Raw genomic sequence first — 122,633 nt, forward strand, 5'->3', positions numbered from 1 at the left:
ATCGTTAATACCAACCCTTTATTACGGTGCCTGGAAGTTGTTTATTATCCTTATTTAAAACTCGTAAACGCGAGCGTATCTTTGCAATCAATTTGCCTCACCTCCAATCCAAGTGAAACGAAATCGTTGAAATCCTTTTTCCTTATATGAAGCATCTTGAAACTGGAATTGCGGCTAAGTTGAAAAGAAAAGACCAGAAACGCGTAAATGAAATGGCGTTGTAATCCGATAACGTTTCGTAACCTACCAACGCTATAATAGATACGAAAATTACGTTGTTAACAACCGCAGACAGATTAAAACTGAACAAACCGAAGTAATTTTTCCTAAAATGTGGCGGTGGATCGCGTCTACCCTAACCCTTCTCCGTCCTCCAAGCGGCGAGTGGTTTTGTGTGACGTGATTTTTGCGATTCCAGTGACACCCTAGTGCCCCCAGGATTCGCGTGCACGGTTAACGCTAGTTGGTGGTACACGAGCCAGGAAATATTGCCATAAGCAGTGCGCCCCGTGAATAATGAAAATGCGCAACCATTCGTAGTGCGCGATCCGTTTCGTTCCGATGATCTCGTGATGGTGCAACGTGCAACGTGTACCGTGCAATTTCACGGCAGATTTTCGACGCGGTGGTTTTGGTGTCGTGCCCGATAAGGAAGGTACGTGGACGCGGCAGTGTTCCGCTTCCTGCGAGTTCCGAGCAGTTTCGTGTTGTTCCGCGACGGTTCCGCGGCCGGCTCGAAATAATAAATACAACCGGCGGGGCATCGGTGGGACAAGGGGAGGGTGAAATCGGTGTCGTAATCGTTCGAGGGCGGAGAAAGTATCGTCCAAGATCTTCTCAGCGATCCGAGATAGTTTCGTAGGAGGCGCGTGCATGGAGAACGGTATCGCCGCCTGCTCTTCGAGAAAGTTGACTGCAGCCGGTCGTTGGAACGACCACAACAAACGTTCTTCGGGTTGTCCCTGTATTCTTTGAGAACCTCTACCCTCGGATATATCCTACTGCTCTAAATGAAAACGTGAGACCAAGGCTCTTTCCACGATATCGTCGACTTGGCCCGACAGGTAACTAAAGCCTGTTCGGATCTACGAAAGTGTCCACTCAGTCGTGATACCAGGCGACGTGGAAACCGAGCAAAACAAGGCGGATTCCATGTTCGAAGCGGCAGCAACGTCATCGCAGGTTGAGCTAGTCACGTCGTAATATTATTTTCCATGCGGCAACGTCGGCGCGCGAGCATCGGCACGAGCATAAGCGCAAGTATCGGCGCGAGCGTCAGCGTCGGCATTCGAGTGCCGAATCGCTTTTTGCCGAAGGAATATCCCGGTCGGTCGCAGGACAGAGACAAGGGAGGAGAAGGGCGATGAGGAGAATGGAGGAGGGACGACGCGGACGCGGCTACGGCCACGGCACGTTGAAAAAGGAAAGCCACGCTGATTCGCGACTCGAAGGCCTCGGTGTTGCACCTTAAGATCTCAGAAACGCGCAAGCGTGCTCTCTCACCGAGATCGAGAGCCCCCGTGGAAAGGAACGACCGCCGATACCGATGGATCGGAGGGAGACGGAGCTCGGGGAACCAATGCGCGGAGAGCGAGCTAGGTAGATCTCTCTCCTTGGAAGGACTTTTTGATCGAGGAGGACGCGTGGTTTGTTCGAAGGGATCCTGGAGGATCGAGGAAATGTTACACAATGATCGACAGTTTTTCGCAGAGTTAAAAACGAACGAGTCTCCGAAAGAACGATGGAGTTCTAGACTATCGAAAACCGGGAGATTCCTTGGTGAAAGAAGGTAGGCACAGGCGGGTTCTCTTTACTCGAAGGGCAAGCCTTGGCGACGCGAGGAACGGTAAAAGGAATGTTCGAAAATGCGAGAGAAACTCGTTTGGTGAATACAGGGCCAAACCCATGAGGCCGCTGTCCTTCGAGAACTTGAGGAGGCTCGTCGGCCGTAAGAAGGACCGTAACGAGCCGTCCTTCAAGCGCAGCGAGTCCTTCAAGCGGATATCGATCAGAAAGAGCTATCTAGACCGCGGCAAGCGGCGCAACAAGCTCCAGAAGAATGCGGAGACAGCGGTGGTCCCCCTCGCGATCGACCCAAACTCGAACGAGAAACCGTTTGGTAAGGGCACGATCGTCAAGGAGGAGATCATCGAGAAGGAGCAGAGGAGTATCGTGATCAGAGACGACGCGATCAAGGAGCAGAAACCGAAGAAGCTGCAAGACGACACGCTCAGCCGCGAGTCGATTAGCTACGACGAGTGGTTGCAGGGCGTCGGCTCGTCTTCGAAAGAGAAACTAACAGAGGATTTGCAACTGAGCAAGCTGCATCAACAACACCCGGCGCAGAGGAAGAACAAACTCTGCGGGAAGGTTCGGAAGCCGAGCGAGGCGGCTGATCACGTGGCCGAGGATCTCAAGATCCTCGAACTGGAGGCGTCGCCGGTGTTGTCGTCGAAACCGAACTGCTGGGCCTGCCCGCTTCGAGGATCTACGGAGAAGATCGTGGACCAGATTAAAGACGAGCACGAGATTCTGCAGACGCAAGAGCACCCCGTTGAAGGACCTCCTAGCGTTAGTATTAGTCTAGGCAGGATCTGGAGGGACGCGGTTCCGGTTCCGGTTTCGGTTTCGGTTCCGGCTTCGAACCCGGTCCCGTACGCTTCCTCAGGACCGTCGGTTCACCGTTCGCTGGACAGCGCTCTCAAGGAGAGGAAACCTCAACCCACGGTCGCCAGGACCGTCTCCGCGCCGGAGAAGACCTCGGCCACCAAGGATTCTTCGTCCGCGTTCGGCTTCTCTCTCAGGATCGCTAAGCTGGCCGGCTTTCGTGCAGCTAGGTTACTATCCGTCCATTTCTTAAGTTGCTATTCTAGTGTGAACAGCGTTTAGATTTTTTTTAACAAACTCTACTCAGACCTCATAACTATTCTAAGAAAAAATCTTTAAAGTTAGGAATTAATGTCATTGATTGAAATGATTTTTATTCAGAATAAGCATTACGAATAATTGCAGTCTTTGAATTGGTTTTAGAACGAAATATAGACATAAGTATATGTTATGAGTTGACAAGTTAATGTGTACCGAAATTTTGATGCTAATTCATTAAGTATACTGAGATTTCATGGTTACCATTCTTGATTTGAAAAAAAAGAAACGCATTTGAAGTTTTGCATACCAATACTGATTATTCGTATTGTAAATATCGTAGTCACTATCAATTTTTAATTTCAACAATTCTGACCTCAGATTTTGTAGACGTACTTTCGAAGAAAATAGAAAAAAGAAAGTTCGATTTTTTCAAAGGTTCACACTAGAATATCTTCTTAACAGTTGCTCGTCGACGATGAAGTTGATTCTGTGGGCCGAATCGAGTCGAGTCGCTTCACAGTGGCAGAGAATAGTTGTCAAGGGAAAGGGTAATAGGCGTCTGATCGAATGGGAAATTCAGGAATGCGAGCGTGAGCGTGTGCCCGTTTGTGTACGTGTACGCAGAGCCGCGCGCACGATCTTTGGTGAATTTCTGTTGCAGAGTGCGAGAGAAGTTGAATTTCCGATTCGATCAAATGCTCTTGTTTTGCGATCGTTGAAAGTAACTCGGGCCAGAGTCATCGATTTCATCGATCGGCTGATTTTATGGAGAAGCAATTTCGAACTTGTCGCGTGGCTACAGGGGCACGAGGAACGGCTTGTTCAACCGGCGGACGCAGAAGCCGGCGCCAAGCGTCAGCACCGACGGTTACTTCAAGAGGACCAACGCGTCGCGGCGTTCCAGTTCTCGGCGTAAGGGTAAGCGGACCTCGCAGAGGACGAAGAAGAAAACTCAACAACAGCAAAAACAACTGCAGCAGCAGCAGCCGGAGCAGCAACTGCAACAACCGCCGCGATCAGTGACACGCGATCACAGCCCCGTGTGGTTTGTTCCTCCAGAAAGGAGACGCTCGCGACGGCAACGTCGTGTTTGGAGGGAGATCAGGTACCTTCCCGATGCCGAAGACTCGGTGATCGAAAGGATCGACGACTGGTCGTCGAATCTATCCGACGACCAGTTTGACGATTTGAAGTTGCTACTATCCGGAGACTTTAACGACAAGCGGGACGAAGGAGCGCTGAACTCTTTGATCTCATCCTCGCTGGGCTCGTTCTCGGCGACGTCCTCGTCGTCGTTGGCAACGGTGACGGCCACGATCGCGTCGTGTCCATCTTCGTGCACCGCGCCGCCCAAGATCAGCGACTTCAACGAGGACAAGCTGTTTTCCGAGGAGCTGCGCACCAGAGGTTTGCTGACCCGTAGAACCACCTGGCAGCCGGCGACGTCGAACTTCTTCGCCAGCAACCAATTTCTCAGTTTTCTGTCCAAAGGGCAGAGCAATCTTATCGGCAAAGAGAAGTCGAGGACCGAGGCGACTTACTACAGGTGTCTCTCGTCGACCGACACTGATACTGACGCGGATGCCGATACTAATACCAACAGCAATACCGATAGCAATACGGATACTGATACGGATACCGACACCGAGACGGAGGACGAGCCTGGCTGCCGGGTCGGCCTGGAACGACGGAAGAGCTCGCATCCTGCTCAGAGACAGCACCAGTTGAAGAGGCAAAGGTCAGGCCTCAGGCGGAGACCTCTCAGAAGAAAGTCCCAGCTGAGGAAGGCTTCCGGCCAGCCTGTCTTCCTCGTAAGGAAATGCTCGTCCTTGAGGAAGAGACCTAGTAAGGGTCGATGCACAAATAAGTAGATATAGTCTTCGGTATCTCGATTCGAAACACGCTACCAAACTCGAGAAACACGTATACCATAAGGCATAAGGAGTTGACATTGAAATTCATAAAAATTCGCTGGCCTATAGAGCGGAAGTTACTCGAGCACCGAATTCTCGGAGCTGCGTCGTCGGTAATTAAGCTTTTATCGACTCTTGAATTAGTTGCCCACTTACCTGTGACCGTTCAGTCGTGGTTACCAACACATACAGAGAGTACCAGTTTTTTATCCGCAACATTTTATCGTAATATTCTGCAAATAAAAATAAAAAGAATATGTTTTGCGAACATGGATTTTTAAGCGCTTTCTACAAAAATTACGACGATGATCTACAATGATAATGGAGAAATAACTTTTTTATACCAGAGAATTGATTCTACTGGATTATTAATTTCTGCTTCATGGCGAATAGTAGAGTTTTTGAAAACACACGAAAGATAATGATAAAGATCATCTCCCTATATTTTTATTTATTATAACTCTTTAATAGAGCACTTAAGAGTTCGCATAATATCTTTTTTATTTTTATTTGTAGCATATAGTGGTAAAGTTTTGCGAACGCCCTGTACATTTGCGAGCGATTACCCAACAGCCAGTAAGAGATCTCCGAGCAAAACCCGCCTAGATACACGATGGTCCGCGGCAACGACTGATAGTCCGCTTCTGTCTCGGCTTCATTCGGCTACGGGAGACCAATGATCGACGTTAATTACGCAACCTGCCGATTTACCCGATTTGGCTCGTTCACTGTTTTTACCACAGTAAACTCGATTCTATGGCACGCAGTGTCGTGCACCTTCAACTCTTGTTTCCCACCAAAGTTCGATACTGTTCGATGCCAACGCAACAGTGATCTCTTGTGACTCTGGAATTTAAGATTTATAGGAGTCACTTTTAACGAACTAGTAACTTCTAATCAGATATGTTGAAAGGTTTTGAATTAAAACTTTAATACACTTTATGTTTAATTCAATTTAATACTTCAGAACATTCACGTATCCAGTAGAATAAGTGATGTATAACAGAACTACATATACAGAGAAAAATATATACAGTGGTAGTGGTAATCGGAGGTGACAACCTCACGGTCCGGTTTCTGCTTTTGAACTGAAAAATCCGTGGGCCTTCGTCGCCAACGGCTCACCCTCATAAAGGGCCATAAAACAGTTCGCTGGGTCTGTTTTTCCATCGGTAGTCATCGTTGAAATTCCAACAAGATAGCTTTAGTGTTAATATTTCTAATGTCGAATAACGATATCGATGGCTACACTTGAGAAAGTGTTATTTTCTTAATATTTATAATAAACAACAGTTTCATTTCTTGCTTTGTTCGTGTGCACCGAACTCTTTTAGTCGATACTAAAAGGGTTAATAATACTGAACCCTTTTAGTCGATACTAAATAGGTTAACACCGAACTCTTTTAGCCGATACTAGAGAGTTAAGGGCGAAGAGCCACTAATCGACACAGTTGTGAAAGAAATCGTAGTGCGAAGGGTTAACATTGCTTCGCGTGACGCTATCGTGTGTCAACAACTTCGGTGTTGATACAGTTCGACCGTGTTGATAACTGGAAAATGTTAAACCCAGAGAGGGGTTTGTATCCGGGTCTATCTCGATGTCAATGTCCTAGCTGCCGGTTAACTGGGAAAGGTATATCCGCTGCAGGGTAGAGCAGGGCAGCTGTATTCGATTCGCGCACAGGCGCAGGTTTCGCGTTTGCGCACATCCCCAGCGGAGGAATTCTTCATCCGCGCTCTGACTATAACTCGGCCGTGCACGAACAAGCACGCTTTCAAAACTCAGCAGGTTCGAGATTCTTGGATCAATTGCCGAATTCAATTGTTCTGAATTGTTCGGCAGAAGTTGTTCTTCTTAGTGTCAACTTTGAAAGTATAATCCACTTCAAAAATATTCCTTTTTAATAGGTCGTATTTTCCTTCATCGCATGCGACTTTTTAACCTCTTGCGCTATTTACGTCTCTCAGAGCTACGTTGATTACGACTATTTCGTCCTTAATTATTTCCTTGATGCCATGAGATGATTCTAGTGTCCCGATTGTTCTCGTTTACTTTCATTCCCAGATTTCGGTGACAAGTGCTTCAAATTTTATTTCGATTTAATAGAAATGGCAGCCATATTTATCGAATCGTGCACGAAACGTTCGTCAAGAGTCTGACTCGTTATTATAATGTAGGGGGTTAAATAGTCACTTCATTATAGAGTTGGTAAAACAAGTATTCAGGCACCTTTTACAATGTTACAATTTTGTTAAGATTGGACTAAAATTACTTGAATATTTTGGAGACGTTGGATGGAATAGTTTACAACATAATGATTAGGATACTGTACTAATCTATTGGGAGAAAGAATAGCAGTCAAATATTCGTTCAAACGCATATTATCAACAGGGCTTCGCAAGACAGCCATGAATGCGCTCGCGGATCTCGTAAAAGCGTGCGGGTTGTTTTAACGAATCGAGCGATAATGCCTTGTGGCCCAGTTCCGTTCTGTACCGGTGCTCGCACCTGGAAAAATCGTGTCTCGGCCGTTAGTTGATCGATCCTGGGCATTTTCTCGAGTTACGAGGCGTGACGCCGCTGCCGCGTTGCGCCGTTCCATGCCGGCCCGGCCCGGCCCGACACATAGCCCGACTCGTTTCGCGTCAACCAAGACACGTGGGCAACAGCTCGTTGCTCCGCGGCACAGAGAAAATTTACAATAGCTTCGAAGCCGATAGAATTTCACGAACGAGAAACCCGTTCGTTTCTTACTCGCGAAATAATGACCTACACGTTCCTTGCAGCAACGGCGCGAGATAAAATACCACGTTGCGAAGGAATTGCTAATCTTTATAGTAGACGAGTCAGATTTTTCAGAACGGGACTCCCGATAGACAGGATTAACCTTCCGCTGCTTTGTAATTACGTTCCGCATGTTTTTGCGATTGTTCATTAATTCGCGTTCGACGTGCAGAATTTGAAACGCGGTAGTTACGGATTAGTGGATTTCGCTCGTTCGCTTTGATCCCTCAAGTTGAAAATAATATCAACAACCGCGCTAACGGTGATTCGGCGACGTGCTCCGTGTATTGGAATTTCAAGTATTCCAAAGTTAATTAGTGCCTAGCTATTGCAACGTTGGAAGCAGTGCGGTTTGAATTCCAATCTGCGCGGAACCAGTTTTTGGTCGAATTATTGAAACCGACTCGATTCAGACGATATTAATTGTAACCGACGGGTAACAGGTCGCGACGATCGATCGATCAATACGATAATTGAGCTCGTAGTCGTACACGCGTATCCTTCAGGTAACAGCATCGGAAAACGATTCCGCTATCGCAGCTGGACAAACTCGGTTTCACGTACATCGGTATAGGTCGCTGTTCCATTAAAGTTTCGGTAAAACGGGGATGCGATTTCGATCGAATTTATCGGTTGATCTTTTGTTCACGACCGACTAACAAGCTAATTCGGTATTTCTCGCTGGCAGAATTTTCCAGAGATCGACGCGAGTCGCACACTTTCCAGCGAGTTTCGTTGGTCTCGATCAACCGGTTGCCGGTTGTATCCTTTTTCGAGTCGCACACGTGCCCCGCGTATCATCGAAACCGGCGATGATTTCCAGATTACAGCTGGTGTCGCGATCACCGATCGTCCTCGGGATTCTTTGGTTCGCGTCGGTAAATTGGTTGAGCGAGCAATCGAGCTATCGGGCTATTAGGGGACAGACGACCTCCTTTTTCGGCGTCGATGGAAATCAACGGCGTTGTTGAGAAATTCGCGGACTCTATTTAAGCAGCGGTCGAGGGCGAGATAATCCAGTTCGCCGCGATACTCGCGCGTTTTCGCATCTTTTCGAGACGCGCGACCGAACTCGCGAATCCGTCATGGAGGGTGGTACGTTTACTTTGTACGTACTGCCGGTCAATGGTAGGTAGTTTGCCCACGACCGATGGTTAATAAAGCTTTGTAATTTAATTGACTTCGTTTGTTTAGCATAAACGAGCCAGTTTTCCTTCTAATATATTTTTTGCAAAAATTCAATATAATAATCATAGAGTAATAATAGAAATGAAATTGAAAATAATATGACTGGAATATATAACGTAAACACAAACTAAATGTCCTTGATAACGTTATATAGTAGATTTTTGAATTTATTAAAATTATCAATGAAAAAGATAACGTTGTTAGCATAAACGGTAGCCAAATTGAGAATCCTATTCAAAGGATCAGTATAGAGGGAGTGAGAAATGTGGTGATGATGAGGAGCTCGGTGGGTTCTCGTAAAAAATCGCGAATCGCTAGCATTACTATCTGAATAATTTTACGATCTCTATGCGAGTAATTTATGCGAATAAAAAATAAAAAATTATTCGAATAAATAAATAGAACAATCTGTCGTAGGATAATGAATAATTGTTACCCGAATAAAATATTCGATTAAAAGAAATTCATTCATTGTAGATAAATATTCATACGAAATAACGGTGGTCGATGTGTATAAATTTTTTTAAAAGAACTATGAACAACTGAGCAGCCACTAACTTGGTTCTTTGATTTCAGGGGACATAACGCAAAAGGGCTACGAAAAGAAAAGGACACGTCTACTTCAACAATATGCCTCGAAGCAGCTGGGTGAGATGAAGCATTCTATAGTGCTCGCAACGTAGTCTAACCTATTGCTATCATCTTATTTATATCGTCATCTGATTCGAAGGAAAGCGGCGCGAGTACGTGCGAGTACGCGCGAGCACACGCGCACGGACGAGAATTGAGTGACGGGATCGTGGAAAACAAGAAAATTGACAGAATGTTACTCGATATCGTTTTTTTTTTTTTCAGAAAACGCGTTTCGTGCTTCTAATCGCACGTTGTAAAAACGATGGCTCGAAAAAAGTACCTTTCTTTGCGCGATTCATTCGGGATCGTTAATTTTCGTTTTTTCCGAACAACACCGAAAGGTTCTTCCGTCCTCGTCCTCGTCCTCGTGCACGCGAGCTCGAGCCTATTACGCCTATTGCGCCACATTGAAACGCAACAACCAGTCTTTCTCGGCGTCGTTGCCAGTAATATTAATCGCGTTCCGATTCTCAAGAGACACGGGCTCGCTTTCCGTGGCGTACAATGCCGGCAGATGCAATCGTAATGGGAATAAACGAAGGAACGAGCGGACATGGCCGCGTAATCCTTCGCTTCGCAGCGTCGTTTTCCATCCGTCGCCAGCCACCGGTTTTCCTCCGTATTGCACAACCGACGAGGTTTATCGCGCAGTCGACGGTGCCCTCTCTGTTTTCTTGTCGTCAGCCATCCTTTCTAAGATTTTTCCGGCTACCCAACTACCGTGTCGAGCGACACCCTTATCTTATCCTATCCTGTCCTGTCCTGTCCTATCCTTTTCCATCCTACTCAATTCTATTCTATCCTTTTCTATCCTAGCCAATCCTATCCTTTTCTATATATGTTATCCTATCTTACCCTGTCTTACTCTACCCTTCCCTGTCTTACCTTCGTTGCGCAATTCGGAAACGATCGATTCAATCTCGACTACGGCACTGCCCCCTTGGCGGTACTACCTCCTGGATCTTATTGGTAACTCTATCAGGTGACCTGCATTTTCAGGATTATTTCTTTTTCCTTTAATCCTCGCAGTGTCGAACGACGATGTATCGTTGTTTCCTAACGCAATTTTGATTTTCGGCAATAATAGGGTTAATATCGTGTCTGATTCGCCATGAATATTTTATGGAAAAATTGCACATATATAGTCTGAACAGAGTACTAAGCTTCGTTACTCACGTCTCCATCGTTCACTTTTCGCAACACATTTTCCAATGTGGTTGCAACAGATAAAATTTTATAAATTAAAAATTTTTTAACTGGTTAAATCGGAATTAAATTTTATCCTTAAAGTTTAAGCCATTTCGATACGAGTGCCGGATATATCCGATGTCCATGCGATGACTGGTATAAATAATAGAATTTTATGCAAATGTCTTTTTTAATGTTAAAGCTACAAGCTAGACTTTCTGTTAAAAAATATTATTTTATCGAGCACAGTATTTATTTAACGCTCAGGAGAATCTTTGTATAAAGGAGGACCGACCATTTGCGAATTTTCGGCGTGGCACCTCTATAGTGTTATGGCAGACAGAGCGTTCGTATCGAATGGGTTAATATTGGAGGAACAGTAGGAACACAATAAATATAAACTATCTATCTCGCGTATAAATTTATAAATACAAACGAAGTTAATCACAACGTAGCTGTGGCAGAAATCCTAACGGAAGGGGTTAATGAACGATGAGGCACTGTTGCAACAATTCATTGGTAAATTGAGGGATTTAATAGAATTTCTATGATGCAGGAAATAACTTCCTCAAAGAACATATTCGAGAACTAGATCTGGATTAGACGGTAAACGATAAAATTGCGATGGTGAAACTCCCGAATTACTAGCCATTCGAAAGCTTCATCAGGACTCGTGTGTCTTCTCTTTTCTGTAGTAATGACTGTACTTTCGTGACACGCAGTTTCACCAGCGATTTCCAATGCGCTATCGGTACAGCGTGCATTTCGCTGCTTTGCTCTAGAACGGGTAGTTCTTTTACAAGTTGATTGGGAAACGTGAGTGTAGTCCGTCGATTTTAGTTACACGGTTAGACGAAAGTAGAGTAATTCTTTAATTTTCCCAAAGGAAAATTTTTACGTGTAGGTTTATGGCATTTTTCGTATCGTAAGAGTAACTCTAATTATTTTCCTTTATAAGAGAAAACTAGGAAGTTATCAAATAAATAACAAATTTTACTATTTTATGATTCATGCGGTAATAGTTAGTAGCTACACAAACCGCAAATACATCCATCCTTTCCGATAATACAGTATGTTTTCCTTAGAAGCACCTGACTCACTTGAATAAAATTAGAGTTTTGTTTGTTTCCTTATGGTAGTTTTCAATTTAAGTGGCGATACTTGTATCGCATATTGTGATATTCGAAGTAATACACCAATTTGACTGACTATCAAAAAGCAAATGTAATTCCGAGTAAGTTTTATTTCTTGCAATAAAAAGATATATAATTCAACTATTAATAAATAGTTACACTATTCAATGATTTGTTTCAAACAAACGGACAGCAATATTTCCGGTAATTATAAATTTTAGATAATAGTATTTTTAACGAATGACAGTACCATAAAATGTTGAATTATGTATCTTTTTATTCCAAGAAATAAAACTGACCCGGAATTATCCGCTGCCGGGATAATTCTACTCTTTCCTCCAATTAGCCGGTAATTTCTCGGAAATCCGCGCTAATTGGTAAAGAATGAAAGGCGATCATTTCCGAAAGGATGCGGCTTATTTTCAATTTGTGATCCAACCATTTAACATTTTATTCGCGTTTGTTACTACTTAAGACATATATTTTCAAGCGGGGAACATGAATCGTGGAATTTAGTGAAGATCGGTTTCGCGAACGGTTGCGACCGTGACTAGGATCGTTCGAACCGCTGCGATCGGTTGCAGTCGACACACTCTTTAACTGTACCTGCATACGGAAGAGCCACTTCCGCGTTATCCGTTCGTTATATGCGACGCGATGCCGACGTACATCTGGCATTGTCGTGTACGCGACGCGACATGAAACGAGACGAAACGAAATTAACACGTTAAACGCCAAGCTTGTCTTACATGGCTTGTCCGTTTGGCCAACATGAATTTCTTATTAGCCGCTGCATATTGTGGTGATATATTGTTTAGAACGCACAAATTAAAGTGTCCAGTCACGTGTGACGTATTCGTCTTATCGGGGGGACATCGTTTTAATAACCACGATGATATTGGCAGACTTAAAAGAATTGAATTGTATTTTCAATAATCTTGGCTTCACCGGTAACTCTTATAGCTTTCAAAGTATTAACCTTTCGCCTACTAAGTATTGCAACTCTATGCAGGGAGAATTATCAAAAAATAAAACTAAAAGATTTCTGTTCTTATTCAATATATTTATATTAATGTGAACACTTGCATTTATAGTAGAACAGATTACGTAATATAAAGTACTGTGTTAATATTGTATTAAAGTTAAAAGATATCCTGTTTAAGCTATAAATTATTGCTGGGTTCTCGTTGCGTCGCAAATCGATTCATCAATCTTTTAACTTTTCACTTAATCTTTTAACTAAAAACTGAAGGTGGTTACTATTTTTCTGCGATATCGTTGTTATTATGAACTCGATCTTTTTATCCATAAAATGTATAATCGCAGGAATGAATAGACTATGTTGTTCGCGAACGTGTCTAGTAGCGAGTTAGACATTACCCGGCAATCCCGTATCTGTATAGTTTGTCCCACCGCTGAGCTCGAATAATATGACAATAATATACATATGTATATGGCAGACGCGGCGTGGTAAAAGAGGAAGGAAAAATGAAGGAGCTTTCTGCCTGCCTCCGCCAGTTCCTCCTAACGGTGTAAAACATTAAGCGTGCATTTGTATGGCAAGCGGCAGGATTCGTGTTGTTGTCGAGACCGAGGAATAGTCGTCACGCGTGCTTCTCTTCAAATAGGAGTATATCAAATGATTTTTTTCCAAGAAAACCGAACAGCTGCCAGACGCAAGTTTCCCATCGCGTTGTACCGTCGTTGTTGTATTTGTATCGTCGACAATCTTCTCTATCGAGCTCCCGGAATTACTATTCGATGACCCTTCATGTCCGTACATGTCCGGAGCCAACAGTTGCGGTTCGCGGTCCACCGTCCACACAAAGCTATTTGCGCCGTCTTCCGTTTTACTATATCGAAATCTTTTTAATCTTCCTCTTGATTACATCGACATCGTTGTAAAAACGCCCATGCGGTTTCAAATTACTTAAGGGCAATTCAAATTATTTTATCATCCAAGGACAAATTTCAAATTGGCAAAAGAACAGCCCTTTTACTTGGTGCGAGATGCTACTGGGAAAAATTTACCACACATGTAAAATTAACACTGACGACCGCGCCAACAACCTCAAATATTTCGTAAAATTAAAATATCTTATTAAATTCAATTACAATTGCTAAGCAAGGATATGTAGTATCAATTATGTTTTCAACATTCTTACTTCTTACGAATACTAACACAAAATTGAGAAATTGCAATGGATTATCGTAAAAATTAATTTTTATATAATTCCGTTAGCCACATATGGGTGACGCTATTATTATATATTCTATTAATAATATAAATAGTATAGATTTTGTTAACAATGCAAACTTCAATTTCATTGAAAATTGTGATAGGCCTTTTTAAAAAAAACTACGCTGATCAATTTTTATTATTAAAATCTTCGCGAAGTCTACGAGAAAATGGCCGTCGAAGCGTTAAGAAAAATGTTCGAGTTTCTGTTATGATTCTTCAAAGAGGCCTATGTTTTCTCCGTAATACAGAATAGACGAACACGTGTACCTGCTAGGGGAAAGACTATTCTGAAAGACGACCGTTTGACACTCCAGACGGCTACTTCGTAGCCATAACGATTACTCGTATGATTCACGACCGTCCAAAGGCGACGACGTAACAAAAGGTAGCTTCCACCTGACGACGCGACGCGTCGCGTTCATCCAACGATTACGCTGTCGGAACGTTGCTGTACTCGGTTACCGCAATCTGCCATCTTTGTCAATGAACCTGGCTGTTCAGAGAAATAGTTTGGTCCTAAAGTCATTACTACTAATATTATTATTATTTATTAACGGGATCCTTTTAAATCGTACAGATGTAACGCAAATATTTCGGAATAAAATAAACGTTACAGCGAACAAGATTTAACCGTTTGAACGCCAAGGAGCAATTTTGCGCTTCTTCTGTTTCGCTCGAACAGTGCCAGCGCACTAGGCTGCAAAGCCGATAACCGCAACACGCTGGGTTTCCGTCGTTGCTCGACTTTACGGTTCCATTCCATTTTAGGTAAAAGCAAAAGAATGAGACGGCTGATAAAAGAACGAATTTTATGCATTTTTGCGATTTTGGCATTTTGAATCGGAGAATAAGACAAACGCTATCGCACCGTTTGGCACTTTTCGCGAGGGAATAATACAAGCGAAAAAGCACTTCTTGGCACTCTTGGACGGGAAAACAGCAAAAACACGTGGTATGACAGATACAGTTAATGTATATCAAACGGTTAATGTATATCAAACGGTTAATAACAGATACATAAGAATTAGAAAAATGTCTCGGCGTGTTTCCGAAGCTGGTGGGATTTCCGCGCGTCTCGCGAACCGCAGGACCGAATCACGTTCCTCTTTGCCCCGATCTCGGTGCCAGCCGGTTACGTAAAAAGGAAATACGTTGGAATCGTTTCTTCCGCGCGCACCGCAACAAAACGAGAAGAAAAACGGGGAGAAGCGAACGAACGGGTCGTGGAATGCGCGATAACTTATTATCGCGCTTTCGCGATCGATGGAGTGTGCGTACAGCGCTGTTCAAAACTATGCGGACACTTCGTTGCTACAAACGAGCCTGCAAACAGCTGCGGTGAAATTAGCTGTACCATAATTGAAATGAAAATTGATCCGGCGGGATAGAGAGGGAAGAAAATGAAAAATCACTTCGGGCAAGTGGTATGAATAGCTTTGAATAGAAAAGTATAGGTTCGTCGAATGGGCAGAGTTCGATTCACATTGGTGGTCACGATATTGTCACGGCCCGACCGCAACCGGCTCGAACGTTATTAAATTCCGTGGAGCGTGACCTGCGCGTGAACATTAGCCTATTCTAATAGCGTCGAATCAGATTCGAGCGGACCGTGATCGCAACCGTGTTACGAGCACGGGCATGAGCATTCCAGGGCTATATTATTCCCTATTGGAGGCCAACGACGGTACAGAATCATAGATGGACAATATCTCATTCCGCCGATATTTTATTCGACGTTTTCGAATGAATTCGCAATCGAATAAAAATTCGACCAGAAAGAATTCGTTCGGATAATTATGTTAACACTTTAGCAACCGGGCATTTGGCCGCAAATATCTAGCTCAATGTTACATTTTCGTTTCTATTTTGATTTTATTAATTTTATTAATCGCGAAAGATATTTGATATTTAAAAAATTATATAATAATATTGAAGCTTACGGTAGTACAATCTAACACATTTATGTCAATAATAGATATCAAATTATTGGTTACCATGACAAGCGATTTACAGGTAAAGTCTACCGGTCGGTAAAGTGTTAAATAAATATTTATTCGAAAAATTCCAATAATTTCAATATATGCGCAGAATACACTGAAATGTCTTTAAAGTATTGTTTTACAATATTATTTCTCTTTATGTTTCTAATGACAGTGCGTTTCTCGTCAATCGTTTCTTTAAAGGCATTTTAGCGAAAATAACAATGATTTAACATTTCTTCGGTACGTAGAGAGTCAAGCAAAGTGGATGCGTATAAAAATATAACGGTCTATTTTAAAAAGAAAGCGACGAAGGTAGCCTTTAAGTGCGCGTCCTTATTAAACAAGATAATATTGTAGCAGTGTGGACCGTACACTTTCTATCGAACTTTTCTAAAACGCTTTCTTTGGCAAAGATGGCTGCAGTTATCGAAGTATGCGGTTGCTATATTAAGATTTACCGATAGTGAATTATAAAATAATAATAACAATAATGAGTTACTACACTAAATATAATAATACAGTAGGAAAAGAATCATTTATTTACCTAAAAAATATATTAACACCTGTAGAAAATACCATAAGATCACAATACTTAGAATCATGATACTACGCAATATTATTACACTATTATATTATTCACATTCAGTGCTGCCATTTGACGGTGCAATTAAAAGTGACATAAACAGCCAGATAAAATCGTCATTCGCTGACGACACTGATCTAATTTACAAACACGAATGGAAGATGCATAAACCCGTCAGGGTTGATAAATTCTGTGATTGCAACAAAGAACGCCGCGTGTCGCACACGTCTACTTCCGACAGATTATCCTTTAATGTCTCGATACGACTGTCACGATTTTCTTTTATCAGTCCGTAAATTCCATAAGTTACGGTTCAATTACAGTCATAAAATTTCCCGTGAAATATTCTACTCGCTCGGGACACACGGTTTCCTGGAAGCAATGCAACCACGGCAATTATCTGAACAGAGTTCGTCTTCGAAGCCGGCAGAGGCCGTAGCCCGCGGCGCCTATAGCCTGGTGGAACGAAAACGAAGAAGCGAATAATTTGCCGCGGCACGTAGCGCTCTGTGCTCGGTGCTCGGCAATTTTAATTATTAAAGCTCTAAATATAACCGGTGGCTGGCGTAAGCGCGGCGAGTGGAAAGCGACGCGCGTTTCCCCCTCGCTCGAGAATCGGAACGAGAATAGTTGGGGGAGGGGGGGTGGGGGTTGAGAGCAAACAGGGGAGAAAGACGGAGTCAGAGCGAGACTGTGCGTGCGTAAGAGTTTGAGGGAGAGAAGAAGAGAGTCTGGAGAGTGGAGGGTAGCTTTTGCATATGCACACGTGTGTGGCGCACAGGGGCTGGAAACGATGGAGGAGGTGTCGGCGTCCTCGGTATCGAAAGGGTCGAGAGAACCGGGTATGGAACCGGGTATGGAAGCGGGGGTGTCGGTGGCGTTGGCGTCGGCGTCGGCGTTGGCGTCGGTGTCGGTGTCGGCGTCAGTGTCGGTGGCCGACCACAGCCACGTGCACGCCGCACGCAACGCCGTGCCATGCACAACGAGAAGCGCTATCATTCAGGTAGCGCACTGGCAACGCATTGCACGAATCAGCGTGTAGTTTCTACTTTTTCTACTCCTGTTTCTTTTACATTTTCTATTTTCTATCTTTTCTATTACAGTAGTGCACGGTTAAGTTTACACGCTGACTCGCCGATCAGCGTGTAAATTTAAACGTACGGGACACCGTACCCTCCGGAGAATTGTCTCGGCCACGGCCGGCGAAGTAAGAGGGTAGATGTAACGGGTCAAAGCGAGATAGATGACAATAGGTTCTTTTATGATGCTGACTAAAAAGTTTTTTATTTATTTATTTATAAACGGATATAAATCCTTTGAAACATAAAGTTATATGTCATAGGTGATATCATTTTTAATGTCAAGGTTAAACGTATGGTTACTTACGTTAGTCTGTACATAAAATGAAAAGAGTTTACGTTCGAAATAAATGCATAGTATTTTGTCGTATTAAAAAGAGTATATATATTTAATAGTAGCTTCTTTTACTATTGGATACATATAATGTGTAATGTATATACAAGAAGTTATAGAGGGCTAAAATCTTGTATTCAAAGAAACACCGCGATTATCGAAAAATAAACGCAATAAAGAATATTTTTTTCTGTGATTGTCACTGTATCTTTTTACTTGTAGTGTCAATGGATACCTGAGAGATACTTCCTATTAAAATGAGTCCAAACACTATTTAGATCGAATACTTTTAAACTACTATCGAAATAATTAATAAGCAATCTATAATAACAAGTAGACTGCAAATATCATGTATTCATGAGAAATATTTAGCGATAGTTTATATTCAACTTATTAAAAATGTTAAGGATGAAAATAAATTTTTATCCCCCTTCCCATTGTTGCAATCGAGGTAGAAAATTTTGATTTTTATACAGAATTTTGTATACGTATTCCGATTTATATCGTTTTTGGACCACTTTAATCGAACGAATTTCAGCTATCTATCGGTGTTACAGTCATGAAAGTAGAACAAAAATTTCTGAAAATTATATTTTGTTACTTGCATGTTTAGTTTGTGTAGACGCGGCATCCTATTGATGTACGCCAGCCCCCCTTCTCTTCACTGCTGTCGTTCTCTATCCGTGTCTACTGACAAGGGGAGACCGCGGGCATGATAATCGTGTTTAGGATAAGACCGAGTATAATTTGTAGCGTATAATGTTGCGTAATAAAAACCTCATATCGTTAGTCAAAATAAGCTTTTGTTCTCGAGATATCCCCCTTTAATGCTTTATTATGAGTACACATACTCAATGTTGATCGTAAACGCTTTGTTTACTTTGTGTCCACACCTTTCACGATGTTTACATTTCGGAACAGATACGTAATTCTATACATAAATACGCGAAAACATAAATTCACGATATATTATGCGCGCGTAAAAATGCTGAATTTTCATGTTTACATACATATTTTTACGTATGTTTATATTCTCGAAAGCTGGTTTCTTGTTGTTGTTAGACCTGTTGTATTGTCAGAGGAGCAGATATACACGATATAACAGAGTGTCCATTGCCAACATTGTCTATATTTATAATAAAACTTGAAAATAAAATACCTCAACAATGAAAGCTCATTTTGACGAACGGTATTTTATTATATTGTATCTATACTACAAAGTATACTCAGTGTTATCCGAAAACGATTTCGATGCCCTCCTTGTTAGAGACCACGTGGCGCACGAAGCTCTGTGACCAGAGACGAGTGGGACCGGCTTGTGTAAATTTAACCGTACGGATTTCTTATAAATTTCACCGTGCACCACTGTACATCTCTTTTTCACATATCATTATTTTTCACTCTTTTATCGTTGCCTCGTAACCACGCCTAGAGAGTTAGAGTGCCCATTAGAATCGAAGCCAAGACTCGCAAGCGAGAGGCATCCATCATCTTCATCGGCGATCATCGTCACCCATTTAGAGACACGTTATCACCGCTGTATAGTGCGTTTTCTGTTTTCCTTGTTAACACGAGTCTTTTACTCGGCCCCGTAGCGAACGTGTGTCGTCTCGTTGCCCGTTTTGGAGATGCGTTTCCGTCCACGTTCACCGACCAGTGTGCATTTTTGACTGTGCCAACTCATCGTCCACGTAGATGTCCATATTTTTTTTCGTTTGTCCGCCATTCTGTTCTCGTTTTTTAGTTCTCTCACGCCTCTGTTCACGTTCCATTTTTGTTTCACGACAGTTTCGTTCCGGCTCGATCGGTCGACGCGAAAGCTTTTGAAATCGGGCGACTGCCGCGGAGCTCCGACTGCCAATAAGCCCCCTTCGACGTTCGGGATGTTTGGAAACAGGTCTCGCGTGTGCTAGATGAAATCCGACTTCCCGCAGTGATTGCGTTATTTTCGTCGAGCGTAGTCGAAGAAACGAGAAAATAAAGTAATCATTGCCGGAAGTTGGAACGATGGATTTTTACAAGGAAATGATTCGTTCGAAAATCAAAATCGAATCAGAATCCATTGTCTTGATCGCTGTACATGTTTATTTGATGGTTTAAACGATTTTACTCGAACTGTCGTATTCGTGACTATACCGGAGACTCAATTGCTTTCACATGCCAAAGAAAGAAGAACAATTAGCTGGGAAAGCGCGCCGCGAATCGCAGTTAAACCGTCGAGTAATACTCTTGTAATTACGATGTCGACGGCTCTTAAATTGAGCGCACGCGCGGATATTCGAGTTGTTTCGCGTTTCAAGATTTCAATATTACGTCTCGTACGAACATAAAGTCCTACAGTCGGATTTCTAGTAAAATTGTCACATGCCTATCGTATAGATATATTTCTGCCGATATGAGAACAAAATTAATTGTCAAATTGACCCAGTTATACTCTTATGTCTTCACTGCTTGTCTTTGAAAGTTCGTCACCACGTGTACAATTGATTCTGGAATTAACAATGCTGCACAGTTTCTTGTTACAAATAGTGTAAAGTTCTTTACACAAATATCAATTTTCATAAATTATGGTAAAGGTCAATATCGCCAAAGAATTTTCAAAAAATCTGCATGATTTTGATGACTTTGAAATTGATTAGAAATTATTGAAAAAACATTTAAGAAGAATAAATTAGAATTGAAAAATTTTGGAACGATCATTCATCCACAAGAATAATAGGTGTACCTGGGTTAATTAATGAACACCGATGCGCGAGAATCACCGATCTTTTATTGCGACTGTGCACGGTTTAGACCGTGATCCACGCACGTAGACACATCGTGTACACTATAGTACAGTATATGTAGTATATACTACATGGTAAATACTACATAGTATATACATACTATGTACAGGATGAGTCACCAAACGTTTGCGCCTCAAATATCTTTGTTGTTTCTAAAGATAGAAACATGATAGTAATGTTCAATGTTACTGTTATTCAGCATTCTTATTTACTATTAGTATGTTTTTTGTTTTTTTTTTACTGTCAGTATGTTCTTTTATTTTTTTTTTAAGAATTATTGTCACTGAATTCCTAGTGAAAAGAACTATCATTGTAGGTACTTAAAAAAGGGTGGTTCCACTTAAAAAAGTCAAGGTGACCTTGATTTAAAAAAATGACATAAAAACAACATTTTTTATAGCATCATGTCAGCCCCATTGTACCATGAAACTTTGCCCTTACCATATTTTACATATCTTTAGAAACAACAAAGATATTTGATGTGCAAACGTTTGGTGACTCACCCTGTACATACTATGTAGTATGTACTATACTATATAGTAATAGTACAGTATAGTACAGCGACCATCGATCGTCGATCGGCCAGCTTATTTCGTTGGTCATGTTTCCCGTTTATTTAGTTTGCTTCTCCCTTCCTTCATGGAATTTCGTTTGACCCGAGCCGCGCGATTCCTCTGATTCTGTTGACTGCATCAGATTCGTTCGCAGAGGATCGCGGGATCGGGGCCATTGCAGATCGTAGCTTAAGCCATCATCGTCTCACGTTTCACGATTCATTCCCGTAATTGATCTCGGTAATCCATAACCCGTATGTCATTCTGATCGGTAGTGATCGAGCGTAGGCGCGATTCAACCTCTCTCGGTGTCCTGCGTGGATGGTATTCGTGCATCGGTCTTTAAAATTTCACAAAACCTCGACAGAATTTCATTTCATGAAAAACATCCTAATGTTCTTAATTCGTAATTATTATTATGTAATGTCGTAACGAATATTGGAAGTACCTTTGAACGTAGAGTAGTGCTAGAAACTAGACGTTAGTAAACTTGACGAGAGAATTCCATAGTTCGCCTATACTACACTTACGGCAGAATGTATTCGAACACCCTTTAAAATATAACTCTTTTTAAAACTGGACTATTTGACTTGAATTTTTTCTAAATGATAGGACTTAATTTTTCCATCGCTTGTAATGACAAAAAAGGGTAAGAAAAGTCTCCTTCTTGTCGTTCCAAATGATTGCAAAATTAAAGGAAAGTATTGTAGTTATTGTACAGTAAAAGTAAGAGCCTTTAAAATTAAAAAAAAAGTCAAGTCATTTTAGTCAGTTATAAAAAGAAGTTGTCAGTGATCGAAGATTGGAGCGAGCGTTTACTCGTAAACTCGCGACGTTCGACGAACTATATAGCATCTTGCTTCGGTAGATTAGAACAATTAGAAACGATTAGCCGCGGGGAAAAAAAAGGAGAACATCGATGTTTCGGTGCGGCACAGGCTTCGAAGAGGTTGACACGCGCTCCCCGATCGTAGTTTGCTTGCTTGTTATCCCCGACTTGACGCGTACCGACTCGAACGGAGACGCTTTTGCACCTTTAGATACCTTTGTAATTCGACTTAACCGGGACCGGTTGTTCCACCTTTGGCTGGCTAGATATTGCAGCTGGCAATTCGCGGCCATTCGTGGCCAATCGTCTGCATTCTCTTAGCTAGACTCCGAGACTCGGTCCGACTCCCGAGCGTGAGTCTGGTCCACGTGACTCGAGAGTCTCGGGGCATTTCTTCAAAGCCCCCCCGCGGTTCGGACGTCGATCGCGATCCAGATAGGTTGCCCAACGAGATCCCGAGGATTCGTGATAACTTTCCAACGATGGCTCACAAGCTATCCGTCCCCCGCCTTTCTTTTTATTCGTTTTTTTTGTCTTCTGGTTTCGACAATGATTTGCTTGAGCAGTCTTAAAAATGCACCGGATCTGGACTAACGATTAGCAACGTCGTTGAAACTTTTGGACAGGATTTTTGTTTATCGTAAATCGCGAGGGATCGATGATAGTCGAGGATCGTGTTACGAGGTGTGAACGGTTTTATCACGAACCGTGCAGAAGTCCGCCTGTTCCTGCAACAGGCTCGGTTTACCAATACCGGTACCAGTTAAACTATGACAACCGGGAAGTGACTAGCAGATTCGTGTTACCAATTCTCGGGCGTGAAATCTGTAACGCGAAAAGATCCGCGAAAATATGTAACCTGGTCAGTGAAAGGGACACAGCCGCGAACAGGGAGTCACCTTACACAGCTCGAACGATACACGCGAAGGTCGCGTGCAAGGCTGTCGAAGCCGAAATTTCACGCGTGAGAAGCAATCGATCGGAATCGCGGGCCACGAATCACAAGCCGCTTCTCCACAGACCCACCTCCTCGTTGAGACCTCCCCCCCGCGCCACAGTCAGCGGAAGAGCGGGGCTGCGAACAATCGATAAAAGTGAAATCGTCGTAGTCGTCGCAGCTTCCGAAGGTGGAACGACCGATCGTCGTCGGCGGTAACGCTCCGGGCCGCGCCTAAAGAAACGATTCCATTAAAATTCATTGCAGTCGGTTAGGTTGGGCTAGACCGCGCCGAGCTGTGCTGCGCTACGCTGCGATTGCGTGTTCACTGTTCTTTTCTAACATCGTTCGAGATGAATGCCACGAACGAGTGTTCCTTCTTTCGGCAGGAACAATCTCTTCGCAAGCTTGTAACCTATACGCAATTACTCGTAAATTTATTTGTCAAAAGTCTTCCGAGTACTGAGATTGAATTGGCATAGAAGTTTAATATACAAAGATACACTTGAACGCATTGTCCTACGAAACGCAATTGTTGCGAAACGGCACAGCTCTCCACGCGTCAACGAGCAGTGGGCGCCAATTGGCAGGGCAGCACTCGCTGACCAATAGGTCAGCATTTGGCTAATAAAAACTGTAAAATATGTAAATGAATGTTGTAGAATATTGCAAGAGATCGCAACTTCTTTTTTATGGTAGTGTTCATTTAATCTAGCTTTAATTGCGAAACAAAAAGTCGATATGGAACTCGAAGGGCCTTAAATATAAATAAAAAATCATTAGTTAGTGTTAAATCTGTATAATCAAAATAATGCCTATACACAGGAGTAACAAAAAATGAGAAGAAATTTCATATATTTAAGTTGTTTTTCATGTCAGCTGTTGTTTCAACATTATATTATAATGTACGGTCTCAATATAAAATAAATAATTCAACATTGCCATAAATACTCTTTAAGACGATATTTCTGTTGCAAACCAATTTTTGCCACGTTTTGGGAATCTCCAACCACTTTGCGTCGTTCCGTCGCTTCTCTTGTCTACGATTCATCGAAAGTCTTACCTGTGCTCGATAGCTTTGCTAAAATGGATCCGATGAGATGATCAGTCTTTAATCACGTTTAGCCCGATCCTTCTAGCCCTTCCTTTTAGCCCGTAACTTGGCGTCGTTTCTCAAGGCCTGGCCGGTTGGTAGGATAAAAATGTCGACAGCGTAGAGTTACAGAGAAATAGAAAAATTGTAGAGAGCCTAGAAAGTATAGTGAGGACCGAGACCCAATAACCCGCCGATCCTCGTAGAGCTCCTTTCTCTGTCTATGTGGCGTTGTTGTTGTTGTTGTGTTGCATGCAGGAGGCCGGCTAGTACCTGGCGGGATCGCTAGTCCCCCGGGATCTGGCGGCTCGACCGGAAACACCGGGAACTCGAACTCGGCGGCTGCGAGACGCGGCAATCGCAGACTCACGCGCAATGAGAGCCGCTATCATTCCGGTGAGTACATCACAGTTGGACGATCAAACGGTCCGAGCGCGAGCGCGAGCCCGAGCCCGAGCATGAGCGCGCGAGCGCGAGTGCGCAACGATAAATAAGCTATGGAAAAGAAAGCAGAAAGAACCGTTTAACGGGTCCTTAACCCTCGAACGACGCCGGCTGTATACTCGTATGCGCACTTTTAACGACTACTTGCATAGAGAGCCTAAACGTTTACCAGACACCGTGCTGAATCGGCCTCATCCTGCCAGCTATCTTGTATTCGGACTTTCTTTCCGTGTTGTGTTGTGTCGTCGCGTCGATACGGTGGCTTTTGTCAAGTACAGTCCTTTCTCGCAAAAACAACAACGATGCTCGAGTATATGCGACTTGAAGTTTAACGTGCTTGTATTTTTAGATGATGCGGGTGACGTTAACCCCTTGTCGTGTGCTATCTTTCTTACAGTTACAATGATTAGAACTTGTTTGGCGTGATAATTTCTCGCAAACAGAATGCCTTGCGGTCACCAGTTTTGTTGTGACTATGTACACTAATAAGTCTTGTTAAATTTACAAGTCATTCGCAATCGAGAGCTGAGAGGTTCCTGAGGTTATTTGAAGTAACTTTTTCCTTAGCGAAAATGTAATCCGCGGCTTTGTTTGCGAGATATTGACGAGAAACCGTGACCAATGAGAGGCGAGTTCGGCTGGCACGAGGCGGCCGAGCCAATGAGCAGACGAAGCCCAGTCCATTGATTAGTTGTTTTCGTGAATAGATCGCTAACAACGCCTTGGAGAGGATTTCTATAAAAGAAAAAATTGCGAATGATTTTCGCGACACCCTATACATAAAATTTGTAGGGTTTAACAAACAATGACGTACAAAAGTGAATTCACACCGTTTGAATTGCAACTATTTTTTTTTAAATTGATTCAAATGATTTGAAATTTTTTTAGTAAACAGCGACTAAAAAAAATTTGCAAAAATTATAATCACTTGTAATAACAGAAAAAAAGAAATAAGAAGGACGGAGTTCCCACTTTTCTTATCCGAGCTCGTAAAAAAGTTTGAGCAATAAATTTAACATGCCTTGGTATCGTAAAAGTGTTGAAAACGTCAGTTTTCCACGAATCTCAGCGAAAAATGTAGTTTTTACGTCTTTTAGAGGCTATAACTTCACTATGCGTCAGTTTTATTTCGACCTTAGAACACAGAACACCATTCAGACTCGACTGACTATTACCGGAAATCTTCATCACGAGTCAAACTCGTAAAACTACGACAAGGGGTTAATTTTGTTGTTTCGAATGTCCTGTAAAGGACCCTAAATCAAAGATATAAAATTGAACTTTTTTTTACAGATTTACAAAAGAATAATACGACAGAGCTTGTCAAACTTTATCCGTTTATCGTCGAAAGACGTTTCGTTAGATAAGTTTTCTCTTTCGATGTGAGATGACTTTCGAAGAGTTACACGCACTCGAGCTTCGCTTCGCTTCGTTTCCTCTCGTCTCATCTCGTCTCGCCTCGTCTCGCCTCGACTCGCCTCGCCTAGCCGAGGCGGGGACACTTTAAAATATTCAAATTTTATGGAAGAATTAGTAACGGGGCCGTTGGTGTCCAAGGGTTCATTCAGTAACCGTAGAAAGTAGACGCAATGGATTCTCGATCGATCAACGGCGCTCAACGAAAATTAGTAATTAACAGAAAAAGAGAAGAATAGAAGGCTTTGTTAGCCATTAAAAAAAGAAAGATTCATTTTGTAAAAATAAAATAAAAATACTAAAAAAATAAGAGGTGATTCGGACGCTTAAGGCGACGCAGCGTAAACGACGGAGTTGAACGAGAATCCGGCGCTAGTTAATTGAACTGTACTCGAAAGAGTCCCTTGGCAAGAGCGATAGGCATAGCTGAACGTCAAACCGGGGGCCTGTTCGTCCGGACTCGCTCGGAAATCGTAACTCACGGTCCGCGTGTAATCGCTCGGCATTAAGCTCGATTAGCCCGCCGCGCGGAAACATGGTACCGCGAGTGCGAGGAATGTGCTTTCGGCGCGCGAGTGCTTTCTGCTCTGATAAAGCATTTCCTTTCCTGCGCGACATCTACGCTCCTCGGTCTTCGGCTCTTCGGCTCTTCGGCTCTTCGGCTCTTTGGCTCCTCGACTTTTCACACCGGGACCAGCGTCTCAAAACTTGTCGAATTTCTCGAACCCGTTGCGTTTGCCGGATCTCTCGAACACGTCGCACTTGCCGAATCTCTCAAACTCGTCGAACTTCTCGATTCTCGGAGTCGTGGAAGCCGGTCGCGCAGGGATCGCCGCGGGACAAGAACCATCGAACGAACCAGCCGCTTTTCTCGAGAACAATGCACCGATCCCGCAAGATGTAAAACCCGGAATGCTGCCTGTATAATTGCACGTAACCCGGATCTTCCACCTTCCACCGTCCCCACCTGTCGGTTCGGCTCCCGTTCGCAAAACTTGCAGCACAAAAAATTTGTTTCGACCCGTGTTGTATTCCCAAATCGCTCGATCGGTGTTTCAATGTCTCTATCCCCCCGGAACGCTTCCCATGCAGTCTTCATCGCGGAAGCAACATCGAGTTTTTATAGAGAGTTTAATAAGTCTAAATGCCTCTTGAAGATTACCTTTTTGTTATTAAAATATACAGCGTGTCCGTCCGTAAACGTCAAAGCAAATATCTCGTAAATGGTCGAAAATGCAAAATATTCAATAAGAAAAATTTACACGGTTTTAAAGTAGCCGTCAGGTACACGTAAATTGTCTCTTTTAATCTGTTACCTGTTTGAGTTATGGAGGTCGGCATAGTTCTTTTAAATGGATACATATATTTTTGTCTGTATGTTTGGTTAGTACAGGTTATTTGCAGTCAAAATGGTGTCTTGTTAAGAAACTACTATTACGCATAGTTTAGAAGATAATGAGAATTTTAAATAATAATTTGCTTTATTAGGCACTAGAATAGTTTATTTTTCATACTAGAACATTGTTTGTTCACTTTCTTAAACTCTTTAATATATCATTTACACTGTTTCAAAGATATAATAGAAATTGCTACTTCGATACTTAAGATGCCAATTATCTTCTAAACGACGAATAACAGCAGCTTTTGACAAGATATCACTTTAATTACATATGACCTCTATTAACTATTGTAAGCAAAGAAAATCATATGCATTGATCTAAAAAAAACTTAGTTCACCTGCACAAGGATGTTAACCTTGTAGCTGACTGAAAACCGTGAATTTCTTCTATTAAACTTTCGCAACTTCAACCATTTACGAGGAATTGGCTTGGACGTTCGTGGACGGGCACCCTGTATACGTTGAGTCAGCAACCTTGAGAGTCCCAAGAAACTCTAATCGCAATGGAAAAGTGATCGCAGGAGGAATTCGATCGTGGGAGCTTTTTCGTGCGTGAAACCCCGGCGTCGGCGTCAGCGTCGGCGCCGACGTCTATCTCCGAAAAAAAAGAAAAGAAAAGAAAACGAATAAAACCCGTCGAAATTGGCAATACAAAAGAATCCGATAACAAGTGAAAATCGGCGCACGACGGCCGGAGCTTTTGCTCGACTCGAAACCCGGCGTGTTTCTCTCGCGCGCAGTGCTCGCCAGAACGGAACGAAAAACGAACGGTTCTCCGTTCGGCGCGTAAAAGTCTGCGCGTAGAAACTTCATTTATCCAGAGTCCGGAGTCTAGACGTCCGGAGAGGCAGAGCGAAGGCAATCTCGCACCTGGTGCACCGTTAACGGTCGAAGAGGACGAGCTTGGCTCGCGGAAGATGAGTCGCTGTCCGCCCAAGAAACATCCTCGATTACGCGCACGATTACGCTCGCGAGTCCTCTGCTTCGTATGGCAGATGCGCCATGAATAGAAAAGTTAAGAAAATGCTGATTCTTTTCGTTCGTATTGTTGGAAAGGAAGTGAAATCTACGGTATCAACACATGCTCGAAAAGATTACGCGATTCTGGATTAACTCTCGGACGGTGGACCAGTTTCACAACTATACAATTAACAATATTTATGACACCGTTCGCTGTTTGATTTATTATTAGGACTAAATCTATTTATACGATGAAAATTACTAGTTTCGCATATGTTGCTTCAAAGTTGCTGAATTAACCCCTTGCGGTACTTTTGTCTTCGCAGTTACAATGGTTAAATAATTTTCGATCGGAATAATTTCTTAGAGGAGAAATAAAATTAATATTTATAGTCTGCAATTACATCAGCGCTTAAATATTAGCGGCAAAATGACGGAATTTTATGTCGACTTAAAAAGACGAAATAACATTCATACTTCACAGGTTATTGTTAGATATTTTCATTGTCAATGATCGAATTAATTTGTTAAGGCAGGCATACACTATAATAAAAATAGCAGAAGACCTAAATAAGAACAACCTCATCATTTTTATAAAGTAACACGTGTTACTAACTTTTATAACTTCGCAAGTTTATCGTTAGCCCTCTATAATCTGACATCTTTTTTTATGAGTTCAAAGTAATTACAACTAAAAACCACTGAACGTAGAAATGCAACCACTAGATGTAAATTAAGAATGAATTTAGATTATTTAGAAAGAAGAATTTACTCTGACATGTGTAGTAATACCACGTGTTTAAAAATCAAATCAGCATGTAACTGGAAAGTTATAGAAACTTAATTACGAACAACGTATAGTTGAATATATTTCTTGTAGACTTACCATTGTTCGCAGTGTAGCAGTAAATGATTTCATTTAATTATCGAGAATTAATCATTTACGCGATGATTTCGATATACTGAAACAAAAAGATCCCATAACCGCAGTCCGAGGGTTAATAGACACGTCCCTGCGCCTAATGTCTCCGGTCGAATATCCTTGCCTCGTGCTGAAAAGCGATCGAGAAACGTATTTAAATTCCATCCTCGTAGGACTGAAAAGAAAATTGCTGGAATCATGATTGCACGGCTCGTTTCGTTTCACGTAATAACCACGAGCCACTGTTTCCGCGGCGGTTTTCACAGTTTGAGAAACCAAATGAAAGTAACTCGCCGCGGATAGAGAATAACGACAACTCCATACGCGACAGCGGGGTCGGATGGGGCAATGGTTTCCAGTTCGGGTGATCAATGGTATATCGCGTTCCTCGAATCGTTCTCAACGATTACATACATTCGTACGAGGATGATATAACAAAATTATCTCACGCAACATCCACACCTGTACGTGTTCCTAAAACTCGACGAGAAACCTGTAATTTCACTTCCGATTTTCGAACGAAGAGAAAACAGCTACAGTAGAGGCTCGCTTGACCGGCGCGCGGTTGTACAAGAAGAATAAAGTCGTGGACATCGGATAATTCATATAAGAAAATAAACTGAAATTAGAGGGACGTTTTCCGCGCATGTTAAATAAGAGTCTAATAAATCTGTAAATCTTTCGACGAGAGTCTTCTTCGTCGATGATGTCTTTTTCAATGAACGGAACATAGCTTCCGCGGAAAATGATGCGATGCGACTATCGCGATAAAATCAGCAGCTGGATTCGGTCAGCGAATCGCCGTGTTTCCGGTATCGTCGTTACGACATCGAGCAAGATCGGGACACGGTTTGCTGCGGGAAGCATTCGCGCATTTGCTAATACGGCTGAAGCGGCAAAAGCTGCTTTAAGCGACCGGAGTGCCCCGCGCGCGCGCTGCGCAGTGGCGTGCAGCCGCGGGGATAAGATAATTCGACGCGCTGCTTTCCTGAAAAATTCTAGAATAAATTGTTCCTGGATGCGGCGATGCGGCGAGCCACGACTTACGGGACCGTTGAGCATCCGAACGCGTTCGCTGGTCGTCTATACCGGACAATGCTATTCCCTTCGTCGGGATGACCGGCGTCGATCGCGTTCAAGATTTTCCTTCGTCCGTCTTATTCGCTGTCGTAGAATAAAAGCCCAATTCCGAGAGAAACAAGCAATTTCTTTCGACCGATTGACCAATAGACGTTTAACGAAATATAGATTGACTCCCCGTTATATGGCTTCCGACGCGACTTTGCTCGTCGAAACCACTTTGTCGTGTAATCGTTTTAGATTAGTTGTTTACTGCTACTCCGAGGCGCTTCCGTGCCAAGTAGCATGCGGCGCGTTCAGCACATCGGCGAATAGAATCTCGAGTACGATGTGTCCTCTGTACGATCGCTCGAAAGCTCGAAAGCTCAGAAGCTCGAACGCTCGAATGCTCGAAGGGTGTTTAAAGTTTGCTGATTGTTCGACGTTGACTGCACAGAGGTGCGGCAGGAGGCGGTACAGCAGGCTTTGGCAGCGATGCAGGGTCGGCCGAAGCCATCGCTGCCGATGCCGTCGAAGAGGACCTCCGTGATGGCCAGGAGCCCGGACCGGGAGCGTCGCGACAGCGGCGAGTCCAGCAGCGACGAGGACAGCGTGGTCACCGAGGAGAGCCCCGGCGCCGGTGGTCCGACGGGTATAACTTTCGAATCTCATTTTATCTGTGCGTATCTTGATCCGCAATCGCTTGTCCGTCGTAAATTCGTTCGGCCCGCGCTTATTTGCATTCGCGGCGCGACGCTACGGAACTAGACGCGCCCTTGCCCGTACACACGCGACTTTACTGCATAGGTATTTCACCGAACCACCGAGCCGCGCCATTCGGTTTCGTTTTATCGCCTATCGTTAATGCGGATTTGCTGTTGAGATACCGCGGTTGGAGCGGACACTCCGCCGGAGGCGTCCGCCCGTTCTATCAAAGGCTCTTCGATGCTAAAGTATCTTCCAGTCCCGGGATCCACCGTGAGCTACTGCTGTTTCCGGGTACCGCGTGGAACTTAGCTCTGCGCAGTTCTTTAACACTATTTCTGCCAGGCTGTGTTTCAAAAACACTTTTCAAATTATAATTTTAAATTATCGTCCAGGTTTAATTATCTCTCCACAACTGATTCGTTCACTTTTCATACAATTGTTGTTAAATTAATTCAGTGACATAATTTTCCTCCGGGTCATCTTGGATCTAAAAATGCACATGGTATATCTAGAGGTATCTTTAATGCATCTTGCATTGTAGGACAGATCACTGGTTCTGACTAGTTGTAAAAAAAATTGAATAACGGCTTTTATTCTTCAATTCTGGTAGCGAGTTCAATGCACATGATTTTTTTGCTTTATATATTTGGTCGAAAGAAAAGTCCGCGTCGCAGCGGGCAACGGGTTAATAAACCCACATCCTCGGTTCCAAGAAACAGATCCGCTCCATTATCGGTAGATATTTACTGGAGAACATTTTCCGCGTCCGAGAACGTTGCGGTTATCTTCGGCAGCCTTCGTTTCGCTTCGACGGAAAGTCCTCCAGCTTGCCCGTAGTAGCTTCGTACAGTGTCGTCGGCGTTATCGGGAAACAGGTTCGCGGCTCCGCAGATCGAAACGCAGAAACGTCCGCGCTCGTCGAAGGCATATCTCGTTGTTCGCCGATGGACGACTCTAGTATGGGGTTTTAGGCACAGGACTGTCGGACACGAGCAGCACCGGTTCAGCGCGCGATACGCCTCCGCCTCCGAGACCACCAGCCAGGCGACCTCCTGGCGCGGACATCACGGACATCGCGGAGTACACGCCCCATGCCTACTGCAACATCCAGCCGCCGGACGTGACGCACACGGGCAACACGCCAGCGGCCCAGCAGTCGACCAGGCGGCCGGGTGCCGATCGCGTGAATCGGTACCACGGGGTCGAGGACCAGAACAACACCGGGACCACCGGCCGATGGAAGGTGTCCGCGAAAATTCAGCAGCTACTGAACACCCTCAAGCGACCGAAGCGTCGGCCGCTGCCTGAATTTTACGAGGACGACGACATCGAGCTGGAAATTGCAGCCAACCCGAAGGATCCGAACGCGCCGAAGCCCGAGGGCGGATCCATGACCTCCGCGGTCGGTGAAACGAGCTCGGTTGCCGCCGGACTCCCAAGGTCGCTCGAGGCCGCTATTCAGAGGTGAGGCGCCGCGCCGATTGATTAGAATCTTGGTCTCGGCGCGATCAACGCTCCCCGAGAAACTTCGGGCAGAAGTTTCAACGAAATCTCTCTTGTCAACAGGTACGGCTCGTCGACCTGCAAAGCACCGGTAGCGACGGTTCTCGACCCGAACGGCAAGTTCTGCGTGACGTTGACCTACGGCAAGCTTTTAAGCCGTTCTCACAAAATAGCTTACACGCTGCTGAACAAGGCACTGAGCCGCGGAGGCGACTGCTGTCTGAAACCCGGCGACAGAATCGCTCTAGTTTACCCGAACAACGATCCGATCAGTTTCATGTGCGCTTTTTACGGTTGCCTTCAAGCTGGCATTGTACCCGTGCCGATCGAGGTGCCTCTGACCCGTCGAGACGCTGGCTCCCAGCAGATCGGCTTTCTTTTGGGAAGCTGCGGTATTCAGGTGAGACGATTGTTATTTCAAACTCTTATAGGGACGCAAGGTATTTGCCAATATTCGTGCTCGAATACCGTCGAAAATTTTGTTTAGGTGGCGTTGACTAGCGAAGCCTGTCTAAAAGGACTGCCGAAGACCGCAGCCGGCGAAGTGGTAGCGTTCAAAGGATGGCCGAAACTGCATTGGTTCGTGACAGGACACTTGGGCAAGACACCCAAAGATTGGCTACCTCCACCTCGACTGACCGACGACACCCCGGCGTATATCGAGTACACCACGGACAAGGATGGCTCCGTAATGGGGGTCACGGTGACGAGGTCTCTGTCCGCTGCTATTTCGTATCTATGATGTGTACAACTCGATTGCGAAACGTACCATTACATGGGCTGGAAACCCGGTTATCGTGTTCAAAGCAATAGCGCCAACTATAATATTAGGAAGACAAAAATATAAATATAATAATAAATTAATAATATGATAATAATAATAATTTTTTATAAATAATGCGGTATTTAATTTTGGCTACGACAATCGAGTCTCCAACCCACTATGTGTCGCTTGATTGGTTGAATAACAATGTGCGTTGCTCTCTCTCTAAAAAAACTGTAGGTCATAGCACCATATGCCGGACAACATCGGTACTTCGCTATCAGTCGTTTTACAAATCTTTGTCCTGTATCATTCTCTAATTCGGTATCGTTGATTTTTAGGTCGGCGATGCTGACGCATTGCCGCGCATTGACGCAGGCCTGCGGGTACACAGAGGCCGAGAACGCGGTCTGCGTTTTGGACTTTAAGCGGGAGGTCGGCCTCTGGCACAGTACTCTGACCAGCGTTTTGAACGGGATGCACGTTATCTTCATTCCCTACGCTCTGATGAAGGTGAACCCCGCTAGTTGGATGCAAATGATCACGAAACATCGGGCCAGCGTGGCCGTGGTCAAGTCGCGAGACCTTCACTGGGGTCTCCTCGCCACAAAGGACCACAAAGACATCTCTTTGTCGTCGCTGAGGTTGCTGCTGGTGGCCGACGGCGCGAACCCTTGGTCCCTGTCCTCCTGCGACCAGTTCCTCTCGGTGTTTCAGTCGAAAGGGTTGCGACCGGACGCCGTATGTCCATGCGCGTCTTCCAGCGAGGCTCTGACAGTCTCCGTGAGGAGGCCGGGTCGCGCCGGCGTGAATGCCACCGGACGAGGTGTACTCTCTATGTCCGGACTGAGCTACGGAGTTGTTAGGGTCGACCAGGAAAATTCCTTGACGTCGCTGACGCTTCAGGACTGCGGTCAAGTCATGCCAGGAAGTAAGTTTCCTGCGTCCACAAACCTTAACCCTATTATTAAGTAATATTACGATATAACTATTATTAAATAATAGTTACGATAAATCTTAACTACCAATTTTCAATTTCAATAATGAAATGACTTTGATATCTCATCTACCCAAATCAAAGAATTGGTGCAGAGCAATCGCAGTTCGCAGGAGCTAATAAACATTTTCTCTGCTCTGTCACGAAGGTATCGTGGTTGTGATCAAAATGGAAGGACAGCCGTTCATTTGCAAAACCGACGAAGTGGGCGAGATTTGCGTGCACAGTTCGGCGACCGGAAATCAGTACTGGGGACTGCAAGGGCTGACGAACAACACGTTCAAAGTGTCTCCATTGCAACCCGATGGCAGTCCACTCGGCGACGTGGAGTACACGCGATCCGGACTGCTGGGCTTTCTAGGTCCCGGAGGTCTGGTGTTCGTCTGCGGTTCGCGCGACGGCCTCATGACCGTCACCGGCAGAAAACACAACGCTGACGACATTATTGCTACGGTTCTGGCAGTGGAGCCTATGAAGTTTATTTATCGTGGAAGAATTGCTGTGTTCAGTGTACGAGTCCTGAGGGACGAGAGAATATGTGTCGTTGCGGAACAGCGACCGGATTGCAGCGAAGAAGAGGTGTGTACATATTTCTGTTTTTGCTATAAATACTTTTAAGCGAGACATGAAACAGCAAAAGACGTTGCGTGTCGCCCCTGTAACAACAATTGATTTCCAATTACCAATTTACAGAGTTTCCAATGGATGTCACGAGTTCTCCAAGCAGTCGATTCGATCCACGCCGTTGGAATCTACTGTCTGGCGCTGGTACCACCCAACTATTTACCAAAGACGCCGCTCGGCGGTATACACCTGTCCGAAACGAAACGACGTTTTCTAGAGGGTACCCTACACCCGGCTAATGTTCTGCTTTGTCCGCACACTTGCGTTACCAATCTACCGAAACCACGCGAAGTCCATTCAGGTAAGCGGTCGCGCGTTCACCCGCGAGTACTTATGCCCCCGAACACCGCACAGGTATACCAATCAAAACTCACCGATCGTCAATCAATTTACATGAATAATGTCAGCAAGTACAAGGATTTATATACACTTCTTCTACTCTTGGTTATAACGTTTCTACGTTTGTTTCACTTTTTTTTTTCTTGTCTACGCAAACCGAGCGAAGCGTGGGATCTAAGGAATCGGCGAAAGATGCCCGTCGATCGGTTACAAGGATATTCCTCGAGATACGTGAAACGATAGACCTGGGCGTAACAAGTCTTTCACCGGTTCTTTGGATCGCGTCGCTTGGATAATTATTATGAGTATGATCAATGAGAGAATGAATGGAAGCAATTGTTCGAACTCGAATCGGGAATCGGGAGTGGGAGTCGGTAGTTGGGAGTTGGAAGTTGGAAGTCAAGAGTTCCGAATCTTCGGCTAATCCGGAGGAACGTAACAGTTTGCGCTTCTCTGGCGGAATCGGTCATCGGTTGGCTTTCCTAGCAACTTGGCACAATTGTACAAAGTATATAACCGTCTCTTGCTACATTTCATGTATCGTTAACCCATCTTTCACCATCAAGTATCTCTTAACCCTGCAGCGCTGCCGAAGTGGATTTTCGTTGTACACGATAGGATCGTTTGACAAACTGTAAATATGATCTGTAACCGATGGCTATCGATTTAGTGAAATGATAAATGATCCACGAAAGTCTCCGATCTTCCACTTCTGCAGCTTAGGGTCGACGCTTCGCATGTATTTTCTATTATTTTCACCCTTCTTTCTTTTGGCTGAGCTCCGAACACCCCGTAGTGGTCCCTAGTGATCCTCAATTATCCAGTGGCTATAGACGATACGAACGGTAGCCAGAGCGATGCGAGATTGTCCTGGATCAGTTCTGCAGACTACCGCGATCAATTAACGATCGTCGATGCTGTTCAATTCTCCGTCTGCAAAACTGTGCCGACAATCAAATTCGCATCGCTGATGCAACCGTGACGTGTGTAGAGGTGCACCGAACAACGCTGTATTTATTTCTTATATCAGTTGTTCGTTATTCCTTTTTGTTATTCTTTTGGTTCAACCGACGTACGTACGGTCCACGGAATGATCCGAGCACGCCTGTAACAAGGACGTGGCTTAACCGCCTTCCGATAATAACGAACCAACCATTTCACGAACCTGTCTGTATAGCTTTGATATTCCGGCCTCAGTCAGGGGAGAGTGTGTGAGCTACTCATTATCGGGTTGAGTGTTTGTGTTGGTTTACTAACGGAAAGGTGCGGGGGCGTGTAGCGGGGGATTCTGTTGCAGACGTTGGTCCGGCCAGTGTGATGGTGGGCAACATTGTTCAGGGTAATAGACTGGCCTCCGCCCAAGGACGAGACATGGGCGTCTTAGACGAGGACAGTGATAACGCTAAAAAGGTTCGTATCATGAAAAACCTCACATCTTCTATGCTATCTCTCGGTACACGAATCATCGATACATCGAATTTCAGTATCAGTTCATCTCGGAGATTCTACGGTGGCGAGCAGTCAGCACCTCCGACCATGTGATATTCACGTCGTTGAACGCGAAGGGTGCTGTCGCGACTGCTATCTCCTGCTCGCAGTTGCACAAGAAAGCCGAGCGAATCGGGAATCTGTTGCTGGACCGCGGACGAATCAATACCGGAGATCACGTGGCATTAATATTTCCGCCTGGTACAGACTTGATATGCGCGTTTTACGGTTGCCTGTATGTTGGAGCGGTGCCAGTTACCATCAGGCCGCCCCATCCGCAAAATCTCCAGACAACTTTGCCAACCGTTCGCATGATCGTGGACGTTAGTAAGTCAGTGCTCGTGCTCACCAATCAGAATATCCTGAAACTCTTGAAAACAAAGGTACATAGCTACAGTTTCATTCACCTTTTTTTTATTTTTCGTTCTCGTTTTCGTATTGTTACCGTTTTATCGTTATCGTTAATGTTGTTATTATTATCCGATGGTTACGCAAGAACACGTCTGATTTATCGACTAAACGCAGGAGGCGAACAACGTGGTCGAAGTAAAGAGCTGGCCGACTATTCTCGATATGGACGACATGCCAAAGAAGAAGCTACCTGTTATGTATCGGGCTCCGACTGCAGAAATGCTGGCTTACCTGGACTTCAGCGTCTCGACAACGGGTATGCTGGCGGGAATAAAAATGTCCCACGCAGCGGTGACTTCCTTGTGCCGTGCCATGAAACTTGCCTGCGAGCTGTACCCGTCCAGACATATCGCTCTATGCTTGGACCCGTACTCCGGACTCGGGTTTGCACTGTGGTGTTTAAGCAGTATATACAGCGGGCATCATTCCATACTTATTCCGCCATCGGAGGTTTGTTTCGTTTCGATATTCCGATATTTATATATCGGTCATGGAACTTTTATGTTAATACGCAATTGTTCTAATGATGGCATCCTTATCTAGGTGGAAGCTAACCCAGCGCTGTGGCTGTCCGCCGTTAGCCAGTCTAGAGTAAGAGACACGTTCTGTTCGTACGGCGTGATGGAACTGTGCACGAAGGGCCTAGGATCCTCTGTTCACGCTCTGAAGACTCGAGGCGTTAGTTTAGCCTGTGTGAGAACATGCGTGGTCGTTGCCGAGGAAAGACCACGGATCGCTCTTACCACGAGTTTCAGCAAGCTTTTCTCTGCTCTGGGTCTTAGTCCTCGCGCGGTGTCCACCTCCTTCGGTTGCAGAGTGAACACAGCCATCTGCTTACAGGTATGGAAGCGACACGAATTCCAATTACTATGTATTGATATCAAGACGTTCGAAATATTATTGCAAAATTGTTTCTTTCGAAATAGGGTGCATCAAGTCCGGAACCGTCCACGGTATACGTGGACCTCAGAGCTCTGCGGAACGATCGGGTGTCTTTAGTCGAAAGGGGTAGTCCGCACTCTTTGTGCCTGATGGAATCGGGCAAGCTGCTGCCCGGAGTGAAAGTGATCATCGCGAATCCTGAGACAAAGGGACAATGTGGAGATTCCCACTTGGGCGAGATATGGGTGCAATCGGCTCACAATGCTAGCGGTTACTTCACGATCTACGGGGACGAGAGCGATTATGCGGATCACTTCAACGCTCGCCTCGTCACAGGAAATACGAACGAGGTGTACGCGAGGACCGGTTACCTTGGTTTCTTGAGGCGCACGGAGAGCGTACAGCAGTCGGTGATCAGCGACGTCCCCGGCGACACGTCCGCGGCGGAAGCGGATATCGTTCCCGGCGATGCCGAGTTACACGACGCTGTCTTTGTCGTTGGCGCTCTGGACGAAGCTATTCTACTCAGAGGAATGCGGTATCATCCGATCGACATCGAAAATAGCGTGATGAGATGTCACAAGAAGATCGCGGAATGGTGAGTGGGACATCCGACTCTGACTTTTCCTTTTTATCTGCAATTCTTTTATACAAAAACGCTGAGAAATTTATCATTTTGCAGCGCCGTGTTCACGTGGACCAATCTGCTGGTAGTCGTGGTAGAGCTTGACGGCAGCGAGAGCGAGGCTCTAGATCTCGTGGCTTTGGTGACCAGCGCCGTTCTCGAGGAGCACCACTTGGTGGTGGGCGTGGTGGTGGTAGTGGATCCCGGAGTGGTCCCAATAAACTCGCGCGGCGAAAAGCAACGAATGCATCTGCGAGATGGTTTTCTGGCGGATCAACTCGATCCCATTTACGTCGCGTACAACATGTGAGCGGCGACAAGACACCTGGCTGGTACCGTACATTCCAGTCGCGTTGTCACCGCTCTCGGCTATCCTCGACCTCGACCCAAGGTCATCGGTCGATTTCGCGACCCGAATATTCACTGTTCCTCGAAGAGACCGGTTTCCCGTTGCTGGGGAAAAATCATCGGGAAGGTATCGCGAGGATTTCGCTCCCGTATTTTTCGAAAAGATATCGTCCCCAAACGATTTCCGCTCCCTCTTCGAGAGAGCTATATGCGTACTCGTCGCGTCCGTTGACGGCCAAAGAAGCACGAGACAAAAATCCAAGACAGGCAGGCGGTTACAAGACGCTAGTTGATTCACCGTTACGCACAGGTCTATTTCGTCATAGTTTTCGCCGATGGCAACACCGGGTAAGATTGCAAGCAATGATTATAGGAAAACGGATAACTCGTCGACGGAACGATTATAATCATCGATTCCGCGATAAGAGCTAGCTATGGAGAAATAGCGAGGGAAAACCGTTTTGAGACGATACTGTACTAATACTAACACCAATACTGATACCGACGCTGACGCTGACACTAATACCGATATCGAAACTGATACTGGTAGTCGTATACAGTGCATCATCGGATCCTCGAAGGATGAAAGAGACTAGCTAGATCGCGTAACCGTAACCACTGGATTGCCATAGTTGCCAACGCGCAGCTTGGACAAACGAAAGTCCGCGTCGAATCACCGGACCGTCGAGGCGACGACGACTAGTAATATCGTTGGTTGTTTATCAACGGCATCGGAACGGTAGTGAGCTTTTTTACCAGTGAAGAAAACAAACGGGAAACCAACCGAGTTATTTTAACGGGTGATCTAGGCATCGATTGGCACAGCTTGCTTGTGGGATCGAACGATCGTGTCCCGCAAGTACCTATATTCGTGTATACAACTGTCTCTGGTGTCTATTAGGAAAGAAGAGGAGGCGGAAACAAGAAAAAAAAGAATTTGATACACTTTTGTCGTAGACCCGTATAGCTTAACGGATTTTTTACTACGTAAAGAGTAACGATTAGCCAACGTGTAATCTATATTCTATCGTAACGTGAAAAGTTTTAACTGTCGACAGTTTTTTCTAATGTATCGCCGCTGAACGACACACGCTCACGCGTACGTACATACGTTGCAATGCGTGACGTAGAACACGCATGCTCGGTGGTAACGGTGAAGAGAGGTATTGGTCATATGACCAATAATCAAGAATTGAACAGATCGCGAAACTTGATTTTCTTGAACTGGCTGGGAAGCTTGAATTGAAGACCAATTGGTTTCTTCGTTGATGATTCATTTGGTTAACCGTGTGAAGAGCTGGACCCTATAGACTGTCAACTGTAGCTGGCCTGAATCGGAAAAGAGACGAGCATCTTACTGTTGCGCCGTTACCTCCGAGCGTACGCGCATGGTTCGCTATCGCTCTGATTGTATCCGATTTGATAGGAATTCGTTCCGAGACAGTTTCTACGTTGTTAATATTGTACGTACAACGATTTCGACTCGAATCGGTTCGGAAACGAGGCCGTGTAGGTCCTAGAAGGAACCATACAGGTCCGAGGCGGTCGGAGGTCTGACGATATTTAGCTGCGTCGCACACAACACCGCACCGTTTTCTACCGTAGACTATTTATTGTATTATACAACTTGGCACGCAATCGAATCGACGCGATAACCGTGTTCATTTTACTCTCCGGAAATGTCAATTTTCTTTTTTACACGAACATTTTACTTGTTCGATCTCTGCGAGCGACACGATAACCCCGCGATTTATTGCGTGCCGAGAAAGAGAGAGAAAGAAACAGAGGGTACACTTTTAGCGAACCACCTGGAAACCTGATCGCTTGTCTGATTTTTCTATTGGCCGAGGATCGCTAACGTTCGCATACGAACTCGCATCTCTCAGAGTTTTAAATCGTTTTTATAAACAGTGACATACTGCAGAAAATTAGTTAGTTTGCGACAAACTTTGCCTTTCAACGATGTTTCAACACAAGCAAAACGTAAGTAATCGAATCGTGGTGTTTTTGTCGTTACAACTTTCAACATTCATTCTCGGATTAAGGTGCAGAAAATTCATTCACGGCAACGCACAACATCTCGGCTGAAATGAAAGCGAAAGCAGCTAAAGTATCAATAGCGTTATACTATGTATTTGTACGGTGGATGGTTTCCGGTACGGGCACTGTGTTAGTCAGTGCGCGAGAAAAGTTACCCTCGACACGTGATCATCGGTGAGAGAACCATACGCCAAAAAATTTCCACGCCGACTTTCTCTTTCTCCTTTTTTCTGTTCTAGTTCTCTAACAATAAGCACAAACGCGTTGGACATGGTCCCTCGTCGACCAAAGCTCAAAAAAAGAAACCACGCGAAACGACGGCGTCGTCGCGCAACCAACGTTGACTTTCGGGTTGGAACGGTTCTTTCGTTCGTTCTCGACGTTTGTATTTATTTGGTAGAGTAGTCGCTGATCGTCAGACCCGACTATAGACATCGAGAGTTGGCTGCCGGAGTAGAATCTACCGAAAAATTTCAAGTCTTTGTTGCTTTGTTCGCAAAAGCGGGATTCGTACGATCCAAGGTGTACCAGAGTTGTTGATGTTTTTACGTTATCGATTCTTGCGAGTGTTAGCAAAGTTTACTACTATCGGGCCGCGGAACTCCGCGGTCTATTTATTATTATTTAAAGATTTATTTTTTTCTCGGGCCACTCGACAGGTTCTCGCGTGTCATTTTGATCGGTAGGTTGTATATTTTTATGTTAACGATAGTTATTATTACTTTATCCGCTAACGGAACTCGTTCAGCAGAGTGAGACTAGGCAACTTTTACGTTTATCGGAGTCAGTTTCTCCCGGGCACGGGAGTTCCTTGTGTGTCTAAAACGTGTCGTCGTATTCCAAGGCAGGATGATCCGTAACAAGCGAGCAATTATGGCATACAGTGCGCACCATTTATCATTGGCCTATCTCAATTGTTAGACGGAAAATCTCGACCATGCGACTCCGGCCCGAAAGTCGATCGCGTCCCTTCTCGTTACCTTGGAGTTTTATTGTTCCCGAGACTTTTTCTACGGATATGTACATTTGTTGATAGTTTTATAATTTTGATATTCTTATTTCAATAAAGTGACACACGAGTGCGCGGCGCGAGCGGTGCGTTCACTATTAACCGAGACGCGCGACACGCGACACGCCATTGCCACGACCGATGGACGGCCGGTTTTGTCGATTCTACCGCATCGTTGCGGATCTCGTGTTCGACGTTTCAATGTTGACATTTCCTCGATTCAACCCGTTAGCTACAATACTTTGACTAAATACCAAAAAGGATAATATAGCTCTTACAAGATTCATTCGCGCGATAATTACAGAAATCGAAATTTCTCGTGGGATATTCCATTATTTAAATACTTTTCTCTTAAATACTGAAATACATTTGTCTATTGCGTCCTCCTAAGATTCTTCTGTTAGACGCCGTAAATGTTGAAAGTCTGTGCTCCGAAATTTCAGGACACCGTCGAGACGAGATTCCGGTTGAGCTAGCACAGCGCTGCGGTAGGTCGGCTCGTACGCTCGTTGATCGAATAATAGTCATCGAGACCTTCGCAGACGGCTAAGGGGATTAGAAGGAGGGTGGCGCGTGTTACTCTCGTGCTCGGTGATCCGTGTTACGCAATACTGTCCCCGGTGACAGTGAACTCCTGCGCGAGATTCCAGACCGGTTTCGTTATCAGTTTCGCGGGCGAGCGATTTCTGTTCTCTACTTTTTTTTGTTCGTCGACACGGAAAAGCGCGAACGGCTTTCGACTTGAAAAGATCGTGTCGTTGCTGGTCGCGCGTCACGTCGCTTCGCATCGTGCCGATACGCGCGCGCTCCGCTTTGCGTACTCTAACAATTTAATGGTACCAGGCACCGGATGTCCGTTTGCAGGCGTCTTGTAAATATACGTATATCGGAGGCAGGCAAATTAGGATCTGTTTGTTTGTCACGTTCTTATGGAGCTGAGAACCTTTTGTGCTCGCCCATTTATCGTACGGTTTTTAATCCCACGACGAGAAAAGTAATTCGGCTCGCGAACGATCGGTTGACGTGTGTTATATCGCGCGAGCTCAACGTTTCGGTCGGTTTATTCCTCAGAGGAATTGTATAAAATTCTCCGGGATGGTTCTCGATTATCGGTTCCCCCTTTCGTCGATCCATCCTCGTGGATGCGGAGTCAAGTGCGCGAGTTGCAAAGGGTTTCGAAAACAGTCCATTGATCCGCCGTCACATTCAATTTACAATTAAGGTCTCGTGCCATGCTACCTTGCATCCTTCCGCGCTTTCGCGCAGGACGAAATATAGCCGATTAACGTGGGTCGCTGTCTGGGAATAATCGACAGAGAAATATCCTCCCAGAAATTGTTATGGGAGATCTGGAAGTAACAATTTCTTCCTGCGTGAAAGATTCACTTTGTGCACTCGGGTCACGGTAAGAATGTGCAACGTTAAGCTAAACGTTGTCCAATTTGATCGCGGAATCCTTTTTTTTTCTTATTTCTCTTTAAAAATAGATGCACATAGATTACTTTTCTTACGATCTATGGTCGATCAAAACTGCATTTGAAACGACGTCGATGTCCATTGATCAAATGCCATTTGTTTGTTCGTCGAGAAATATTTCTCGTCAAATACGAAATAGTGGGTATTGAATCGGTCATTATTTAATATGTTTCATTGTTACGTGAAAATCCTTCGTCGAGGTCATCGAGCTAATTTTACTTATCGTATTCGACCTCGGTTACGCGTCACTTGCAAACAGTCTATTGAAATTTATCATGAATCGTACATGGAACGCGGGACCGTGAACTAGTTCGTTTACCGTGATAACGTTGTTACAGATTAATTCGTGGGAACGCGGATTAGCAAACAAAACGCGGCAGGGAAGAGGAGCTGGGAACGTTGCGCAATCCTACGCGTGCGAAACGAGTGCACGCCGCGTAAGGAACTAGGTTGTATTATGTATAAATGTTGATAACTAGTTGATAGGAATGTGGAGATACTTGTCACGAATAAAGGCCGCGTATCGTCGCGCTCGAGCCAGGATAAAGAGAAAGCCGATGGATCCGTGGATCCACGTGTACGCCTCTAAAACTATAACGCGCAATCCTGGGCTATGGAAAATGATCCTGAATCGTGTAAATAATTGCCCTGTATCCATCCGAGGGCGTTAGAAGTTACTAAAGTACGATATAGTTTGTACGTTGAGGTATGTATGTATATATTTTTATAAGGGGATATCTATAAAAATATATATACACATACGTATATAAATATTACCACAGAATAATAATATAAACGGTCACTGTCATTACCAAGCCGTAGCGTTTTGCCTGTAACAGTCGGACGAGACTAAGGTTGATACTTTTTAGTGTGTCTGTCCCTAATCCTGGCAGCACCAATCCAGGAACGGCCGTGTTTTTCATCCCTCGTCTCAGGGAAATGATAAACGTCGAGTAGAGACTGTGCGCCGACGATAGGATCAACACAATGTAGCAATTCATTATAGTCCGTAGCGGACTCTCTTCTGTTTCTTTCCCCTTTTATTTCTTTTCGTTTCGAGCAAAGTGAAACCGGAAACTGTGAACGAGACCGGTGTTTCCTTAGGAACGCCCTGCGATCGCAGTCACGATCGCGCGCGCGCGCACACACACATACCCATCGTACCCCCCGCGTTACGATGCGACAATTACACACCTCCCGAAATCCCATTAAAACCGAGCGCCTCTTTGTAACCCATACGATATTTCACGAGGAGCTTCGCGAGCTGACATCAATAAACGTAATGTACATTTTTTGCAACGAGCCATTCTACTCTTTTGCGTACCCACATCCACCCACGCATCCTATTCGTTCGTTCTTCCGCTTGATCGGAACAGCGGAATTCGGCGTTGATTGCGTCGCGTATAATATACCATGTTTTCGGCTGTACCTTCCATTCGGATTAACATGTAATCAATTGTAAACAGCCTGTATTTCATGGTATACGTGGACGCTTAATTCTGGAACGAGCCTGTTCCATTTTTTGGCATGAGTGATATTGCAGAAGAGGAAGAGGCAGAGAAAGCAAACAATAAGCTACGTAAAGAGGCAATGAAAAGTCTAGAAAATTGGGATGCACTAAGAATTTGATGTGAAACTGAAATTTCATTAAATTTCGGCTATAATAAAATCGGTTTACAATTTTTAATAAATCTTACAAACGCGTTTCATATAGCGCCAAACAGTTAGATATAAAATTATGTGGTAAACAGTTAGAAATGAAATCATGTGGTAAACAGTTAGAAATGAAATCATGTGATAAACAGTTAGAAATGAAATCAATTACTTTTAACGTACCAGTTAATTCTCCCCAGAAATCATGGAAATGGAACGCGTCGAGATGTTTTCACTTTATGTAACCTACGACGAATTGGATGAATTGTTGAGAAACATTAATTTCGTTTGACATTTATTAACTGTTATCACCGTCGGTAATTTTCCTGAACAGTTTGAGCATTTCGTCGCTAGCCTATAACGGCGCTGTATGGACTCTTGAACGAACCACGGCGAACTTAAAATGTTGTATGGTAGATACCTATACACGTTTAATAAATACGTGCTAATTCTTTAGTTTAAATTAAAGCTAAACCACTTGCGTGGTACATTCTCATATTTCGTCTTGCATTACATAAGAAATCATCAACGCCGGATTTCCGAGAAATCCGTTGTTAACCATGCGTGTATATGTATACGTAAACCGTATATCCATAAATATGTGACACGTGATTAATTTATTACGTTTGCTATACGTTTAGCTCGAACGCGTAACGATAGTTCTTAAATTAGAATGCTTCAAAATATCGAGAAAAGATCTCTCGATTTGTTAATGTGAAACCCTATTTCTTTCGAAAAAAATTAATCGCTAGCTTTTCCAAAATTTCTGAAAATCAATCAATTGGTCACTGATCCCTTGACTTCTCCCCGCTGGGCGCCAGTCGCGCATTCGTCTTGTGCCGCCTTGCTTCGCCGCGGGGTCGAACGCTAAAAGAAAGTTCGGCAAATATACACCTCAGTAAATTAGATTAACGCGCGCGGCCTGTTTGAAACATACCGTGGGCAATGTATCTATCTTGATTTATTTAGGCCGTGAAATGTTAACGGTCGCGAACAACTAAACGACCGACCTACAGTTTCATGTTTCGTAAGATAGTCGAAGGCGCATTTCTCGTATGTGGCTTCGGTGTGCAAGGCTTGTTTCATAATACGAGCAACAACTACTCAAAGTAACGAAATTCGCGGAACCTTATCTTTTCGTCACTGTTTCGCGACTCCTTTTCGGCTGCATTCGTAAAATGTGCTGTTTCAATTTGGGAATGTCGAGTCATAGTATAAAAAATCTTCTCGATAGAATATCTGTCGATACAAAATGAATGCGATTCAAAACCTGTAATTAAAGGAACGTTGGTCGAGGAGGGTGGCCTTCGTTTAACTATTTTTAATCATCGTTATTATTTCTACAAGTGTGATTTAGAAATTTAAGTATAGTTTGAGATTATTTGAATGGACGAGTGAATGAAGAATGCAATGTAAAACAAGAATGTGTGTAGAACATTTATTAATGAAAAGATAAAACGTGTATTGCAAATCTTATTTTATAACATATACGTACAATAATACATATAAACAGATTAGTCACGATCTGATTAGGTTATACGAGAATATTTGGACTTTATATTTTTGTCCCGCGTGGCCGCACCGTGCGCTGTCGCAGAGAGGTTCCGTGGTTTTCGCACGCTAGACAGCGGAGCGCCGGGATTGGACGGCGTAAAAATTTGATTCTGTTCCGTTCGTTCCTGTTCTCTTTGTCGTTTGCTCTGTCGCGCCCCGTAGAGCCCCGTACAACACCGTGCCTCGCCGGTTGGCCTGCTCCCCCCCTCTCTCCCCGGCGCACCCCTCCCGGACTGCCGCGCCGGTTAGCGTTGATCCGCCACTGTCCACCGGTCGGACCGCGCGTACCGCTCGTTCGAGAAAGAGATCGAGCAACGTGTTTCCCCAGGGAAGTCGGCGTGCGTTCGTGCGGTAAACGGCGTCCAGAGACGTTCGTGTCGAACAGTTCGTCGGTGACAGTGCGTTCGCGAGCACGGATACCTGAAAGGGCACGGATTCCCTAGTGCGCGCTCGCACACGGTTCGGCCGACTCTGAATCGGTTCTGTTCGTCGATTTACCCGTTGGAAGAAGAAGGAACACATTGTTAGTGTCGGCGACACACGCGGACATTGCGAACGGGTACACGGCTCGCCCTGCTGGCATCGCGGTGTTGTCGCTCTCGAACGATGATCGTGCGTTCAAGCGGTTAGACGCAGTCGGAATATAACCGGGAAACCGTCGGAAACAGTCGCTGCTTCCCGATCGACCGAGACCGAGGCCGAGACAGACGGCCGCACTGCAAACAGGAACGGCTCGCCACGCATCGATTACACGCGAGGGTACGTAAACCGATTCAATTTTTCTTACCCCCGTGGATCGATCGATCCTCTTCGACCGAAACGTGTCGCTCTTTTGTTTTCCCGCTCTACCGACGTCTATACATATATGCACACGCGTATATATCTACATACACGTGCGCATCTCCGGCCGCAGGTCTTATGCATACGCACATATCCCGAAGGTTCGACCGACACTTCGATTTCACCAGGGCGTTTTCACAGCGCGCCTGAGGCTTGTCGCGTTCCTCCGAGTTCTCGTTTCACGAGCAATTCGACATGTTTCCGATGTGACGTTGATGACTATCGCGTGGCCATTTTAGTTGCCATCGACGCTGTATTGTTCAGCGACGGGTCTGTCTAATTCTATTACCATGCTAGAACAGCGTGGAGAATTTCTCTCCTTCCGAGAAACCTTACCGTTGTGCGATCACATTTACGTTTCATTAATCATTTTACGACACGGTGCGTTGCCTGGCGTATTTAAGCAGTGAATTTCAATGTTTCTTGGCCAGTGTTACCCGTCGTTACGTTCTGCTGCGCGAAGCAGGTTCTCTATTATACTGTACCATAGTATAACAAAAGTAACACGACAGATTCGCTGGAATGTGGTGTTTTCACGGAATTAATTCCTTAAAAGTGAATTGAAGGGAAAAGTATAGTTTTCACAGTTTCGTAAAGCAACGCGCGTATAGGAACTGGTACGTATGACAACTAGATTCGAAACATTATTTTCCGAGCATCGAATCTTTCGTATGTGATCATTACTGTTGCACGAAGGAGTATCGCACGTATTTTTTCATATGAGAAAACCGTCGGCGGTGTTTTCGTGTTTCAAAGTTTGGGCGTGACATGCGCCGTCCGAACGAGATGTGATGCAACGTGTAGGCACACGTGTTGTGCACAGATTCGGACGCGAGATACCGTCCCGTTACACGTTTTGCCGCGTATGGCATATAAAGCGACCCGCTTGCAATCGAGTGGTGGAAATAATTTAGCGCGAATGCAGATGAAAATATGTCGCGTTCGCGTGGGCGTGAATATGGTTGAGGGCACTGAGATATTGGTGACGGAAGCCGCAAACGACGTCGCTACCGCCGATCTATTTTTGAATAGTCTCGCGGAAGGGCGGCCGCGCGGTTCCACGTATCAGATGTTTTACGATTCCGTCGATTCCCGAGCGACGGATACGTTTCGCGCTTTATCGCTCTCGAATATCGTTTGTTATTCTAGAGGCCGATGGGGGTGTCGCTCGCCATGATGGATTAGCTTTTACGACACGATTACGTCGAGCAAGATGCACTTCTAGATACGCGGAACAATAAAACGATGAACCGCGTGACCATCGAAAAATACATTTCGGTGGAGGTGCACGATTTTAGGTTCGAAACTCGTTGCTGAAACTTGCCCGAAATTAGTACAGCGCGAACAAAATCTTTCGCTTACAGGAAATTATTTTATATTCCAAAGAAGAGGAATGTAGTATACTATACACATAATATATCAAATATTCATTATTACAGTACACTGGTTCCAATTACGCAACAGTTTTATTCTTTTCACAAAAACGTAAAAAAACAGAAGTAGTGTAATTAGCCATAAAGATTATCTCAGTCGTATTCGTACAGTCAACATGGTGACGGACGTACGTAAAATGGGCGTATGAAGATTGGAAGAACACTAGTTTTACTGATGAGAATAAATTTAACGCTTTAGTGTGGTATACACTTGTCACATATGGTGCGAAGGTGTTTTTCTGCCACTGGGGTAGATAATCTTGTATTTATTGATGCGATTAATATATAAATATATTATAAGAAAATTTACATGATTCTGTGGATTTTATGGGTATTCGAAACGATTTTACTTTTTAATAAGAACTACGATTTTCTTTTCATTTATACGATACATTTTCTTACACAGAGCTTCGGAAAATATGAAATTCTATGACTGCGTAATAAGGTTTCATCGGATGAAAGTATTTTAAAAACGTTTTAATTACGCGGAAAGGTTTCGATTCGGATCTGCTGTTAACGCCTTGCCGCGAGTGCGACGTTAAATCGATAGACCTTGCTCATCGGATAATCCAATATCCTCTTCTAGTTGCTTAGAGGTCTCGCGAGTGTTTGTCGATTGCTCGTTAGAAGAGCGGGGCAAATGAGAATTTCTGTTAAAACGTCACAAATAAATACAGCAAAAGAAATTCGAACAGCGCAGAAATTTTCTCTTCTTTAGATCCGAATGACGTGCTCACATACCTGCCTGGAATTTATCTAAGCATTCGCTGAACACAATACAAATTCGCGAGAATTATAATGTCGCCGTAATCAGTTTTTTTCGTGATAAAGCTTTCATCGAAACGATCGATCTTTTTCGATCTTTGTCGATCTTTTTTTTTTGCCTGAACGTAGTTTCTAGGAAACTCTTTAGATGCTTTGTTAGGGGCGTTTCGCGAACGTTCGGCGTTCGGCAGTTGCCCTTATCTGCAGTGGCGAGTAATTATCTATCGGTTATCGTTCTACCTAGTTCCAGTTGACGTCAGTGGTAAACATTATATCTCCTACAGTTATTTTGAATTCCATTTCGATAAACATTTAATCCTTCAATGGTTTCGTGTATCTCTCCTTTCGATACGTTGTTGCAAAACAGCAGCGTAAAAGCAGCTATAAAACAGTAGTAACACGTAAAAAAAATTGAAAAATACTATTGTACTACTTTCAAGTCATTCAAATAAAAAAGAATGTATACATAGCTTTAGTATTTGCAATTATCGTAGAAAATATTTGTTTTGCATAAGAATCCGCGGTCTACTTGAGTCTGTGGTGGAAGGATCTAGTCAAGGTTATGTTTAAACGTGAGGACTATGCCAGTTTGCATAAAATTTGTCTTAATACCCTGGAACAGCATATTCAACGTATCTAAAATTTCTAACGGCTGTCATTATCACTTAGAAGTTTAAACTACGTGTAACATAGTACAGTCTAGATTGCAGAGGGAACGAAATTAAAAGACAACGGAAGGTACAGGGAATACTTATCGGATGTTCGTAGAATTCTGCAGCCCGTGATGGCGTGCAAGTGTCGATTTGATTGCGACAAATCATTCTGTATTCCCAGAACGCGCGTGAAGGCAGATTTAGATCGCCGGTGAAATTGGCCACGTGGCGGATCTTCTCCGTAGCCTTGGCGAAAAAAATTTCAAAGTCGACAAACAGCGCTTTCGAAAAAATGGGCGCGTGCCGCGTTGCCGATGGATTCGAAGCGAATCTTGTTTGGACGGGAACGAAGACGCGTACGAGGGGCTGACGCGTTTCCATGGTCTCTGGGTGTAAACAGAAATTGAGCCTGCTGTGTTCGTGGTTACTCCGGGCTCGGGCTTCGTCTACGCGTTTCGATAGTGTTTCGCATACTTGCCACGACAATAACATAGACCCTGGGCGAGACCCTAGTACTTACATGACCTCTGTTACGGGGATTAATGGTGCGATTATACCTAGAACAATGCGTTTAGAACAGGCAGACTGTGGATAGTCGTTGTTGTTCATTCATTGATGTTTCTAATTGTAAACATAGAATTAAACCAAAGAGTTTTCACAAATCACTTACTAGTAACTCGATCGTATATATTCGTGAAATAATAAATCATGCCTCGTATGAAGTATCAAATAATATTACATTGGAAATGATTACTATCTTTTACTATTAAAATTCTATTATTTATGTATGTCACGCGTAATTGAAAAGTATCTCAGTTTATAATCGTAAGTTTGAAAGTATCAGAATTATGCCTCCGATCTGAATAAAAACGGTTCGATACTTTACGAACTAATGATTGTTTGACAAGAGCCGACAGATCACTCTCAGAAATATACGATTACACGTATTTGACGACGGAAATTGTTTCATTGCCATTCGCGTAGTTGAATTTTAGAAGAGAACCTGTTTCGACTGAAAATGTTTCCAATCGAGCGGTTCGTTTCAACTCGCAAGAACTGGTATGACAGCGATCAGGTTTCATCGCAGATGTTTACATAATCGGCAAACGTTTCGGATGGTTCTTTCGGTCTTGCACTCTCGTTTCAAAGGAGCGGGCGAACAGATGCGTGTCAAACAGTAAGGAATCTCTGGCCAAAAGAATAATAAGAGGAGACGGCGCGAGGTGCAACGCCGCCACGCTCGAAAAACATCAACAATTCGAATGCCTTGTGAATGTCGCCGAAACGTCGGGACACGTTTGTGTACACTTTTCTCAATGGAGGCTAGTTACGAAAATAAAATGTCGGACCACGAGGTAACGTCTCTCGGCGAACCAACCCCCTATTGAAATTCTAATTACACACCACGTCCGATGTTCGTATATTCAGTTTTTCAACAATTCGCTTATTGAAACGCCCGCCTAAATTCCGGAAGTTTATATTTCCATCCGGCCGAAACAGCTCGGAACAGAAATTGAACAGAAGTTTTCATTTTGCTATAGAGAAATCCGTTGCGAACCCAAATATAAGGGCTTACGATATGCGTACTTAACCTCTTAGGCACGGCTCGATTTTACGCGAATGAAATTTTTCATAACTAAATTACCATTTTTTTTAATATATAATTTTTTTGGTATAGTTATAGATAGTATTAGCTATATATATTCTTTTCATAGTGTATTATAAATATACACTTTTATTTTAATCGTTGACTTTAATAACTAATAATACAATTGAGTAAAGCACGAAACATCCTCGAAGGCCACTATAATGGCCTTATGAGTTTAAATGAAGCGTATATGACAGACTTGAAGGAGATAGTATTTGCAAATATATTAGTATTTTTTACTTGAAATATTTTTGAAATTTCTATCTTTATTCGCGTAATTGCTTTTATTCAAGTCCTGGTTATAAATTTGGTTGAGTACCATAATTTAATCAATGTAATGATGGAGACGAGAAAACTGATTCCGTTTAGAGCAATTAGCATATGTAACGACGCTTTGCCTCTAATTACCACTTTTCAACTAAAACGATAATAACTGCTGGACCACAGCTGCTTATGCAAATTTACTTTTCGTTTGTCTGACGTTCTAAAAATGGTTGACAGCCGGGAACGATAATGCCTTCGTGAATACCCGTTTAGGTTTTTATTTCCTTGCGTTTCGTTCAGCCGCATCTGTATAAATAACGTCTAAACGGTTCTACCTTTTTGTGAATTCAACATAGAGCCATATGTCCTCGAGGCGACTCGTTGTTTGGCAAATTAATTGATTTTCTTGAAATCGACGGCGTTCTTTCTGGATCTGCCGATAATTAACCCTGGAGCTATCTAAAAGACTGGTTCCTGATTTTTTGTTTTCACAATTACCGAAATTATAGGAACGTTTCTATGGGAAGTTTAATAAATAGTTTGATAAATTCTTTTACCGGAATATGTAGTGACTCTCATTAATATTCGGACAATTCTTAATTAAATAACTAATATATGGTAATATAATATTACTCGTAATAACTATTTTAAAAGTGGCTTAAGCGATTTGAATTTTCTTTTTAGATAATAAATGGACTAGTATACTAAACCATGACTAAACTAATTTATTACAATTTTTCTATTATTTGGAATAAAAGAAAACAAATTCAAAATCTTGTTTCTCAATCTTTTTTATCTGAGCTTACATAAAAGAGTTAAAAATGCCAGTATTCGTTTCCTTTTGTCATTCTAAGCAATAACAAAGCTGAAAAAAAGCATTCTAGTAATTGTCTAGTAGACTGGTCCTTTTACCATTTAAAAACAATTCAAGTCGTTTAGTCCAGTTCTAAGAAGGTTACTGCGTTTTATTAAAAGCTGTAGCAGCTCCAGTGTTCACATGAAATTGGTCTTGAAATTTTTCGAATTTCTCGGAACGCAGAAAAAGTTGTCGTCCAGCGTTAATTGAAAACGGTAACAGTTATTGTTTGGTGATAGTTGCAATACGGCTAAGAGTTTTGTTTTCCTATAGTTGTTTGTCAAGCAAGCGGCCCGCACGATGGAACGATTTATCGGGGCACGAGCCGAGTGTCGACGCGTGCGATAGGAACGATTATCGACTAATTCGTTTGATTCGCGTTTGATGTGTTTGCTTGGGCCGGTCGGCCGCGCACCAGTCACGAGTTACGGTCTCGTTTTCAATGAGCTTAATCGAGTCGACCGCAACACGCGACATGTCTCGCAACGGTCGCTACAGCCGCAGCGACCTCAGCTACGAATCGTTTCATCATCGACTCGACCACGACGATCGGCGGCGATGCGATGATTCGATTCAAAATTGATCCATTGATTCTGCTGCCTCTGTCGTGATGCTCCTAAACTGCCGTTCTTTTTCGCCATCTATTCCCTTCTGCGAGATTTATCCGCACGCCAACGAATATGTAATCAGTATTGTCCATAAGTAGGGTGATCGTTTACGAAAGTCTAATGAAGAAAAGATTTCTTAAGATCGGTTCAGGCGCGGTTAATAGTATAGTAAAATCTGTTTATGTAATTTGTTTTAATAGCCTGATTAAATTATTCGATATTTTACTAAATTGCTTGTGTATGAACCAGTCTTTATGTATACCATAAATGCATAAATATCCGGAGTTTAATGGTGACAAAAGCCGGATACAATTACTCTTTAAAGTAGAGTAAGTGTTGGCAAAATTTAGGTCGCTGGAGTACATATTTGCATTATTAAAGACTCTTTTACGACAGTTAAATTGCCTATACATATGTTTACCGTACATATACATTTCTATCTATTTTTTTTCTTTTTTACATAAGTAGCGTTTAATAAGAAGACCAGATAAGTTAACAATATTCTAAGCTGCATGTTATGCTTACTGCAAAAACATCAAATCGTTTATATATATTTATATATATTGTAATTAATTTTTGTGTTATTCTTAATGTTTATATACAGAAACTCACAAAAGTATTTGGACACTGGTATAACATTGGCTTCTATTCCACATATTTAAATAGAAAAAAATCCTTTACAGTATATTAAAGTAAAAGTCAAAATTAATAATTAAATGTATGGCGTCTAAAAGTAAACGAGTAAAAGTCAAAAAACTAATTAATAAAAAAAAATTTTATGATGTAAGATCTTCAAAATATTTCAAAGATCTGGCTATCGTAGTAGTGGCGTTACGTGCCACAAGTGAGTCAGAATTTTGATGCGGTTTCTTTTCAATAATATCGCAAAGCTTGTTCGATGTCAGCCTAATTCGTTTCGACAGCTATCCGCTTCTTTTAATCACAAGATCTACGACTAGGTCCGAAATCGTTGAATGGTAAAACGCACGGCGAAGGTTCTAGCCGCGTCGATGCATCGCCTTTCGTCGGCCTGATTCGAGTCGAGGGCAACTTTACGCTCGTTCGAGAAGTAAAAGTCGGCTCGGGGGCTTATTCAGCCATGGTTCTTCGAAAATTGCGTTTGTAACGGGAACGCGAGCGGAGTTTTATCGAGACTGTTGCCTTCAAGGCTTAAGAAAGGTAAACGTCTGAATTACGAGTGATCCTCAGCGTCTTTGACATCGTTTGTTGTAGCCTTCGCGACGTTGTCCTACACGAGACAACGGACCGATATTTACGAGGACGCGAGGAGAGTTCCTTGTTTCAACATTCTTCTCAAGGATCGTCGGTTTTTGCTTAACAGACGGACGGCAGAGCTCGGGTCCGTTTGAACCGTTTGAGTGTAATTGTTACTTGACTATATTTCTTCTGACAATTAATCCCTTGCCGTACTTTCACGAATATAAATGTTAATTTTTATAATATTTAAATAATAATAGTTGTATATTACAGTTAGCTATTACAATCGCTTTGTACAGTATATAAGTTATACTAATAATAATAAACTTTCTTTTCCTTCTAAGAAATTATTACAATTTGAAAATTTCTATTCACCATAACCGTGAAAAAAATGGTACGGCAAAGGGTCCATCTAAATTTTCCCCAAGTCCCGCTGAGGACTATAGAAAAGCTAACTTGCCTATGAGTGTGTTCAAAAACGCAGTGAAAAAAGTTGCTAAATAGAATTATAAATGATTCTAAACATATCAGTTGGAAATTTCTTAAAAAGGTCCACCGTCATTATTGTCGTTTCTTAAAGGTCCATCTGTTAATTGTTAAATGTTGGTATTTCAGGAGCTCATAATAAGTTGTGCCATTAGCACATACGGTTTATGTTTACTATTGTAGCGCGGTTCGGAAGTTTTGGTAGTGCTGGGAACATCGACGGTGGTAGTTAGTCGTGCAGGTAGTAGACTTAGAGGGCTCCAAAATCCGGTTCTATCGATTTTGAGCATTAGGGAGTAAGCAATCGTGGGTATTGGGACAACCGTCATAGGTTGCATATTCCTGGAATCCAATATAATCGTCGATAATATGTACATATTCACCCATACTAAGTACTGATTTATGGTAGTGCAGTATCTTCTCTCACATTATTCCTTAAATTACAAAAAAAAGTGAATGAAACCACCATGATAAACAAAGTATTTGACACTGACTGGTCTTGGTAGAAATATGTATAGTTATACAATTAGTTATAAATTGTTAAGTAATTATCAAGTTAAATAGCTATACTTAAATTGCAGGTAAATCTAGTGTAAAATATTTGTCAGTGTCTTCCGGCCGTTACTGCAACGGTATACTTTTTCTTTCCACTCGACCGCGGTCGAGTCGTACCGTGTAAAACTCTTCTCGAGTTTCGGATACCTGGAACACGTTTCCGAGGCCAAGAGCCGCCCGCGATCCACCCAAACGGATATAAACGTGAGCTCGACTTGAAAAGACCCGTTCGCAAACGGGCAACGTTTTCTTTGGCAGGTTTTCGCGGGCCTCGATCGAAGAAAGTGGCGACCATGCGAATGGAATGGGAATGGTGCGCTCGAGTCTCGACGAGCTTCAACGAAATCGCGTGACGCAATAGGAAAGTTACCTGTTACGAAATTGTTGCGATTCCGAATACCGAGCTCTTCTCCCCACGCGCTGCCTCCCGCGAACTTTGCTATTTAACTCTTACATATCCAAACGCAAACGAAAATAATGATCTGTCAGTGGATCCGTGGGCCGTGCAATTGCTCTTCTATTGTAGTTTCGCTTTTACATTTCAAAAGTATTTTCTATTGGGATCGGTTTAGAATTAAGTGAAAAAACAGTTCAATCGGTACCGTATATAATAAATAAATAAAATGATTTATTACAAAACATATCGAGCCCTACAATCAACTAACGAAAAGACCTTTTTATATTTATTTATTTCTATATTTATATAGATCTTTTATCATTTTTAATTTAATGTGTGTTCTAATTAAAAACTTCGTTCAATTCTTCTCTGTCAGAAAGTCTTCATAATTTCATTGAGGTTAAAACAAAAACTGTGTAACCGGTTGTTCTCACCAGCTCGATAGATTTACCGTTAAGCAGATTATAACGTTCTTCTAATAAGTTATTCCAGAATCAAGATAATTGTTCTGTAATTAGATTTAGTCGTAAGGAGAACATCAAACTACTTCAATTGCCATATAAATAATAGCGTTCTAAGCTTGGTTGCATCGATTCGGAAGACCTTGTTATAATTATTTTATCTAACTTGACTTTTCTTGAGTTAATTGGTTATGTCTTTGCTCGTAGTAGCGAAGCTCTATACGTACAGTCAGTCTAATAAGTATGTTCTTGCGTCTTTTAAAATCGAATAACTTTTTTATGATTGGATCAAGCAGTTTAATTTACTTTTAGATGTTAGTCAAGATCAGTTCACTAGACTATAGCTAGACTTATTTATATCTAAGTCTAGAGTAAAAATTAAATCCATAAAACCATTCAGAGGATTAAATAATCAGGGGATGATCATTTTAACAAACATATAGCTCAGTATAGCTCAAGTGTTCATTCACAGAAAAGATCACGCTAGCACAAAAGAGTATAAGAAAATTGATCTATATCACCTAAACAGTGTTTATTTATAATGTCACATTTTACTTTCCCTTACAAACATTAGGGTATTTTTAGTGGTATTGCTAGCACTACGATCGATATACGTACGTAGTTATTGCGTGCACGAACAAGGGGTCGAGAGTTCGTTCGAAACGTATGAAAACGACTAGGCGCTCGGAGGTTTCCGGTCGCACGCGAAACAGAAAGAGGAAACGAGAGAGCACGATTGTCACGGCAACTTTTTAGACACGGTTAATTTATTAGGTGATCCATGGTTGCCGGACTCTCCCTCTCTCTCTCTCTCTCTCTCTCTCTCTCTCTCTCTTTCTCACTTTGGTGATAATGCTCGCGCTCTTGTGCGCGACAACGTGTTCGCGCGTAAGAAAAGATGCAAATAAATTTCGCTTATGCAATCCGCAAACCCGGCTGGTAAACGGCTACCAACGAACTGTTATTAAGAATCGAGATTTATTGTTCGAACGTTGTTCCTATTCGTCGATCGATCATCCAACGATAAATTCGTTGCCGTTCGATGCGATATCGAGGAAGAAGAAATGTCCAATTGAAAGCGCGCGTTGGACAACAGTTGCTGGCTCCGTCAAAGTCGAGAACGATGAAGTCACACCCACTCGGAACACTTTGCGTTCCAAGGTTCCTTGCTTGTCCGCGAAATGTGCGTTTTACGAGTGCATAATTACAAAAAAGTATTTATTATCTCTTGGTAACATGCAAATTGCACATTATACTTTAGATCGTTATTTTTACTTATTTATTAGACTGTAGGTCTTTATGCATTTATAGCATGTAGACAAATACGACGAAACTTAAAATTATACTTAACCTCTTAGGCACGACTGAATTTTGCGCGAATGAAATTTTTCATAACTCAATTACCATTTTCTTATATTTGGTATAGCTATATAATTAGTTATATTTATTCTTTTCTTAGTGAATTGAATATATACACTTTTATTTTAATCGTTTACTTTAGTAACTATTAATACAATTGAACAAAGAGGTCATTATTACAAATCTCCATCACGAGTCAGATTCACCAAAGTAATTAACACTAAATTTAGATCTAAAAGTTACGGACAAGTGTTGCCTTATAAGAACTACAGGGTAGAATTTATTTAAATTTTTCATAATTCTCATACTAGTATATATGTCTAAATAAATAAATAAATTTAACAAATTCTAGTGTTAACAGCTTTATGACATCAGCAATTACGAAACAAAAATTGTGAAACCGGTCATTCGATCGGCGGTGGTATTGGTTTAGTGTTCAGTCGCATCACCCTGTTTACGCCATCGCAGAAGTAGCGTAACGTAGCACGTCGAATAATTGTTTACGATTCCGAAGAGTCTAAACTTGCCAAATCACCTTCGCTCCTCCGATGTCTCTATCCGTGTTTAGATACGTGAGAGGCAACGTGCTGGCCAGTGAAACATTTCAAAGGGAAATATCATCGTAAATGGTCCTACGTATTTGCTCGAGTTCTATTTGATTACTGTAATCAGAACTTAGATAATACAGGATTGCCGATCGATTTTGAATTTTCGGTAACCTTGGCGACTATCGCGTTCGAGCTTCGTTGCTCCTTCAGCTCGCTGCTGTACCCCTTCCAGTTTTACTGAATATACTTACTATTATTATATAAATTTACATATATTAATATATTTATAATATATTATACCATATTATAATATATTAATATATACTAAGTATATCCGCTGTTTTCATTGATCTTCTTTTCCCTAGTTTCCTTCGTTTACCTCCGTAATTTGCTCTTTCATGTCTTTCATTAATTACGATCTTTATTTATGAGTTTTACTCATTCAACAAGAGACGTGCATTGAATCGATCAAACATCTGAAACATCTACATCTCCTATAATCTCACATTACTATGCAGAAGTAAATATAGTGTTGCCGATAATATCATCGACTTCATTAAAATCGGAATTTATTAAAGGCTTGCCGGGAGAATTTGCATCAGCACTGTATGGCGTATTCGACTCGATTCATAAATAAAAGCGGCCGTTTATCGACGGCAATCATTGAACCTATCATTTTACTATCATTTTACAACCAATCGTTTTATTTGATTTATCAGATCTCAAGTTGCAATATTTACCTTGTACATATAGAACATCGTTCAGACACCCGCCAATTAAACAAACGGAGTGTGTAATAAACTTTAAGCGAAAACTGGAAAATGGCATTAAGCTTGATTTGTAATAAAATTGCTGTGTATGTTTTGAAAAGTTACCTTTTATATTATACAGGAAATTTTAATGTATTGGACAGATTTTCCTAGTAAGATTTGGTCAATAAACTTGGGTTTTCAGAGAAATTGTCCGGTTCTAGAGTCATTATCATTAACAACCAATTCACCAGCCACAGATCAGGAGAAAAAGCCGATTTATAGGCTGCCGGTCAAGAAAGTGTTAAGTTCAGAACCAAAACAGGGAAACCGTCGTAGGAATTCCGTGGTGATCGCGTCGATGCTCGTCACCGACAGCGACAGGTGGAAATAAAGGTGTTTGCACATCGCGCGATCGATGATAGCCTTAGCATTGTCCGGTCGGTGGTATGCACGATCAACCGATTAGCCGTGACCTAGGCGGGGACGTTGTTATATTTACCCCGGCGCGTGTGGGTTGCGTGGCACGGCGCTACGATCCTTTTGCAACTTCGTCTCTTCCTTTCCTCTCCATTTTGTTTTTATTCTCGAATTAAATCTATATAATTTCCCCTTAACCCCTTGCACTACGACTTCTTTCACGCTGCGTTGATTAGCACTTATTTATTCTTAGTATTTTTCTTAGTAGCACTAAACAATTTTTGTTTCTTCTATTATTTTTATTTACTTTCGTTTTTAGAATTTCATTACAGAAATATTAAATTTGATTTCGATTTAGAAAAAATTAATAATATTCATATTCTGTAGATCTTGCATGAAATCTTTATCACGAATCTGACTTATTATGTCATGTTATTGTAGTGCAAAGGGTTAATAGAAACATAAAATTGACAGTCAACTCTTCGCTGATACAGCTTTGTCGACGACCGAGTCCATCATTTCCGAAATAAACAGTCGCGAAGTGGCATGGCTGACGGAGAACGATAAGGCGCGTGGGAGTTTATCGCTCGAACGAGCGTGAAATCTCTCGCCGCCGCACCATATCGCTCCTTACTGTTCAACGCCACGGTAGTAATGCAGTAAACGAACCGCGAGTACTAGAACGCGTCGCGTTTAACCGCTGAATATGGGTCGTTCCGCGTCGCGACCGCGACCGCGGCCACAGGGGGACACCGCGATTCGAGATCGTAAAGAAAAAGTAAGCGCAAGGTTACGTGCGTGCACATGACAAGCATCGACGAGTCACTGCCGATGGCAGTTCTTATCTGGATATTTATTTTGACTAATTTCGCTTTTGTTTAGTCCTTTGCGGTCGAGAGGCGACACTTTGTCGCCACGGCGTATCGTTTGGCAGGGCGATTGAGAAGCGACAGTCGGTGTTTATGTTAATATAATTTGTACATAAAATATATAATTGCATATAATCGTATATAAATTACATAATTGCATATAATCGTATATAATTACATATAATCGTATATATTAGGTTGGAAACTATGAAACGGGCGTCGCAGCTGAACACAGGCTAAACAAAAACGCCTGTTTCATAGTTTCCAACCTAACAAATTATATTTTTATTATATACCAATTAAAATAATTTGTATACAAGACATTCGACACCTCTGAAAAAATCGCCTCGTCCTGTTATATCACTTGGTCGGAAAAGTCGTCGTCCGCTAAGGGTCAAGCGTTTATTAGTCTTCATTTACATAATTAGAGATTTCGGTGTATATCACAGATATGTTTCTGCTGTTTAATGAGAAAAACTACCTTTAATGAGAGAAACTTCACACTGCAAATAAACTACGCGCAATTGCGGCTGCGTTATTCAATTAAATAAATTTTGCGAACCTAGTTTGTTGTAATACTTTTATTTGCAGCGAAGGTTTATTAAATAATATAAAATTCATACTATATGCAGAAAGTTAAACAGTATTTGATTAAATTAATTGATTTATTTATACGTGAACAAAAAAAAGCATTTATTAAGGAATATACATATTACATGTCACAGATTTAACTTAAGTAGAAATTCAAGACATTTTTTCGTTTCGTCGACAAAAAAAAATACGCGGGCCAGACCTCATTGATTTCATTTGAATTTGTATTTACTCTGCAATATTTTGCTGAGTTGTGCACGTATAAATATAGATATACATACTGGTATAGAAGTGAAACGTGTTGTAGTAGGTATAATTGTAGAGGCAGCGTAGATACACGTAGATGTAGGTGTAGGTGGTGGCAGAGTTCGACGGTACTTGCGCGAGGCCGTTCTTTTGAATTAAAGAGGAAGCGTATAGGTCAAGGAAGGCCAAGGCTGCGAGATCGACAGGCCTTTTACTCTCTGGCTCGTGTTTCGGGAGGTAGTTTGCAGATTCGTTAACCCTTTGTTCGTCAGCACGCTGTTTGCCTTAGAAACCGATCTTCATCGATTTCTCTAACAAAGGCTGGGCGCTACGCGAAAGAAGAACTGTTTGGAATTTATTAAGTCGCACTTTCGGAATACAATGAAACTGTAGTATCTAACACTAGATTTACCAGACCAATAAAAATGACTGATTTGGCAATTTCAATTGAAAATTCCTACCACATGTAACATTTTCTTTCCGAAATGATATCATGACTTTTGTAGCCATAACTAAAGGAACAGTTTTATGAACAAACAATTAACCGTTTGATTAATTGATAATGTCTATAAATCTATTTTATTATTACAATTACTATTATTGAACTTTTTTGGTCATTTTTTAAAGAAAATAGGTATACTTAAATTGCTTGTAAATCTAGTGTTAATCTGCCAAAAATATTGCTTACTACTTTGCGAATAAATACAAATAATCCGAGAAAATCCTCGAGGAGCAAAGAATAAACGTCCCCTATCAATTTGCTACTCGATACCTAAGTTTGTTTAATTCAAGCCATAGTTTTCGTTTGATCCAGATTCCGCTTATCGACCTTTGTCGCAACAAAACAATCGCGAGTCACGAGTTCCGAAGGAAGTGAACGGAAATGGCGGCAATAAGCGGGACAGAGAAAGGTCAAGTACCTTAACGAAGACTGGTTTCCCGGAATAGAAATCATTTTTTATCGGCTTACCGAGTGCAACAACGCCGACTGCCTTATAACTGCGATATCAACCGCCTAACTCGGTTTAATGGAACTATCTACATCCATGTACATTATGTATATACGTGTACAAGTGTAAATCCGTCACGTAACGGTAATCGCCATTATAGATCGTAGACAGCGCGGAAATTGTTCCCCTTTCGACGATATTATTATGGCGTTCGCACAATATCTTGGACCGGGAGCCACCTGTAATTTCGAATGATTTATGAGAATTATTTGTGTGAGTTTTGTATTTCCTCGAATGAAACAGGAGTTAGACATACAAATAGATTAGGTAAAGTAAAATTCGCATAATTACAGAACGCTCCTCCCTTGAACCCTTTTCCCCGGAAAATACACGCATATTATTTTGTATTGTAGACACATGTGCACGGTACAATGTATTTATTACATTTAGTTTCGATATAAGAAAATGTCAAATGGATTCAGTTTTAATGAAATCACAGTACTGGGTTCTTCTACTGCACATCTCCAGGCCGGAGCTTGATTCGCTAGCGACGGCTTATGTAGAAATTTTATTCGCTCTGATTGGATAACGATTCATTACTGAGATAAGATCCACTCTAGTGATTGGATGTGCAATAAAATGGTGGGGATGTGCGAGCCAGCATAGAAAGTAAGAAAAGTGTGCCAGGAGTAGATCCAATTATTGCAATTCAGACGAACGAGTTTGCATTTCTTCTTTCCCGCCTCTTACAAGAGAATTGTAAAGTTGTGTTAGGTTTATTATTGATTAATTATCGAAATCACGTTATTAGAGACCGCATTGTACATAGATGCAGTGTATTAACTTATTATCTGTCAAATTGTTATTTTTGGATTTTTGGCAGAAAAAGTTATAAGTGTGCACAAAATTTGCGTAAGAATATTTATTATCTATTTTATATACTTTTTTTAAATCCCAAGTGTGGATTGCGGCAGTTGATGGGTTAATCATCGAGCTTCAGGATTGAACTCGAGGGCTAGTACTCGCATACGATCGATCGAATTGAAACGTGAAACATAGGTTACCGCCGATATAGTCCGATGGCGGGTTCGGAAACGAAAGTAACGTGTTTCAGCGAGCAGACGAGATTCATTGGAAACTCGATGCTCGGAAATTAGTTCTCGGCCGCCGTGCCGGCTGCGGGAGTCGAGGGCTAAATAATACCGTGACCGGTCTAATTAAAGCGTGTTTCGAGCGTCCAAGAAACGATCAACGATCGTTTACGAGCGAGCGTCACGTGGAAACGATTCACAAGGCGGCAGAAACGGTCCCAACTGTTTGCAATGCGAACCGCGTGGTTGCCCCCGGTGTCATCGTTTGCCGTCATGTGACATAATTAAGCGGGATCGGTAACGAAGTTAAGAGCCGCTCGCTCGGTCGCAACAATCGAGGGTGAAAAGCGCGAAAAACGCGACGAGATGCGACGGGAGTCGACCAGACGAGACCAGACGCTCAAGCGCTTAATAATCCTGTTGATCGCACCCGTGCTGCTCGTTTAATTCCTTCAATTAAACTCGACTGATCCGTCGTTCCTATTCACTGCGTTCCCCGACGAATTTTTCTACCCGAAACCGCTTCACAATTCTTTTTATGAAACACGCTCTCGATGCTTTTTATTCGCTGATTTTCTTTCATTCGTTCCACAATGTTTTGCTGGTACGGGAATTTGGAACGTGAAAATAAAATAAAAATGCTGTTATATAAGCAGTATTAATATTGTTGGGATTTTCGACAACAACTGATTCAAACTGAAACAACTGATTTGAAGATAATTGAGACTTCAGAAAATATTTGTTAAAGTACAGTAAATTCTCCTCAATACTCTCTACTTGTAAAGAAAAAAAGTACAATTTGAGAAGAGTAGATACGATTACTCGAGCCTCTTGATTCGTTTTTAGTAGTTGTGGACAATCAGTGATTATAAAAAGAAGCCGCGAGCATCGAATGATCGTATCAACTCTTTTGACACAGTTCATTTCTGTTTACAAACTGAGGGAAAATTGGCGAGAACGTACTGCATGTCTTTCGCGCGAATAAATCGTCGAAACAAAGCGCTCCGAGATACGAGAATGGCCCGGCACAATACGACCACGGGAGAAAGGAGCACGCGGTCAGTTTCTCCTCTCTCGCAGCCTTTTCTGGCACAAGGTTGCGCAAGAAGGAAGGACCAGAAGTTTTCGACCTGATTTTCGAAATCTTCGACGTTCGTGCCTCGTTTCGCGTTACAAGTTTTTGTGGCCTTTACCCTCGGCTGTTGTCTTACGTTCCCTGCCCTAATAATCCGCTGTCTAACGCGAGCTTAGGAAATAGTATAAATTTGGTCTGAAGTTGCAGTACTGAAAATGATCGTAAATCGAGCGGTTAACGATAATTCAAAGTAATAGCGAGCGAACGCACTATTTTTCAAGCGCTCGCCGGAAAAAAATGAGCGAACGACCCGACGGCCGCCGACTCGCTCGGTCTCGCGGCGTTTGAATATTTCAGAGCGGAGGTAGGACATAAAAAGTTGACATAACAGGGTACACGGACGTGCCTAGGCCTGTCACTACGTAATACGAATTTACTTATTCATCGGCTCTTACTAGGTCATACTCGTCGACGTGCTATATTATACATACAATTCGTGAAGTATTTACAAATATTATGTTGCTGTCCGGCGTATAGAGCGTTAGCTGGCACGCGTAGGTAAATGTATATCGCGCGTATTCCGCTACCTCTTCCTGCTTGTTCTCCGTTTCAAAGGAAATCAAGTCACTCGATAGGCTTCCATGAGTATGTATAGTCTGGTCTCACTGAAAATCGCACAATAACATATGTTTTCGAGTTTTGTTTAACTCGACTAACATTATATATAACATTACACGAAAAGTCGTCTATCTGTTCTTAGTTGTAACACTTGAATATTAACTTAAAAATTACATACACTTAATATTTCGTCGGATGTCTTCCACTATTTTCTACAGCGTTCAATCTATTACTATTTCTAATTCGTATAATATATATTTTCTATAATGTTTAAATCGGATAACTGTGGTGTAATTTCGATGATTCTAGTATAATTATAGAGCAGCCATTGTATGATAATTTCTAGACGATTCTTTACTTTCGCAGGGATTTATTTTATCAAATCAGTAGATCGTATAGTTGTATAGTTTTTTTACATATGTATATTAGGAATTTTGCAAAAAATTAATCGTGTCAATCATATAAAAAGTATTGGTCTTACCGATCGGGCAACCAACGAAATTCGAATATATTTTAACGAAGGAATTCATTCGCGCCGATATCTCTCGTTTCTCGTGCCAATTCGACGCGTATTCTGATATCAATTCGAATACAAAATTCGCTTTGTGCATGCACGCACGATCGATAACGTGCGATATCGGTTACTATGGAGTACCTAAAGGAAGTTACTGACATTTAAAGTTCACAGCTGAACGTCTCGCGGGATATCGGTAAGCCTTTTTGAGTATTTTTAATCTTTGTAAATGACGGTTCGTTTATTAACGTTAAGATGTTGTAAGAACTCTAAGGAAATATCATTTTTCACGTAGATACATCTTAATTTCCATTTTTTAAAAATACTGAGCAACAAAGTTAACGTTTCGAAATTATTCTTTAATATTTATTATTTGCGGGTTAAGAAGACAATTACCAATAAGATTTAGGGTAAACAGAATAGTATAAACATAAACGGAAGGTGTTCGATAACAGCGAGAACAAAATTCAATTAAATTAATTAATGAGTGTGGTACAAGTGGTTTTTTATAGAATCGACTGAATTTAAAAAATATTATATTATTAATTGTGCGTTTGCATTTCATTTAACTGCTTGAAAAAGTATTGATCAGTGTCTACATACATTAAACGTTTGGATACTACGATTTCTGAACATTGTAGCTCTATATATTTGTTTACAGATTTTATATAATTCATCTAACTGTCCCAATACTTTTTCGAGTTCAAATATCGACATTAGATAGTTTATTACTTGTTATGCAAAAACTATTTATATATAGTTAATAAAATGTATATTTCTGTTAACTGTATTAAATGTCTCAATATATTCAAATGCAATATATTCGATAAGATTATTATAAACAAATATTTAGAGTAATACTGTTCGGAAACCGTAGTGTCCAAATATTAATTCTAGTCACTATATGAATGTATGTATCTATGTCACGTGCTTGGGGCTACGTTGGACAAGTCGAAGAACTGGTTTCGTACAGGTAGAGGATTTCGTACGACACGTAAACAAGGTCTGGGTTATGTCACTGTTCGTAGGCCGGCAAGAATATTCGATTGTCAGTCGGTTCGCGAACCTGGTCAGACTGGCAAGGTAAATATTGTTTACTATTTATTGTTCATTGAACAGTCTCTAGAGCTTTATTTTACAGTATAGACACCGTACGCCACTATAGTGGCTTTCGCGAATGTTTCGTGCTTTATTCAATTGTTTCATTAATTATTAAAGTAAACGATTAAAGTGAAAGTGTGTATGTACTATATACTAAGAAAATAATATATGTAATTAATACTATATATAGCTATACGGGAAAAAATATATATTAAGAAGAATAGTGCCATGCCTAAGAGGTTAAGAGTAAATGGAGACTGGAAACACCACTGAGCACTTTTTCTAAGGTAGAAACAGATATATGTAAATAGCCGGTAAATCTAGTGTTAAAAGCCGCTTACCCTCGTCCACGCTTCCTTCTTCTCGATTGTTTTGCTGCGCGTATTTCGTCGGCGACGAGTCCGGATCGAACTTAATAACGTTCATTGGAACGCGGCAAAATAGCTGCATAGAACGAATAACGACACTACCTTGACGACACAGAAGAATGAATACAGTGAAAAACAGAATTTGACGTAACGCGCCGGCAGACAGATGGCGCGAAAACAAAAGAGGGTTCCAGTTGCTCTAGGCGAGTACAAAAGGACGGTTGTCTCTCGCAAGATCTTTTCATCGGAACGCCTGGTGGGTTTCTCCTTCGTTTGCCTTCGTTCGTCTGCTTCGAATGCTTGTCCCGTTGTCCCTGCATCGGAATCGAACACCAGTCGGCAAACGAGTCTCCGCGCGAACACCGCGACCCACGAGCGCGTCTTTCGCGTTTGCGGCACAATTTCCGGCAATTACGAGCGCTCGTCAGAAACGATTTTCAACGCGGCGGGTATAGCGTCGCAGTCCCGCGGAGAACGCTCCATACCTGCCAACGCGGATCGATTCAACCCCGCCGAGGATTTCGGCATTTTTTGTCGTCTCGCACGAGCTGTGGGAACTTTCGGTTTAGGAAAAGAAATCTTGAATGCGATCGCAGGTAACGTGGCACTTACGATAATATCGTCGCGCTTTCAACAGGTTTTTTGCTTGCATGTATGTTGAACATTGAAAGGGTGTGTAGACAGTCTCGAAGTCAGTGCACTTTTTTAATCGTGCCAGTCACTCTCGCTTACAAGGCTAAATTATATTCTTGTAAAAAAAGTTCATCGTACAGTTTACGGTCAACAAATTGCATATCCTAACCTATTGCGTTTTTTTTTTTTTTTTTAATAATTTCAGTACTTTCTGACTCGACTTAAAATCTTTAAGTAGCTTTGGTGAGGATTAAGCAATATTCTCGTCGTTACAAAATCTTGCCATTGTTTTAATTGCTGTTTAGTTTGTGTATATGTACCCTAGAGGGCTTCGTCTGTTAAATAAATACATTCGCACTTACAGACTTATTCTCACTTGACTCGTACATTGTGTTTACAAATCATCGCTAATACGTCGATACGCTATGTTTCGATTCGGTTCGCTAAGAAACGTGTTACGCGGTTAAGCGCGAAGATTTGCCTTATTCGATAATTATTCCACCGTGATTCACAGAGGCAATTCGGTTGGTAATCGGTCGCCGAGTCACGACTAAATACTTGACGGATCGTGAACGTAATCGCCTGTTTATTTTACGTTCGTAACGTTGCGTTGCCTTGTTTTGTTTGCTCGCAGACATCACGAGGCCACTACGAAATATTTCGCGAATGATTCGCGTATTTCAAACTTTTCAACAGCACTGACGCGTACGAACCGTTTAAAATCTCCTCGATCGATTTCTTGTCTCGTTTAATCTCACGTGAAAGCTATCGTTCTTGTCGCGGATGTCGGCAGTTTTTATAACGCGAGCCTTATCGCCGCGAGGATCGAATCTTCTGCCGAAAACTGTTAAACGTTTACGAAACTAACCGGTTTTTCGGATTACGGTGCCGTAATCGGGAACAAAAAGCGAACTGAATCGTCGCGATGCGGCGATTCATCATCGAGGGGGGTCGTAAATCACACGCTGCGAAGGCGCGGTAAACCAAGTAGCGGCCAATAAAATGCGAGAGATAAAGAAGCTCGCAAGTGGCAGCAAGCGGTTTATCTGTGTCTCTCCGTCTCTATTTTATTCGCGTCGCATTCCATTCTTTTTTTTCGGCGGCGAGGCACGAACCGCAGATATCCGATGAAATTGAAATCACGTAGAACTGCGAGTTACAACGTCATCGGCTGCCTGTCGCTACCATCGCGCAACCATCCCATTACATTTCGGCCGATCGGTTTCCCTGTTCCGTCGCAGTACTTACCTGCATCGCGAGATGCCAATCGTACGGTGACGGCCGCATGTGTTGCCTCGGAAAATAGGAAACTGCGTAAGTTTTGCAACGCCGAAGACATTGCTCCAACCGAGCTATTGTGATCCATAAAATCGTGATCGCGACAGAGGTGAACGGGTTTTTCGCTCGCGGAAATTGTAATTCGAAAATATGAGATTAGTTTAACACTGAATCTACCGGTCAAAATAACAGATTCCACATTTTTTTAAATCTTTTAGATTATAAAGATTTTTACATGCGAAATTATTAGCAAAAAATTTATTTTTTAGAATTAGAAATTCTAAAACAAAACGCGTAGCCACTGTTCGAGCTCGGTAGGTTTAATGTTAATCGACACGGATAGAGAGTATATTAGGCGAACGTATAAAATCCACGGTGTAATTATTAATTGATTCTTTAACGACGACGAATTCGGAAGTCAGGAATGGCGCTTGGAGACGGACTAAGGGCTAATTGGAAAGGGGTCGTGCGTCACGGCAATTGCCGCGATCCTCTCGTTTCTATTTTCGTTCCCGGACACTCTGATAAAGTCGGCGTTAATTTTAATTTTCAATTACCCGGCCGCGGACCTCGCCGGCCAAAGATGGCTCTCGAGGAGAGCCGTTCGACAAACGTCTCTCGGACACGCGACCGATCGACCACGTGCTCTCTCTCTCTCTCTCTCTCTTTCTCTCTCTCTCTCTCTCTCTCTCTCTCTCTCTCTCTCTCTGTACACAATTTCGTGTCTCTCCCACCTGGAGGACAATATTTCAAGATAGCCGGTTTTCGTTCCGTGGATTAGTCTGACAGTGGTACGAGCTCGGTGGGTGCCAATACGGAAGGTTGACTTTCTGCCAACAATATTCGTGAGATAAAACTACCTATTATTTAATACCTCTCAATTGTGACGCCTTGTTGATTATAACACTCGCACGAACACTGTTACATAACAATTAACCCTTTGTACTCGAAGCCATTTTAACCGTAGGTCGGAAATGATTTTTCTGGTTCATAGTATTTCCATTCTATGTAACAATTAACATTAAAACAATTAATATTAATTAACAATCTTTTAAATCTAAACTTTATTGCTATAAAAATTACCTTGAGACGTGATAGAACAATTTTAGTGGTGCCTCGGACTCACCACTCAAGTGCAAAGGGTTCATTTTGAAGAGAAATATTTACTCGGATAATTTTTATTAATTTATATAGAATAACATATCACATTATACCGTGAAATTCTATTTACTACTTTTCTTTTGAAACTCGCTACTTCGTCATCACTACTCTCCTCACTTTCAATTAAACTTTTACGCCGTCTAATGAACATTGAGGATAAAAAAAGTAAACTAGTCTATCTCAAGAAGAGTATGCTTCTCGACTAAATAATTGTAAGAATATTATACTTTATTCTTTGCGATAAATCGAAGATAATAATATCATAATACAATCATGATACTCGAGTTACATTATTTATATTCCAGCTTATCGTTGGCTACGTTATGGCGCGCCGAGAGCCGGATTTCGGCTTCGCGAGAAACACGTAAATCGCGTTGGGCAAAAAAACGTGTTAAATAGACATTTCAAAGTTGATGACATTATCTAGAAAAGTCAATCTATCGAACGATTGTACAAATATTCAACAGTAACCACCGTGGTAGGTACTTTACCTTAAATCGTCTTATTCCCTGCTCGGAGGATCGTGGGACACGATCGAACAATATGGAACGAAGGGAGTCGAGAGAGACTGTTGTCGCCCACGCCTATCGTCGGAGAGCGGAGAGGCGAGCGGCGCCGTGTTCCTTTTGTAGAAAGGGACCCTTTCTTTTCTTCGTTTTTTCTTCGAAGCGATGCGGTGGTGCGGTGGAGCACGGCGGTAGATACGGCGGCGGCGTACTGTTCGGAGCACCACGCGCGCGCTAGCCCAGGCATTTCGTTGCGTCACACCAATCGGATCCCAACGTGTAATTAGAGATGAGCGAGAAGACCAACGATGTTAAGTCCCGTGTTTCAACGCCGCGCGATCCAACCGAAGTATTATATTAGATTGGTGCGCATGGAATTGTCGTACATCTTTGAACCTTTTATGGACAAGGATTCTCTAAAGTACCAGCAATAAGAAGCTTTCCCTCGGAAAATTAGATTACTGGCGGAAGGCTTAAACTGTGGAAAAAGTGAACAATAGAACTTGATTTTTTGTTATAGTTAAATTGAGAAAAGTCATCGCGTTTTAATACGTTCGTCGTTGCGTCACCCATATCTGGGCTACAGGTATGATTCTGTGGGAGCCCCGTCAACCTAATATGGGTGTTTATTTTATTTATTTAATTTCTGAAAATCCCATTTGTAGCACAGAAGTTTAATCGAATAAGCGCCAGCATATATAAAATATACAAAGTAAAAATATTAAAAGTTCACGCACTACTATACTTATTATACATTAATTTATATTTAATAAAGTATAACCTTATCTTACGCGTTCTATCAGATTAGGGCCTCGTAAGGGCCCTTATTTTGAACGCGTTAAAAAATTTACAGACTTTTGTCGAGTGTATATTTCTCTTTTCGGATTCGTCTCTGTTAAGTCGAATTCTTACTAGCGTACATTCGAGTAACTTCTGCAGCGCGACCGACAAGTGTCTGCGTACATGTGTAAACTCCTAGGAATCTAATCCACTACCAAACATATTCGGTCAGGGTCACCCGGTATTCGCGCACCCGTTGATCGCCGCCGAGATCATCCGAACCTTTTTCACGTCGCGTTTGGAGAAGACGCCTCGATTAGGTATAGGGCTTAGCCACGTGTTTTCCATTTACCTCGAAGCGACCGTGTCGTATCCGGTGACTCACGAGGCGGTTGTAAATCACCGTCTCGATTCGTTGACTAAAATAGCATAAGTAATAAATTGTAGTAACTTGCAGCGACTTGCGGAGTGCGAATCACGGAAGACGTAAATTTCCATTATGGGCTGTCGATCTCGAGTTCGTTGAAAATGAAAAAAAAAATCACAACCTGAGAGGCGTGGATCTCCGTTTGACAATGTACGATGTAAGCTACTGGCGCGTGTAACGAAACGAAGCTCTTATCTCTCGAATCGCGAGTTTGCAAAATTCTAGAGTCGAGGAGAGCCACGTTAGCACGCGAAATAATATCTGGAATATTTCGAAAGACAATATCCGATGAAACAAACGTGGTCTCGTGTTACACAAAAGAGGTATAGGATATGTGATACGGGATAGACTACAAATGCATCAGTCTACCGATCCACGTGAAAACGAAGAATATCGTGCTAACGATCGATTCTAAAAAATCGCTCGGGCTGCGTAAAACTATGACAGACTCTTATATATTATAGTTATGCTTACTAGAATACGTAAGCCATTTCATATAACAAGATTTCTCGTGCAATACTTTATACGTACATGTACGTAAGGGCATTCTAAAGAAGGCCGGGAGAAACATTATTAGAAAAATAAACTAATTCGTTGTGCTTACTAGAATTCCTGTAGCCAACAATTTTGGAACCACCGTATTCATGCAACACGATTTCTCGTGTAACGCTTTACAATACGTACATCAGTCTCGCGAGCATTACGCCACCGGCCCACCGCACGTTCACCGGCGTCGGGACGTTATTCGTCGAGTTCCATTGGAAACGGTCCCTTGTCTGGACGGACGTGCGTCGCTTTGCCGTTAGTAGTCACTGGCAGCCTCGAAGAGCAAGTCAGTTGGTCGGTTACCGTCGTTGTAGCGTCGCCTCCCCATCGCGATCACGATCTTGACGGCGAACCGGAGATCGCCGCGATCCTTTAGTACGCGAACAAGCGCTCTCGCGATCGCTCGCTATTCCAATCGCCGTCGTCGTCGTCGTCGACTGCGCCGACCCCGTGACACGCTAGACACCGACGTTTCTTTTTAAGGTCTGTACGGAAATACCTTGTACCTAGCATCGCGACATTTTCTCCAATCGGTAATTATGTCGCACGCAACGGGGATGGTCTAATTTCCGCTGTCACGAAATCCAGGAAGAATTGTGGGAATAATCAATCAATAATAAGACTAATAATAATAATACTATTATTATTATATTTGATATTTTACTAAAAGCTATGTATTATATGTAATTATTAATTATCGTATATATAACAGTGAAACGGACTTATTGCGACCCAATCTTGTGGCAGAAATTAATCTTTATTTCTAAATCTGTTGTAAACTATCTAGCGATCTAAATAAACATGTAAGTATGTACCATCGGTGGTACACGTGGCATGGAACATGATAATAATAATAATAATGATAATAAGATATACACATTACTTGACTGCAATAACCGGTTGTGTGACAATGTTTAATTTCGTGAAAAAGTAATTATTAGTAACAAGTCGTCTATTAACGGAAGATTAACAGGATAGAATAGATTCGCAAATGATGCCGCTAACCCTAGAACGCGACCCCCTTCCATTTTTCGACATAAATGGTATCGTGGGATCTTGAAGATCATAATCTTATTTATTTTAAAAATATAAAATATGAAATATGGCATGAGTTAGGAGGACAAGGAAAACTTCAATGTTTTAGTATTTATTTACACGTTTGCAGACAATTTAAAAATATTGTGGATAAATAAAGCTGAAGAAAATAGGAACGAATGTATAATATAATACAAATTAGTTTATTAATCAAATGATGTTCCAATTGGAGAAGCAGCGGCCCTTTAGCGGCAAAAAGTGTCGTTCCTCTTTGCTGTTGGCATCGATCGTTCGCATATATCCTTTGGATATAATGTAATAGCACCTGGCACGCGGCGCCGGGAGCTCTCGATAAACCCGTTTACTATTCCTATTATTCGCTTTGTCTTCCCAGACTTCGATAAAACGATATTACCGGCCTTATCGATTCGAGACGCGTGTACCGTAACCGTAAGATACAGTTTACACATTCGATCCGTATTTGTACACGGCGAGAAGTTGGTCGTGAACACGATTGCCACGAGTTTTTCCTCCCCGTGCGTGTTGCGAGTTATCGTTTCGCGCTCATCCTTCCTTCGTAGAAAATGACATGCTCAAGATTGTCGCCGCGTGATGTTCTCAGGAAGTCAGCGATACGCCTTTAGAAAACTCGATGCGAACGTGTATGTGAGATAAGAGCGTGACTACGGTCTCGTTCGCGAAACCCAGGATCGGAAGCAGCAAAGAAAAACTTAAACGCGTGTGTACAACGATCGGTTCCGTTGATTGTTGCAGCTAGCAGAACGGAGCTGCCATCCCAGCGACTCCTCCACATGTGGACATCGCCGTCCCGTCTCAGAATCGGCCGAGCACCCAGGAAAAAGACGACACCTTAAACCGATAGCTGTACCCGGCAGCTACCGCGACTGGTGAACGATGGAGAACACCAGGAGAAAGCTGTCCTTCCTTGGCTTTGGCAAAAGGGTATCGGTGAGTGTTTCTTCTTTCTGGAGCACCACTTGTTTCTTTCTCCAGTATATCCGAATCACTCGCTTCTTCTATATTACCTCAACACTTTTTATCTATCACATACGAACGAACAATTTGATTGAAGAAAACGTGTAGACAATTTTTAAATTCTCTGGTAAACAATCCTAAGTTCTCTCTACTAAATAAAATGTTTCTTATCAATTTCGTTGTTGCAATTTGTTATCGTAGAAATATTGAGTAACTCTTGTCTGAAGAATTTCTTTATCAATTTACTACTAACGTGTGGAAAATCGAGACGGTCACGTAGGATATAGGAGATTGAAACGAAAGAAATTCTTCTTACAGTACAATTCTTGTATGAAATTGTTCAGGAAAAAATTACTCATTAATTACACGATAACATATTGTAGTAACAGGATTGATGAAGATGTTTAATAAAAACAATAAGATTATTTAAATTCCTTTTTAATTTAAAAGAATTTTTTTCATCATATGATAGATCTTCACGCATTCTCCATAACAGTACTAAGTGTATTAGATCAAAAATGAAATTATTATGACTTTTTGTTCGGAAGACTCTTTCAAGATCGAACACCTCATGATAATTTTGATTGATATAGTAAATATGATAAATAAATAGTATAATGAATAGCATAAAAAATTAGAAAGTTACTTTCCGCAAAAGTCTTTCTAAGGATTATAAATATTTATTATGAAAAATTATGAAAGTATATTATTATTTGCACATCTACTTATTTTCAAGCTTCTATAGCGCCGAGTTGAACATGCAAAAATTCGAACAAAAGAAAAAGTATTTTTGAAGTAGCACACGATTAAAGTAGCGCTTCGATTTCTTTCATAATTAGAAAATTATCTATAAGAGAAATTATGCATCACAGAATAATCCGAAAAGATTTGCTTTAATTCCATCGTGAATCAGATTTAAAGCACTGCTTTTGATAACGTGCTCGTTCGATGCTAATCCCAGATTACGCAGCTATAACCGAAGAATAAGTGCAGTATAGCACTTCACTTTGTTATACTGACGCGTGAAGAGGGGAGGGACAGCTCGCACGCTTCGCGCTCCCTTCCACACGCTGCTCTCGCTACTCGCGTAATCGTACGACAATATCGACGGCAACAACAAAGACGTTCGTCAAAATTTTATCATCGCGGCAGATCAATGATATTTTGTTAATCGTGGACCGGAAAGGTGGGGTGCATCGTTCGTAGCATTGAGATAATTTAATCAAAAATCCGCACGTATGGTTTGACAGCACACGTTTAACAATCCAAATGTATTAACCCTTTGCCATACTATTTTCTTCATAGTTACAAGGATGAGCACTTTTTCTACTGTAATAATTTCATAGAAGGAAGAGGAACAATATTTATTGCGTTTGTTTACATTTACTTAAATGGTTAAACACCGATGACAAGAGGACAGATTTTTATGAAGGCTTAAAAGAACGGAATAACATTTATATATAACAAGCTATTAATAAAAATCTCTATGACGAGCTCGACTCGTCAGAATACGGCATAGGGTTAAAACAGAAAATAAATATTGGCGAGCACGGTTTTTCTAAAGCAATCTTGTCCGACCAGAGTTTAACTCTTCTGCATACAACAAAGTTGAACAGAGCTTAATTACATCCACGTGTGTCGTATATATGCATGACAATATACATATGGAATAAATAATGTACATATTAAATAATTAACGTCCATATTTAGTACATTATGTTCGGAATTTGCATAACAGGTCTAACAGGATATTAGAGTACAAAGGGTAGATTCCACAGAATGTATTTCTATCCTGTCGGTTCGAACTCGATATCAAAATCCAACGTCGAATTTCGTGTTCCAAGAAATGGGCTTTGTCGCCAATTTACGGTCACGCGTTTGCGGTAGGCATGCAGGATTCTGTTAGGTGTGTCGGGGCAATTCGACGACGCTTGTTGGTGTCGCATCTCGCGTCAACAGATTATTGACCTACGACCGTCGGCAATCAGGCCAATCAGCCGGCACGAGCTCGTCCCGTTTTGCGAATCCATGCCGCGTTTAGCGTAACGCGAAACGTTGAAACGTTAATCCGAGACCGACTTGTCTGGCGTGGCCGCGTCGCCGCTACTTTGCTCTTTGCTCGCCGACACTGATTCACCGGTGCGTTTCACAAAAATCATCCTCCTTATTCGAACCCGAGACGATGATTTCGAGCCGGGTACGAAATTGGGCAACTCACGATTTTGAAATTTAACCCTTTGCACTCGAGTGGTGATTCTGAGGCACCGATAAAATTGTTCTATCACGTTCTGAGATCATTTTTATACCAACAAAATTTACACTTAAAAGATTATTACTTTGATACATAGAATGGAAGTATTATAAGCCAGGAAAATTATTTCAGATTTACAGTTAAAATGATTTGGAGTGCAAAGGATTAATAGACACTAAACCTATCAAGTCGGTCAAAATGAACGATTCCACTCTTTTTCTTGTAAAATTTTTTTATATTACAATGTCTTTTACATACGAAATTATTAAATTGATATCACGATTGAAGCATAAATCATAAATGGCAGAAAGTCTAAATAAGTCCAGTCTTGCCATTCTTCTAAAGTGAAACGCGTAACCGCTGTTCGAGCTCGGTAGGTTTGGTGTTAACGTTAACCCTATCACGCCGGTATAGTATAATTTCGGTGTCAGATTTTTATTTCACCATTATAGAGATTATAAGGAATATTTCATAGAGAACAATTGAATAAACTTCTCAATTCAAACACATGCTATAATCAGAATAACGAAAGATCTCGATAAATTCTGCCTGTCATTCTTATAAAGCAAAGACACGTTTCTAGTTAATCCCCCGTTCTTCTTAGTTCAAACGAAACCCGGTGTAAAAAGATTACTACAACCCCGCGGAATTTGTTTCCGATTGTTTTCGCGACGCTGTCGAACGCGAGTGGAATTCGCTCAGGATGACAAAGCGGACGATATTTGTTCAACTCGTTGCATAAGTTCGCGGGATTGAATCCAGATGCGTGTTGGTTATATTCCGAACGATTAAATATAGCGCCGCAATGCCGAGTGGTGGGGGGTTTAGTAACTGATTCGCTGAAAAAAAACGTGAAATCGGTCATTTTTACCGGAAAATTAGGTTTTGTATTAATCCTTTGAATTCGAAGGCATTTTAATCTCAAATTCAAAATGTTTTCCTCATCTACATTCTCCTCGTCTAGTATTTTCGTTTATTTTATATAATTCGTTACTAGGCTACGGATTATTCATTACATTTTTATATGAAATTGAGTCTTGTGACTCATATGACAATTGTTCACAATTTTTTAACATCTTAGCTGCGTACGACGTGTATACACGTCATAAGGAAGTGGCAATAATAATCAAATTTGATTCTTTTGTCACAAATATTTAAACATTCAAATAGATATAAGTACAAAATAACTATAAAATTTCTTTTTTCTACTAAGAAATTAACCCTTTTCACTCTAGTGGCGACTCTGCGGCGCCATTAAAATTGTTGTAACACGTTTCAAAGTTATTTTTATAGATAGAGCCGAAGCTTAGATTTAAAAAATTGTTGATAGTGTAACTGTTGTATGAGTCACGAGACTCAATTTCATATGCATAGAATGAATTTGGTTATATAAAGTGGAAATACTAGAAGCCAGAAAAATTATTTTTGATTTTCACTTGAAATGCGTCCGAGTGGAAAGTGTTAATACGATCGAAAAAATTCTAGTCATAGTAATTGTAAAGAAAATGGTACGGCAAAAGTTTGAAACGCGCTGTTCGGTGAATGATCAGAGTCGCTTTCGCTGCCAACATAGAAAATATGGTTTATTAAAAGGAAATTGCGGATGCTCCGTTGGCGAGTCGACGACTCGCCGCGGAATTTCTGGCACAATTCCATCCTCGATATGGGATCGATATTCGAAAGCGACGGGTCTCGTATTTCGTGCCTCGAGTCTCGTGTTTGCACGCATTGACGGGACCGTCATTAACGATTGACGGGACAGTCAACGATTCGATTCCTTCGCACGCACTGCAAGAACTCCACATTCAGTCGACGTTCCTTTTTTTTCCAATGGGAATTAGTTCTCTCTTCTCGACTCCCTTCACAAACGATTCCCTTTGCTCTCTATCTTCCGTCGAAAGAATTGGATTTGTCGACGCTTAATCGACTCGCGCAGCGTCACCGTTCGTTTCCTAACGGAGTTCGCTGCTATCGGAAGCAGTCGGATAGGCGAATTACGTCCGGGAATTATCGTCCCGTCGAAGCGCTCGCACCTGTCCTTTTTTTAGGGCGAGTGACCCGAATCGGTGCTCGTAGTAGCTCCGTTTCCGATCAAAATCCAAATTGCCTTTCATTGGCCCATCTAGTCTGATTGTGAGTTAGGTGTCTGTTCCAATGGAATTCCAGTTACCGAACCTTTGTACAACTTCGAAGTGAATAGACTCTGTTCAATTAGAATTAAAACTTAGAAAACTAATTTAGTCACTGTACAGTAAACTAATCTTTCTCGTATAAAAGAATCAGGTAATTCAGACCAGTTTCAACACCTTGCACTCGAAGCCACTTTAACCCCCTGCACTATAATAACGTGTTAGACTCGTGATATAGATTTCATGGAGGATCTAATAAATATTAATGTCATTAATTTCCACTATATCGAAATAAAAATAAATTCTTCTGTTATCAAAGTCTATAATATATAATAAAAGAAACAAAAATTGTCTGACCCAATTAAGGATAAATAAATGCTAATCAACGCAGCTTGAAAGGCATCGTAGTGCAAGAGGTTAACTGTAATTATAATATAACTCTTCTGACATATAACATCTCCATTCTATATAACAAAATGTATTTTATGCATATGAAATTGAAACTTGTAACTTATGTAACCACAGTTGTACTTTTAACAATTTTTGAAATCTAATTTTTCATAACATAAAAATTATTTTAATTTTTATAAAAATTATCTTGCCTCAACATCACCACTAAAATTGTTCTATAGGTAAGTTAAAAAAATTGTTAACAGTGGACCCATTGGTGTGAGTCACAAGAATCGATTTTATATGCATAAAATGCATTTTTTTCACGTAAAATGTAAATACTATAAGCCAGAAAAATTATTTTAGATTTACAGTTAAAATAGCTTTGACTGCAAAGGGTTGAAACATTCGTTGCGTTTTACAAGGCGTACAAATACTTTAGTCCGTCGCTGTACGATGTCTAGCGGTGGTTGTCAAACTTTCTAATCGGTTTCTAAGTGCGTTTGAAATTAGTGTGGAAAATCGTCAGTGGAAGTAACATCTGATTGTCTCGTACTATCAATGTCCTGATTTATTTGTAATGGTTCTTCGTCTAGAATTGTCGCAAGGCGTGTGTGCGTGTTTTGGTCGTGATTGCGGTAGTCGTAAATAATTTGACTAGCTGGCCGGAACATAGACATTTGTCACTAATCATTCTACAGAGGTGAATAAGTATGAGTGAGTCTGAACAAATCTGGGTAAGTCTTGAGTGAGTCTGACCAAGTCTGAGCGAATTTGAGTCAGTCTGAGCGAGCCCCGTCAAGGGTTGAATCGCTAGTCCAGCGTCCTCGACGCAAAGCATCGCCGTCGTTGAGCACTTACGCAAGGCCGGAAGCCGTAAATTCGATTACAAGACCGGTGTCAATCGCGGCCGCAGTATCATAAAGGTTGATTGCGCGTGGTGACGCTCTACGAAAAGTTGCTGGATAGTTTTTTATGGGAGAATGCTGTTGCGGGTCGATTTGCCGGCGGAAGATTCATTCCATGGTGACGTCCACGACCACCGTCGTCAAGGTGACTATACTTTTCCAGTTTCAGTTGTTTGCTTTGCGTTCTCTGTTCACCGTTGCTGCATTAGTCGCCTCCTTTCACCCCGCTACAGCATTAAACGATTTGTCGAACTTCTTCGGAGCTTATCACGGTAGAGCTTAATGCTTTTTCGCTCGGCATTCTTTCCACTCTTTTTCTTCAGTTTCTCAATCGTTCGCGTCTTATAGTGTCGGTTATTCGATAACAAACTTCTAGAACTTCGTTTGTTATAATCGAATAGTGTTATTAAATATACAGAACAGTTATTAGTGAATATCATTAATTCGTATAATGTAGGATAAACGTATGAAATAAAGAATATAAGGATATAAAAATACACATACTCTAAATTTAATTTTTTATATTTATATTGTATACACTGGAGATACAGTCGGTCAAACTAAAAATCGTTCAGCTCCACACTTTCTTTAGTTTTATTTATAGAATACTCTACGTACTTTATTTAATGACGCTTTATATTGTATAATATACAGTTTCTTATAAAAACGTATAAAAATCAATGGCTGCAATGACACATATAAAACGGAGATCACACTAAAAGTCGTCCACCTGTAGCATTCGGGGATTTCCTGAACTAAAAAATGTACTACCAATTGTTTTATACTATTATCTTTATTAAATATCAGTGCAAAACCTTAATGGACCATGTGAGAATTTCAAATCACTTGTAAAAAATTTAATATTCAAATAACAATTTTTAAAGTCTGAAACATGTAATATACATGCGTTCAGACGAATATAAATGTGTTCGAAGAAATATACGTGCGTTCGAAGAAATATACATGCGTTCAGAGAAACCTGAAACTATTGTTTGGGGTGACCGTTCGGTGGAACCATATTACGCTATAGTAAGCGGAAGACAGCTTAACATAAAGTAACGGAAGGGCAGAAGCGTGTACCGCGTACCTGAAGAAGGTCGGCTCGATAATGGGAGCACGGATCATCGGAGAAAGGTTATTTTTATCACTCGACCAAGCAAGCATAGACCTTTTCCTCTCTGTCTCTCTCGCTCTCGTTCTTTCTTTCTCTTCCAGTTGATCGGTTGCCGCCGGCAATGACGTGAATTCCTCTTTGTTGCGAAGAGCTGAAAGCCGTATCTCGAAGGGAATAGCACACACAGCCTTTCACGCCGTGAAATTGATTTCGAACGAGTAAACGAGGCTGGCTCATGTCGCGTCCGCTGCCACGAGTTTACGCGAGACAACGAGAAATACGAAGGATTTTGATGGGGAAACCGAAACAAAATATTTCTATATTTTGACAACATTGTTGGCCGGCAGTTTTACAATGTCTGGGCCGGTCGTCATTGCGTTAAAAGGATCTAGGAAACATCTTTAAAAAAGAATGGTACTCGATCGCCTTTATATCTTGATTATTTTTCTTTTGTTCGTTCTCAGTGAATGCTATCTCTCGTTGTTTTTCTTGTTCGTCTTCCTTCGTTTCGATACGCACGGGAACAAAGGCAATCATTAAGCCTATCTAACGTTCCGTTAATGTCGTTCATGATCGATTGATTGTCGCGGAGACCGCGTCAACGGTGCTGACCCTATCGACGCGCGAGTATGGCGCACTAACGAGTCTCGCCATCTCGACGTCGAGCAAACGAGCGAGCGACGAAGAGAGAGTGAGAGAGAGAGAGAGAGAGATTCCTGCGATTCAATTTGATTCGCCTTGATCGAACTGTGATTATCAAAGTCGATTAAGCCTCCCCCCGGCCGACCATAATAGCGCGACGATCATTATCGACCCGAGTGCAGCGTAGAGTTGTGTAGACCGTGTGTGTCCGTGCGTCGGACGATTCCGGAGATTATGATTTCCTCGAGATTTCGAACGGCTCTTAGCTTTGCTTTCTTTCGAAATATCAATAGAATCTCCGACGTCGCGTTCCAAAGATTTCAATGTCACGTATCGAGGACAACGTTTATTGGAAAACTGCCAAACGAGCACTCAATTTTCGGAGAGAGAAACATTGTAAGCGCTTGCTAACTTAGTCTTCCACTAAATTCGTCTCTATTCCCTTTTGATGATCTTTGCGAGGCTTACTCGCATAAGCATTCTAGTAAAGTGCTTTTGGTTTGTTTTGGACATATTGAAAAAACATATTAAATTATTCTATTCTTTCGTTTAGCTTATTTTTGAATAAAAGAAATTGTTTCTGTTCCGTAAACGAACCAAAGAAGAAGCACTATCCTATTTTGTGCTATCGAAACCGTTCGATTGATCTTCTCGGTGATGTACAATGCGGCGAGAACAAAGGCTCGCGGGACAAAAATATAAAGCCCAAATATTCTCTTCAACTTTTCTCTAAAAACTTTTCAGATTCTTATAATATACCATACGACAAAGTAGAAACTATTTCAATCTCAGGATACTTTGTACCGTTTCCAAGGTATGGTAAATTGAAGTTGAAAATAATGGAATTTTACCGAATAAATAATTGATATTCTCTTATGTATTGTAACACTTTGCTCTCGAAACCATTTTAACTCAATTCAATATAATATTTCTGACATATAGTACTTTCATTTTACATAACCTATTGCATTTTTCTAAAGATAACGAATATGATAATGTAAAAAGTACTTTGGAATATGAAGCAATTTTTAGCGGCGACTCAGAGTCACCACTCGAGTGCAAAGGGTTAACATCTACGTATACTAGAATATTTGGACTTTATATTTTTGTTCCACGTGACTGCACTATGTAACGATACTCAAATATTAGGTTGACCAATAAGTCTTTGCGTTTTTCTCCATAGATGACAATATAGAAAAACGCAATGACTTGTTGGCCAACGTAATATTAGGTTGGAAACTATGAAACGGGCGTTTTTGTTTAGTCTATGCCCAGCTGCGATGCCCGTTTCATAGTTTCCAACCTAATAGTTTTCGGAAGAAGACGTTGAAATTTCCTGATCGTGTCGAGCGAACGCGCACGACGTTGTAAATCTGGCATGGAAGAAAGAAGCAGAGATGCAAAGAGGCAAAGAAGCGCGACGAGCGATGAGAAAATATCAAGAGACGCGTGAAGACACGAGCGAGCGAACGTGCACGCCCCAGAAAGAAAATACGAGGGAGAGGAACTACAGAATAACAAACGGCGCATCGATTTTCATCCAGCTTTTCATCCAGCAATGAAGAGGTCAGGAGAGAAGGACGCCGTGAGCAGAGGGGAGGCTGGCTGGTTCAGGTTCAAGGTCGCTGCAGCAGGAAGCGAGACACCTATGTGTGCGCGCGAAACCAACACATCGCCGCGAGTCGAGGTTGAGCGCGGTCGATTCTGAAAGAGCACTCTTTCTCTCTTTCGCTCTCCGGATCTCTCGCTATCTCTCTTCCTGTGCCTCGGTCTCACCGTCACCTTCACCCTCAGCCTCTCTCTCTCTCCCTCTCCCTTTCCCTCTTGTACCTATTTCACTCGTCGATGCTGCTCTCCGGTGGTAGCCTGTCACCCTTTGCATTGGCTGTTTCGTTTTGTACCCTCTCCGAAGTCGATCCATCAATCGCCGCACAGCGCCGGTCCAAAATAGTCACGATTTTTCACTTCGCCTCCTTTGCCGATATCGAATTGCATCGACAGCGGGTTGTTGCAATTTGAGCAAACGTGATTTAAGTTCAGTTTTTCAGTCCTTCTCTTGTTTTAAGACGAGGATTTCATAGAATCAATTATAGCAAATTCAATTGTTTGAATAGGATTTTTATTATTGTATTAAATAAATCACGTGGATCACTGGACCTATTTTGAATTCTCTCAGAGTTTAACCCTTTGCACTCGAAGCCATTTTAACTGTAAATGTGAAATAATTCTCCTGGCTCATTTTATTTCCATTTTATATAACAAAATGTATTTTATACACAAAGGTATACAATTTTACGACGGTTCTCTGTGAGTTCTAAATATACAATTTTTCATATTTTTCGTGTACCAGAGAGTTTCGAATTCATGTAAATAAATTCTAAAAAATCATACAGTAACCACTGGACAAACATTTCGACGATCTTATTCTATTTTGGCGAGAAATATCTTTCGGTTCTCCATATTGTCGAAATATCGTTGCAATTTTATCGACGGGCCAAGTCGTGTTTATTTATTGAAGCGGCGAATTACTGGACACTCGAGTTATACCGAGTTTCACGGCCACGGGCAACAATGCATTATGCAACGCCGATAGAAATTCGTGTACAAGACCGATCCCGGATTCGCGGCGGAAGTCGTTTATCCGTGCCACTCAAATTTCGTGGCATCGGCTCGTTCCGAAAATAAAGTTCACCTTTACCTCGTGATCTATGGAAACAGTTCCCTCCCCGATCGACCATAATTCATACCGCGATGTCGATCAACTTTATAATTTACTAGACCATCGCCAGCTGCGCGCTCGATGCGATCGCATTAATAATGCATTCGCGGAGTTTTGATTAACCGTCCGCTGGAACTTCAGTTTATTCGTCCTTTGTGGTCAACGGCAATTCACCGGTGTGACCGGATATCTCGAACGCTTTCCGAAGGGCTGTTATACCTATTATATGCGCTCGATGCATAGAATATTGTGCATTTAGTATTAGGTGTTGCGTAAATGATACCTATTCGTTGACAGCTGCAGACCACTGCAACTTAAAACTATTATACTCTAGCTAGACTAATACGTAATGGAATACGGCTCAATGCTCTGCTTATTTGAAATAATTTTTATAACGAAGGAGATTTGTTAGAAGATTAACCCTTTTAGTGCCGAAAGACGATATATTGTTCGCAACACTTACACAACAGCGTCTTACTATTTGCATTGTAGGAGAACTCCATCGCAAAATAAATTTATAAAATTATTATTATTATGCATAAATATTATTTATAAAATTTCTTCATTTTTTTCGTAATATGTTGCTTTTTGAATCATGTAAATATCATTCTTAGTTTGATTATTATGAACGTTTCTCTTGGTAAATTCGTCAAATTCGCCCGATTATCTTCGCACTGGCACCCGTTTTTCGCCCGGCACTAAAAGGGTTAAAAGAAATTAACAATGTTGGTATACTAGTTTCGACTTGTCAATATTCAGAGTCTAATTACACTTCGTAGGAAATGGACAAATAAAAAGAGAATTTCATGAGGAGCATGGGAGCAATAAGGATGTATTACCTTTATTTTATTATTATTGTTATTGTTGTTATTGCTATTATTGTTATTATTATTATTGTTATTACGGTGGATTTATGTCGAGAAATTAAAAGAGCATTTAGCCAGTTTATGCCATATAAGTGAATGAATTTTGCACGGAGATCGTTAGTCTTGCAACTTCGGGAGATACGAATCGAATATTCGACCGTGAATGCGTTAACGTGACTGGTAATTGGCCAAGTGCAACGAGCAATCCACCGAATGGTACACATCGATTAGAATAGTCGACGCGTGCATGGCCCTACCTGTCGCGGGTCGCAGGTCGCAGCAGCCGGTCGATAAACCAGCATCGCGAGCTAGGCCTAGGTCGGCTCGAGGGTTCCGCCGTGCAGCACACCAGCGAAAGAGCTACCCTAGCCCGACGAGACCACTCCTCCGCGAATTCCCTCTTCCTCGTTCACGGCGAATCTTTCTCTGTTTTGCGCGACGGCTGACACTAGACACGAGACACGACTGGTTTTCTTGTTTCCCTGGACTTTGAACGACGCTTGGGAGTCCCTCCGGGACCAGATTTCACGGCCGACTGACACTTGTTGCGTCCACAGCGTCGACCAATGGCCAGCCGGCTTTCGATACACCAACTTCCGCAGTTAATCGAACCGAGCAACGTCTTTTTTTATAAAACTGTTATTTTTGACGCGCGCGATCACCTGTCCCGGATCAAACGAAGGTCCGTCGACAGTCGCCAATCGGCTCTTGCTTGCGCTCGTAAGACAAGGATGCCTGATATGATATCCATTTTATTAGAAAATCATAATTTTATGTACAATTTTGTTACATTTATCTTTTATCATTGATTTATCTATTCTTTTATGTTTTCTTGATGAATTATTACAGTTCCGCTTTTATTAGAAGTACATATGCATTAACCCTTTGCATTCGAATGGTGACTCTGAGGCACCACTAAAATTATTCGATTACGTTACAAAATAATTTTTATTATAATAAAGTTTAGATTTTAAAAATTGTTGAGTAGTGAAACTGTTGCTACGAGTCGCAAGAATCAATTTTGTTCGCATAAAAGTGCACTTTATTGCATAAAATAGAAATACTACGAGTCAGGAAAATTATTTCAGATTTATAGTTAAAATTGCTTCGAGTGCAAAGAGAGTTAAAAAAAAATAACTAAAATCTGTATTCTTTTAGAATCAATTGAAAAATACAGGAACAAAATTCATTCTTTCTTGACTATCTCGTAAAGTTTCTCGTTATTACAATGTTCACCGGTGCATTTTCATTATTAACTGAAACGTTCGTTTGGGTGGGGTAAGACGAATACTTTGAACGGCCGGGCGCTACTCTCTTCCGTTAGACGTTCGATCGATCGGTTTTTGTTGCTGCACCGCGCACGGATTTTCGAACAGAGAACATTCGGAAATCCGAAGCTGCTTCACAGGTAAAACCAATACCGAATGAACTGCCTGACATTGCATCGTATTCGGCGTCCCAGGAGGAATTTTGAAATCTTGGCGAGCAATTCACGCGCAATTTAAAATTTCTCAATTTTAACCCCTTGCCGTATAAAATTCTGTTCTCTTGTCATCGATATTTGACCATTTCAGTAAATGTAGATAAACGCAATAAATATCTTTCCTTTTCTTTCTAAGAAATTATTACAGTAGAAAAAGTATTGATTCTTGTAACTAGGAAGAAAATAGTATGGCAAGGGGTTAATTTGATTAAATAAAATATTTTAATTTTATGCAATTTTTGAGGTAGCTAACGTGACAGTGAAAGTGTTAAAAAAGTTACATAAATTTTATGAGAATTTTCTGGTTGATGTTTAATTAATAATTCTCTGGTAAATGCAGCGAGAACCTGTTCATCGCCCCAATTCTCGTACAATTCGTTCTCGAACCTCCCCCCAATGATTCGGCGGTGCGGTAGGTCTGGGTAAAGGCGGGATTTCCTATATGCGTCCGACACACATACGCTTGCGTCTAGGAGTCTAGACTGCTGCTGCCGGAGCAGGCGATCGCAAAACGCGTGCGTCGACGCAGACGCAATATACAGTGTATGTAGCGCTGTCTCCCGATAGTTTGTACCTCGATAGTTCGACTTCTCCTTCGTCGCTTCGAACCCCTTCCCCGCTATTACCAGGAGCACGCTCGCGTTGGTATTTCTGCACATATTTCAAAAATGACTGCTCGAATAATTCGTTCGATACGCGCTAAAAATACTGCACATCTCGTATTTTTACCAAAACGTATTTTTACCATAAAATTGCATCTCGTGTCTTTTAGATAGAAACCGACCTGGTTCGAACCGATTTGAACTCGAATCATGTACGATAAATAAAAACCAAAGACCACAGTAATTCACCCCACAGTACCCGCTCCACTAACCTACTGTATATTTTCTGAAGAACCGCAACCGGCAGAAAGCGGAACCAATATATTTTATAATAGTTACAAGACTTTTTCAGTTGTCCAAATCGATTTCAAGAAACGAGACCACAATCACAACTGCTCGCAACCCCTGACGGTAATTAAAAATCGCTCGCAGGCAAAAGAAAGCATTATCGACCATCGGGTGTCGGTGCAACCGCGATTGACGCACGCGTCTAGAAACGCATCGCGCCGTATCGCGTCTAGACGAATAGAAAACATCTTATAGAAGGCGTATTTGCGCGCAGGGTGTGAATTGCCAGCCTATGTCTGGCGAACGTTGATCGTCCGTGGACGAGAAAAAGGGGTAACCTTTGAGTGGATGCATCTGCCCGTTGGCGCGTCCGCTGCCTTGTCCGCTACCTTGTCCGCCGGCGTTGGCGCGTATGGGGTTGCTATCGACCGGGGGTAGTCGGGCGGGCTGTGCAACCCTTCGCCGCGCCTCGTCCCCGGCTCATCCCCAGCAGCGAAGTCGGCTATGTCGGTGGGGTCTCGGCGGTTCTCTGTCTGTCGTCCGGTGGCGGAGCTACCGTCTCCGTCAGTTTGGGTTCCCTGGCAGCGGGCACGAGCCGACCGGCGGCCGGGCACTGGTTCGGCTCGGGATGCCATTTCCGAGGCTCCCGCGAACTCCTCCGGGAAGTCGTTACTGCATCAGGCGTCCGGAAAGGTTCTCCGCTGACTGCGTCCCTCTGTGTCATCGCGTACGAGCCACCAGGTGATATCCGGACGCGACACGGTTGGCCCTATACAGGCCACACACACACGATCCGCATCCGAGATCTGCCTCTCTTTCACCCTTCTCGTGTGTCCCGGAAATGTTCTCCATCGCTTAACCAACGACCTCCGGTATCCTCTCTCGTCGGAATTTCTCGCTCGCACCATGGACCGTGGTTCTTCTTGCTCGATAAACGCTGCTCGATCGGTCCAGGACGAGGTCACGGTCGATCCTGGAGATTTTCCGATCGACTCTTTTCGTGGAAAGAGTGAAAGTGTTGGTGAAACTCGATTGAGAATGGTGTTCGATCAGCGACAGATCAATTGATTTAGTTGGATAAATGCGTTCGCATTCTGGATCACAGGGCGATTCTATGTCCTTGGATACCAGGAACCACCGTTTCAGGCTACCGATCGCCGAAACAACCGACTTGGAACTCCGCTTCGCTAAGGAATCGTCGATCGGCAATGGGTGAATTCGCGCTAGTTTTACTCGATGCGGTGACTCGCGTCAAATCAGGTTCGCGCGCTTTCGACCGCTCTTCCGGCAACTAGTTCTGCGGGAACGTGTTCGTGATCGGAACGCGACATCGTTCGTTACGAATTTTCGACTCGTCCTACCAGCCTTAGATTTTCAGTCTATGTCCAGTCCCTTCGATTGACTGACTTGATCACTGGATTTCTCGACTGTTCCTCTGAGATTGCGGAATTTCGTCGCACTCGATTCTCAATTTCTCTTGACGCCGACGTTCATTTATTTATTTATTTATTGAATGTGTACGAAAGCTAGCCTGATAATCTATATGATCGTTTATACGAAGTATTTCATAAATTTTTACGGACTGATATGATAAATTTATACGGATTGATTTGATAAATTTATATGGACTGATATAATAAATTTATACGGTCTATATTAACGTTGCGAAATTTTATTAATTAACTAAATTTATACGGACTGATATGCTAAATTAATACGGACTGATATCCTAAATTAATACGGACTGATATGATAAATTAATACGGACTATATTAACGTTATAAAATTTTATTAGGTAACACTTTTAAAATTCTATTTGGAATAATATCGTTTGGATTCGACGGCAAATTGCGAATCGAGGAACAAGTAGAAAAGAGACGAACCGTTTCAAGACCGTTTTCTAGAGCAGAAGCTCTTAAAAATATTGAAACGAGCACCTGGACTTCGTGGATTGTCAACGCGTCTACACTCGCTTTTACAGCCTCGGTGGAATATCAAGAAAGAATTCGGTTTCTATAACTTCGTCATTGATGTTATTTTGGGTTAGACAACACCCCAGCTTTTAGCTGCGTCGTTCTGTGGGAAATAAGTAGGGCGCGAAAGTCCTTGTTGGGCGAACAGGAAATGCTCCACCGGCTGCTATCGTTTTATTCGGTCAACGAAGTTCGCTCCTTTTTCAACGAAGAATTCTTCTTTTATATATCTTTCTCAACCGAATTGTTTAATTCACCGGTATGGCTGAGAATCATAAGGAATTTTTTAACAAATTTATTCGGACCCATGACAATCAGCAAATTATTGAAATATATCGACGACAGTTTTTGTCAAAATGTATAATTAAAGATAATTCGAAGTTTTTGTCAAAATGTATAATTAAAAAAAAATTAAAGATTTTTAGTAAAATTGTATAATTGAAGATGACTCGAAGTTTTTGTTAAATTGGCTGGCGTATGCCCGTCGAATCTGTTCGCGTGGCGTGGAATGATCTCGAAGGTACAACGTTTCTTCCGTGAACACGTTGATCTCCCGTATCCCGCTCGTTACCGTGACGCAATTCACGCGGCTCCGCAGCTGATCGAACGGAGAGAAGCCCAGCCTCGGGAATGCATCTATGTACGCAATGCGCGGAATCGCGTGCATCGAATTCAACTGGCGACGACTGTTCATCGCTCGCCGATGCAACGCGACGCTCCGGGGTTGTTAACAACCGTTCACCGGAATTAATTTTGTATTTTATATAGCGGTCGTTCTTTCGACGAAAATGAGCGATGCATGATCGCTGTTATCGCGACAGCCATTACCTTATTATTGCTATTTGTCATTTGCAGATAATAATATCTAATTAGTTTTGACATTAAACCTATCATGTCGTTCTCGTATTTTTATTTTCAAGTTGTTGAAATTGGAAGACACTTCTTTATAGCTGCATAAATTCCTGTGTTCAAACTTTCGTTATGATAGTTAATATTTTTATTTAAATTTAGTCTTTCACTGTAATATATACTCAATTAATTGGTTTCTTTTATTCCTAAATAAATAAATAAATAAGGAAAAGTCGAACTAAATTCATTGTCGACATTCTTGTATAAAGTATTAAGTAATACACATAAATCATTTTTGTTTAGCTAAATGAAGATAATAAAGAAAATAAAAAGAACGAAAGAGGAAAAAGATAAAAGTTTTCATTTGATTGCTCGATTTTGAAAAGAAATCCATGGAACACGGTTCACGGCAGCATCGCGCGCAAACTTCACAATCGGATTTCGAGTGGACAATAGAATTTTATTTGCTCTTCATATTTTTCCGAGTTTCTTTTTTCGTACAATCAAGGGAACGATAACTACTTCTGAGATGTCTGTCAGAAAATGATTGCGGGAACAATCGTTCGATCGCGAGTCCTATGAATTTTTATTGGCAAGCGGAATTAGTTCGCCGTCGAAGCGAGCCGTTGTCGTTCGTTCATCGACTATGATGCCTCGTAGCGGAGTTTCTCCGGTTCAAGAATTGATTGAATTTCCCCCGTGGCAATGCTGTCGTTCTCTCTGAGGCGGGTCAGGATTTTTGCTGCAGGAGAGAGCGGCTCTTTGGGACTCGATTTCGCTACGAGCTAAATTAAAAAATTCTCGGGCACCACTTCATTTCGGTATTATTGTTTCGTCTCGTTTTGCTAGGCAGGCTACGTTCCATAAGATATGTGTATACATATGCTAACAATAATGATGACAAACTAGCATATTTGCAGGCAATGTTACTAGATTTAACACAGGTCTTTATAAACTATTTATCCGATTCACTGATTTTATATAACAGAAGTTATATTTTTCATTTTGTTATTGCACAAGCGAGTGCTTTTCCATATATATAAAGGAATTAAATAAAATTAAATTTCGAGGAATCGATAGCAAGTTTGATAATTGTATTGTTATTTTTGAATAGGTCGACGGTCATGGCGCAGAAACGGGACCGGAACTCGACGAGGAGATGGAGAAGGTTTTCGCGATGGACGCCGGGGAGAAGTTCAACGTAGCTCGGTTCGGATCGCCTTCCGAATCGGCTGGATCCGATCGAGATCGAGATCGCGACCGAGGACCGCCACCGCGGTATAACGATCAAGGCTTCAATCGTACGTATCCTCTTTGTTTACTTATACGCCAATCATTTATTGTTATTCTTTATAAAAAATAAGTATATACAGTTATGTATAGAGAATAACTATATACAGTTACGTATATATAATAACTATACACATACTATAAACTAAGTACATTTTAGACAGAGACACATAACGTCTTAACACTTTGTTGTCGAGTTAACTTGCCTTTTCATGCACAAACGTTGTTAACCGGTGACGAGTTAACTCGTCGTTGCACTTGCATTATCTATTTCAATTTATGACACCCAGCGCGATATAGAATATTGCAAAAACTTGGCATATCGTGTTTAGTCGTGTTTGTTTTATAACAAAAAAAATTACTTTTCTTGGTAATTTAGCTTTTTATCACAATATTAGTAAAATTCTGTAGAAAATATTCGGTCAGCATAGTGTTAAGAGATAGCAGACAAATATTATTAATTCCACAATTTTAACACCTTAATGAGATTTACTTCCATCAAGAATGCATTTTCGTTGCATTTTCCTAATGCAACGGGCCACCAATTTCAACGTTCTGAAACAATATTGTCGTATTTCGCATTTTTCTCGTTACAGAACACCGAAAAAGAAGTTACCCGCATCCGTACATACCCCTGAAAAGCCTGCATTCGAGATCCATGCGACGGCACCTATCACCGTAAGTCATCCAAGAACACAGCGCAATGCAAAAACAGCATCGATTTGTAAAAGAGAAAGAAACGAGAGATTAAAATGAAACGGTCTGTTGTACGTGGGAGCAACGATTGAAACAAGATCGGAACCCGATCGGAACGCGATATGATATTTTCTTGAAACGAGTGACGGTCGTTGCTTCCTCGTGCGAATTGTTAGATGATTGTAGAATCGAGCAGATCGATGCGAAAGAAAAAAAAAACGAATAAAAGCGAGAGGAAACGAAAAAGTCGAGCATAAAGTAAAATAAGAGAACGGTTAAGAAAGTAAGAGAACGGTTAAAAAAAGAAGAGCAAGCGAAGAGAAAGGGAATGCACGTGTTTTACAGCGAAGGATCCACAGCGGAAGTCGGCCAAGAAGAGGACAACGGTCAGGTACAGGTTGGCAATGGCAGCGGGCATGGAGAAACGGACGGGGACCCGACGGACAACGGGCTGTCGTCTAGTAGCGTGCCCGACGTCGACGAGGAAACCGCCGAGGAGACGGAGAACATTCTCAGCAGCGAGAGCGAGGCGCCGATCTCCGAGAGGGCTGCTTCCGGTATCAGTGACGGTAGTCCGCCTGTCGGCAGCCCGCGGGTACAATTCGAGAATATCAAAGAGGAGGACTACCCCGCGTCGAAGCAGGACGATGCGACGACCGGAGCCGTACCCGCGGGCCCCGACGAAGACCGGAAATGTAGGAGGCACCAGAAACACGAGCACAAGTAAGTACAGTATTCCTTTATATTCCTCACTTCTTCTACTGTAATAATTTCTTAGAAGGGAAGGTAAAACATTTATTGCGTTTGTCTACACTTACTTAACCCTAAGAGCACGTTATCTTATAACATAAAGGACGGAGTGGGGTACCTAAAGTCTCCCCCACACAGAAATTGTTTTGTTTGTTTATAAGTTGGCATATTAATATTACAAAGAGGCTTAGTAAATGAAAAGACGATTATTTAATTTACTAAGTCAGACCAAGGAACTTATTTTTATTTCTTTCAACAATATTTACAAAATTTTTTATATTAAATTTCCTTTTTAAATTTTTCTAAAATTCTGACAGAATTGGTAGAATTTGATAGAATTTGGTAGAAATAGGTATACTTAAATTGCTGGTAAATCTAGTGTTAATGAAATAACAGTATTTTGCAAGCGATTTTTATTTTTCGTTGACAATGCTATAATTCAGCCGCATTATGCAGTAAAGAGAGTAGTATAAAACTGTAACAAATGGAAACCGAGACATAAAAACTTTTCGTTTTCGTATAACATAACAACAAATTAGTAACTATTTCAATCTTAGAATTTTTTGTGCCGTTTGCGAGGTATGTTAGCTTGAAGTTGAAAATAATTGAGCTTCGACTAAAAAGTGATCGATATTCTCTTATAGGAGAATAGTTGGACTTTATACTTTTGACCCGCGTGTCTTTTGAATTTTTCCCGCTCGGTGCAAGTAACGCTGCGATAGCGTTGCAGAGGAACCGCGGACCAATTGTTTCCCTTCAAAATTGTTAACACGCGAGCTGCGACGTCTCCGTTCGAGTGTTTTGGCGCGATTAAACGATCCCTGTAGCAGACGGAGCTCGCTTCCTCGCCCGAGACATGCCAGACGACTGTCACCCGCTATAATGGCAGCGAAGCCAACAACGAACACGCGGGTTGTTACATATATCCGAACAATGGTGTTACGCTCGGTTACACTGTTTTAAAGGTTCGTCGTTTACGAGATGAATTATGAATCACCTAACCAGTTCTCGAAAAACAGAGCTCGTTTATAAATAGTTTTGCAGCTTTACGTCACGCTTATTAAAACGGTGGTAACAATGTCCGGTGACGACCGACAGTTCGGTTTGCAACTACATCTGTTCCCGATGTTGGTTCTCGAGAGACCACAGTCTACGATTCTCTTTGCATTGTAAAACCCGAAATAGCTCCGCAGGTATTGTCAGTTAAAAACGCCCACAGTTGAAAACAAGAATCGTGAGAAACTTCGAGGAAGTTTGAAAAGTAATGTCGAATTATGCAACGATTTGCTTTGTTTTTTTTACGATTCTAGTATATTCATTTTATTTATTCTAATAAAATTAGTACACTCCGATAGAGACGACTGAAAATTAATCTCTTAGACACGGCTGGATTTTGCGCGAATGGAAGTTTTCATTACTAAATTACCATTTTTGTTACATAAATATTTGTTTGGTATAGCTATACAACATAATATTAGTTATATATATTCTTTTCTTAGTATATTGTATATGTACACTTTCACTTTAATCGTTTACTTTAATTACTAGTAACACAATTGACTAAAGCACGGAACATCTGCAAAAGCCTCTATAATGGCGCGTCGTGCCTAAGAGGTTAACAGACTTCAAATTCCCCACTTATTTCTATACACTACGGATCATGGCTTGGATTTCAGGCTTACGACATTGGTTCGAACAAAATTGGTTACTTTATTAGTTTATTATTGTCTCCTCTTGATGTGAGAAACGATTTCGGTGCAATGTAATTCACTGTTATTAGATACACCTGTCGACTTTACTCTCGTTCCGTGTACGGTGTCCCAAATGGTTCCGTAGCTCCCCGTAGAAATACCCTTGACCCCATATGATCGACGCGATCAGCCGAAGGAAAAACGCGGAGTAACCTGTTCGATTTTGAAAACGCTACGGGTAGTTGTGCTTGCCGCGCGCCACCGGGACAAGTATTAGATAATTGCACGATGTTTAGCGGCAGGGACGCGAAACAGTTCGCAATTGCTGTCTAATGTCATGGCCTTCGGCCAGAGATTCGCGTTGTCTCTGCGAGCGTACCAGGCAGTCTGATGGACGAGGCCACTGGCTTTGCGCTCTTCTAATTAGTCTCGACGCGGCTCGGTCTCTCGCGGGTGGTTCCGACTCGCGCGAACGAATGCGACCCTTTCACCGTAAACTTTCGAACCTCCGACAATGTTCTCCAATTACGATGGCCGGCCCGACCGCTACACCATGGACATCGGGCGCATCAGACTGATGAAAAAGTATCTCTTTCCATTTCTGGTAAATCACCGCACGGACTGATCAGAAATTGGGACCCTCCACAGCCCGACAACACGCCCGCTTTCCACTTTATTCGAACGCGTTTAACAAATGTGTGAGTCGTGCCCTATCGGAAGATACGTCGCAATTGCGGCCCGATCGTCGACAGCGCGAATAGCGTTGGCCTTCAAAGAAGCTTCCGAAAAATGTTCGACGTTTCTTCCGCGAGCGCGCGCTCACACTGCGAGCACTTCGACAGCGCAAACACTTTGCACACCTCGCGTACTATCCGTACACATTGAACAGATTCAGACCCGATATCATTGCCGCGTCAAAGAAACGTTCTCGCACGACACATTCATCCCGCGTTCAGAGACTCTACATCATGAACAGAGAGAGCGAAATGAATTAACGTTCGACCGTCGATTCGAACGAACGTGCGAAGAGCAAAAGTGGCTCGTCCGGGTTTGACTGTCCGTCGTCTCGACTTGGTTGAACAAAGAAGACCTGGGCCGTTCGACGGTCAGCCTGATCTTCGTCTATGGCAAGACCACGGTCGGACAGACTGCCAGGGTCATGCGCAAAAACAGTCCTGGCACTCGGTCCGGCGTGCCTCGTGTCAACGAGAGTATGCTATTGTTTATAGCTTTTCGCTTCATAGCTGGCAAAGGAACGTGCATCGTGTATCCGCAAGTCGCAGCGGGTCCGCGAGAGAGCTTTTATTAACCCTTTGCGCTCCCGCTATCAGCCTAGCTGACATGCAAAGACTACTAGCTCTACGGAGTGCAAAGGAGCACCAAAGATGTGACCGACATGCGTTGCTTTATACAAGTTACAAGATTGAATCCATTTAGATAACTTATTGTTTTCACCGTAATGTCTGTCCGAAATATACTGTCAACAATTTTAAAATAAATATGTGGAACCAGTTATTTTAATAGACATAGTAGGAATAGTGTTAACTCTTGTTAGGAACGAATTTACGGTCGTTTACATGTCGATTTTAGCTTCCTAAGTATTCAATTTCTAAGTCTAAAACATCGTGAAAAATTAAATTATTCGATAAAGCGAATTTAACAGTTTTGTAGTAACTCTTTCGGTACGAGCACTATGTCCGCCATGACACTCTCGCTGCACGAGGCGCGCAGTGCCGTGATTAGTCCTCCTTTGTATGAAGATTTTCCTAAGCGTTAATTAAAAACTGTGCTTAATTTTTTTAAGAAAAGTGTTGCTTTTAGCTGAAGAAATATTTAGATATATTTATATAAAATATTAACCCTTTGCACTCGCGTGGTAAATCGGAGGCACCACTAAAATTATTCTATCACATTCCAAAATAATTTTTATACTAAAAAAGCTAGATTTAAAAAATTGTTAACTGTAGAACTGTTGGTATGAGTCACAAGAATTAATTTAATATGTATAAAATACACTTTGTCACATAAAATGGAAATACTATAAGCTAGAAAAATGAGTTTAGATTTATAGTTAAAATGGCTTTGAGTGTAAAAGGTTAAGAGATATTTATATAAAATTCTATTGTTTATATCGGTCATCGCATGGACGCCGGATATATCCGGCACTCGTACCGGAAGGGTCAATTATTTCGAACGATTCGGTTTCATAGATAAGGATTACCTTCCTATCAGATATAATTGAGTAGGAATTCTTTGGTAAAGTTTCTAACAAAGGTCTCGTTTGTTTGCAGAAGGCACCACCACAAGTCACGAAAGTATTCGCTGCAAGAGGATCCGCAATGGCGAAAGCGATCGGGAGCTGGCCTCCCGGATGGATCGAGCATGTTCGCGCGGCGGGTCAGCGTGCAGCCGGAGGAGGCGAGCACGTTGCAGGAGCTGGACATCGACGACCTGGAGTCGCACAGGAGCGACGATCCGCGGGGAATGAGACGCCACAAGGCGGCCTATTCGACGGTGCAGATCGGCCGGAAGAAAGAAGGCGGCATACCGTTCGACACCTTCAAGAAGATGTACGATCACTCTCCGCACGAGGTGTTCGTTCAGCTGGACGAGCTGCACGGCGTCGGGGAGGATAGAGAGTGGCGAGAGACGGCCAGGTGGATCAAATACGAGGAGGACGTCGAGGAGGGCGCGGACCGATGGGGCAGGCCCCACGTCGCCTCCTTGAGCTTTCACTCGCTGCTGAACCTCCGCAGATGCCTGGAGACTGGCGTAGTCCTGCTCGACCTGGAGGGCAAGGACCTCCCGGGCCTGGCCCACCGAGTGGTCGAGCAGATGGTGATGGAGGAGCTGATCCTTCCCGAGGACGAGGCCGTGGTCAAGAGAGCTTTGCTCCTCAGGCACAAACACGTACACGATCATGACCGCGGCTTCCGGTTTGGCGGAAAGAGGACTTCCACCAGCTACAACAGCCTTCAGGTAATTATCGCTGTTCGATCCCCATCGACCCCCCTTTGGCCGCTCCGATATCGCGGTCGCTCTACTTTACCAACGACACGTTGCTCTATATCTGGTTTCTCAAACTGTTGCTTTTCAACTTTTGTATATCGGATCCGACTGTAGTATAACCTTAACGTAACGACCTCTATGAGAAGCGAAAAATAGTAGATACAAAATTAAACGATTCGAAGAAGCGAATTTAACAGTTTTGTCGAGCTGAAAGAGATCTTAGCTTGGTCACTTTGCTAATCAATGCACAAATCGTTAACACGTTCCGTGCCAAGTTGTATTTAGTCGACCAATCTGGTCAATCAACGCTTTAAAAATCAATATATTATTGTCATTTATTAATTATTGTCAGTATAACTATGAAAGAGACTTATTATGGGTCTTTTATGGGACTTATTATGGGTCTATTATGGGTCAACCTTTTGGTGGAAATTATTTCTTTGATTCTATCTTGTCATAAAATATTTTTTAACGCATCGAATAGCTATTTAAGCGTGTACCGTCAGTGGTACACGTGGCACGGAATGTGTTAAACGACTAAAATCTTTACGAATTTAATCGTCAATCTACTATGTGGCTTTTCTTTGGGCAACCGGTAGCTAACTCCTTATCGAACGCTCGAAATTTCTTCGTCGATTCGACTCGTTTGTCTGGTAACGATTCCTTTGTACCGTCGGCGGTATCCGATTGAACGCATCGATTCCAAATGTTCGTGATACGTCCGTGTGCATCGTCGAGTCCGAGCCTGAGTAGCACGTGTAACCCTAGTGATTAACGTTTGCATCGCGCCTCGATAGATACATGGTGCATAAGGCGTACATGGCGTGTAACATGTTCGGCCACGCTCGACCACGTGAAATAATCGATAGAAATCCGTAGAAGAGAGACGGGAGATGCCTGACTGACGGTGTGTCCTAATGTTGTTTTCGCAGTCCGTCGGTCTGGAGGAAGAGGAAGCTGCGCGGGAACCTTCTGAGAACCATGTAACCAAACATGTAAATCTCTCGTTTCCCGAATCTCTCGATCGCAGTATTTTTCAATCTTATCTCGCTAGAGCGTAGCCTCCCCCGCCCATAGCCAAATCACTACACCGAACGCACATTCAACGTGTTGTCGCATGAGCTTACAGGGCAATCGTTTCCCCTCGTTCTTTGAGAAATTGCTCGTTCGTTTATCCTCGCTGCCCTGTTTCATATAATATTCATCTCTAAGAGCGCGATCGGATATCTGTAGATTCTCCGAGATTCCGTTTCAAAGACCTAGGATCTATGGATCACAGACCTAGGATCTATCGATCAAGGACCTAGGATTTATGGATTACAGACCTAGGATCTCTACCGATCAAAGACCTAGGATCTCTACCGATCAAAGACCTAGGATCTATGGATCACAGATCTAGGATCTATCGATCAAAGACCTAGGATCTATGGATCACAGACCCGTAGCGTCCCGAGACTCAACATTCTCAAAATACTTCGATGAAAATTGAATGCGCGTTTCGTCGAACGTCGAAACGCACCGAGCAGCTAAATTACAGCTCGAGAAAATCCGATCGAAGGAGCCAGTCGATTAACGACTCTTGCAGCGAGGTGTTCGCAATCTCTGGCGAAGACACGTCCGACGAACAAGCCATCGGAGTAATTCACGAGTAGCTCCTAGACTATTGCTTTTTTAGGATTTGCTTGTCGAACCTAACACCTGTAAGTCCATGTCACTTCTCTCGACCTGTATGTCGCTCCTGTATATGGCTTGCGAATCTCTTTTCTCTTTATTTCTATTATACGCTTACTTTTTTCGCTGGTCACACGATGTTCCATGTACGAATGATGTTCCCACCGTTTTTTCGCATACTATTCGTTGACTCCTCGTTACTGTTCCGGATGCACACTTCCGTTCGCCGAGCCCTCATCTTTTTGGCGATACCGGCGACATTTAGCGATACCATTCTCTTGAGTTGTTTTTTTAGTTTGGTAGACGATCACTTTCGACCATCATCCCCCGAGATCAGAGGTCGGAGATCGGTGATTGGACATCAGAGATCCAAGATCCGAGACACGACGTCGATCGTGTCCTCGCAAGGTTCTCTTCTGTTTTCCAATTGCTGCTCGATAAACCTGTTCGCCGTCGGCTAGGATGTCTTCGTGGGTTCGGGACCGACGAAAACGTGTCAGATTCAGAGCGAGATCACGATAATTGCGACGCGTGCTCGCGATGAACCAAATAACTGTGGCGATCTCTTTGCAAAGCGCCCACCAGCGTGTGTCGCGATAACCAAACGATGACGGAAGAAGTTATGAATTCAACTCAAATTATTTACAATTTTCATTTGTTTGTTTCCATTTCGTTTTGACCACTGAACATATTAAAATTTACGAATATAATCTAGTTTTCACCAGAATTACAATTTACATATCAAATTTTAACGAAATTTTACGCACGACGGATATAATCGTCGCGACACAAAATTCTGCCACATCTCCATGACGGATTTAGTCGTCAAACGCACTTGACTGGTTAAACGAGACGATTTGCATCTCGAACATATTCTCGTTCGTTCGAAGCCACCGAAGACGAATTTCTTTCTCTCCATATCTGTCTCCACCTTGGCCACAACTCGATGATCTTTATCCACCGCATCCGTTCGCATACCATCGACGAACCAAAAATCGCTAGACCCAGCGGACACGTTTGTTTCAACTAAGTTTTCTGTTGATTGTTTCCCGACTATAGAATCTGCACGACTCGAAGCCAAAGATCATCGCGTCGAAATTGATTTCGGACGGCAACCAGACCGTGGTGGACATGAAGGAGGAGCTGACCTATACCAGCAGCAACGAGGACCTGAAGAAAGGTCAGAACGAGTACATCTTGAAGAGGATCCCGGCAGGTGCTGAAGCGACGATCGTGCTCGTCGGCGCGGTCGACTTTCTGGACCAGCCGACGATCGCGTTCGTCAGGCTGGCGAAAGGCGTGGTCATGTCTTCGATCACGGAGGTCAACATACCGGTGAGATTCATGTTCACGTTGCTGGGACCGAGGAACGGTGATCTCGACTACCACGAGATCGGTAGGTCGATCGCCACCTTGATGGCCAACACGTCCTTCCACAAAGTCGCGTACAAAGCGAACGAGAGACGCGAGCTCTTGTCCGCCATCAACGAGTTCCTCGACGATTCGATCGTGTTGCCGCCCGGAGATTGGGAGAGACAAGCTCTGCTGCCGTTCAGCGAACTCAAGGCCAAGAGCGAGGCCATTAGAAATCGCAAAGCCAAGGCCCTCGAGGAGAAGAGTAAACCGATACAGAGCGAGGCTACAGTTAAGAAAGGTACGTAGCCAGTATATCTATGTGCCTGCCACCCGTTTCCTTCTATTGTATTATGAATTGGATTTTAGAAGACTTTCTTCGGTTTCAGCTCTTCTCGCTGGCGAGGAAGAGAAAAAACCACATGGCGACGACGATCCCCTGCGTAGAACCAAGCGTCCGTTCGGCGGCCTGATCAACGACATCAAAAGACGCTACCCCTTCTATCTGTCCGACTTTACGGACGGGTTGAATTCCTCCTGTTTGGCAGCTGCTATTTTCATGTACTTTGCTGCTCTGTGTACTGCGATTACGTTCGGAGGCTTGATGAGCGACAAGACGCACAATGTGATCGGCATATCGGAAACTTTGGTCTCCGGTTCGTGGACCGGAGTTGTGATGGCTCTGTTTTCGACCCAACCACTGGTGATCATCGGCACAACTGGACCCTTGTTGCTCTTTGACGAAAGTCTCTACAACTTCTGCATGGCGAACGAGCTCGAGTTTCTCACTGTGAGAGTGTACGTCGGCGCGTGGATGGGGATCATCGCGCTGGCCATCGCCAGCGTCGAAGGATCCGTCCTGGTCAGACTGTTCACCCGCTTCACCGAGGAGATCTTTACGGGTCTTATCTCCCTGTTGTACATTGTCGAGACGTTTATTAAATTGTACAACTATTTCGTAAAGAATCCCCTTCTGGAGGAGTACAGCTTCATCCCGGATGCCAACCAGACGATGAACTGGTCGACGGAGGTGAATATCACCGAAATGAAAGTCGTGTCGCCAAAGACCGGCGACGTCGAGACGATAGCGATGGAAGAGCCTCGGATCTTGATACCGCGTGAGAACGCTGTCGGTTTGTTGATCAATCAACCCAACACGGCTCTGATGTGCACGATCCTGTGTCTCGGCACGTTCCTAGGCGCCTATTACCTGCGAATCTTCCGTAACAGTCATTACCTCGGTCGAAGCGCCAGGAGAGCCTTTGGTGACTTCGGAGTGCCAATCAGCATCATTGTGTTCGCGTTGATCGATTACTTAGCCAAGGTCAAAACCGAGAAGCTTCTGGTGCCCGAAGGCCTGTCACCGACAATACCCAACCGAAGTTGGATCGTCTCGCTAGGTGGAGTACACAAGCCGATTCCTCTGTGGATGGCGATGGCATGCATCGTGCCCGCGTTGCTGGTTTATATTCTCGTCTTCATGGAAACACAAATCTCCGAGTAAGCAAATTGCCCTTTCCAAACCTCTCAGTTATAAAAATAAGCTTAGTATATGGGCGCATCGAAGCTCTGTACGCATAGTCGATAAACAATATGATTAGAAGCTCTTCACGTGTCACGTAACGGAATTTTATTTATAAAACGCGAAGCGTGCAACCACACGATCGCTGGCGTCACCAATATATTTTTAAAGCAAAATGTGAACGATTGTTTGATCGTTTAACGTGTCCGCTTAGTTATTTTAATCGGAGAACCGGTGACGCTTTGGTTATGAAATTTCATTGATTTAAATAGCCGCCATATTGAATATATTCCGTAAATAAAATCTCGTCAATAACGAACCACGCGACGTTCTCAGGAAGTATAGTTCGCCGGACGAAAAAATTCTTTAGCGAGAAACATTTTCTACACATTGGTTTCAAGACGATGGAATAGGGCTGATACTGATCGTGTAACTTATGCATTTGTATTAATATTTGTGTACATCCTATTAAGCTCGATTCAATTGTTTTAGGCTGATCATCGATAAGAAGGAGCGAAAGCTGCGCAAGGGCAACGGCTACCACATGGACATAGTTGTGGTGTGTTTGATGAACGTCGGTTGCGGATTGATAGGCGCTCCTTGGTGCTGCGCTGCGTCGGTTCGCTCACTGACGCACGTATCCGCGGTGACGGTGATGTCGCGGACACATGCTCCCGGAGACAAGCCGCACATCGTCGAGGTCAAGGAGCAAAGGGTCAGCGCTTTGCTGGTTGCCATATTAATCGGCGTGAGCGTGTTGATGGCGCCGCTGTTGCGACGCGTACCAATGTCCGTCCTTTTGGGTGTGTTTCTGTACATGGGCATATCGTCGACGAATGGTGTTCAGCTGTTCGATCGTGTCAAGCTGTTTTTCATGCCGGTCAAGCATCACGGAACCGCGAACTACGTTCGCCGGGTGCAGACCTACAAAATGCACATATTCACCTTGATACAAATCCTGTGCCTGACCGTGCTGTGGATTGTCAAGAGTACCAGGGCAGCACTGGCGCTCCCGTTCTTCCTGATCCTGATGATACCGCTCAGGGCTCAGATGAGCCACTTTTTCAACGCCGCCGAGCTTAGGGCACTCGACAGCAAGGGCTCCGACCACGAGAGTTTCGAGGATGAGCCAGATTTCTACGAGGAAGCTCCGTTACCTGGTTAGATAGTGCCTTATTCGACTTGCTCCGAACATACCTCTACTACCCCTCGTCTTTCTCATCTTTCTTGTCTCACTTTCCACTTTCTCCGTCCCCTCTTTTCCCCACCTTCTCCGTCTCCCTTTTCGATTACCTACTGTACCTTTCGCGAAATTATTCCCTATCGGAGGAGCGTGAGTTCGTCGAGTAGACAGAGTCTATTTTCGTGGAAGAGCCGATGTGTAGACCGATGAATTGCGAACGAAGGCATAGATAAAGGGGTAGATAAACAGAGATTGTTCTGATGCCTCGCAAAGAGATGTTGGTTAACTCGTTAAATTCGTAAAGATTATTTTGTATTACGAAACTTGTACATAATCGATACACTGTATAGAGGTGAAACATCGGAATCTCTTTTTACATGTATCTTGGATGTGTATGGGTACTCGGGACCGGGACAGAGGCTGCTAGACTACGTCGAGCTAAATGTATTATCCGAATAGAATATAAGGTGTCGCTATCTACGATCGATAGGTAGAGGCTGGCAATCTGTCCACGAGAAAGAAGGTGCATGAGGCTGTAATAAATTCATTATTTTTGCTAGAATATTTGAAATTGCGACAAACAAATGATATATGTATATCGTATACATGTGTAATATATTCTGTAAAAAGACATGATATTTTTCCAGTATCAAGCAAAATGCGACGTGCACAAAACTTTATAACGTCGGGAAACAATTGAATAACAAGCAAAAAGAAAAGCCTAAATACTAATCTGTCGAAATTGAAATGAAGCGTTACTTCCTTGGCTCTATCAATGTATCAACGAGTTGGAAAATCGTTTAGGAACATGAGAAATCTAGTTCGATGATAACGGTCACAGTTTTTCATTTGCTACGCCCGCGACAAGAGAAATAATTGTTCGATTTGGCTCGACTCCGGTTCCCGTTGGTGTTGTAACCTTTGCGCGGAATAGCGTGCGACTCCAAGCATGTGGAGTACCTATACGCCATCTAATATATCGGTAATCGAAGTTTGCGATGCGTTTCACCCTTGTTGGAGTCGGTGCGGAGAAAGAGTGCCTCTGAGTGCCTCTTAAAGTATGGTGATGAACGACACGTTGCTCAGGAAAATTGGTCTGTGTGAACGGCACTTTAACGGGATTACGAAAGTGCCAAATCGCAAAGATCGCGGATACATTAATGGTGCTGGTCCGTCCACGTGACAACCGCGTGGTCGAATGATAACGAATCTTTTTACAAAGAGATGTCCGGATAGCGATTCTCGTTAGTTGTTCTCATATCGATCAATATTAGGGATAGCTCGAATTTCTTTGGGACCGTGGCACACACTTGTTAGCATCGCGTGCGAACGATTACAATCATTTAGCAATATATCTGTTGAATACGCTCTAAAGTCGTAATCGCTGTTTTTCCTAGATGGAAGTCGGTATTTTCCAAGTGATTTCAAAGTAAAGTATATTGAACCGTTGCGAACAAACGATACTCTTTCGTCTCCGTCGTAAATAAATCACGCCAGCACTCGAAAGAGAATTTGTCGTACGATCGATCAAAATGTTCTTTTTCGCCCGAACGAATTCTCCGTAAACTTTGTAGTAGAATGTTAAGTCATACTCCCATAAGCGTATAGCCACCGAAAACTCGATTCACTTTCGTTTTTATCGACATTACGTTGCACGAATTAGGATACAGTCGGATATGTATGTATAATATATGGTAATATGGTACACTGTGACAAAACAAAAATCTATTCAGAGACGTACCTGATAATATCATTAAACCCAGGGAGAAGAAACTTAACAATTCCACGATATTATCTGAATTACCTCCAAAAAGTCGAGTTCGAGTCAGCTTTCAAATACGACTTTCACTCGGGTTCATGCTCGGAGGATGTTTAACACAAATCGATCGTGTATTTATTTCAAAGAAGATAGAATATAAGCAAACTTCGATAGCGGCGACCGAATAATCGCGCACGTGTATTTCAGCTCTTATGCATCTCCTCCAATATATTATTTTAATTTCAGTATAAAAAAATGATCAGTATTGGTAGAAACATCACCTCAGAAACTATTAATTTTACAGTAGTCGTTAGTTTTTTCAAGTGTAAAGTTTCTACACTTTTTAGAGACCAAGCTGTAATATTAAATAATATATACGTACACATATACATGTGTATTGAAATGTATATCTTACTATATCGAGATACGTGCAACAAAGAAAGAACAACTAAACAGATGAATATTTTGAGCGCGAAATATGTAGTTTGAAAGAGAAAAGACATACTATTTTTATTCGTTGAAGATATTTTACTAATCCTTGTCGAGCTATAGATACCTTGTCGAATGATAAACGAATTCTACTCTTACGTGTTGTATTTCTGTGAAATTTGATCTATCGTTGCATTACCTACTACTATTAATTTATATACATGAAGACATCAATTTCGAATCGAAAAACTCTGTGCTATGTAATTGTGATAGATATACAAGATCGCTGTAAGAACTACTGGCAGTACTTACAAGCATAATTAGAATATTAGCATCAACTTTTTAACAAGGAATTTCATTAGATATGTTTATGTCTAGTACATCAACATGTTATTATATGCATACTGCAGATATTATCTATATTGAGAGATTATTGAAATAAGTACCGATTGTTACGAGTTCATTTAAAAGAAAACATGTAAATAATCTAGTTATCGTACAGTATTAAAGAGTAATAATTAGTAATAGGCTCCTAGTACATGGTTCACGCCTTGTATTAGAATACAGAGAAATAAAAACATTTCAATGACCCTCTATTTTACGATCTGTTAATTATCATCCCTCCAGCCCATGTTACTTTCATCCTAGGACTACGGCTCTAATTACTACAACGACCATGGCCACAGTAACGTTGTTTATCATCATCTGTTTACATCATTAACTGTGACGTTCGAGAATCCGGACAAATGTAATATATTGTATCAGCAACATGGCCTCGCCCCGAAAGCTAGCTACTACATTGTGCAACGTATCGCCAAGTACATTAAAAATTGTGGAAAGAAGGTAATGTGCTAAACGTTCCGAAATTAACTTCAACCGTGTATAAACGTTTTAACTTGTGCCGTTATAGACAATTCCTAAGTCCAAAAACACCAAGCAAAACTTCTCAACAAATCGTTGAAAATAACAATCGATTGTCCCCTTTCAATCTCGATACTCCTAACAGAAGAAAGATACTGAAAAATGGACTTCCAAGTAAACATGGTACCATTCTTGGCAGTGGTGCGTTTGGCACTGTATATAAAGCTTCCTATAAAGGTAAAGTGTATTAACGATTCGAATTACGTAAATCGTCACTCAATTACAGATATAAAGTCATTGATATTTGAATTTCGAAAATTCAGCAATTCGTTAATTAGCTTATTGATACATATTATAAAAATTCTCGGAATTATTCCTATTATTCGTGTACGTCAAATGTTTTATAGGTGATCAGGTAGCAGCTAAAGTAATGCAAACTAGGAAGTCTGTGGGTGCATTAAATTCCGAGAAGCACGCTTCGTTTTTAAGACATTCTAACATAGTAAAGGTTCTGATGATAGAACAGGGAGCTTCTCTATCTTTGATAACGATGGAATTATGCGGTATTACCTTGCAAGATCGTTTGGACGAGGGCAAGTTGACCAAAATTCAAAGGGTTTCCATACTAAAGGATGTGATGTTAGCTCTGCAATTCTGTCACAACGCCGGTATCGTGCATGCGGATGTGAAACCGAAGAATATTCTAATGTCTGTAGATAATGAGCCAAAGCTCACGGATTTTGGTAGCTCGGTATCGATGCGAAACATGAACGAAACCTTTAATTTTTATGTACGTTTACCAATTTTTTTAACTCTTCCCGGATAATGTAAAATTGACGATTACTTTCTATACAACTGTTGTTGTTCTATTTTCTATACAATCGTATTAAACATTTTAATATTTTTCATAACTGCCTTTAAATTCTCTAAAGCAAGCCATAAGCTTGAAAGTGTATTGTACTAATAATTAAATCTAATCCTGTGTAATCAATTTTGAATATTTATCACAGTCAGTAAAACGTAGCGATCTCGTCCACGAAGAGTTAATAGGTTGCTACTTTCTTTCTAAAATTTGAAACAATATTTTCTTAGGGTACTCCTGGTTATACAGCACCAGAAGTATTGAAAGGATGCAAGCCAACACCTGCAGCAGATATCTACTCTCTTGGTATTGTAGCTTGGCAAATGTTATCTAGAAAAATACCATTTGCAGGCTTGCATAGTCATACAGTGATTTACCTATCAGCAAGAGGTAGCCGTCCAGGAGACGTTAACCTTGATGACGAGTTCAGAGGTGCATATAAAAGTTTATATAGAAAGATGTGGTCACAAAATGTGAAGGATAGGCCTACCAGCATTAATATTATTAGAGAAATTGATACGATGATGTAGCACGGTGATATTTATTCCTCGTGGATATATTAAATATAAGATACCTTAAATCTCTTATCATACAGGCGATTAACTTAACGTTAACATTTTTATTGTACAAAATATAACGTGGTAATATAGCTTTACGTATCAGGCATTTCTCCACCAGGTACAAGCTGCAACACAAATGTGAATTGCGAATATAATAATTATAATAGTAATTTTATCGGGAAATCTTTATCTCTACAAGATTATTTTCTAACCATCGTGATATGGCTACCGTTGAGCAAAATTTGATCAAGTTTAGTCACTCTTCGTCCTTCGGGGGTTGCTTCGCTTTCCGTCACGTCCTCGAGCAGCATATTTACGAAGTCGTCAAAGCCCAACAAAGTGCCGACGATTTCCTTATCATTTTTCATAATAATATGTATCCGAGAACCGATACACTTATCAACCAACTCTGCGAACGAACGGAGTGGAATAACGTTGCATTCGAAACAATTAAGGTTAGAAACTTATCGGCAAAATGTAATCGCTTACCTAATGGCAATAAAGTCGACGGATTTGTACTGACAGAACTCGCCATATTCACAAGATAATATCAATACAGGAAATAATCCAAAATAAAAATTACAACACGATGTGGCTTTGTTTTGTTCTTACCATCGAGAAAAGGCGGTATGTGTACAGCAATGGGTCCTAGTCCTGCATACTTTTCTTGCTCCCTAAGTTGGCTCGCTGCATCCCCACCATTTTACTACGCATCCAGCTTTGCGCAAGCACTGTAGAAAGAGAACGAGATGCGATGGAGAGAAATAGAACGTTACCTATCAGATTCTATGTGTGATCGTGCGCATGGAGAAGAAACCTAGTTTATCTTACTTTGCTATGCTTGCGGCCGCACACTTTCCGTACTTTAATTCTATGTTTATTTAACTATGTTTTATACATATCAACTATGTTTTATTACATTAGAAAATTGTTTTCTTTATTCTGATATAATTTGTAGTATATATTGTTTTTCCTTCTCATTTTTTCATAATATTTTATTATATTCCTTCATCAGCTTAACCCAACGTTCAGCAGTATCATTGATTACTTTTAATTGATGGATTCGCGCTAATGCAATGATAACCTTAACCAGATGCTGTGAATTTATCAAAACATTTTTAGGGAATGTATTTATCTTAAAGTACATTGAACAGTTTTCGCAAACACACTATACGCAACAGATTTCATTTATTTGAAAATTAATTCTATTTGTAAAAGAGCTTTAACTGTCGAATAAATGCGTGAAAAGAGTAAGACCGCAAGAACAGTAGAATGAGCAAGCTACATCGTTCGTCAGTGTGACTTTTTTCATATGTAGTTGTGCTACTTTCTTGCTTTGTTGCTCCCTCTCTGTTTCTCTCTTTTTCTTTGACTGTGAGGGCAGCATTGTCCCACCAGTAAATCGTCAACCAATCATAGTAAAGAAAATGCCTATGCTGACCCTCGCTAACGGATCGATCTGCAGCCTCAAAGGTGTGCAGGAATAGAACCCACTATTGTATGCATATATATTTTTTTGAATATGGGTGATTATTTTCTTAAAATATTTTGAAATTAGTACTAATCGATACCATATGTGTTAAAAAGCAATTCTTTGGTCAGTCATACAACTTGTTTTACGCATTATTTCAGAAATTACGTATTACTAAAATTTTTTAGCCACTCGTGAATGTCCCTAACTACCCGGAAGGAACAATTAAAAACAATTGTAGATCAACAATGGGCAATTGAAGAGCAATTGTTTAAGTCATTACACATTTGTTAGAACAACATTTTGAGTATTTATGTCAATTAATATATGGCAGTCTTGCTTTTAGTTATTTATTTGTTTCTTCGAAATTCATTGTTTATTGATAAAATTGTTGTACGTGGTAGGTTGAGCAATTGATTAGTGCAAAGAGGTACTTTTGCGTAAGTTTCCAGCTTGTTTTACACATTATTTCAAAAATTACATGTTTTTAAAAGTCACTAGAATCTCGTTAAGTTACTAGGCACTCCAAAAGGTTTTTTGGATATTTCTAGAAAAATATAGATGAATAATTCAAACTAATTTTAACTTGAGCTATATCTAATTAAAATCGGTTAATATGCTCAAATAAAGACAGGCAGTGCATACAATGTCTGTACGGACCGTAAATCTGTGTCCTATGTTATAATTCTGTTTCGTCTGTGTCGATAATATAGATTCCCTGCGACCATGTGTGTCCTATGTTATAACTCTGTTTCGTCTGTGTCGATAATATAGATTGCTTGCGACCATGTGAGTTAGATTATGAATCCATATGTTTATTGAAGTTCAGTGTAGGGTGCGACACGTATTTTAGTGTCTTCTGCTAATCGTGTGGAATTATTTGTGAGGTTATTTGCTGTTTTTGTTCAAAATTGTGTACATACACACGAAAATGAATTCACCCACTTTGAGTTTAGCAGCTTGTTCTCTTATAAAAAAGCATATCATTTCGTTTGGCAATATATCAAGAAAATCGTGCCTAAACTTGACAGGTGGAAGATGTATTCATTCATCCTCAGCTGATTTGAAAGAAGTTCGAATGGATAGTACCAAAGTTAGAGTGAAAGATGATTCTAAACATTCGTCTTTAGAAGGGGAGTCATCCCGTCTTATAAACTCTTCGTAAGTATATTGAATTGTAACTAATTCATTTGTGCATTAATTGACAACATTGATTACGTTTGTATACAAACAATATGACGTTATAATTTCGTTGCTTACATTTACAGTATTAATAAACTATTTCCTGATGATAATACACCCAAAGAATTATTTAACGGGATAATGTTCAAAGATTTACCAATTATTAATGTAAAAGCAACACCGAATAACACAATACTTACTCTTACGGATAGTAAAGGTAAGTACTATTTATAAACAGTATTATTATAGTAACATTAGGTTTACATTAATATTGAAATAGGTTTGGTGCAAGCAATACATTCAGCCGGTATAGAAGGTTTTAAAAATGCTAAAAAAGGTACTAATATCGCAGGGCAACAGGCAGCCAATACCTTTGGATTGGTAAGATAAATTCTTGCCATCGTATAAATCATGTTATGATAAATAGTATTTTAGTAGCTTGTACTTGACTAATTTATGATATTATTTTTTAAGAAAACTGTTAGAGCAGGTACGAAGACTGTTCGGCTAACGTTACAAGGTATTGGACCAGGCAGGATGGTAAATATTGTCACATTTCTTGTATATATATATCTTATATTTAAAATTATATCTAATAATTTTATAAATGTATTTGTTTTCATTTATACAGGCAGCCATAAAAGGTTTAGAGTTAGCTGGAATAACGATTATTTCCATCACAGATACTACTAGAGTATCGTGGAATCCTCCAAGGCCAAAAAAACAGAGAAGAATATAATGTTTAGGATGTATCATAAAATACCAAATAAACCAACTTGATGGAAAGATATAAATGCAATTATTAGATGTTAAATACAATTTAGTTTACAAAAGTTTGTACATTCATAATACTTTTCATTTATTACTTATAATATATTCATATTACAAGATAGTCTACGATAGCATAAAATACTTCTCAGTTACAAATAAATATGACTAGATAGAGAGATGTATGTTATAAATTACTTATCATGACGTAACAGGATATCTTACTTACTATCACATTCTCTTACATTTATAATAATTACCTACTGTTACTATTTGTCGAGCATTAATTCTTGAATTTGTAATAGTACAATTGCGGATCTTTATACAATTTTTCATTTTCATATGTTATTATGAAAAGTAGTATTTAAAAAAACGTATTTTTTTTAAATTTACCCACACTAAGTTCACGTTTGTTAACTTAAACATGTTACCGTATTTTACAACTTGCAAATGTCATAAACTCGTGAAGATCCGCATTCTAGCTACTCATGCTCCATGGGAGACTAAATCAGTGGAATAACAAAGCTTTGAAATTTCCTTTATCGTATAAAAAGCGCATATCGTGTGATCCAAGGTATGTATTCCGAGACTCGTGTATATATACCAGGAAGTCGTGCTCGGGCGCATCCTATTCCCCACGAGACTACACCTACGACCATCATACTGCCGCCCGGATGACTTCCAATCATCAAAGGTCCACCGCTGTCGGACTGAAACAAACGTTAAGCGTTTTGATCTATTTTTCAAAAAATTACGCCAGCATATAACTTTCTCAGGGGCGCGATTTAGGTATCTATAAATTCGCTAACGGAAGGCTAGTTTTCTTGGGGTTTTCGACCTAAATGCTAAAAATTAGTAGTGTAAATAGCCTTTCAAGAATTTTTCGTTTCTACACGAAGCTAGAAATGACTATTTTGATGTATATTTTTATTCTGAGACTTAGATATATTGATTCCATAAAATATGTATATATTGCTTTTTTTTATACTGTATAATGGATTTTAAAATAGAAGGAATATTGACAGAAGAATTTTAAAATACATATTATAATATACAATACAAATTATTACACCCATGAATACATTGAATAACAAAATTTCTCAAATCAAGATTTATGAAAACAAAAAGTTAATATTGCGCTTTGAAAACTTTCGTTCATATCTTATTTAACATAATACATCTATAGATACCGTCAAGTCACCTAATACATGTATAAATAGATTTCAATCTTTGATAATTATACTGATTGCACAAATTAGTATTTTGAAAATGAAAGAATTCTTAACAGTTCAGTTTTACGATGTTTTTGTCGTAGAACAAGTTGTTAAAGGAAATCCAGAAATAGTAATCTATAATTGCGCCCGGTTACCAACCCAACTTGACGTAATAGTTACCGGCTCTTATTTGCACCGCTCCGCATTGTTTACTCGATAGCCATGACCAACTAAACACGGGACTCGTAGATCGTCGGGATTGTTCAACGTAGCAGAAGATCTCTCAAATGGTCCGCGAGCGGAATCGCAAATAAGCGGATAAAACGTGTCGAGTCGGAAACGCATTCATATTCGCAGAACCCTTCTCCCCCGATAATTACGTTAGTTTGGGGTCGTCGTGTTTCGCCGGTATAGTTTTTTTTTTCGATGTTTTCACGGTATCGCGTAGGTGTTTTTCTCTTCTTTCACCGCTTTTTTTTTTTTTCATTTCATATTGTTTCGTGGTCGAACAATTTGGCCTGCGAGCGAGTGCCACCCTCTCCGCGGATTCGCTGTTAATTCAACGTATGCGCGGCGGTCTACATGACCGCGGATATTTATTGAAATTCATGTCGCGGTCGTTCGACGGCGCGTGAATTTCGTGTATGAACGATTGACATGCAATGCGGCGCTAACTAGCGACATATGAATGGAAGAGGAGGGATTGATATAGGGTGTGGGGGTTGACAACAGGTATACGCATTAAATTGTAACAATATAGCGAGATAGCATTTCGTTCTGGCAAGATATTTCTTCCTTTTTCAATATTTTTTTCTAGTAAACATACACGGATAAGTGACCTCATTTAAATATCTCGTCGAATTGTCCCAATGCAAAGAAGTATTTTAATTTACTTCAACGATTCCTCCACCGATTTTGTTGCTTTGATATATGTTGTCAATGTAATTACTCCGAACAACTTTTCTGTACACACATTACAGCTGCTTTTATTTTGATTAATTTTTTAATAAATATTTTTGAACTTTTTGAATAATTTTTACTACACATTAGAGTGTTATACTTTGGGCTATACAAAGTATAACAAAGTGTTATACAAAGGGCTCGCGTTCTTGAATAAAGATCACAAAACGAAATTTTATATTTATTTACTAGATAGGTCTACTCTATTACACCATTAGTGTCACTTTACAGTCACTGTTATTGACTCTCTACAGTCGCCATTATTGACACTCAGTTACTTTTAAAAAATTAAATGGTAACATTTTTTGGTAATATAATAAATACGTCTCTGCATTTCGATAATTTGCATACGCTATAATTATATTGCATATGCATAAAGACCCGCGGTCTACTCGTTACTTTTACAAACTTATCTCGCAGCCACTGGGAAAGAAACAAATGATGCTAACGATGGAGTTCACTTACCCAGCAAGAGTCCCGACCGCCCGCTTCATGGCCAGCACACATTTGCTTCGGCTCCACGCGTGCCGTCTTGTTCTGGCTGGCGTACCATTCACGACAAACCTGATTCTCAATCACGCGAACGTCTACTTTCTGCAAGACGTCTGCCCGTTTGTCTGCAAGATAGTGAACAGATACGCTTTTTTATTTTCAAGCCCATGATATCCGAGAACTTTGCACGATACAAACTACCCTAATTGTTGAGAAAGGGATGTTCACGCGAAGAATGAAATACGGTAGATGTCACAATTTTTATGGCCCCACTCCCCCTTAGTTTAACCCTTTCGGTACGAGCGCCGGATATATCCGGCGTCCATGCGATGATGTATAAATCATAGAATTTTATATTTCTTAATATTAAAGCTAGAGGCAACACTTTTTGTTTAAAAAAAAATTGTTTTATTGAGCACAGGTTTTAGTTAACCCCTTGCCGTACTTTAACGGGTCAGACTTGCGATCAAATGTTCATCCGTTCCTTTAAGTAGGAATCGAATTTTACTAAAATTTTTAAAATTCCTTTCTCTTTCAAGAAATTAGTGCGACCGAAAAAAATTCGAATTATAGCAATTGTAAAGAGAATGGTACGGCAAGAGGACAACGTCTAGGGCAATTCTGTCTATGAAAGAGCACCGAGAATGTCACGGCGAACAGTGTGCTCGTACCGAAAGGGTTAAAAACGTATAGAGTAAGAAAAGTTTTATATATAAATTGATGGACCTGTCTCGTTTCATTGTGTTTGCCAACCGATGACATCGAGTTTAAATGAAGAGCAAGCGCACCATCGGGTAAGATCCGAGGAGCTCGACGGTGGTCGCAACGAGAATTGTAGCGAATCTAAAAGCATTCGAGATTCGTCGGGTAGATTCGATTTTCGAGAAAACGTCTTTCGGCCAGAAGTTAAATTCGTACGCTAGCCCTAGTCCCTGCGAGTCGACCGAGTAAGCAGGAACTTTTACAGAATGCAATTCCGACAGCGAATTCGGTTAGATACCCCGGGCCCATTGCAGCAAAAGTTTACCGGTACATGTTGATAACTTCGCCGTGTCTTTACTTATTCACTTGAACGGCAACGATCCCGTCGTTAATAAAGCAAACTGTCCAAGAAGCGTCCTAACTTCCTCTGATCTATTTTTATCCAACTTACTTTCATCTGTAAGCCGACGTTCATTTTTTTTTCTCGTATCCAGGGCTCGACGCGAAACGTCCAACTCGTGGAGAAGCCTTTGTGAACATCGGTCGACGTTCTGTTTTAAAGATCGTCCAATTAATTTGGCCGAATCGCGAGCCCAATAATCGATGTTTACTCTTTTACGGTTTATACCCGGTGAATCGGTTGTCGCGGCAACCAATAATTTAATATCTATTATCGAGACAAATGTGTTAGATTATTACTATCGTAAGCTTCAATATTATTATATAATTTTTTTAATATCAAATATCTTCCGCGATTATTAAAATGAATACAATCAAAATAGAATCGAAAATGTAACATTGAGCTTTTGTATGGCCAAATTGTATGGTTGCTAAAGTGTTAACATTAAACCTACCGAGCTCGAACAGTGGCTACGCGTTTTGCTTTAGAAGAATTCCAAGACTGGATTTTATTTAGATTTTCTGCCATTTCATGATATGACAATTAGCACTGATTCGTACTTAATAATTTTTCTAATAGGACCAGACAATTTTGTTTCCTGTATTGTCTTTATTTACCTTTGTTTCTCTACCTTGATAACAGAATAATAGAATAATAGAAGATATGAATAATATTCATATTTAACAGATCTTACGTAAAATGTTCAGCACGAGCTTGACTTGTTATCATAGTGCAAGGGGTTAACTTTAATCGGGCATTTTTTTAATTTTTTCAAGTTCCCCGTGTTCGCAAAAAATGCTTGAAGCACCTTAGGCTCTCCGATAGTATCTCGCGGATAATGTGGAAATCTATCGACACGAGTGTCGCTCTAATGAGCCACCAATTGTTACTACGGCACGCGCCTGAGGTGTTCTCAGCATTTAGGCAGCCGATCAAAATTCGCAACGATCCCCCCCACCACCACCTGTCTTGGTTTGTTGCACTTTCTCCGTCACTACCGTACGTACCCTACGGCACTTATCCGAGAATTTCGAGGTGCGAATCAGCTAACTCTAACAAGTATACTGACATTTGGATGAATTGTATGATGCGATCATCTTGCACAAGGTATCAGAAGTGTATAGACATAATTAATAAACGACATAATTGCAATTTGATGTACTTTGTCATTGAGTGCATTTTGTAATTCGTTTGGAATCTATTAACTTTTGTAAAGTTACATTTTCATATCTTCTCTCAACATTTCCAATTGTGAACCAACTATTTGTTAAGATTTTAATTACAGGATTAATAATGAGAAAAATATTTTATTTTCTTCTTAATTATACATACTTCTATTTTTCATACAACGTAGTTTTATATTAACGCTTAGTTTCATTTTTCCCAAAACAAAGTTTATTTATTCCTCTCACAATTTGTAATTGTTCAACGCTGTATATAATTATTTTTTAAACTCGTCACAAAGATTCCATGTAAGATCTACTAAATACGTGTATTATTAATTTCTTCTAAATCGAAATCAAATTGTATTTTTCTCTTATTAAAGTCTAGAAACGAAACTAAATAAAAACGATAAAAGAAAGAAAAATCATCTGATCCTCTTAAGGAAAATATTAAGGACGTATAAATAATTAATTAACGTAGCATGAAAGCGGTCGTAGTGCAAGGGGTTAAATACCGTTGATACGCGGTCATTTTTTCTTACCGAGTTTCTTCGTCTTGCGAAAGTGCAGAAGGGTTAACGATTCCCGTTCCACGGTGAGATCACTAGCAAAGGGACCCGAGTATTATTTACTTACGTTGGGTCCTGTTTTCGCCGAGCCAACCCCATCCGGCCGCCTTAGCTAGTTCCCCCCCGAAGGCACTGTATCCTGGTTTCCCTGTGGCCACAGGTAAACAGGCGGGTTTCACGCTTTCCGACCAACTGATTGGCCGAGCGAGTTCCAGGAGGGCAATATCGTCTACGAATTTTCCGCATTTGTGGCCGGGGTGTAAAATAGCGTTCGTCACTCTCTCCTCCGTCGACGGGGGCACTTCCGGTCCCTTTAGGTTGTATTCCCCCAGACTGACCCGCAGCTGGCCAATTGGCACCAACGATGTATATCTGTATCGAACGAAAAAATATTCTAGTTAACGAACCTAATCTAGTTTCGATTTATTTCTTTATTCTTTGCTGTAGATTTTATGCAAATGTTGTACTTATAGCGGCGATTGAACCACAAAATAAAGGGGTGCGTTCTAACTTGCATTCAGTATCATATTCCGAGGACTCGAAAAAGGAACATAGCAGAATAAAACGTTGATACGTGTCCTATAATGAACGGAACAATTCTGTCCTTTCTGTCCCAAAATTGTGTCCTTTAAAAAGTAACCCTAAATCATTAGGCTCCTGGTAATAAATATTTGAAAAATATACATCATTTATGCACGGGATAATATATAAAATGAACAGAGTACATCTTGCGATTAGATGTAACTAATTTGTGTGATGTAATTTGTAATTACACGTGAATATGCGATAACATATTTCATGCGCTGTTAAACATAAAATATAAAAATATATACGTTATGGAAAATAAAAAATATATTTTTAGAATTCTTTATGCACGAAGCACATTTCTATCCAGATCCTATCGCTCCGCCTGTTTCTGCAAATATATACATTTGCATAAACACCCAGAGTCTAGAAACGATGTTTCAAATAACGTAATTGCAACTGCGGCCAGATTTGTTGCAAGCGACGTCTTTTTCGTTAACCGATGTCCGACTCTTCCTACGCGGAGGCGGAGAAAAGCCGGTTCTTTCGCGAGCTCTGTATTCGTTGAACGTTGGCAATTATTTAACCGGGATTTTTGTGTTCCACCCCGGTGGTGGCGCACACACACACACACACACACACCTCTAACCACCACGCCCGGTATGTCGGCTGGCTGTTGTTATACCGAGTGCACCGGCTTCGGTTAATTAATCGGCCGTTGCCAGTCCCGAATAACTAACAAAATTATAGCGGCCAACCGGCGGCGCTTCCTCGTTTCTCTCGCATTAGAGGAGATTGTTTCGTGGCGGTTTTCCTCGGTGCCGCGATTCTTTCATTGGCGGCCAAGGTGGCGCAATCATGCTCGAGTAGTCGCGACTCATTTCCCCAAGTTTCGTGGTACCCACCGCCTCCGCCGCCGCCGCCTCGTCCACCATCCTTTCGCAATTCGCCACGCTCCTTGCGAGCATCCCCTCTCCCCCCCCTCTACCCTGTAATGGCCCCTTACCAACCCTCGTTGGGACCCTGCCGCCGTTGTTCCACCGGTGGCCATGGATTATACGATTTAATCTGGACGCATCATCGCCACTCCTCCCTTCCTTTATCGTCGCACCCTTCCAATTAAAATGCACCGCCGGGCTAAACGCTCGGATCGAACCGGAAAGGGTGACCGAGTGGTTTTTTTTTTCTTGCCGGCGGTTTTTGTTACGGAAACGGGGACTATTAATCGCTGGCTAATCCAGTTGTAAAGTCTGCCCCGATGGAGTCAACGAGGTTGCTAATTATTTCGCGATTAAATTGGACCGGGGCTCGCACGACGTTTCGCGCATTGCGGATCCTCGATCGGAGGGGGCTGCCTTTCTCGGTGAATTCAGATTTCTTATTCGTCGCTTTTCGTTCGGTGTTTCTACCGAGTCGCGTTTCTCGTACACGGAGAATCTTGTTCGGAGCCTCGTTCGTTGTTTCGTACGAGAACAAATTACGACGATCAGAGTTGTGATCATTGCTGTAGTTTTATTATTTTCTTTAAGATACGTAGACGTAAACGGAATCGTGTAATTGAGATGATAAAAAATAATTATATGTTCTATAATTTAAGCTAGTGTTTATTTATTTTCTTGTTTGTTACAGAACGAAAAATGACACGTGTAGAAACCAAGAAAACGTTCGAGTTACCTGGTTACAGTTTCTTGTTGAATAAAACAATATTGCGACTACATCTTTGACATAAGAAAACGAAATTTCAATTGACGAAACGAACGCTTCGTTCTGATTTTTATAAAACAATGAAAAACGAGCATAAAAATCATAATTTATTAATATATTCCTTTGCCGGGAGATCCGTTGCTTTTCATAGAAATCGTAATAAAATTGATGCCGCGGTCACGTGCTTATGCGAGCCATGTGTTTCCGCGATCATTTGTAAAGATGGTGTCGTACCAATGACCGATAGCCGGCTCGCATACTTTTCAGGCGTTCCGCAATCATTTTTCCGTCGCGATAGCTCTACAAATAATTCTGTTTCATGCCTGGCGCTGCATTAACGAAATTTATTTCGGCCGTTTCCGTGAACGATAAAGAAATCGCAGACAATGGCCGGCGAGTCGAATATATTTTCACGACCCCGCGTCTGGTGGCAACGTTTTGTCATGCGTTTTGCATGGCCGCTAGCAATTACCGAGTGGTCTGTAATCTACACGCAATCATGGTTTACAACGCCGAAGCTCCGCTGGATCCTCTCTCCGGCTACCCAGTCCAGTTTCAACCCACCCACAACTCCTTTCTCCCTCTGTCTTTCTCCTTCTCGTATATGTATACGCATATATATATGTATATGTATATATATATATATAGTTAAACATATATATATATATGTTTGCCAACCGAGAGAAAGACAGACGATGTCTACACGTTTCATCGCACAGCGTTACTGTCTCGCTGTTTAATTACACCTGCATGAACACAGTTCCCAATATCCAGCTACGAGGATACATTAAATAGTTTTGTAATTTCCTCTAGGCTCTAGAAATATTTTAATCTCTTTTATATTTTGTCAAAATTCCATTTCGAAGATTCACAGGGATTTGTTAAGATTTATTTAGTGATTTATGTAAATATTAAGTATGTATTTAGTAATTTATAAAATTAGTAATTACGTATTTAGTAATCTATGATTAATTCAGTAATATGTTGCACCATGATTTTAGGACAACTTTTATATAAATAAAAATAAGATGAATAAAATGATGCTGCTGTAGGTGTGCCACACTTCGAATTCGAACAACGTGAAGCAAAAAAATTTTGAATAAATATATATCGATTTATTGATCTCAGAATCAAGAAATTGGGATGACGGTACATTTTTTATGCAGATCGAAAAAAAAGCGTATTTAATATTTATATGTCATATGGACATATAAATGCTTTTGAGATGCAAACATTTTTGTTGGCTAGAATGACGATTGACTTACTACTGACTTCTCGATATTTACGGAAGATTTTCTACGTGTCATCCTTCAATTTCTGCACACCCTCTCGGAAATTCCACATCTCTGACGAATTATTTGACAAGCATGTTGGGCGGAAGCAAGTAAGTCAATCATGATGCTGGCGAGAAAGAAATGTTTATATCTCAGAAACGGTTGACCTTTTGAGCTATGTTTACCGAGGCCTTTCGACTCGCTATAGTGTGTTTAATAATGATATAAAAATTAAATGTCTGTTTGAAATATCTTGCATAGGTAATTCTATTCGAACGCTTTTTGAAATGAAATTTGCGTTTATAAATGGGCCAAGTGATTTTTTTTTCAAACTTTAGACGAATTATTTTACTGGAAAAGAGTAAAAAAATATTGTTTGCAAACATTGCAATTGTGACATAATTTTTCGCATGCACACAAGTTATTGAGATCTACAAAACGAATTTTGTATATTGTCAGAGTCTCAGATAAAAAAGTTAAGAAAACTCATAAAAAAGGGAAGCTTAAATAGGGCTTTTTGTTCAAATTTGTTATCTTACTGAATCTGTACTTACTTAACTATTTACTTAACTTCGTTCTCTAAATTATAGTGGCATTTTTGGTAGATTGATTGTGCTATTTAATATATTGTTGTGTTCCATGCATAAATCTAGCAACTAAATTGAAAATCTAATCAATAGTTAGCTTGACCATTAAAATAAAAATAATGATCACTACATTATACTGCCCCTCAAGAAATGCTTGCCTAGGAAGCTTGCAAGGTTTAGCTTACTATACAATTGCAACCGGTTGAGATGATAAAAGAATTCAAAAATCACGTTATTCAATCTTTTTTTATCTCTGAGCCTGTATTATAAATTTAAAAGCTGCACTTTATAAATCTCTGCGACTTATACAAAAAATTTCATTGAAATCAGTTGCTTTCAATAATCGTCCCTTTCACAGCACCTTTTTTCCTGTAACGTTATCCGTCGCAAACGGCGTTCGTAATCCGTATTACGGTGAAATATTAAAGTACATCCGGAACATTAACGAACATCAACGAATCGAAATGTAAAAAGCGATGCCTTAAAGCGATTTTGAATTTTTACGGAAAAAGAGTCTCGAACCGGATAGCAAAAACGTACGATTTACTTTTATCGCACGGTCTATCTAATTTTGAACGATGATCGTTTCCGGCAACCGTTTAATGCAACCCGGACCCTTGACTCTATTTGTCGGTCATGTTCATCGGTGTGAACACACCGTCGCGCGCAGTTTTTGCCCTTGCGACAATGCCGCTCGCGTTTCCATTCGTTGCGCGCCGGTGAAAAATACGCTGCGGTTTCATTTAAAATGTAATCGTTGCTCCAATTAACATCAATATCGCGGGAAGCCGCGCACGACCGCGCGGAACGGCGGGCCAGTCGTTTTATATAATTTTCACGAAGCGATTAGCTGTTCATCCGCTTATTCGATAATTGGGAAACGGTTTTGCGGAAAGTCAGAGGAAACGTTTGTCACCGCGACACGGGACTCGATTGCCGGGGGATAGCGTTTGCATGCATAAATTGATCAGTAACCGGGG

At 41.6% G+C, this 122,633-nt stretch overlaps 6 protein-coding genes across 17 annotated transcripts; 4 read left to right on the top strand and 2 right to left on the bottom strand.

Moving 5' to 3' along the window:
• The first annotated feature begins 1,659 nt into the window (after positions 1 to 1,659).
• Positions 1,660 to 45,142, top strand: LOC144473379 (disco-interacting protein 2 homolog A-like). 7 transcript variants are annotated; one of them, XM_078187202.1, is made up of 19 exons: positions 1,660 to 2,837; positions 3,671 to 4,275; positions 4,360 to 4,713; positions 9,331 to 9,402; positions 17,297 to 17,518; positions 24,386 to 24,523; positions 30,785 to 31,006; positions 32,007 to 32,499; positions 32,602 to 32,938; positions 33,026 to 33,249; positions 33,643 to 34,232; positions 34,447 to 34,877; positions 34,992 to 35,223; positions 36,541 to 36,671; positions 36,746 to 37,132; positions 37,275 to 37,610; positions 37,704 to 38,000; positions 38,087 to 38,640; positions 38,725 to 45,142. In XM_078187202.1, the coding sequence occupies exons 1-19, from the start codon at positions 1,906 to 1,908 to the stop codon at positions 38,975 to 38,977; spliced, it is 6,810 nt and encodes a 2,269-aa protein (XP_078043328.1). In that variant the 5' UTR covers positions 1,660 to 1,905; the 3' UTR covers positions 38,978 to 45,142. The 7 variants fall into 7 exon arrangements, with proteins under 7 accessions (XP_078043328.1, XP_078043324.1, XP_078043325.1 ...); XM_078187198.1 differs by having other exon boundaries at positions 3,671 to 4,713; XM_078187199.1 differs by having other exon boundaries at positions 3,671 to 4,713; positions 36,559 to 36,671.
• A 1,865-nt stretch (positions 45,143 to 47,007) lies between these two features.
• On the top strand, positions 47,008 to 106,955 carry Ae2 (anion exchange protein Ae2). Of its 6 annotated transcripts, none has more exons than XM_078184836.1 (10): positions 47,008 to 47,506; positions 74,571 to 74,765; positions 92,121 to 92,307; positions 92,893 to 92,974; positions 93,338 to 93,715; positions 97,725 to 98,412; positions 99,375 to 99,437; positions 101,173 to 101,767; positions 101,856 to 102,966; positions 103,481 to 106,955. In XM_078184836.1, exons 2-10 carry the CDS (start codon positions 74,712 to 74,714, stop codon positions 104,151 to 104,153), a joined length of 3,831 nt encoding a protein of 1,276 aa, XP_078040962.1. In that variant the 5' UTR covers positions 47,008 to 47,506; positions 74,571 to 74,711; the 3' UTR covers positions 104,154 to 106,955. The 6 variants fall into 6 exon arrangements, with proteins under 6 accessions (XP_078040962.1, XP_078040966.1, XP_078040967.1 ...); XM_078184840.1 differs by having other exon boundaries at positions 99,375 to 99,425; XM_078184839.1 differs by lacking the exon at positions 47,008 to 47,506 and adding an exon at positions 48,111 to 48,204.
• A 170-nt stretch (positions 106,956 to 107,125) lies between these two features.
• Mos (proto-oncogene serine/threonine-protein kinase mos) lies at positions 107,126 to 108,621 on the top strand. The gene is made up of 4 exons (XM_078186595.1): positions 107,126 to 107,202; positions 107,270 to 107,457; positions 107,628 to 108,010; positions 108,313 to 108,621. Exons 1-4 carry the CDS (start codon positions 107,129 to 107,131, stop codon positions 108,610 to 108,612), a joined length of 945 nt encoding a protein of 314 aa, XP_078042721.1. The 5' UTR covers positions 107,126 to 107,128; the 3' UTR covers positions 108,613 to 108,621.
• LOC144473049 (U6 snRNA-associated Sm-like protein LSm5) lies at positions 108,600 to 109,325 on the bottom strand. Its single transcript, XM_078186596.1, has 3 exons — positions 109,132 to 109,325; positions 108,855 to 109,051; positions 108,600 to 108,767 (listed from the first exon to the last, which is right to left on the bottom strand). The coding sequence occupies exons 1-3, from the start codon at positions 109,175 to 109,177 to the stop codon at positions 108,735 to 108,737; spliced, it is 276 nt and encodes a 91-aa protein (XP_078042722.1). The 5' UTR covers positions 109,178 to 109,325; the 3' UTR covers positions 108,600 to 108,734.
• A 1,625-nt stretch (positions 109,326 to 110,950) lies between these two features.
• On the top strand, positions 110,951 to 112,128 carry Mrps11 (mitochondrial ribosomal protein S11). The gene is made up of 5 exons (XM_078186594.1): positions 110,951 to 111,274; positions 111,382 to 111,512; positions 111,576 to 111,676; positions 111,770 to 111,835; positions 111,927 to 112,128. Exons 1-5 carry the CDS (start codon positions 111,045 to 111,047, stop codon positions 112,032 to 112,034), a joined length of 636 nt encoding a protein of 211 aa, XP_078042720.1. The 5' UTR covers positions 110,951 to 111,044; the 3' UTR covers positions 112,035 to 112,128.
• Positions 112,129 to 112,602: 474 nt separating this feature from the next.
• LOC144473461 (serine proteinase stubble) lies at positions 112,603 to 119,139 on the bottom strand. Its single transcript, XM_078187330.1, has 4 exons — positions 119,099 to 119,139; positions 117,631 to 117,935; positions 114,703 to 114,854; positions 112,603 to 112,773 (listed from the first exon to the last, which is right to left on the bottom strand). Exons 1-4 carry the CDS (start codon positions 119,137 to 119,139, stop codon positions 112,603 to 112,605), a joined length of 669 nt encoding a protein of 222 aa, XP_078043456.1.
• Between the last annotated feature and the right edge of the window lie 3,494 nt (positions 119,140 to 122,633).

The sequence above is a fragment of the Augochlora pura genome, chromosome 7 (genome assembly GCF_028453695.1).
Source record: "Augochlora pura isolate Apur16 chromosome 7, APUR_v2.2.1, whole genome shotgun sequence".
NCBI lineage: Eukaryota > Metazoa > Arthropoda > Insecta > Hymenoptera > Halictidae > Augochlora > Augochlora pura.

Bases quoted from the DNA above. Each gene is read 5' to 3' on its own strand.
- Mrps11 (XM_078186594.1), top strand. From the start codon at position 111,045: ATGAATTCACCCACTTTGAGTTTAGCAGCTTGTTCTCTTATAAAAAAG. The intron at 111,677-111,769 runs GTAAGATAAATT...TTATTTTTTAAG, and splicing joins CAGCCAATACCTTTGGATTG to AAAACTGTTAGAGCAGGTAC. The intron at 111,836-111,926 runs GTAAATATTGTC...TCATTTATACAG, and splicing joins GTATTGGACCAGGCAGGATG to GCAGCCATAAAAGGTTTAGA.
- Mos (XM_078186595.1), top strand. From the start codon at position 107,129: ATGGCCTCGCCCCGAAAGCTAGCTACTACATTGTGCAACGTATCGCCA. The intron at 107,203-107,269 runs GTAATGTGCTAA...GTGCCGTTATAG, and splicing joins TTAAAAATTGTGGAAAGAAG to ACAATTCCTAAGTCCAAAAA. The intron at 107,458-107,627 runs GTAAAGTGTATT...AATGTTTTATAG, and splicing joins ATATAAAGCTTCCTATAAAG to GTGATCAGGTAGCAGCTAAA.
- LOC144473379 (XM_078187198.1), top strand. From the start codon at position 1,906: ATGAGGCCGCTGTCCTTCGAGAACTTGAGGAGGCTCGTCGGCCGTAAG. The intron at 33,250-33,642 runs GTCTCTGTCCGC...GTTGATTTTTAG, and splicing joins ATGGGGGTCACGGTGACGAG to GTCGGCGATGCTGACGCATT. The intron at 36,672-36,745 runs GTTCGTATCATG...ATCGAATTTCAG, and splicing joins ACAGTGATAACGCTAAAAAG to TATCAGTTCATCTCGGAGAT.
- LOC144473049 (XM_078186596.1), bottom strand. From the start codon at position 109,177: ATGGCGAGTTCTGTCAGTACAAATCCGTCGACTTTATTGCCATTAG. The intron at 109,052-109,131 runs GTAAGCGATTAC...GTTCGTTCGCAG, and splicing joins GTCGACTTTATTGCCATTAG to AGTTGGTTGATAAGTGTATC. The intron at 108,768-108,854 runs GTTAGAAAATAA...TTTGTGTTGCAG, and splicing joins ACGGTAGCCATATCACGATG to CTTGTACCTGGTGGAGAAAT.
- LOC144473461 (XM_078187330.1), bottom strand. From the start codon at position 119,139: ATGGCCACCGGTGGAACAACGGCGGCAGGGTCCCAACGAGG. The intron at 114,855-117,630 runs GTAAGTAAATAA...ACTATCTTGCAG, and splicing joins CGGCGAAAACAGGACCCAAC to ACAAACGGGCAGACGTCTTG. The intron at 112,774-114,702 runs GTAAGTGAACTC...CGTTTGTTTCAG, and splicing joins GCGGTCGGGACTCTTGCTGG to TCCGACAGCGGTGGACCTTT.
- Ae2 (XM_078184836.1), top strand. From the start codon at position 74,712: ATGGAGAACACCAGGAGAAAGCTGTCCTTCCTTGGCTTTGGCAAAAGG. The intron at 92,308-92,892 runs GTACGTATCCTC...TTCTCGTTACAG, and splicing joins TAACGATCAAGGCTTCAATC to AACACCGAAAAAGAAGTTAC. The intron at 99,438-101,172 runs GTAAATCTCTCG...TCCCGACTATAG, and splicing joins AGAACCATGTAACCAAACAT to AATCTGCACGACTCGAAGCC.